At 38.4% G+C, this 106,145-nt stretch overlaps 1 protein-coding gene across 1 annotated transcript; it reads left to right on the forward strand.

Moving 5' to 3' along the window:
• The first annotated feature begins 43,029 nt into the window (after positions 1 to 43,029).
• ADGRG2 (adhesion G protein-coupled receptor G2) lies at positions 43,030 to 105,550 on the forward strand. Its single transcript, XM_082498505.1, has 29 exons — positions 43,030 to 43,073; positions 56,541 to 56,659; positions 62,497 to 63,114; positions 74,870 to 74,911; positions 76,235 to 76,273; positions 78,002 to 78,046; positions 78,155 to 78,187; positions 79,100 to 79,141; positions 81,001 to 81,048; positions 82,540 to 82,607; positions 84,204 to 84,277; positions 85,344 to 85,383; positions 85,516 to 85,550; positions 86,965 to 87,047; positions 87,714 to 87,774; positions 88,285 to 89,021; positions 89,817 to 90,015; positions 90,356 to 90,512; positions 92,608 to 92,757; positions 92,965 to 93,087; positions 94,206 to 94,251; positions 94,353 to 94,456; positions 95,048 to 95,172; positions 96,022 to 96,290; positions 97,132 to 97,231; positions 97,541 to 97,815; positions 99,807 to 99,908; positions 100,650 to 100,802; positions 105,297 to 105,550. The coding sequence occupies exons 2-29, from the start codon at positions 56,542 to 56,544 to the stop codon at positions 105,476 to 105,478; spliced, it is 4,068 nt and encodes a 1,355-aa protein (XP_082354631.1). The 5' UTR covers positions 43,030 to 43,073; position 56,541; the 3' UTR covers positions 105,479 to 105,550.
• Positions 105,551 to 106,145: the final 595 nt, after the last annotated feature.

Raw genomic sequence — 106,145 nt, forward strand, 5'->3', positions numbered from 1 at the left:
GATCATTTACCTGTGCTTTCTGCTGTCCTGCACATTTAGTGCTTAGTCGTTCCCCTCGCGGCAGCCCGCATAGCGACGCGCGGGACCCAGCGAGGTTCTGGAGTAGGCAGGACTTGCCTGAGCTGACCTTACATTTCTGAGCAGCCCAGAGGTTTAGGAACCTTTGCTGTGTTTGAGTCCAGCCCGTACCATCGCTTGGGCACCTCTGCAGGCCGGGCGCTATCTTGGCAGGGAGCTGGGCCGACCATCCCTCCCTGCCTCCCTGCCTCCTCTGGGGCATGGCCCCCAAGCTATCCCCTCCACCACCACTGGGGATGGTTACCGTCACAGGATTGTTACCAGCAGGACGAGGAAAAGCTGTTCAATGGTGTATACAGGCTGCAATTATATTTGGCTCTGGTCTGTGAGGTATATAAAGATATGGTGTGAGATTTAAACAAACAAACAAACAAACAAACAAAAAAAACACAACAAAGCAAACATATTCCCTTTATTCAATTTCCCAGGACAACTTCATGTCTTTGTTTCATCCAAAGTCCTCTCCATCACCCATTTTACATCCCAGTTCCAACACAAATAAAATAAAACAAAATAGATCAAAATAGAACAAACCAAACCAAACCAAAATAAAATAAAATTAAATAAAATGAAATGAAACAAAATAAAATAAAATAAAGAATTTAGAAAAGAATTTTAAAAGTACTGAAGATAAGCAAGGAAAATTTTATTTAAAGAGCAAGGAATAAATAAGCATACCTCTGAATTGAACTGTAGAGTAGTCTCCCAAAGGTAACAGTGGAAATCAAATTGCCTCAATAATTTAAAACTAGACTGGACAAAACACTTAATAATATATGGCAGAAAAGAATCCTGCCTTGGCAGGAGATGGAGTGGATGACTTAATAAGTCTTTTCCCTCTCTAGCCTGTTTTATTTTATGTTTTATTACTGTAGATGACTCAATGTTAACAATGCTTAGTTTATTTTCTCACAACTGCTTGCCACAGGACAGTGTATGCCTGTGTCATTATACCTTATTAACTATCCCCAGTTACCAGAAAGGCACTGGAGGTGCTAAACAGTGTTTATGCATGAAATATTGTGTAAGTGTCTATGTTTTAGGGCTGCATATGTGAGAAGAATGGCAAAGCCATCCACCTACTCCGTAGATCATCCTAAAAAGGCATGACATATATCACACATCACTACTGTGCTTTTTTGCATTATCATAAGTTACAGCAAAACTCTTTGTGGAGCGTTTTCAAAAGCATTGAAATTGTTTTTGTACTGCTAAAAATGAAGCCTACTTTGCCTTAATTACCACAGTATAATGTTACAGAGCTCTGTGACAGAGGGAAAAATACATTCTGCATTGCATCTGAAGTGGACCCTAGATAAAATACTATATTCACTTTAGAAATGTTTATAAATGACATTAAAAGCAACCAGCACCTGCTGCTCTATCTTATTTCATGATAAGGGGACTTCACACCTCCTTATGTGAAACCCACTGAGCAGCATATGGGCAGATACTCCATTACAGATTTAGAAAGTGGTTATTGGACATTGGGTAAGTCAGAAGGTAAATTAATGGGGGAAGACTAGGCAGAAACCAAGAATTACACAACTATGACTACACTGATCACATAATCTGTTTTATTAAGAGAACAAACAAACGCTGAACAGATAATCAGAAATTTCTTAAATATAGGAGAGCTTTCCTTGGTTCAGGGGAATGGGGTGCTCGACTAGATAAACTCTAAGAGCATTACAGGAGAGAAGAGAAAGTGACTCAGTTTAGAGAGAAGGAGACAGAAGATGCAATATAAAAGTCTCTAAATAGAGAAAAGAAAAATTGTATAGTGTTTTCTACACTTTTCTTCTATGTAAGAGCAACGGACTTGCAGAAAGGGAAGCGCAAGTTAGACACATGGAGACTCTTGCTATTAGTAAGACTACTGAAGAACTGGAATATTTTGCTTGGATAGTATGAATTACTTCAGTGGATGTCAGACTAATCTCCATTTAGAATGATTTAGGTGCATTTGATATTATGTCAGGCCAAAGTACACCAAGTGATTATGTTCCTTTCAGCCCTGCTGTTTATGAATTCATGAATCAAAGGAGAAGGCATGTGTGGAGAGAAAAATCCTGACAGGATACTGACAAAAGGGCTTATGAGACTGTCACGGAAAAGACGTGTGAAAATACTTATAATATTGTCTAATTTGTACATTTGTCATGCTACCTAAAAAGGAAGAAATTGGCATTTTGGAACCATTACAAAATTTTTCGGTTGTCATATTGGCATTGTAATCCAGAGCACCTACCAGATGTGAGTGCCAGAAAGGTGCATTTATAGAGATACGGAGAAGTCTGTGGTAGTCCTAGCCTGAGGACCTAGGTGCTCCTGGAGTGGGTAACTTAATTTCCATGAAGGGGTAACAGACAGGGCTGTGCTTAGCAGAGGAATGAAGATGCCAGCAAAGAAGAGGTGTTGTTACCTTCCTGGTTTTGGCCTGTTGAAAGGAATACTGTCCTAATATTTCCCATGCTGTCTTCTTTGCAACACCAGGAAAAGGTTTTGTCAGTGTTTTTGGACCGTGTTAATGTATATTGGCCTGTGGCAGTGGGCACATTCCACATACAAACAGTCTAAACCATTCCATTTTAATATCTGGCTTACCACAGAGAAAAGTCCTCTTAGCCTCTCGGTTATTTCTGCTCCATAAACCTTGAATACAGCTTTAGGCTATCTGAGTTTCACATCTACAAATGCCTGAAACAGGCTGAAAAGAATCAGTACCAGATATCTCATGGGTCTCTGTCTCATTCATCCATATTTTCAGAAGATCCAAATGGAAATGTAATACTGCCTGCTACTGAGAAGCAAAATACTAGCTGTGTCTTCAGATGATAAATCTGATTTTGCCATTACTGAAAGCTATTTGGAGTTTCTTTTTAAACTTTATATGCCTTTTTGATAATAATCAACATAAAGTGGTATCTGTTGTGGTAAGAACATGGGCTTTTGGGTTTTGTTTTTTACTCTTTCCTTATGTACTCAAAAATTTGCTATTTTTTTCCCCCTTATATGGGATTTATGTCTTCTCTTGCTTTATTGCTCTCCTTTAAGTTCCCTGTGTTCTCTCAGTGGAAAGAATACCATAAATAACCGAATACAAGCTGTTCCCTCATCAGACCTGCCACGCTTTACCAATACCAACAAGCATAATTTCCATAGTGATGAACTCCATAAAACTAAGCAGAAAACACCCCCCAGAATGATGTCCATTCTCTGCTGTGCCAAAAGTCTCTAGGTCGTTGTTCCCTGCAGGTCTGCTAGTATTTTTTCAACAGCTGCTTTCACTAGTCAAGGGTGAGGTATTTGGAGAGTTCCTTCAGCAAAATAAAACATTCGGTAGCAACAAACAACTTGGAACTGTGTCAGTCTTACTTTCCAGATCTGAAGATGATCAGAGGGCTGGACCACCTCTCCTGTGAGGACAGGCTGAGAGAGTTGGGGGTGTTCAGCCTGGAGAAGACTCTAGGGAGACTTTATAGTAGCCTTCCAGTACCTAAAAGGGGCCTACAGGAAAGATGGGGAGGGACGCTTTATCAGGGAGTGTAGTGATAGGATGAGTGGTAACAGTTTTAAACCGAAAGAGGGTAGATTTAGATTATATATTAGGAAGAAATTCTTTACTCTGAGCATGGTGAGACACGAAACAAGCTGCCCAGAGAAGTTGTGGATGCCTCACCCCTGGAAGTGTTCAAGGGGTGGATGGGGCTTTGAGCAACCTGGTCTAGTGAGAGGTGTCCCTGCCCATGGCAGGGGGTTGGAACTAGATGATCTTTAAGGTCGCTTCCAACCCAAACTATTCTATGATTCTACATGATTCTATCTTGTATTTCTCCCCTACACCCACTAAAGCCATTGCAATGCTAACCTCTCCTTAAAGCTGCACTCTCCTAAATAATTTGGTTGTTCATGTTCCAGTCCCAGTTGAAAGCTATTTATAGCAGCAAATTTAACTGGGATTTCTGGAATTACATGTTCACACCCACCCTTCTGTTTTTTTTAATTGTATTTTTCTCCTTTTTTTTTCTACAGCAAGAATTAAACAATATCAAAGTTGTCAAGATGTGCCAAGTAGACCTCCAGATATGATCCGAGTACTCCTCTGATGTTGCAGAGGAGAGTAAGTGGTGGAAGAGATGAAACTCATCAAACGTAGCTGACCCTTCTTAGCCGTACATCAGAAATCCTCACATGGCCAAGAACCACATGCACCACAGGAACTTGAAGGGAGAGGAGGCTTTGAGCATGAGTCACAAGCAGAAGTGGCCAGTGGCTCCTGGGGACAGCGGTGACCCAGCACTGGGTGGGTGCTGGGGGCAGTGTGCCAACTGGGGCATGGTTGGGAGACCCAGGATACCATCCCACAGCCTCTGATGGTTTTCTCCTGGAGGTGGGAATATCAGTGCTAGCACAGTAAGGTAATGTAGGCTTAACCCATGGAATGCATTTTAGCTGCTTGCAACAGGTTGATGACATCTGATTTGCACTGTAGCAAGCCTCTGATCTCCTCTTTTAGACCCAAAGTAACAGGAGGGGCATAATACCAAAAATTGTCTGTGCTGTACTTTTTTATTTACAAGTTTGAACAAGTCACTTTGGGCGCTCTGGTTTTGCTGAGAGTAAGAAACACCCAAACACAGCCTCTTTTATAAAAAAATAAATAAATCCATGCTTCAAAACAAAATAAATTAAATCAAATCAGAACGGGGCTAAGGCAGAAATTGGATAATTCTTAAAGTTGGCAGGCACATGCTACTGACTGAAAAGGGTGTGCATCAATTGGCTTCAGGGTGAAAAAAATCCCCTCAATAACATTTAAACAACATTTAAAGTACAAATTATAAGAGACTGAAAAATCATTTCCAGGCTTGCTTCAGGGCCTGTGCTAAGATTTCTAGCAGAGGCTAATGGAACCGCACCCCTTGTTATCACACATGGCGTGGTCTGGAAGAGACTTGGAGAGATGCTATTGTAATTATTGGCCTTTTGCTGAAGCAATTAGTGTGAGGCAGACAGTAATTGCCTGATTGGAAAGCAACAACCAAATTCTTAACAAAGCAAACAAAACTGAAGAAATAAAACAGTCCACAGTCCTCCCTGTAATTTGAAGGGAGATGAGGTGAAAACTGGAGAGATTAAACAAAAATGGAGGATTGACACAGAAAAGGAGACTTAAAAAATACTTTGAGATTGCAGGCATGGGAATTTAAACTCAAAACTCTGCCTGACAATATAAGTTTTGAACTCAAGATATATACTTATTTTATAATTAATAATTCTGCTCAATTCTGCTGTAGTTAACCCTCCCATATTTGAGAGACAAGAAGTGTCTCCAGCTGTGTCAGTGACTGACCCTGTATGCTTGACCAGGAATATTTCCCGTTTGGTGGTTCTGAAGGTGTGCCAGATCCACATTAAAACTCTATTTTGGTGTGAGCTGTGGGACTACACTTGGCCTTTCCTCTGGAGGCACCTTGATGTCCACACAAAGAAATCCCAGTATGTGTATCAGAGGAGAGAAATTGGGCTGTGTATTCTCCGATATGGGTAATCTGAGTGATTCAGGTCAGGACCATATCAGGCTAAGGACCATATCATCCCCTTTTTTAGCTAACATTCCTTTCCAGCTCCACAGGTACCAGACACCTTCTTAAACAAGTTAAACTTGTACCAAACCAAAACCAAACCTTGAAGGTACTTGCTCTTTCAGGGTGGAAGAAAGGCTGGGGTGGCCAAAACCACACATCTTTTCCCCAGATATCTGTATGGGTCTCATGAAAAATATGACTTTTCCCTACAGGACTTGCCTCAAAACATCTCTATATTCATTAGCAAGTCAAGGGTACATTTTCATTGAAGGTTCAGCTGTCTCAACACAAAGTGTTGCCACATACCTGACACACAGAAATGCAAAGATGTGCAATAAGATAATAAGATGAAATGCAAAAAAAACCCCAGTGATTTCTTTTTTTTTTTTTTTCAAAGATTGGAGTCCCATAGCTTTGAAATATTGTACTTCCAGTACTGTATTCACTCTCTTAACCACATCTTCCCTTCCAGTTAAGCTAAGATTTTAACTTTGGCTAGACTGTGCTTTCTTTTATGTGCATAACAGGTACCTACTTCCTGTACCTCCTGCCTCGCACAAAGGCTGGCTACAATCCTGGGTTTCTGTTCCATGATTTTTCACAAATGTAAAGCATGAATTTTTAAGTTGTGGAAAGAACCTGTCCCAAGCAAGGTATATAGTTTAACTAAAGAGACACAGTTTAGACATAACAGGCAATTAGCAGTTTTTTAATATGAAAAGAGAAGACGTAAGGAAAAGCAAGCTTCTGATTACATAGCTTAGGAGAAGACATAGGTGGGATTGTGGCTAAGGTGACTTGGTATTTCCCAATGTTTTAATTTTTATATTCCTATTGTCAGTTTCTTCCACAAAATGGAATTGATCATGGTAGGTCCTTTCCTCAAGTTGAACTTTGTGGACAAATTTTCAGGTGAAATTGTTGAATTTTCAGGTGAAACCTGAGAATTGATGTTGAAGGAGTACATTATTTTCCCAACACTGAGCTTCCCAACAAATAGAAGAGTTTAAATATTCTTGTTCTTTGCTTCAAGGAACTGTTTTTGAGAACAGTAAAAGCGAGGTTATTCTTTCAAGAACATCTCGTTTATTTCCCCCAGGGCAATTCACCTAAAAACTGGAACTGAGGCAAGCGTTCATGGACCCTCAGTGGAAACATTAGGCACGTGATAGGCATATTCTTCAAGAATATCATCTGCACTGAACATATGCCATCCACACACTCGATATGTGTGCAATGGAGCTTCACAGGATGATCAAGCAGATCTTCTTAGGACTGAAGAGTCCTCCTGTATCAGCAAGGGCTACTATGGCACCATATTTGCAGATTAAAAGGGAGAAAATTGTCTCAGCAATCTCTTGGCTGGAGAACTGACAGTATGGAAGTAAAAGCAATGAGATGATTGCACAGGGGCAAGTGGAATGAACAGGATGGGGCCAAAGACATGAGTCAAGCCTAACTCTATAATCCTCTGCTGGCCGCATATACTGGTCTCTTATGTCTTTCCAGTGATTGCCCCATAGGGGGGACGATAGCATTTTACTGTTTCCTACTACCTTGTTTGTTCTGGAAATAACAGTCTCTGCTGTAGAGCTGAAGGTACGAACCTGACCAGTAATGCAGTTTGGTGGCCTGCGTGGCTCCATATGATGATAAAACTTCTAGCTCTTGGTACTTTTTTCTCTTGGTTCCCCGCTCCCCCCCCCCCCTCCCCCCAGTTTATACTGCCACATTTAAAACACTATGTTAAATGAACTTGAAAATTTCAGCCAAGTGTTCTGGACACTGCCAGACTTCACCTTTCCCGCAGAAAAATTGCTCACTAGGACACCTCTCTCTAGTTGCTGTGGTAAAGATTTCATACAAAACCTAAAATGAGCAAGCACTTTGTGCTAAAATAATCGCTGGTGTTCCCCAGAGGCAGACAATCACATTTCACAGTGATGTTTCAAAATGTGAGTTGTTCTTGTGTGTGTCTGTGTTCATTGAAATAAAACCAAAACTTTTCAAAAGTTTTTGAGAAAATACAACAGCATCAAAATATATGTTTTGAAATGAGGAGCAGAGATTTCTGCAGAGGTGGCTGCAGGGAATCCTACTAGAAAAGCCATGTTCTGCCTTGCTTTGAAGCAGACTTCCTATGATGAGTCTGAGGATTATGTCAAAACCAGGTGTGTCTGGGAAACATTTCATTTCACCGTGCTGGTGGCTGTCTGAACCACTGTATTTGGTCTATATGATAGGCCATTACAGCAGTACTTCTAGCTAAGTAATCAGAGGCCCATCCTGAGTCTCCTTTTATGCTCTTTTATGCCTACCAACACACATTATTGAATTCTAATGAAAAAAAAAGTACTTGATTTTTAAAATTTGACTGAAAACTGTTCCTCTTCAATGTTTAGAACAAGCACAGTGCCACAACTTACAGCAGAGTCACCTGTTTGCATCAAGAAACCTTTGGAAATTTCATACTAGCCACAGAGGCTTGTTATAGAGAGACATGTAAGACTTCTGAAAAGCTACTGTGAATACCTGAGACAGATAGGAAGATTTACACTTGTCGCTCTTGATTGTGGGTACTCGAGCATTTTCTTGCTTTGTCTGTTTTATGAGTTGAGTATTCAATCTCATAATCGTTTCCCTGTATATTGGGAAGGAGAGAAAGAAGATACTTTCAAGTGTGTTGGAACATGAAAATAATAACACTAGGGACTGCATATCAAACAGACACACAGACCCCATAATTAATAATCTCTGTCCCCCAAAGCAAAAATAACTCAAAGATTTGAGTGGAAGTGCACAATTATAGCCCCAAGCAGTTTAACTTGAGTAAGTGAAGCAAGGGCTGAGTTGTATGGACCTTCCTGTCGGGGTCTTCCAGATTTTGGAGCTGGCTTGCAGTCATTCTGGTTTTTAATACAAGCTAGGACAGTTCAAGCTAGACAGTGATTCTCACCATATTTCAGCTGTGAATAGGGATGTTATTCAACTTTCTAAAAAACTAAGAAACCTCTCTGAACACTTTGATTTCTTCCTCTACCTGGAATATGCAAAGACCTGTTCCAGGAAACACTCTTGGATAGCGGATTTGGCATTCAAGTCTTTCATAGGTTGTTCACTAAGTAATTATGTAGCATGTAAAAGCATTCCATGATTCAGTTTTGCTGCTTTTATCAAGTATTTCAGCTAGGTATATCTATTTTGAAATCACGGTCCAGAAATTTTAAGTGAATACCCGGGAAAAAAACTTTAACAAGGTTCTCCCTCTTTAGCAAACATTTGCTAATGGATTTCACAATAACAACTCGTGTTTTCAGGATAAAAACACGTGCAAACTAAACATGCTATATTCTGTGTGGGAACACCAAGAGTTTTCCATCTTCATTAAGGATGGGTTGGACCCAAACTTTTTTGCTATAGTTATTAAATTATATTACATGTTCTGGTGTTGACAGGTCTGGACCTCTTCCAGAATGCTATTGATACAGAAGGCTGCATAATTTCTGACACTGGCTAATTTTTGAACAATGCTGTGTATTTGTTTCGTAGAGACACAACTGTGTGACTGATGGCTTTATTCTATGAACAGGATGTATTCATTTTACTAGCTTGCATGTGTAATATGGCAGGGTATCAAAATGACTATCTGGGTAACCAAGACAAATGGGAAAACTGAGTTGTTTGACTATTCTGAACTCTGGGAATGGTTTAAAAATTATTTCTCCTGGCTTGTCCCTCCCTGATTCCATTCGCTGCCTTCTTTCCTTTTGTCTGGGCAGCAGCGGTTTTCCAGGCAGGAGTTTTTACATGGCCCAAGAGTCTTTTTAGCCAATTAACCTTTCTCCGTAGCCTACATGCAGCCAAATGAGGTCTCAGGAGTGAATGAGGAGTTGTTTCCTTCTAGTCCTTTGAATGTACCCCCAGTTAATAATAATTTTACACCACCTCTTTTTGCACTTCTTTTGTGCAAACGAATTTCCAGCTAAGCCCATTCCTTAAAACTTTATTTTAGGAGAAAGTTCTGGTGAATCCCATGCTCAAAGCAAGACCCATCACAATGTTGCTCATTGTTAAGTTCTCTGTCAATTGCTGACTCACTCACTTTGCAGCATGTGCAAATATTTAGTTTCTTTCTTTTTCTAGAGCATGTTCTGTAGGGCCCATTGCTGTTGTATCCAAGCAAAGTTTCAACATCAACAATAATATTACCAATACAGTGGAGCTTTTGTGACATCCTTCTTTTAAGGGTCTCAGACTGCTCAACTTAACCATCTCAGCATTCACACTAAGCAACTAAGTGCTATTCTGTTGTTTTTCACAGTGTGAGAAGAGTGGGATGTAGCACTGGGAAATCTCTAACTGCAGGTCTGTGGCTGCAGGGTAGATCAGAGGTGGTATAAAACATCCAGGCATATTGAAGGCAGAGCTGAGGTCTGCAATCCTTTGGAAGACAGTTTCACAAGACTTGTTTACGTCACATATTTGATGCTAACGAAAGTGAACCAGTTGGGGTAAATTTTTTAAAGTCAGTGGTTAATCTAATGCAGGTTTTCCAGCAGTTCAACCATATCCATGAATAAATCACAGCCTTCCTTTCCTTGAAAGTCTGGATTCAAAACCTTTAAAATAAAGCTTATTTAGGCTGACTGTAATCTGACGCTCATCCTTGATGAGGCTGTTGAAAAATAGAGCGTGGCTCTCCAGCTCGATTAGTAAAGCAGACACCTAGTGTTCTTTTGTGACTATGCTCTTCAATAAACTTTCAAAGACAGCAAGATAAGCCTTAACACAAACCTTCCTTACAGAATCCTAGAGGCAGGGTCTTTCAAAGTCAAATGACCGCCTGGGTCTCTGGGTCACTAAACTCTCATACCATGGCCACAAAGTCCCTCTTCCTTCAGTTCTTTGGAGCCCTTCAGGCTGCTTTTTCCTTTCTTCCAGCTCCCATCTTTTCCAGTTGTCTCAGCAAAAGATAGCTGTACTTAAGATCCAAGCGTACCCCTGGTTTTCCCAGAACAGGGCTGATCTGCTAGGAATAAACTCGCTCTTCCTGTCTGATCATAAGAATGATGAATTAACATAGTTGTGCGTTTCTTGAAGCTCTGAAGATCTAAATACCCTTGTATATATTGAACTTCAAATGCCAATCGGAATAGGTCAAAAGCCCCTCACCAGAGAAAGGCTTTTGGTTTTCCCTACAATCAGTGGTTTCTACACCGATTGTTTTCCAGTCAGTATGAAATTGCAGCCCAGCCTCCAAAAACACTCTTGCTTGAAATGTCCTGTCCCTCGTTCCCTAATTTGTAATACCCAAATAAAAAAAAAATAAAACAAACTACCAAACAAACACCACTCCACACACCCTGCCCTTGATGAAACAGAGTGTCTTTATAACGCTACAACTTCTGTTGCTGATGTCAAGGATAAATCCTGGTTTCCATTAATTAGAAACAGGCATGAATCCTGTCTCAGCAGTGCCACTGAAAGAAATTGCTTGATTGCTCTCTGGAACTAGCCATGGCTCCCAGTGTCCTGCTGCTTGGAAGAGAGCTTTCCCTGTTACCTAATGATCACTAGGCATTTCTTCCTGTCCTGGCCCCTGTGAAGAACACCCTGTTATTCTTTGATACACCGGAGGTGCATATTACAGTGCTGTTAAGGCACTGTGGTTTATATTTTCTCTGTGTATTTGGGTGGGGAGTGCTTTGTTCTTATTCAGTCATCTTGAAATTGCACTTAATGCACGCCAAGTTAACCAAAGATGCAAATAAAAGCATTCATTCACCGAAACCAAGCAGATCATGCAGCTTAAAAGGCTTACAAAAGACAAAGGTGAAGAAAAGAGAGAAAGAGTGCGCTTCATCTATTTGAAGTATGGAATGGCTGCACTAGCCTAGCAGCTCACACCTGCCTCGGCGCTCATGCTGAGAGAGAGCATCAGGTAACGTAGTCTAATCTCACTTAGCAGGAACATGTCTGGCTTGCCAGCAGTCTGATTACTGAGGTACAGACCAGGGATTGCACATCTATATTCTAGCTGCCAAAGATCCAGTAGGCTTCTACATCGTCTCTTTCTTCAGGATCTCCTCAGTCTGACATGCAGGAGACCATAGGAAGGCAAACCATTGCTTCTTCACGGTGCTACTGCCTTTGAAGGCAACTGGGTCTCTCCATTAGTGCCCCTGTGGCAGCTTCTATAAGAGTGGAAATTCTAGTTCAGTCCATGGGACACATGGCTCAGTTTTCTATCTCTCTCAAGAGCCAGAAGTAGACCCCTTTGAAGAATAACTCAAGTAAACTCCCTTTTCTCTCCTGCCCCGGTACTCTCCTAGCCTTCTTTACAATCTCAAGCAATTTCCTGAGCCTTGAAATACCTTGAAATCAAAAGATATCCTTTGTGGCTTATTTCGCAACTCCCAGGGAGGATCTCACTTCCATGTACTTGGTTTGTCCCTCCTGAACCCACATAAACTTCATGCACCTACATGGAGTTTCTGTGTGGTGCTGAAAAAGCCAGTGACTCAAGCCCTTCCCATGCTACAGTGGGCAGAATGTATATGGGAATATGTGCTTGCATATAGCTGTTGGCCCATGATGTCATTCTGGCACCTAAAAAAGTGTGTATCATCACTTTTCTGTTATGGCTGCAGGATGAATACACTGCATACCAATATTTGTCAGTTATTATACCAGGAAATATCAGGACTTCTAAACTGCTATGCTATGAAGTACCAGGGTAGCTCAACTTCAATCACTCTTGAGTATATAGATTAACCGATTATTTTTTTTTGAGTACTCATCTATATTAGCCTAAAGTGACTATAATAGTACCTATTCACCACAAAGAGACACTTTAAAAACAAATTAATATTTGTGAAGCACTCACAGTAACAAATGCTCTGAAATTTTACATGGAAGACATATTTTTAGAAAGCTGAGAGCCCGTAGTTAAATACATTATCACAATGCTTTCCCACAAGAAAGCTGGGCAAAGGTTATTCAGATCACCATGACCTGTTGTACTCAGTGCAACCTTAATACTTGCTTTTTCAGTATTCCTCTGAGAACTTAATTAATAACAGAGATGAATCCAAGTTACATGATCCTGATCTGGATCCAAATGTAGCTGAAATCTGAGGTAGTTCAGACTCACGATTTCTAAATAAGAATTGACAGAAATACTGTGTTCCTCTCCCCCAGCATATCTGAAGTGAAAGATGACTTCAAGAGTCAAAATAAAACTCCACTGGCCCCATCAGAGAGGCGCATGCTAATGTTGAAATTCAACAGAAGAGTTAAAGGCATAAATTCAATTCTGCTGCCATCTTTTAATTAAGAGTATTAACATTTTTGTCTTTGGCCTCTTTCTTAGGACTGGCCCATACTTAGAAGGAAGTGTCCCAGGAGCACGAGGCAATTCTGTAATAGAAATAGCATGTCCTTTCTGCTCCTCAGCAGGCCATTTCTAGGAAATTGGGTTGCGTTCTGAGAAGATGAGCCTATTGACCTATGCTCTTCAGCAACACACTGGGAAGCTGAGTTGCCGTTGGATGTGTTAGCCTGGTTTTTACTGTGGTTCACAGCTGGAGTGGCAGAAGCCCTCGAAAGCTGCTTTTTCTCCTGTCCCCTAGCTACATGATGACTTGCGCTGCTGTCAAGTCATGTCTGACTGAGTACTCTGCCCTGTTCCAGTTCCTTGTTCACAACGTAGCATGGGATACAAGGACATTTCTGTGCTTGTGCACTCCTAAAATTGCCTCTGATGTGGGTATCTCATGATGGTTTCTGAAGACACTGAGGCACAAGAAGAACGTGAATATTTCAGAAGCACATTTGCTGTGTTATTAACATTCCTTCAGTGTGAACCTAGTGCCACTCTCTGTAAAGGTTTGTGTATATAAAACTAATAAATGGCCAAAAAACCTAGAGATTTATGACAACATATTGTTAAGTGTTCAACAGATAATCATGTTGTTTATTTTCATGGTATAAACCCTCTGGTTTATACATCCTCTGGTATGGTGCTTATAACAATCTAGAACATATGACTACTGAATCTATTACTTAATTTTTGTTATACAATGAATGTTACTATAAAATGTAACCAAAATGTCTCATTACCTGAAAATGGAAGTCCTAGTTTAAAATCATACTCAAGAGGTAAATACCTCATTCCAGAAGAGAATAATGTATGGTGGTTCTAAGTATAGAGATGAAATTAAATATCTAAGAACAGCTCCAATTTTTCAGACCTGGCCCAGTGTCACCATTGTCTCTATATTCACTGGTTTTGAAAATTACTAAGCAATTGCAACATCAGGAACGGGCCCTGCAAATGCATTTGCTCCTTTGTACATTATTAGTGTGCCAATAGCCAGCAGAAATTGAGTCTTCAGCATGCATTTTACGTGTTTCAACAGTAAAGAAACTTAACCTTAAGCTCTTTGCACTTAACTGAGCTATTGACTGGCACATCCACAAAGATCAGCCAATATTTTCAAGGCTGAGTTATAATTTGTAATACTTTGAGAGCGAGCCACCTAAATGAAGCCTGATGTCCAAGAAATGCTGGGCACACAATAATCAGGCCCTTTTGGCATTTCCTGCGTTGGGCATTTGAGTCATACAAAAAATGCCTGAGATTTCTTAGCACTTTTAATATTATGATAGTGATGTTAATTACCAGATTGTGGTGGTGCAGAGCATGATCCATGCTGCTAAAATATTGATTCTTTTGCTTGTTTAAGGTTAACTTATAGAATTCATTAGACAGCTTTTGTAGGATGCCAGTGATTTTAGAATGTACGTCGAAAACTGGCAAGTTTTCAAAAAATTAATGTATAGCATAGGCTTCATAACGGAAGAAGCTTCCTTTTGCAAAAGGAGATAAAAATGTAGACTCTTGGGGGCAGAGAAATAATCTTCTTGTTACAGATCTCTTGGTGGTATTTTCTTGCGTAAGTAACTTCAGTGAAGCTAGGCTTGTTAAGTGTGAAAAGGTAGTATGCATATTTCTGAAAAACAAGCAATAATAGAAGAAATAACAGAAATAAATGGCATTCAGTTTGCAGTAAGGATTCCTTAGAAGGTAGTTCAACATAATTTTGTTTAGGTCTACCACTCATCCTCACTGTCACTTGTGGGAAGCCACTATTTTGCAATTAATTTTGCACACCTGCCCACAGAGAAGGAAAATATTTATCCATGTGTGAGAAGTGTCTTGAGATCTCCATGTGAAAAGAATTGTTCAGATACATATAATGTCATTTTTATTCCAGTATATGCGATGGAACTTGTTCCACAACTACTTCCTTGTCAAAATTTTCTTTAACTTTTGTGGGCAGCTTTCTCTTTGGCTCCTGTCTGTCTCTGGGTAATGAATACGCCTCTCAGTGGAGTCATGTATGTAAGGCTGGCTCACATAAACAGCGATTTGCAGAACAAAGTCATGACCTTGGCATTCAACTTCCATGCTTCTCAGACGCCTTCCCACAGAACACGTGCAGTTCTGCTCTAAGCAACCAGCACCTACATTTCCCTGTGATGTGTTCAGCGCCTTGCTAAAGCACTGCCTAACGCTAGGAAAGCTGCCAAGTTTGCCTCCAGCCAAGCCTACTTTGAAAGACCCCTCTGGACTTCACCTGCAGAGATGCAGCCCTGAACGCAGAAGATTAACACCACCCTTACCTGAGCTCTCAGCCTAGCTCTGTGTAGGGATCTGGTTAGCTTCAGTGAGAGGTACACGCTAGGAAAACTGCAGGAGTTACTGTAGACAGGAGAAATTACGGAAGGAGAGAACAACGCTGGGTTTTAAATATGATGCATGTATATAAGAGGCTGATTGCAGTTAGTGGAAAGATTTGAATGACTTCAACAAGCTTTGGATCAGATCCTGCTTTTATTTGTAACTTTTAGTACAAAGCTTTTTCTAGTACAAAGTAAAGTGGTTTAAGTATTTCCTGTGACTCATTGAAAAGTAAATGAGCTATTTAATATGCCTGCTACGTTCATTGCAATGGATATAATCTAACACCAGTCTAAATACACAGGTAGAATTATCTAAGTCACTATTCAGTTAGTAGCAACTGATAAGTTAATTGCTAAAACACCACTAACCGGAAAGCAGTCTGTGTGAAAAAGCTGTGTTGGATCAATTCTTATTTAATTGCTGTGTGATTTTGTTCCTTCTGTTCCTTATTCTTACCTGCCTAATTTAAATAACAAGATGCTGTGTGCTTTTCTTTGTCACAGAGAACATTATCATGTGCTGTCCTCAATATACAAGGAAATGCTTGAGATGCAGTTAACTATGCTGTAACTCTATTACTAAAAATAAGAATTTTTAAGCTAAAAGTATGTCCCACATTTAACAAAACACAGAAAAACTCGTAATTGAACTTGAATACCTTCCACCACAGCTACACAATAATTGTGAAATAAGAAAATGTCCTAAATATCCTTTCAAACAAACTGCAAACCCAAACTGGGAACCCAAACTGACAATGGCTTCTCTGGATAATTACAATGGAAGATTGAAATTCTTTTTTTGTATCCTGCAGCCATGACACAAAATTATATATATATAAGAAGACATTTTGATTTTATCTGGCTACTATATACAATGAAAACAGAAAACCTGAAGCATTTTAACTGAGGCCTTATATTTCACATAAACATGATAGAATTGCTTGCCGGTAAAATAACAAAGTGCATCCAAAGTTCTTAAAATGCGGGTGAATTTTAAATCAACAAGAAGCCCTTCCCGTGCTTGCTAATTTAAGTGAAACCTGAGCCACCAAAACCCTAGAAAAATGTCAAGGTCATTGCCAATAGCTTTGATTAGCAATAAAAAGGGGACACAAGAACAGGCTAATGGTATGAGGACATTAAATATTAAAAAGGAGCTATTGATTTAAAAGTGCTATTGCTAAAACTAGGTAGCAGTAGCTATTGACCAAATGGTAGACAGTATGTTTCTGCCAATGTGTCCACCAACCTATTAGTATTTATCAGTTTTCCCAGTTGTCTTGTAAATGCTACTTAGTCTGTCTTGTTTCACATTGTTTCTCTTAATCTAGTTTTCAAAAACAGAATAAAATGAGAGAATTAACTTTTCAACCTTTTCACAAATCATTACACACACTTATGTTTCTGTGTTTAGAAATATGTAGAAAAGGGAGCAAATAATATACATTATTCTAGGGACAGCTTTTTTATATTCCAGTTCCCAAGAGGAGACATCAAAGCGTAAATATATCCTAGGATATATGCAAGGATATGCATCTGTGAGCTGCAAGTACACATACCTTTGCCGAACATTGGAGATTTCTCCAGGAAGACAAGCCACAGGAGATGGGACATCCTCCCAGGGAGACGGGATATCCCTTTCATCGTTCACAGGGGCTTGGACTGCAGAAAGGGGCAATAAGTAAAGAGAAGACCCTGAGCTTGCCTCTTTACTGGTCTTTCTCTGCTCCATTCCCAAATAACTCAGATGTTTTCCACAGAAATGCAAACCTGTAAGACTTTACTGCAGCAGGTGCACTTGCCAGGGACACTTGCATATCTTAAGAAGGTGGCATAATCTTTCCAAGCATAAGTTTTGCCCAGAGAGTAAGTCATGTAAAGATGCACGTATCCCCTGAATAAGCACACTGCATGCCTGTCCTTCAGTCTCCTGCCTTTTCTTTCTCCGGGTAGTTGCAAAAAGAACGACAAAGTGAAAGTCACCTTTCTGATAGACTGAGCCTCTTGTTCACTACAGGAAGGCATGGATTACTTCAGTGATTTCTGTGGGACTTAATTCTTTGCACAGATATGGAAGAACTAATGAAAATCTAATTTTATGCTTGAGGAAGATAAAGCACCAGTGGAAATTGTAGACTAAACAAACACCAGCAAAGTGCCAATCCTGTTCTTCATTGGCTAAATCTGGTGTACTATACATCAGCTTCAAATAAGTTGTATCATTATACTAAGTTGGGTGTTGCAGGAAACCAGCTCAGATGTTCAACTAGTGACTGTGTGGTTATGAACCTTACGCTTTTAGAAAAAAAATTATATATAGATTTAATGTGAATTAAATAGAAAAGTTTATTCGTTTCAAACTGTGGTGGTTTCTATTTCTTATAGTATAATGAGGATATAATGCACCTCAGTGAGGGCTGGAACTGTCAACAAGAAGCTTTAGGAGCCTTGTCCTCAATTCTGCAAAACACTGTTAAAATCCGAGATGTTCTGAAATGAAAATTTCAGGATGGGCAAACAGGTATTTTCCTATGATAGTCTCTCTGAATTCCTACTAATCAGTTGAGGCTACAAACTTTGTCATCTTTTTGGGGTTGTTCAGCCTGGAGAAGAGAAGGCTCTGGAGAGACCTTATTGCGGCCTTCCAGTACCTAAAGGGGGCCTACAGGAGATCTGGGGAAGTACTTTTTACTAGGGCATGTAGTGATAGGATGAGGCTTTACACTGGAAGAGAGAAGGTTTAGATTAAATATTAGGAAGAAATTTTTTCCTTTGAGGGTGGTAAGGCACTGGCACAAGTTGCCCAGGGAAGCTGTGGGTGCCCCATCCCTGGAGATGTTCAAGGCCAGGCTGGATGGGGCCTTGGGCAACCTGGTCTAGTGGGAGGTGTCCCTGCTCATGGCAGGTGGGTTGGAACTAGATGATCTTCAAAGTCCCTTCCAACCTAAACCATTCTATGATTCTATGATCTTTTGGGCCTAACATTTATGGTGCTGCTAAGTAATCCGTAAACTGTTTTAGGAATGACCCAACACAAACACTAAAAACATTACACAGAGAACATATCCATATTATTCTTGATAATTAAACTAGAAATATCATGGAAGAATGCTACTAAAAAGAGAAATTCAGTTGTTACCATTGAACCTTAGTAGTAAATTCACGTCAGCAGTTTCATAATATGAAAATGCAGATATTTCACAAGAGACTGTAGACACTGATTGCCAGAAGGGGGAATTTTTTGTGTGATTTCAGAATCCAGTGCAATGAGATGATCTATATTGTAACATGAAAGAATAGAGAAACTTGCATGTTGTTTGCCTTAAAAGAGAAATCTGCAAATACTGTGCTCCATTTAATTAATAGACCCATTTATGTAAATTGAATTCAAGGAGTGCACAAATTTTGTGCTAGATTTCTGCTCAGGGTGAATTTATCTCTGTATGGGAGAGGGAAATTTCTTTTTGGGTTTTTTTTTTTTTTTTTCCTGTTTAGTGTGTGTGTGTGTTTTTGGTTTTGGGTTTTGTTTTTTTTTGTTTGTTTGTTTTTTAACATTTATAATGCAGCATTGAAGCTCTCTTAAAACCTCATGTCTTGACTGTTTTATTTCCCATTTCAGGATGCTGCTGAACAAGTAAGATTAGACATATGGCAAAGAACATAAAGCAGTGTTTTAAACACTAACACTTTCAAGAACCAAGAGCATTCTCATTATATTCAGAGGGACTACCCACACACATAAAGTTAACAAATGCCTTAATGTGTTAATAACTCTGTGACTCACTGAATTTCTCAGATAAATGTCTAAAATTTTACATGGCATTCTGTGGCTTTACTTTGTAAGCTCTCAACTTGGGACTATGTTTGGTTTTTTTTTTTTCATGTTTAGTTTATACCCTAATGATGATGGGAGCCTTTGTGGAGTGCTGAAATGCAAAATCAATGTAATGCACTTAAGGAAAATAAGTATAAATAGAAAATATTAATATAGGAGTGGATTAAAGCACTGGAGAAAGCAATGTAAAAAATAATTCCACACTAGCAGTGGCATGGAAGCGATGAGCTATCTTTTGAGTCCATTAACTCTGTGACTCAGTGAATCTCTCAGATAAATATCTAGAACTCTACATAACAGTCAGTGACTTCCTGCTTTCTTCCTGTAGCCTCTAAAATATTTTGAATTTATATTTGTCACTTATTATTTTTAACTCCAGGTATTTTTAGCACCCTTTGTCTCCTGGGAGTAATGTGACAGAATATATAATGCAGAAATCACTGAGGAGGCAACATACTCACTTCAGCCTCACCTTTGCCATCAATAGTTTGTTTGCAGTTGTGGCACAGAGACTGCTGTGATGAAAGCAGAAGTGGAGCATTCTCTTCAGGGATAAGGTTTGAGGTGGTTTAGCACGGTGTATTAAAATGTGTGTACGCGTACAGAAGTATAAGAAAGGTGTTTCATTTTCATATGTAAAAGTCTGTAAACATGTTCCTGCCACTGTACATTTTGCTTTGACTTAAATGAGGCCAAAATTAAGAGAATAAGGGGTTAGTTGGGTTTCAGAAGAAATGTTCTGTGCAGTACATGGTAGGGTATAGCAGTATAAAGAGTTATACACACACCAGCGAGTGAAGCATGCACTCAGACCAGGAGATGAAGCAAATGTAAGTTTCAGCTTTCCTACAGATCACTCCATCAAAAAGATGATTATGATGATGATGATGATGATGATGATGATGATTTGCTCCTAGATTCACCAAGGGAAAGTGGTCAATGGATTATGAAGTGTCCGGCACAGTGCTCAGGTATCTGAGAGATGCACAGTGACAACTTTTTGATCTGCACATCCTTAATGGCAAATGAAGTCCCTCTGAAGATGGGCTCAAGGAAGGATGTGACAAGCTCCTCAAGAAGCTCTGCAGGGCTGACATTTTTTGGCAAGACTAATTCTATATATACCCTTCTGGCTCAAAAGAGCCTTTTTCCCTGTCATGACGTGGAGCACATTCAGTTTTTCCACCCAGTGGAGCCAGCTGGTGTATGATGGAGTAATCTGCTCAGTTCTGCGCAACACTCTCACCTGCCTACGCTGGACTCCCATTTCTCTCCAAGTTATCCTAAGACATGTTTCTGTCATGTCCCTCTTGCCCTCACCACCACCATGCCTCCCAGTGGCAGAGTTCGCAGCAGAACAGTCCTTGCCTACAGAAAACCAATCCAGGAGACCATTGCCTGACGCACAGGAAGCCCTGCACCGTGAGTCATGCCGCAGAGGCACACCTTTCCCTTTGTCTGCTGTTCTTACCCTCTAGGGCATGACATTTTCATTAAGCTGGGTTTTGTTTGTTTGTCGTAGAGAATACTATGGATGAGCAAAGCATCTTGTGGAAAATGTTTGTCATCCTTAAGAAAATCAGAAATCTTTTAGGATACTCCAAGCCTAAACAGTTAATTATTTTGATTGAAAATATTTGGGGTTTGTGATAAATTAGTTCTACTTTTAAAAAGATTTTTTGAACACTTTTGGTGTCCTGACACACCAATTACCCATTTTGTCTTCCAGTATCTACCAAATACTGTAGAACAGAAAAAATATAGAAGAAAATAATATGTTGGACAGAGAAGCAATTAATCTAAAAAAGAGGACATAATCTTTGGGTGTGTACCTGCCTCTAATAAACATTAGCCTTTTTGCAGAAATCTCTATGGGATTGTCCAGGGAATTTGATGTAACCTATGGTTAATCATTGATCATCTTCCTATGTAAAACTGCAAGTCGCATGACTTGGTGAATAGCATATAGGGGAAGAATGTAATAAGTAAATATTTAGCCACTAGCTTATTATTTCCATTTGTATCATGTAGAGCAAACAGTACTATGTACAAACTGCCACTTCCTTAATAAGAAAAAAAGGTAGTAATGCCAATAAAAGGTGATTTTTATTACAGACTAATAAAGTGGTTACAGATTTTTCACACTTTAACTTCACTTATTAAACGAAGATTCTTCCATTAGTGCGTAGTTTAGGTATTGCCTTTGTTTGCAGTACAGTTTGTCTACTTTGAAAAGAGTTGGAAACAATCGGTGAAGGAGTTGCCTTAAAAAAAGAGGTGAGAGGACTTTAAAATTACCTCCAAGCATATAAAAATTAGCACTTCACAAATGTTCAGGGCACTTTACCTTGGGATGTTTCCTGTTAAATGCTTTTTTCCAGTATACAATCTATGTGTTTTAAAATGTTACATGCTCTTATTATGAAAACAAAGAGCCTTACGATGATCTCACTGCATGATTTAGGATTATAAATGTGACCACAGATGCTTCATTTTCTGAAGATCCTCCTGAGAATCAAAACACCAAGAACTTGATCTTAGCACCTGCACCCAACCACAGCCGTGGAAATATCTGCCATTATGTAATCAACATGAGCAAGCCATCGAGTCACAAGGGGGAACACCCAAGTTGGCTGTGCATGATCAGATGGAAAGACAAAGAGCATGGGTATTGGTGTGTTATAAAACATACATGATCCAAGTTTTACCGAGAGTAAATGATGAACATATTCATTTAAGTGACTTTGGCTGTAACTTAAATTTCTTTTACAGGAGAATGCAACTTTAGATATAGTCTGGTGCACGAGCAGTGTCTTGTTTACAGAGTACATGTTCTAATATACAGCAATAAGAAATTCTTTCAAGAATGCCGCTTTTGTCAATTGTTCAGTATTTGAAAATCATCCTTCCTTTTTCTCCTGGTTTAAAGCTCTCAGGCATCTGAGCAGTCAACTGGAAAATGTTGTTAGACATATGTGACTAATCACATACCATTAATAGAGAAGAGCCAATAGTTAAATTGAATACTCCTTTGAAAAAAAACAACAAACCACCAACCCTGAAATTTATTTCCGAAGCTCTTTGGCTCAAACTTAAAGATAGCAAAATATATTTACAGTGATCACGGCGAACCTGTGAATTATTCACAGGTAGGAACAAGATCTTTGGGCAACAAAGCCAGCCTCATAAGCTTCATAAGCACAACACCCTCATAGCTGGAACTGACAGGAACAGCAGTACCCTGGGTGTCCAGCAATTATCACAATTCACTTGATTTAGCTTAGTGGGAGTGTGAACAATCCCAGCTGGGGATAAAGATGCATCCTGATTGGAGCAGGATTGCAGGGTACCTGGGTTGAGCAGCATCCCCAGTTCAAGCATGAGCTCAAGTATCAACCGATGGCCACCTACCTGCAGATTAGGCAGTGCTTAACAGGAGTTAGTGATACTGTGCAGTGAATGGGAACTGCCCCAGGGGAACACTCGAGTTATAACTTAAGATAAGAAAGCATTAAAGGTAAACAAAACTGGCAAAGAAAGACCAGAACTGATATAGGCTAAGGTCATATGATAAGACCCATGATAGCACAAAGCTATATATGTGTTACTGGGTGGTCTGCCCTGGGTGAAAAGACTTCCCACTCCCTTTCCAGAGAGATTTGGAAAATAAATCTGCCAGTCCTAAAGACTACATAAGCCTGAACTTTGGGTTCTCCTGGAACCACACTGATATTTAATTTTACGTATCCCCAACTCCATTACAGCGTGCTAGCTTTTCATTTCCCTGTGTTGGCCTAAAAACATAGAGAAGAGGTAATTGTTTTCTTTCAAATTGTTAGTTGAATGTATGCCTTGACAGAATAAAAGTGTTGTAGGCTTAAGGTATTTTTAGGCTGAGTATGGCGTTCCCTCAAATATTTCTTAACGAACTATCACATTTATGTATGCTTTTGAAGAAACACTGGAAGAAATTGTTTATACAAAATTTTTGTGGGCCATCCTCTTCCATATTTGGCTGATCAGGTATAGAGAAAAAATAAATTTGTAGAAAGGACTTTCCCCAGTTGCCTTGGCACAAACTGTTTACTTTTTAACAATTTTCCCAGCACTCAGTTTCTGATCCATACTGCATTTGAAGCTCCTTTGACCATGGTGAGCTTGGGCTTTAGTGTTGCTTTTTTATTACAAGTAATTTTTTATTACAGTAATTTATTGTTGCTGTCTATTTAGCTACAAGATATCTCATTATTTTTATGTTTATGCCAAGCTGCTAACCATGCTATGTCAGACAATAACTTGGGCATAACAGCTAAAAAGGTTTAAAAGAAAAAAATCTAGTCTTTGGATTTCTTCAGCCAGACAAATACTGTTGATGCTTTTTTACATGCTTATTTCAGTAGACTTTTAAAAATTGATTTTTGCAGTTAACGCAAACAAAAGTACACTGAGTTCCTTCCCTGAGGCTGTCTGTGTGAGGCTAGCAAAGCTGGGATGAGAAATCCCTCAGGCTGAGTTTCGTCATTCAGCCAGCCGTTCTGCGGTCCTGCTCTGGCTGATGGGGACCGTTCCTTCCTATCCCTTTGCCCCGGCTATGGTTTCCTACCGTAACGCCGGTGTCAGCAGCAGCAATCACACAGCACATGGTCGACTGGCTCAAGCCACTCCTCTGACAGCTATGTACTTTTTAATGGGCTCATTTAGCTCTGTTCATGAGCCGGTCCATCTCGCCGTGTGGCTGGATGCTGGCAGGGGCACCTTCTCCAGCTGTCCCTGGCCAGAAGCCAAGCCCAGACTCAGAGGTGAGCGCGCGGGATGCTGGTGGCGAGGCCACCAGGGAGGGCTCTGGCTGACGCTAAGTAGGTGTTGAAAAGGCCTCGTTTGGTTGGGGGGAAGCGCGTGGGCTGGCCACAGTTTCCAAGGTCTGGGACACCACACCCTGGGGCTCGCTTTTGCGAAGGCAGCAGCTGTGCGGTCCATGGAAAATGGAATGAGCTGCAGCTGCGGGGCCCAGCGGCGAGCTCTGCTCCGCCACTCCCTAATGCAGCCCAGAGGCCGCCGCGGCTCCCCAGGCTTTCCAAAACATGTTCCTAACCCAGATATGATACACTGACTCTGGGCCCTTATCAACTGTTGATTCACTTCGAATCATGGATACATGTTGAACAACTTAATTCATTTATTCATTACAAATACATGAAATCACCACTTATTAGAAAAGTAATTTGATTTTAGTCGTCATTTATCCTTTTCTGTTTTCTCCAGCTTTTAAATATCTTAGCCCACACGAGAGGCCAGAGAGATTTAGAACATTTTAAAAGCAGGGCTCTTTCTAAGGCCGTCAGATTGGGGGAGGTAAGAACCACAGACTCAATATCTTTTTCTGTGTCCTGTAACGTAGAACATAGAACAGTCATATTAGTTCTATATTTATTTATTAAAAAAAAAAAAATCTCCCCAGTCCTAAAAACTTCTCTGCCAAATGTTACAGTTTACTAAAAAACACATCAAAGTAAGGATTTAGAATGGAAAGACTGGCACAGCAACACTAAAAATGTCAGAGACTCCGCTCTTATACTACTTCTCTTGTGCATATTGTTCCAAAATAAATGGACGCGTCATGATTATTTAAGTTGAACATCGACTATATATTTAATTTCAAAAGTTCTGCAGTAAAATATCCAGTTTAACGAAGTAGCTGAAATCTCACTCTCCTGAAATCAATAAAGGGCTGGGGTTCTGCAGCTGTGCCTGTGACGTAGAAATTTTAATAGCTGTAGAGGAACAAGAACTGAAGTTGGCCCATTCAAATTGTAAATACGATTTGATAAATTATAGTGTCTGTGATCTCATGTAATAGCTTTTCCTTCTTATTGCAACATTTTTATGTTGGCTCATTGCTTTTATTTACGTATTCTGATGTAACCAGAAATCACTACAAAGTCTCTGATAATATTTTCCTACAGTAATTATGGGATGCTTTGCTTCTTTAACCTAATCATATTGCAAAACTAATGTTTTAGTTTTAGACATGGAAAGTTCTTTTTATAAACTTTTTACTGTACGTAATGGATGCTGCTGGTAACTTGCTAGAAATAAACAGCTAGAAAGAAGTTGTTCAAAATGCAGAGCATTTTAGCAACTAACATTTTGTCCATTTTAGAAAGTTGCAGCCTTCAGAATTCCGGCATTCTGGGGAGCCGAGCCCTAGGTTAAATCAAATGGATTTTTGCATTTCCAAATCAGACAATTGCTTTCCCTAATACTTCACCGATGTGATCATAATAAGCCATGAAACGCTTTTCCTCCTTGGAATCTCTTGGGAACTTTGGCAGATATCAACAAAGAAGCTGTACATGTAATGTTTCTAAAAGAATGATGCAGTCTTCTCAGCTGACCAAAATGTGAATTAGGGAAAACGGTGATGATTGCCTCTAGATTAGAGGAAGCAAAAAATTCATTTAAAGCTCTGTAAAAGAATAACCTGTTCTGAACCGCCCCCACCCTTATTATCCCCCTCTGCAGTCGTAGCTGCTGGTGGAACACGGAAGAGAAACTACTGCAAATCTTCTATGACACATTTCTTCTGTGCTAATTAGTTAATGTTGAATGTTAACGTTTAATTATGTCAAGGTACATTTATACAAAAATTTAAATACAATTAACGTGCCTAAAATGAATTTTAAGCATTTTGATCATTAGGTGAATTTTTTGAAATAGCAAACGAAATAAAAAGTAAGATTATAAATACGCTTTGAAGTTCAAGATGATTGATTTATTAAGCAATGTGCATGTATAGTTAGGTAAGAGGAACAGTTATTTCAGAGCACCACATCTTACAGAAGTAGGTCCGATCTTACCACCCTTTCCTTTTTTATTCACTAAAAGAGAAAAAAAATAATTAACCCCTCTCAGCCCCCAAATCCTGAAACTCCTAAAATAATAAAAAAAAAAAATAAATCCTAAAGTTCTTTGCATGCTGTGGCCAGAATTTTCAAAGTCATCTTCCAATAACAGAATGGATTTAGGCATTGACATCTGGATTTAGATGTCTAAGTCAAACAGCCTCTTTTTTTTCATGGGAGAAGGTCAATGACAAGAGTGGGCAGGACAGTATGTTAATTGCCCCTGCAAAAATTGCCATGGCGGTCACCTTGCATGTTTTATTTTAGAAGATAGGGTGAATGGTTTACCAGGTGGAAATGCCAAAAGAAATTGACTCATTTAACATTCTTGCAACCCTTACACTGAAAATCAGTTCTGCTTCGTCTCTGGATCAGGTTGACGCTCCTTTTCCGTGACTAATAGGCGCGAGTAATCACAGAAATACCTGGGGACCTATCGTTGCTGGAGAAATTGGTTCTACTAAGTGAGGGGAACTCATCCTCTGTGTAACACAATTTGCCCAGTCTCCTAAAAACTCCGTAAGTAATTCAAGATGGTAGGTTTTAGCAAGGTTTTGAATACAATTTCTAAGGAGGCTACATACATTACATCTGCAGTTAGGTCATTATTCTGTCATTTGAAAAATCTTGGGCAGCTGTCCAAGAAAAATCAGATGACTTTAGATACTATTGTGAAATCATCCAATTATTCAAAAAATGTTAGAAGTTATCTTGGCACCATTAGATATCACTGAGCCAAAAAGATGTCATAATTGGAATACACTGGAAATAAACTAACTTGTATTTTGTGCAGATCCCAAGTTAGTTTCACAATACCCCTTGGAATTGTCATCAGTTATTGAGAAGAAAGCTTGCAAAATTCACTTGTTAAAAACTCTAATTTTGCAGACAAGGAGGTCATCAAAACATAAAGATCCCATTATTTAAGAAAAAACTTGGCCAGTTTATACTGACTGTAAATATTCTGTGCAGGAATTCTAGGTGTTTACACAGCCTTAAGTTTGATATGAGTTTTGTAAAACTTTGGTAACTGTTCTGGTCCTATAGTAAAGTTTCTCTTACTGGGTACCAGTTGGACTACGGTGGTCAGGCCCGCCACACCAGACCATGGTCTTAAACTCTGTGAGCATGAGTATGGCTCAGCATACACCTTCTCTCCTGTCTGCAGAAGTAGGACCTTGCTGTCTTCTGGCATTCAGTGTCAATCTGTACACTGACTACCTCATCTGGGAAGCGTACCTCTTCTCACAGGGAACCAACTGGCTTCCCGGTACTGTGTTTCTAGTTAAACAGCCAATAGATGCCTGTGGAAAAAACAGTAGGTCGCAGTAGCTTCTCTCCCCACACAACATTCTGCACTTTGTAGAGTACAAACATGGGAGTAAAGGGGAAGTTTCCTCCCCAGCCGTCTAATCTTAGGTAGCCTCCTTGCCTCTGATTTGCCCTAACCTGTTTTTCTTATCCCAATGGCTCCTTGTCTTTAATCATTTCTGCTTTTCATTTCTTGTGTACATACTGCATGGGCAGGGCTGTACATGAGAAAATACATTACTAACATTGCTCTTTACCTTACCAGGAACATGTGATGATTCAAGTATATAAAAATAGGCTTTACAGAAGTTTCCCAACCAATCACTTCTTGTTTATAGCAAGATAGCAAATCCACACGAAACTGCAATCTACCCAAATACAGTGGGGTAGAGTTCTTTAGGTACAGATCAGAATTAGCAGGACTTGGGTCATCACCACACATAATGAGCTCCTGGAAACAGTCTCTATCTGGTAAATGATGAGAAAAGTCTCGGTCATTGCTCAGGCATTCTGGTGCTTAAAGAAGAGAAGAGAAACCCCTAAAAAGTGAGGTGATTTTACTGTGAATTAATTAAAACTTTTTCAATAGCTCCCTAAGAAACTATTGTCTCCTATGAGCATTTTTCTTATGTCTGTGTCCACAAACTGAAAGACAGGCTCTGATTATCATTAATCTTCACACAATTTTATCACAAGTATTTTAATTTAAAAATCTATCTATTCTACCTATTAACCTAGCAATATATATTTTCCAACCTCTTATTATGGCCTGGTAAGCCTTCACTGAGTTGTAACTTCACTTTGGGAACCCCTGACTTGAGCAATCAAATAAACGCCCAGATATCATCAGACAGGATGCCTGGAACAACATGTGTTTTCTCCTTCCACTTTTGTTTTATTGAAGTCAAATGAATGAAAAGACTCTCAAATCTTGCCCTTTCACAGAAAAAAATAAGCTAAGTGGAAAGAGATGCGGTAAAAACTGTGATATTGTAAGCATTTTTTTCTACCACCTGTGTCCTGTAGCAAAAATCATATTTTTGTTCTGGTTTTTTGGATGTCCAGAAATCAGTAAACCTGTTCGATTCAGGCATCAGGTCCTGCCTGACTTCTCCTCCCATGCAGATCGCAAAGCTTCTTAGGACCCAGGAGTGTTTTACAGGGTTTGTAATTTAGGCACTGTTTCTTTGGGATGTATGTATGTGGCATACAGGTGAGACTAGGAATTTAATCACCTTCCACTCACTTATGCATACATTAACTGAATGCAGGATTTTATTTATACACCTTTTTTAAAGGGATATCTTGTGCCTTCTAAAGTGAATCTCCAGGCCAAAAGCCTGCATGTTAAATAGTGGGACATAAGTACTATGTCCTGAGAAAGATGTAGCACAGTTTCATCACCAAAAGTGAAATGAAAATAAACGCCATGGGCTTGTTAAGAACATGCCTGCTTCTGTGACTGAGCCCGCAATATAATTTGAATATGTAACAACAAACGTCTAACTGGCTGCACATTTGGTGCTCATTATTTCAAAAGGGAGGAATTTGCTAGCAGCGGTATCTGGCGTTACCACTTTCACTAAATTTAGAACAGGAAATGATTGCACTAACTGACACAGCAGTCCCATGAGTGCCTCAGGCCGAGACTGCCACTGAAAGGAGTGGCCCTCCTCCACCCCCACCCGTGCTGCTCCCTGCTCCTGCCCCAGAGCCATCGGAAGACTCCCATGGGGTTCCTCATCCCCTGGGCTGAGGCACAAACCCAGGTGAAAGCCACCCTTGCAAGCAACCCCGCTTCACTGGGTGGGCACGTGAATAGCTGTGCTGGTCCAAAGCAGGACATGGTATGAAAAGGTGAGAGGGAACGATAGAGATGGGCAACTGAAGGAAAGCAGAGGATGTGGGGCACTGGATTGGCCTCTCTTAGACGTCGCATGAATCTGCAGCAGCAGACATTGACTTCTGCTTCACACACACGCAGCAACTGAATCTCTTTATAATTGCCTTCTTTATAATTGGATATCGCTATTTATTGCTGTGGAAGCTCAGGTATATTTGGTGATTTCACAGATGTTTATTATGGAACAAAAACATTAGTACAATTCAAATTGCAATTTTATATCTGAAAATCCTGTTGTTCGAGGTTAGCATCCTTTCACAAAGAATGATGATTCAAGGGGTATCAGCAGATCTCTTGATCCTGCACTCTGCAGCAAGTATGACCAGCCTGAAAATCCACAAACAGGGAGTGGGTATGTCTAGGGAATTTACACTTGCCTTTCTTAATTAATTTACCCACAGAGACTTTCTATACAGTCCGTAATTGTAATGGCCTTTCATTGCTTACTTTTCCCTGTAGAAAACTTCATGAGGACTTCCTCATCCTTCATACTTACTGACTGCTCCTGTGGGAGACAGCAGTATCTAAGTTGTGTGTATGGAATAACTCACATTAATTTTTAGTATTTCTGAAGCTAAGCATCAAAGTTATTACTAAGATAAACCTGGATGAACTTCCAGGCTTTGTAGTTAAAAACATGATTTATCTTTGACAGTCATTCTTTAAAATGCTTATTACATTCTCCAGCACATTTTGTGAGAGTTTTTTCCATCCAGTTGAGATTCTAGGCTATTTAATCCTCACAACTATGTGTCTCTCTATTAATCTTCATTCATTCGTCTGTAAAAAAGTCATTATCTGTCATTCTTGGCCAGAGACAAAGAAGTAGATGAAAGTAGCAGTATTAGGTCCCAGCCTCTCTTTTTCATTACTGCTCAAATAATTCAGTATCGGGGGGAATATTCTGGGAGACAAATTGGTGAAGGCTGTCAAAATTCTGATTCGATATATGTCAAATTTTGGCACAGTATGGCAGCAAACTTTTAATCAACAAAGAGCAAGTAAGTACTTTTTTTGAGAAAACACAGTTGGTCCACTCAGAAATACAGATTATAACAAAAGAACAACGCTCTCACACCCAAACACAGGGCTGGGAGTCAGAACGGACAAATAATGTCTTTGATTTCTCCCACACATTTCCTGTAAATTTTGCTTCCTTGTAGCTCATTGTCTGTGGAGTGAGAATCGTCCTTCCCCTATTTGCTCTGATGATTTGAGATTGGGACACATTTTACTTCCTTTTCTCCTCCCAAACTGAACTGAATACATAGTTTGTTGTTATCAAGTTGAAACAAGACCTGTAGATACTGGGTTGCCCACATCTCTTCAGTGCACCTTCGCAGAGTAGATCAGGAAGCTTCTCATTCAGCTTTTTGCTCTTTCATGTCTCTCTTACAAGATCTCAGAACCTGCCAGAACCAGAAAGTGATTTTCTCTCCTGCTCTTTGAATGACACCAAGATACATACTGTTAGCAAGTCACTAGAAAGACACCCAGTCATCTTTATTCCTGTCCCAGCTCCACCCACTTGCTTGCAATTACGCTGTTGTTCTTCAAACTCTGATGAAATTATTGAAAACCATGTGCGTCAAAGAGATATTTATGCACCTTCAGGAAATGCTTCCTCCTCTTCTCTGAACAGAATTCCGTCAAAAATCATGGTTTCTGACTAAGGTGCAGAGCAGATGAAGCTCCAATGGTAGTGGGTTATCCATGTGTCTGACAACAGCAAAGGAATGTTTTTCTTGTTTCAAGGATACAGGAAAATACCCTGGATATGTAAGTTATAAGCGAGCGTGAGCATCTTTCAGATTAAATTTTTTTGAGCAGGCTAGTTCCTGATAATGCTGATAAAATCACCTACTGTGTTTGTGCTATAATCTGTGTTAGAGACAGTCTACTATAGCCATCACGTTTACCTTCAGGAAAAACACCACTAGGAAATAGATGGAGCCTGGGAGAAACCAAGAGCTGTGAAAAAGCTTTCACACAAGCAGTCATGTCTGATAGCAAATTCCAAACTTTTAGCTTGTTTTTCAGTGGAAGAGGATGAAGAGGGGTGAAGATAACATCTAGCCAAGTGTCATGCAGATTTACTTCAGTATTTGGAAAGAATCAGGGCCTGGTTTGCTCACCAAAGGCCTGAGCACTATATACCCGCTTTACCTGCAAGCAAAATGAACCGTGAACAGTTAAATACTTGTCTGAAGCCACTAAGCCAAGCTTCAATTTTCATTTCCCCATTCTGGCCATTAAGTTGTCTGTAAATAGTGTACCTGAAGCTATCAATACATGTAAGTATTTGGAATGATAATCCATCTTACTCTGACAATGAAGTTAGTGCAGATACACCAGTTCAACGGATCTAAGCCAGCGAAGACTTGGTGTTTAGCCCATGCAATGGTAACACGCAGGTGAACTTGCTTCCTTCTTTCACCAGCTGTACTACAGATTGCTGAAGGGAAACGGATTTGTCCAAACAAACAGCATACCATTACTCAACAATCAGACACTCTCATTTTATTTCTTGTGAATAATAGTGACCTAAAACTTGAAAGTAATGCAAAAGCAAATTAAAAAGTAATGCTCAGACAAACATAAATGTTTTCAGATAAACTACTTGCTGAGAAAAGTCACTTAAGGGTACTTCTCAGTTCAAGTTCGGTGAATACGCATAGTTGCAGACATATGTAATCAAACTCACTTCATTTATACATTTCAGAGAAAGTTGATTGATTTGGGGGTTTATGATGCTAAATAATTAAAGCCAAATCATATCTTTTAATCATGTTGATGGTTATCTTTATTGTTCACATATACGCGTACCTAAAAGATAAGCATAAATTCACATAGATATTAAATACTCTATATACCTCACACAAGGAGTAATACATGTTTTACAGTTGCAACTCAGGCTAACTTTACATTTTACAAACGCAAACTGAGAGAATAATCAGGCATTAAGAGTGTATACTGCAGGCTGATGGAGACATATTATCATATTATCACATACTAATTACATATTATATACTATCACATGTGGAGATATATTTACTAGTCAAGAGCTACAATATTGCAAAACAAGTCAGAAGAAGAATCCAGGCAGCAAGTTCCATTTTCCCCAGTAAACTACTTTTCTGTTGCTAGGTTTGCTGTGTCTTAAGATAAGCAGCTATCAACCGTAAAAATAAATTACAGTCATGCAGGAACGCTTGGAGTATCTTTTTGTCTCCCTGGTCACATAACAATAGCTTGAAGATAGAGCTGAAATATCTGTTACCAGGATTAGAGGAGTTACCAGGGCCTAAAGAATCTACATTACCTTTAATCCAAAAACATCTTTATATTTCAATAGCTACATCTTTTAAATGACAATTATATTTTTAATGAAATGCTGGAGAGCCAGTACACATAAAAGAAATCTGAAGTGTCAGCAAATTTAAATTAAATTGAATTAGAGATAGTCAACTAAATTGAGAGAAATACATTTTTATTAGCTTTGCAGAAAACTAGCCATTTTTTCAGGCTTCACAAAAAAAAAAAAAAGGGCCATTTTTTTCATGCAACACCTTGTGTCATTAGGGTGACAGTCCGTACTCCAAAACGTCTGTCTTTCACGAGACGATGTCTGAGGTCCATCCTCTCTTCAGAGTTGTTCTTCACCTGATGTAACTTAATTCCATGCAGCTCAGAAAACTAACTCTGATTTACCATTGTCTGAAAAGCAATACTGAAAGTTAATGCGAGGCCTTGGGTGATGGTAGTGAAGGTTTGGGGGAGGGGGAGGGAGGGGGGCTGTGGGGCAGCCTCTGTGAGGAGAGACCAGGGCTGTCCGGTGCCAGACATGGCCAGTTCCAGCCGGCTCCAACCAACCCGCTGCAGGGCCCGCAGCCAAGATGGCGGCATCATGGGGAAAAAGTGTTTAAGAAAGGGCAAAACACCACAGGGCAGTGTGGGGAGTGAGGAAAATCAGTGAGAGAAACAGCCCTGCAGACACCAAGGTCAATGGAGAAGGAGGGGAGGAGGTGCTCCGGGTGCTGGGGCAGAGGCTCCCCTGCAACCCGTGGAGGACATCAGAGTGGAGCAGGCGTTTCCTTGCAACCCACAGAGAGCATCATGGTGGAGCAGATATCCACACTGCTGCTCGTGGAGGTGGATATATCCTGAAGGCATGGCAGCCCACAGAGAGCCCACACTGGAGCGGGTTCTCCTGACAGGAACTGCATCCCATGGTGGACCCAAAGCAGGATTATCCTGAAGGACTGTAGCCCATGGAGAGGACCCACACTGGAGCAAGGAAAAGTGTGAGGAGGACAAAGCAGCAGAGAACTGTCCTGAACTGACCGCAAGCCCGATGCCTCATCCCCCTGCGCCGCTTGGGAGGAGGAGGGAGAGGAGTTGGGAACAAAGAAGTGAATTTGAGCCTGGGAAATACACTAATTTTCCCCAAGTCGAGTCTGTTTTGCCTGTGACGGTAATTGGTAACTGATGTCCTTGTCTTTATCTTGATCATGAGCCTTTTCATTATATTTTCTCCCCCATCCTGTAGAGGACAGGGAATGAGAGAATGGCTGGGTGGGTGCATGGCAGCTGGAGAAGGCCAACCCACCACATGCAACAATATCTGTTTTCTTTTACAATATGATGCCACTTCTTAAGTGTTTTTGGTGCAGCTCAGACCGTGTTCTCACTTCACAATACTGCAAAATATGGAACTCACGAGCTGTGCAGATATGGCAGAGGGAAACACATGCCAGACACTCACTGTGATTTCTGGCTTATCTTGCACTTAGTGACATTAATCGTTCTTACACTTATTATGCCCAAAACAATCTCTGGAACTAGGAAACCCCAGAAATTACCTTGTGAATGTCATAAATTTGAAATTAAATTATTCAGCTTCAAATATTTTAATATCATGAAAGACAAATCTTGAAGACAACTCTGAAGATATCATGAAGCTAAGTTAATATTTTAAAGAGCCAATCATTAATTTAATGTGACTAATTATTTTGAAATGGAAATATTTCTGTGGGGCAATATTTTAATGTACTAAACCATTGAATAAAATGATAATGTACTTAACAGCAAACAAAGAAACCACAACTAATACATGACTAAGTAAAAACTTAGCAGATAAAAAAGATGCAAGGTATCCAAGACTGTATTCCCAGAAAACTTTGCAAATATGATTTTCCTGAAGTTACCGGAAGGTATACGGTTAGCCCTTATATTACTGGTGGAAAACTGGCAAGACCAGATCTCATGAAATATGATATATGGTCCCTAAATATCATACATGAATCTCAGTATGCAATGAATTTAGGAATAACTAGAAATGTAAGGCCAAACCTGACTACTGAGTAAATACATTTAGATTCTACTGTCTGAGTTCAAACATCCATATTCTTGCTTATTTTTTCATTATACTATCCTTTTATTCCACAGTATTCTTGGAAAACTGAAAACCATTTTTATATCCATTATGGTCTGCTCCAAGCATTTATTGTGATGTCAAGCTCAGCAAAACTGTATATTACTAAAGCATGTTCCAGGTGTCAGCTGACATGATGATCTCAGCCGGTCATTAATTTTGTTTGGCAATATTATTTTCAGACATGTAACACTGTCCCTTTTATTTATTTGCTTGCTTTGTGGCCACAGCCATGGGCATTTTGCTGACCCAGGAACCTCTGCAGAGCTTCACTGTGCTTATCCCAATGGAGGCTTTCATCTGGATAAATACATATAATATCTGAAAAACAAGGCAAATAGCAAAGAAGTTTGGAAGAAGAAAAGTCAAGACCAAAAATAATTGTTAAGGGATACAATACAGAAAAAGTCTACAGTAAAAAATTTTTAATTCTTTAAATTAAAAAAGGTTCTGCTCTGCCATGACACAAAATATAATAGCTTCTATTATAAAAAAAAAATCTGTTTTATTCAATTGAGTCATTCCAGGTGGAAAAATTATTTTTTAAAAATAAAAACAAGTTTTGTGAAAGATCTAGAGCTTTTAAGAAGACATTCCAAACTATTTGAGGAGACAGGCATGTAAGGGTAAAAGAAAACATTAATTTCCTGGCACTTGAGGCTTTATGTGCTTCTTTTTTTATCTCAATCATCCAATATTATAGGTTGTTTAATATTTAATATTGCAAATGATTTGACCTAGGTAGAAACAAGAAGTGGATTTTCTGCACAGAGCATTCAGAATGTCAGTCAAATTACAACTAATGGCAGTGCTGAGGTTTATTAAAACTCCTGTGGTTCACTTAGCCAAAGAGCTTTCTGGCACTACTAAGAATGACATATTAGCATCACTGTTAACATTTTAAATGATTAAATAAAAAGATACTTAGTATAAAACAACTGACGTATACAGAAAAAAGGTTGAAATGTTATCTCTGGTCTACAGATGAGCAATCAGATTGCTGTCTACCATTTTATTGTCCTTTTCCATCAGATATCAGGCATGCCACTAGTGATTTCAATGCATCCCAGTTGAAGATAACTAGCCATATCATATGTGATGGTTCTTACCACACATAGTATCTGCATCCAACTAGACGTAAGGATTGTTGAAACGTAGCTGACCTCTACTAGGTTGTCTAGCTGCACATAGCCTGTTTCAGAAGCTGCCACTTGAATAGGACTTGAACTTCCAGTATTTGCCTCAAAAATAATTTATTGTAAAGTCTACATACACTGAACTCTTTGGAAAGCTAGATATCTCCTTTGCCTTAATCCTGCTATGGAATACCAGTATTACCAGCTGGTTTTGTGACTTCTATATGTATATTCTCCTGCACTTGAGACAGAGCCATGGAAGAAGGGCTCTTCTGAGCTGAAAACTTTTCAAACTCTGGTTTCCTTCCAAATGTTCTAGTATGATTAAAAAGAAACTTTGTGAAACAGATTTATGCTGGTGTAAAATCAGAGGCAGCATGGATTAGTTGACCTTTTAGGAACTACTTTCCTCACTTTCAAACCAGTAAAAAGATTGAAAAATGGAGGAGGTTAAAAAGGGACATGGTCAGTGGCATTAAAACCATAGGAGCTGAAACTTCAGCAGAAAGGTCTTCCAGAAGTACTCCCTCTCTCCCCAATTCGATTACTTGCTGTAAAGTGTAGGCAACACTGCAAAACAGAGGAAAAAATTATAGAGTTGAACTGAGGGAAGGAAATCTCCTCTCCTTTGGTGCATCAAAAGCAGGTTGTCTTCCTCGCTGATTCTCAAAACATGATGGCATCTCACATTTTACTCTGCCTGACACCATCTACCTCTTATTTTACAGCTGAGATGCACATACTTTGTTTAAAAAGCCAAGAACGGAGTTTAGATGGGACAACTATGAACACAAGTTTTCCTGTCAAGAAAAGAAGAAAGAAAAGTGTTGTCAGGGAGGAAAGGACTTGGCATGAAAGCTAAAATCCTTTCCCTAGTACGTGAAAGATACACATTGCAGATCATACATTGGAAAAGCTTTCCCTGATAAAAAATAAATAAAAATCCTTCTCTGTTGCTTTACAAGGTACATAGACATGGGAAGCAACAGAGGTATAATAACCCCCTTAAATTTATTTTAACAGTTCATGCTACGATCAAGGCCTTACTACACCAGAGCATTTAATGTGGAATCACTAGAGCCAGTGTAAACTTTCAGAGGTTAACACAGCTTTTTTGTAAATTAATTTTTCAAAAAAAGAAAAAGCAAAAATGTGCGAGGGACCCAGAATGAGAATTTGCCTGCCAAGATCCACACAGACTCATTTTTTATGGACAAGTTACAAGTCCTTTAAAATGTTTGTTTAATGGAAATACAAATGTTGGTACAATTTAAAGAGCATGAGTCTCATAAATAGAGAATTGAAAGGTTTTATAGTGCTTTCCAGGTGTTCTCTTCAGAACTGCTTTCCTTGGCAACTCTTCTTTGTAGTTTCCCATAATGTTAATTAGCACCTCGGTCTGGGCTTTGGGGTATATGAGCCTTTCATCACCTTCAAGGTTTTACAGTTTGAGGTTCATTGTCCTTTCCGTGGCCAAAAGTGTATTTTTATACTGAGGAAAAGCAGAGTGCTAGCAACAGTTTGTCTCACAGCATCACAACTGGCTGAGGCTAGAGCGCACCTCTGGAGATCATCTAGTCCAACCTCCTGCTCAGAGCAGGGGCTGCTGCAGCAGGTTGCCCAGGACTGTATCCAGACAGCTTTTCAATATCTCCAAGGATGGAGACTCCACAACTTCTCTGGGCAACCTGCTCCAGTGTTTGATTGGCCTCACCATAAAGAAGTTCTTTCTTATGTTTAAATGGAATTTCTTGCATTTCAGTTTGTGTGTCATTCACTTTTAACTCCAACAGGTAATAATGAAGACTCTCAACTCCATAAAATGGAGCATTGCATGAAAACATAGGCAGAGGTTGAAGTATTGAAGGGCTGATCGCTCAACAGAGCAGGATGCTCATCCTGCTCCTACATATAACCACTCTTCATATAAGTAGAATGAAATTTTGCTAAACAGAAAAGCATCAAAGATTTCTCTCTTTTTTTTTTTTTTTTTTTTTGGTCTGGGAACCTAACAAATTGCCTCCCGTCTTTATCTTGTTTCGGAATGTAAATGCAATAGGGACACTGATCTGGAATACAGTCTGATAGGATATGGCCATACGTCTGTAAGCAGGAGTCCCTGCAGCATGAAACTCAGTAGGGTCAAATAACATGGTGAACATAAATATCACTTGTCATCAGTAATGATATAAGACACAACTCTCTAAACGTGCTTTCTTTTAAAAACTAGTGAAATGCATATTTCTTTGCTGAGTTGAGGCTTAGAATTTAACCACTGAGATACAGTTGTTATTATTACTATTCTTTTAATACCCCTCCTGGACCTTCAGTAGACAAGGTACTACATATTTCTTTTTTTTTATGAAGAAACTGCAACAGTCAAAAGAAAATCTTACCCTGGGTGTTGTACTTAGTATTTGACAACATGTGTAAAATCGCAGCTGGATAGACTAAACCTCCTTATTTAATGATTACATATCTAAGAGATTTCTTTTACATATTGGTTCAGTTAACATTCAGCAAACACTGAGCTCATGGTATCCACACCTATATGCTACTTTCTGACAAAAGAATACTAATAATGCGTTATTCTATTAGAATGTTAGATAGGTATATCTACTCCGAAGACTATTTTGTAAGATATGGATTTATTGGTCGGGCACAAATTTTGAACAGAGGCAGCCTCTTTTTCACAAATCAAGCTCTCAACTTTGTGCTAAGTATGTGCAATTTTAAGATTAGACTTAAGATCCTCCTCCCTTGATATGTTTAACTCCTTTCAGCATCACAGCTAGTCCGTATGATTTCCTTATCCTAAAATTGCTCACTTGTTGTTTACATCCTTGGAACACCGAAAGCAGAAAAAAGACCGAAAGACTCATAGATTATTTTATTTAATCTTCAGTGTTAATACCAGTTTAAAAAAAAAATCTAACTTTTTTTTACCTAATAATCTGTAATTTACATGACTCATAACTAGTACATGAGATTATAAAACAAAACATGAGTGTTTGTTGGGGGTGGCTATATTTATGTATTAGACAGAGAAGTTTAACCATTTTAACTGCTTTTTACCTCCAGTCAGCTTCTGGTGTTCACAGAAACGTGTAAGGTGGCAAAGTAAAAGACAAAACCCCACAAAATCCAGAGCCATGGAAATTATCAGAAGGTCTTTTGGCTTTGTTTTTAAATTGAGTAGATTTGATACAAATGCTGTTATGTTAATGTGATTCATTGAAACAGTTATTCCCCTAACTTTATGCTTAGTTGTTTTTAAAAGAATAATTGGCTTTAACTCCCTGGGATTGACTATATACATATCACAGGGCAAAGCGACCTCCAATCCTGCGCACTAGGAACAGGAAAGGAGCAGGGAGAAGCAAGCACAGGACAAGTCTGTCCTGTCAAGCACCTTTGTGAAACAGCAACATCCTACCTTCACAGCATAAATGAAAAGGCAAACAGACCTCACCTCTTCCACCACCTCTCCTCTCCCCTTTCTCTTGTCAATTACTTGTGGTTTTTCCTACTAAGACATGAATTACATCATTAGAACAAGTCCCATTTGGACACATAAATTATAAACATGAAATGAATGCTGCAATATGTCACAGTAATGTCTTATCTCCCTAGGAAACACATATAAACACACATATAAATAAAGAGAGAAGGAGTTTAAAATAAATAAATAAATAAATCCCAAACCAATTAGAAGCATAATATGAAATTCTGGCTAAGGTGATGTTAACACTAATTTAAGCACTGGCTTTGCTGGAGTCAGTGTTGGGGTTTCTACATTCAATCATGTTGAACACAGGTGAAAATAAAATGCTTGAATTGTCAGACCCTCAAAATGCAGTATTTCTCTACTAAGAGGATGCATGGCCACACTTATATCAACACCAGTTTACGGTATCCATGCTCCCATTTGCAAGTTAGTTGCCTTTTGATCAGCAAATTTCTGGAGGGTCTTCCAGCTCCAGGAAATATTAGCTTTATTCAACATGTTATTTAATATCATAATTTTTCCTGGGGAGAGATGATTTGCCTCCTTCTCTCCGAGGGCGTATCATTCTCTTAAACCTGCATTTGTCACCTGCCATTCCTACTAAGCCAGTGTTCAGTATTGCACAAGCACACAATAAAGGAGGCATTGAGCAATCTGAATTATGACAACTCTTTTTTTTTGTCATTTTCTCAAAAACATGACAAAACTAATGGGACTGAAAAGTTCTTTATCGTTCAGTTATCTATGCTTGTTCTTCAGGCCTGCTATAGTCTAGGTTTTCTTGGTAAGTGCATAGGAGTTTGCCTTTGGCTTGCATGAGACACTGGACAGATCCAGTGTAGTCCTAGAACTGTATAGCTGGCATACTGGTATCTGAGTGAATATGCATAGATTTCAGGGACTTTTCCAGCTAAGCACAGCTACAAAAATGCACTCTGGGAATTAAATTCTTTACTTAGTCCAGGGTTTTAGGTCGTTACCAATCAATTCTGTTTAGTTTCTTTGTATGCTACTGGACACTACCCGATTGTATGTAATACACAGTTTAAACAAGCAATTACAGATAGAAATTGAGTGTTTTCCTTTTGTAAGTTACACAGTATTTTCTCCTAATAAATGAACTGGCTCTGAGTGAAAAGGGAATAGGTATTTTAAGGTAATTCCCTTGCCTACAGTTATACTTTGGTGCTTGAAAATTCAGCAACTGGATGATTTTTATCCAAAAGAACATGCCGTTTGTCAGAGGTGTTGGGTGGGCAGAGGCAGACTTCCATTTATCTCTACACTGGTAACTATTCACACACCAAGCAACACAACAGGCTTACTAACCCTGCACTGCCAACATGTAATGTGCCCAGGGGTAAGTTGGGCAACTTCCTTCAACATTTTTAGCCTTTCTGTTGAGACACCGCTAAGCCACATTGGTAAAGACCACTGTCTGTGGATGTGTCAAAAGAACACTGATGTAGAACCACTAGGCAAGTCTTTTCATAAACACCATGTATCACACCCCTAGCATTAACTTCAGGACAATTTTCCTTCTCTTCTTGACTGACCTCAGACATCCAGATCAGAAGTGAAGGAGGAGACCTAATTCTCACAGGCAGTATAAGCAAGGAAGAAAACATCATTTGTGGTACTTAAACATCCGAGGAAGTTAAAGATACTGAATTAAGCAAGGTAGGGAAAGATAAATACCTCCTGTTTTTTCCTGTGTGAGGAACTGCAAAAGCAATGGCCCTGTGTTCCACTAGATGTGGCTCCAAAGCATCCAAAGATACTATCGACCTAAGCAAAACAAAACATGCCTCTTCATCTAGCCACAGCTCTTCTTTACAAGTATTTCTCTACGAAATCCTGCTCATCATGTGGACTCATCACACCCTGCATCCTCAGGAAGACCTGCTGTCTGGAGTTCATAGAATTTGTCTGTGTCTAATCTTCAGTAACACTGAGAACAGTTGTTGCCTAAAGCTCCAGCCTTTCCCTCAGGATGTGTAGTGTGAACTGCTTTCCCCAGCTATGCCCTGGAGCTAGGCTTTTCTCAGCAAGCCGTTCATAGAATCATAGAATGGTTTGGGTTGGAAGGGACCTTAAAGATCATCTATTTCCAACCCCCCTGCCATGGGCAGGGATACCTTCCACTAGTCCAGGTTGCTCAAAGCCCCGTCCAACCTGGCCTTGAACACCTCCAGGGATGGGGCATCCACAACTTCCCTGGGCAACCTGTGCCAGTGCCTCACCACCTTCATAGGGAAAAATTTCTTCCTGATATCCAATCTAAATATACCTTCTTCTAGTTTAAAACCATTACCCCTTGTCCTATCATGACATGCCTTTGTAAAAAGTCACTCCCCAGCTTTCCTGTAGCCCCCCTTCAGATACTGGAAAGCTTCTATAATGTCTCCCTGGAGTCTTCTCTTCTCCAGGCTGAACACCCTCAACTCTCTCAGCCTGTCTTCACAGGAGAGGTGCTCTGATAGTCTTTGTGGCTCTCTTCTGGACCTGCTCCAACAGGTCCATGTCCTTCTTATGTTGGGGGCTCCAGAGCTGGATGCAGTGCTCCAGGTTGGGTCTCACCAGTGTGGAGTAGAGGGGCAGAATCACCTCCCTCTACCTGCTGGCCACGCTTCTTTTGATACAGCCCAGGATGCTGTTGGGTTTCTGGGTTGTGATCACGCATTGCCAGCTCATGTTGAGCTTCTCATCAACCAACACCCCCAAGTCCTTCTTGGCAGGGCTGCTCTCTATCCATTCTCTTCCCAGCCTGTATTTGTGCATGGGAACAAACACTTTCTAAACATTTTGGTATTTTAAGCAGTTGAAAAAGAAAAGCCATTGAAAATGCTGCATTTTCAGAATATACTTCATCCCAAACAATTAAAAAGGAGGAAGAGGAGGTCCATAGTTGCATTTTACTGCTGCCCTTCCAATGGCCAAGTGAAGTTCATTTACGCCATCAATAAACTGACAGAAGGTACGAATCTCAAATGAAATTGAATTAAGGCTGCTCATTCTGAAAAACTACATTTACATTAAGGCTCAATGTAGTTAAGTCTGTTCTAAAAGTGAAGTAAGCCTAAACATGGAAAAAGGCCGTTTTAACACTGAACACGTTGTCCCACCAGGGAATTTAAAACAGTTTAACCAGAGAGGTAATCCCTTCCCCCTTTTTGTTGCCTCCAGCTGCCGAGCTGCCCCCACGGTTTCTCCCGACCTAGCCCGTACTGCTTGCTGCCTCCAGCCCGCCCCCGGCCCGCCGCACGCCCCGGGACCTGCCCCGCCAGCCCCTCGCTCCCCGCAGCGGCCCGGGACGACGCCCGCACCCCCGGGGCCACCGGGCGGGGAGGCGCCCGCAACCGCCGCCGCCGCCCCCCGACCCGCCTTGCTTGAAGCGGCGCGGGAGCCACTGCCAGGCGGTCCCGCCGGCCGGCCGCCGCGTCGGATTCCCTCTCGGTTTCTCGCAGCACCTCCCTCGCCTGCCTCCGCCCCCCGGCCGCGTCCAGCGGCTGTCCCAGCTGCCGGGGCCGACCGCCGCGTCTCCTGCGCCCAGTACTAAGCGGGCAGGGCGGCGGTGAGGGACGGGACGTGACGCGACGCGACGGGACGGGTGGTCCCCCGGGGCCAGGTGAGCGGCTGCTGGGCTGGCGGGGGCAGAGGCGGTGGGCTGTGGAGGGTGAGGAGGGACAGGCAACGCGGCGGGCTGCGAAGGTGGGATTCGCCCTGCGCTACCGGACTGAGGTGAGCGACTCTCCGGGGCTGGGCGGCAGAGGTGCGCGGCTCTCTGGGGATGGAGCTTTCCCGTCCACCCGCCCCGGAGGGACGACCGGGGGTGAGGGCAGAGAAAGGTCCAGCGGGAAGTTGCCTGCGAGGCTGGCGGAGGAGGGCAGGTCGGGGAGCTTAGACTCCCCGCTTAGTCACGTCGCCCCTCCTCACGGATCCCTCGCCTTGAGCGGCACTTGTGGGTTTTCGGCTGGCCGAGGGAAGCACGGTCCGGGGCGGGGAGGGCTGAGGGGAGATCCCGCCTGCGACCGCAAAGCCTGCTGTGGGACCGGGGCGGGGGCCGCGCGCTGCCGGGGCCGTTGGCGGCCGTTGGGGGCCGTTGGGACTGGCGGCCGGGCCGGTGCGGGGTGTGAGGCCGCGGTAAGGGGCTGCGGGGGACACGTTTCTGAGTTTGTCTTGTGGGGGACTGCTCTTCTTACCAGGTACGTTTCTCGGTGCTGCTGGTGGAAAGGTTTCCTTCTGGTTTCCAGCCTTATTTAAAGCGCCTGATAAGCGGTGATGGAAAAATCAGTAACGTATTTAAATCGGCTTAAAAAGTGAGTGATTTTGAGGGATCCGTCAGTAGTCCAGGACAGGTTTGAATGCGGTTTACAATAAAGAGCTGGGGCAGCGTCCCGTTGGGACTGCACTTGTAGGCTGGGTCAGGTTTTGCTGTCGCACACGTTTTCTGTGGGAATGGGTACTGAGAATATATTCCATTCGAAAGGTTTTGCTGCTTGTTTCTCATACATTCTGCAAGGGAACCTGTATCACCGAAAGAAAAATGGTTTCAGCGTCACCTGTTGTGCACAATAATTGTTTTGAGGGCTGTTTTTTTTTTTTTTTTTTATCTTGTTGGGGTTTTTTTGCCTTATCCCTTTACACTGGCCAAGTGACAAAAGATCAGGGTATGGAAGCATCCTTTCCTGGCTGCGTTTATTTTTGCTTTGCTTTGCAAATGTATAGGTTTTATCATTCATGGGTAGTATTTATAACAGTACTGAACTCTGTTGCTTTTACTCTGTGATTGTCTTGCATTGATTTATGCGGAAATGTTGAAGAAATGTTTGTAAACTAATTCACTAGCCTTCTAAAGGCATGCCTACCCAGCAAATTAAACATGTGATTGTACAAGCCCAGGCTGGTTTTGACTTACATGAAATCAGTTATTGTAATGCTGAAAATGTGGTAGAATGAGCTTCAGCATGAGCAAAAGTAGAGTTTGCAACCTCAGGCATGCAGCTCTAAGTGTTCTTTCATCCCAAAGCAAACTATTTGGGTATTTAGCTTGGACATTTGTGCTGAAAAGGGAAAGCTGGCATTATGTATGTCTGCTCAAAATATGTTTTGCTTGCATAGGTTAACAGTGTACATCATCATCACAAGAAAGCTGTGCAAGTTGATATTCCTGTTCTTAAGTTTTAAGCTTATGGCTTCACCTGTTTCTTCCTAAGCTGAAAAGTATACTTCTATCACTGTTTGCATGGGGGAAGCAAGCAGGATTTGGTCCTCTGCTGGGTGACTGGAAATGTGCTTGTTGAATTAAAAAAGAGAAAACATGTCTTTGCTTAGGAGGGTCTCCAAGTACTTGTCTTCACTGAAGAAGCACACTTAAAACTTATCGATAAAGACAATCTCTAAAGTGAAACGCCTTGAAAGAAGATCCAGGAAAGATATTCTGTGTAAAGAGTTTGCTCAGATGTGAATTGAGGCCACAAAATTTTCTACTTACACTGTAAGCTAGTAGTATTATATTTCTGCTGTGGCAGTCAGACAACAAATGAACAAATGTTATTAGTATCTATTAATATTACTGTACTATCTTAAGGTAATTCTATACATTAGACAACGTTTGTGAGAACATTTTTTTCTCTTCAGTGCTTTCCAAATTTAATGTTAAACTTCTGTTTCTAATACATCAAGAGATTAGCTCAAATTAGAGCCAGCTGGAGACAGATAAAGGACTAAATTCCCATTCTCAAGTTATTTGCTCAGTTTATACAATTTTTGTGCTGTGAATGCTTTTAGTCAGGTCTTCCACTAATAACTGTAGAATGCTGGCAGATTGAGAAAGTTTTGGAATTCATGAGAGAATAACTGTTGTTAAATTTGGACAATTTATAGTTCTTAATATGTAACATGATCAGTGTCCTTGGCAAACACAGTATAACTTTAAAACTGATCGCTATACTTGAGTTTGGAATCTTATGTTTTCAGTGGAATAGTAAGTTAGATTATTGGAAGGCCAAAATCAGGATACCCCATACAATTAATCTCGTTGACTTCAACAGAAGAATTGGCATGAATAAGGCATGCTATTTGGCCTGAAATGTTAGCTTTCTGATAAATGGTAAGTTTAGTAGTATTATTGTATTTAGGTCCAATTAAAAGCTTTGCTATTTTTTCAGATGCATGGATTTAGAGAATACTGATTTGTTGCAGGACACTGGTAGGTGCTACTCAGCTTGTGAAAAAGAAAGGAGCAGAGTGAATAAATTCATGTTTATTAGATAGATATTCATGGTTATGAGGGTCTTATTCTTTCCAGTCATAAATGCCTGGTGGAATTACAATTTGGAAAGGATCTATACTTGCTCTATGAAAAGATAGGCTTGTGTAGCTATACAGTAATTAATAGGACTCAATTATTTGGGAGTCTTGCATTCTTTTTGTGCCAAAATATCTTTGAAATTTATTGTTGTTCAGGGTGGACAAAGGATCCTTTGTAGTTGATGTTAAATCAAAGACAAAAAAAATGGATCTCAAACTCCTCCCTGCATGATTCACATGGATTTGTTTCCAGCTGTGAGCTGAACATCTTGTATACCACAGGTGCTCAACCTGTGAGTGTTACTTACGTTGGCTTCATGACAGTTTTATTCTAGGTAGTATGTTGTGGATTTGATACAAGATTTTAGAACTGTATTTGGCAGCTGAAGTCCCAGCCTCAGCATTTTCTGTTTGTTTTTTTTTGTTGTTGTTGTTTGTTTGTTTGTTTTTTTTATCGATGAGCACTGTAGCCCAGAAATCTAATTATTGTTTGACACAAGAGCTGCTTTTCAGCTAGTGCCTTATTAATACAGTGATTTTGTTCTTTCTTCTGTTTGCTTTAAAACTGTACTAGATGAGACATTGCATAGAAAAGTAGTTTATAATGTTCCCCAGTCTATTAAATATACTTTTTCACTCCACAGAATTTAGAAGAAATTGCTACAGTTTATCACATTATTTCTGTTTTCTGAGATTTGCATGACATGAATACTTCAGGTGATGCCTTAGTTGCCAAAAAAAAGAACAATCGCTCATAAATTAAGCACTGTGTATGTTCTAATTTATGGTTTTCCTTAAAGGACTTATTGAAGAGTTAGGGCCTAAGAGATCCATCAGTAGGTTTGCCAGAAGTTGTCATGTTTGGCAAGATGTGACACATTTAGAAAAGGAAGAACTAGTAAGAAAATGAGTGATGTGAATATGCTGATTATGGAAACATTATTGTGCATAGGTAACAAAACACAGCATCTTTTTACTTATGCTTTTAGTGTTTTGAACATTCTCTTAAAAATCCCTCTTATATTCTTCAGAGAAAAAAATCACTGTGGCTCTCTGCCTGGATTTATTAGACATCTGGGCATGCCTGATTGTGAATGTTGCCAAAATCCACATTTAATTTCTGAGATCCCAACCAGACTTTGATTATCTTTGTTTCTTTTGCACTTTAATTATGGACACAAGCTGACTGAATGAGTTTTGGATAATACTTGTCACTTCATGTTTTGAAGTCTGGGGGACTTTGTTCCATCATTACTTATTCGTAGCATAGTCCAAGTATTCACATAACATGAATTAAAAAGTGCTGTCTTGTTTGTTTGTTTGTTTTTTCCCCTTATCTATGTTTCAGCAAGTTAGCATTGTGGTTAAGTTGGTTTATTTGTAAGAAGGCTAATCACTTTTTTTTTATAGAGGTGGTGATGGTGAAAGAAGCCATGTGAAATGTAATCGTACAAAGTAAATTTTCTGAACTGATATGTTCATGGGGGCTGCACACAGAAATGATGTTGGTTTAAATAAATTTTTCTGAAGTGGCTTTAAAGTCATCTACTCTCTTGAGTGACCACTTTCAAGTATTTAAGAATGATTGCCCTTGAATAACTTATTTCAGTTGTATTAGTGTAACGTGCACTCCAGTCGGAACTTTGCCTCCCCATCTTTCCCTGACAACTGATTATGGGGCTCATCCTGGCAATGGTGTCATCTCCTTTATCCTGTGCTTCATAGACTTGCATTGTACCCTAAGGAGGAGCAGTGCTAAAAGAGGCACAGAACGCTGTTCTGGCATAACCCCTTAATAGAGGACCCACAAATATTTACCCCATGCGAAGACTGAGGGGCCAAAGTGACTGTATTTCCTTAGGCTGTATAAGGTAGTGGTGCCATATTCCTAATCAGAACTGTAGTGGGGCTCTGGAAGATGCTTGCGTCAGTGCACCCATCTTTCAAAACTGGTAAGCTTTATTTCTTTGGTACAAACTATTAATTTTGGTCATTGGGTTGTTGATTAAAACAGTCTGAGAGACTTTAAAAGAAAACTCAAAGAAACAAACAAAAAAATCCACCAAGTATTGTGCTTCTTAGCTTCCAGAGAAATTTTAACAGCTCCAAGTGCAAGATCCAAGAGACCCGTTAAGTCCATAACGCGAGGCTTAGGATGAAATCACAATATAATTTATTTTTTAAGACTTTGGGGGGGGGGGGGGTGTGCGCTGCTGTTCAAGCCAAAAGAACATGGAAAGGAAAGTGGGGAAGGAAAGTGTAAACTGAGCAGAAACAACTATTCCCCCCCGCCCCCCGTAAGATGAAATAGCAATAGCCTTTCAGGTCTCATTTTTGAAAAGTAGGAAAATTGAAAGCATGAGCTGAACAGTTGTCTTTCTGGCATGTCTGACCCTCACTTTATTCCTTCCAGCCTGCTTACATTGTTCACTGGTTTGAGTATTCCAGCTTTAGAAAAGTCTTTGTCCTTCCCTCTTTCTCTCTGAATCAAATTCAAGCCCTGTTATTGAACATAAAGGCTTTGCAAAACTTTTTATTTGTCTACTCTTCTATGCTTACATCTTTGTACACCCTTCCTTATTCCTTTTACATGGCTCAAGGTGCATGTCTAGCCTTCCTTTAATCTTTTTTCTATGTGCCAACTTAAATTTAGTCTTTGTTATACTTTCAGTTTTCTACTCTGCGGAATGCTTCTTTTATTATCCACCCCCCCCCACTCCCCCCACCGCCCCCGTACCTCCATACCCCAAAGCATTATTAATGAAAATGTAAACAACCTGCCTGTAGCTGAAGTAATACATAACTACTTTATTACAACTGTGCTGCTTCTGCTTCATCAGTACTTTGTAAACTCTTTGCAGTGGAAACCTGCTCAGGTATTGTCACTGAAGGGCTTTTTAGTTTGCTCTAGAAGATTTAATAGGGTGCGTGGATAATACTGTTCTCTCAAGGGAATACACAATGCAGAAGAGGATTTCCTGGATAGTGTAGAACTTTTATAAGAGCTGGAAAGAAGCCTCTTGCTCATCTCCCAGGTGACTGCTGGATATGAGGAGGTGAAACATTGCCAAACTGGATAAGAGGGAACAAAAACTTGCACTAGATACAGTGACACAAGTTACTATAAGAGAGAATTAAGTACTAAAAGTGCTTTTTGGCACTGAGGTCTGTAATGGAGAACCATCCAATAGCATATTACACTCGTGAATCCACTCACATAAACCTTAATGATTAAGCTTACACTTTTACACTAATCTAAGGGGAGATCTGTTAGTTGAACTGAGGGCAGACCTTGGCTTACCCAGCTTGGCATTTGTAAAAGTACAAAATAAAAAAAAAAAAAAGTCTTTCTAATACCAGTGTCCTGCAGCAGTTGAAAGGCTAAACAAAAGAATGGGTTTCTCAGAGAGTTTTCCTCCTGTTTATTTCTGTTAAAAACTGAACCAATAAGCTATGAGTTTTGCAGAAGATGGTATCTGTACCTAAGTGGCTTGTTGGTCTGTGTAAGCCAACTTATTAAAAAGTAAAATATTTAACATCTTTGAAACCAGTAAAGATTTATGTCAGGAGGATATACTTGAAAGGTCATTGAACTGGCTCCACACATTATCACTGTAGTCTTAGAAAAAGCTGTTGTTTTACATAAAGTGACTAAATTTTGTAGAACACAGTATGCCTGCCTGCTTTTACAGCCTTTGATAAACACTGGAGAAAATTACTGAAAACCAAGGTATTATCAAACAGTAATAACCCTATTGCTGTCTTCTGGAAAAACGCATAAAAAAACCCCATGGAACAACATTTTTAAATCAATGGTGCTACTTCTGCTGTTAAGTCAGTGAATACTGTATGTGCCAAAATTCACAGTGACGTAAGACTTTCCAACATAAGTGTCCTCCCTATTACATCTAACTTGCTTCAGCCAAAATTTAAAAATAACATAAAAACTTTACTACATTTGGTTCCAGTCTGGAAAATATAAGGGGTTGATGGAAGAAGCCTACAATGTTACGATTCTGAAAGTAATTAAAGGTATCAACAAGCTTTCATACCTAGGCAGCATGGTGTTTCTCTTGGTCTTTTCTGCCTTTTGTCATCTGGTATAGATTTGAATAATACAGACTGTCACCGAACAGCCGCCAGGAGCTTACCGTTCATTATTACCTTCCTCCTCAGAAGTAAGCTTTATAAATTTGGGAAATATTTTTATTAAAATCCAAGATTTTAATAGGGAATAACTACAAAAGTAGACAGAATGAGCCCCAAAGACTATGGATGAAATAAGTGTGACTTGAACAATATAGCTTGAAGTGCAGCAGTAGACAGCATGGTTAGAAGCAAAAGGGTGATTGTTACAGGTCATGATTGCCAACATAAGTTTCTGTTACCAACAGTTTATGCATTGGCAGTGAGAAACTGCTCTGGCTGAAACTTGGCATAGTTTTTTAAATGTTAAAGACTGCCAAGAATTGTAAAATTTGAATGTATTTTTCAAAAAGTGATTTAACAAAGCTACAGCGCAGAACAGCTGTATTTATGTCTTGCACTTTCTTTGGTTTTAAGCCTATTGACAATATATCTGCTGTAATACAAGGCAAGCAGTGGTTTAAGGTAAGCCCTGTATCTCTTCCTATTTCATCTGTGGGTGCACACTTCGAAAGCAGTCCAGGTTTCTCACACTGCACTTTGAGTGGAGCTGCAACATGCAGTCCACCTTGAGGCTGCCTACAGAGGCACGAACTCCATCTTCTCTGCCTCCCAGTTGTGTTTGTAACACAATCCTATTTTCCTGGGGCACCTCAAAGTCCTTTCACTGTAGATACCCGTGACTGACTAGCTAGCTGAAGGGCTTTAAAAACATCAACTTCAAATAATGCTACTCATCCTTCAGAGGTACAAAGCTGGGTACAGCAGAGTAAACATGGCAAAAGCCTTACAGGCCTTGGTTTTAACAGTTTTCTTTGCTTGCCCTTGTAAGTTGCTGTTGGCTTACTGACCCTCATCCCTCTATTTTGCCTGTCCTTCTGCAGCAGGCTCCCTGTCACAGTGTTTGTCTTGGTCAACCTGTTAGATTTCTACTGAAATCTTCGGCAGAAACTCTATACTTTTTAGGCAGATAAGACTCCCATTGTGTTGAAGGACAATTTATCAAAAAATAGTAAAATAGCATGATGTAAGCTAATTAATACAAATGATAAGAATACAGGCTCCTTTTTATACTGTCTTCCTGTCTTCATTTCCATAACCTCTTTAATTTCCAGAGAATGTGATATTAATACAGAATTGCACCATGTACTACACAACATAAAAAATAACCATCTAATTTTTCAAAGTATGTTTGTTCATGTATTTTAAGAAAAGTTTTATCAATTCTAGTTGAGCTTGCAAATTAATGATATGGAATGAAATGTTCTGAAACCTGAGTACCAGTGCTACAAGATTGTCACTGGTCAAAATAGAGCACTCTTCATGGAAAGCAAACAGGAAGGAACAGATTTATGCCTGAGCTCTTATTTTCTGTTTTTTGAATTTCCATTTTATTACCTGACCATGAAGAAAAGTAATTGCTTATATTCTCTTTTACTTCAGGCAGTTAGCTCTTTGTAAATAAAAGTGACTTTGTTATTTGAGAATAGTAAATGAGAAAGTAAAGACAGCCAGTGTAGTGGTTTGGCCTCAGCCGGCATCAAAGAACCAAGCCGCTCACTCAACTCCCGCAGCCTTGGGAAAAATCGGCAGAAAAAGGCAAAACTCGTGGGTCGAAATAGTGCATTTTAACAGAACAGCAAAAGGGAAGAGGAAAGAAAAACAATAACATCGATAAAGCAGTATAAAGACGCGATTACACTACCACCGCGCCGCGAACTGATCAGCCCCCGAGTAGCGACTGAGACCCTCTCCCCGGCTAGCTCCTCTTATAGCTGGGCATGGGTCACGTGGTATGGAATGCCTGCATCCCCTGCCGGCTTCTTGGGGAAATTAACCCCATCCCTGCTGGAAACAGGGCAGCCGGTTATATCTTTACCTGCAGTCTGTGCATAGAATTCTTTCCCACACTTGGGTGGCTCAGTAGTTGTGCCCAGTGCTGTTGTACTTGATTAGATGTACTTGATTTACAAGTGAAAATTTTTCATCCTACTGCAAAAACTATGCAGATTCATGCTGGGCTCTCTGAGTCATGCTCTACTCATCTATTATAATGAACAATGAAAATGTTCATTTGAACAAATGAACAAAATTAATAACAAATGAAAAAAACACTTATGCCTAATTCTGTAATGTCCACAACTATATATTTACAATTACATTACTTTTCAGGATCATTACTGAGAGTAGAGCTTTAGATTTCCAATACAAAGAAGGACTTAAATAAGTTTAAGAGAAACATAATGTTCAAATGTTTTGGCATGTATCATGTGATCCTTATTTCAAGAGGTATGGTGAAATTGTATTTTACATCTTGCTTTTTCTTTAAAAAATCTAAAAAAAAAATCTATCAAAGCTAGCAGCATCTTTTTCTTTGGTAGTGTCTAAACAGCATTGTTTAACTCTTTTAATTGTATTTTTTATCTGGACATTGGAACAAATCTTGAGCAAACATTAATGTCCAAAGTCTTGCAAAAAGTCAATTTTCCTGTGACCATGTCAGGATTTCGCTTTATACATTTACGCACTTTCCTGCTATCTGGATTTTATTGCTGTCCCTGGGACCGTTAATCTGCTTTTATAGCTTTGAATAGCTTCAGAGTTCTTGATGTGACTGTATTCTGTCAACAAGAAGATGTGCCTCTGTCCCCATTTGTCTTTGCCAGGCCCATCTCAGGAAGTGAGAACCATGTCAAAAAACCCAGAGGGAATAAAAACCTAAATGTGCTGAAAGTATTTATTACAGCCTTTCATTTAAACACTGGACAAATATTAGCAAAGCTCACTCTGGAAGGCCTGAGTTCAACTCTTGATGTTGAGGTAGTAGAGGCAAAGGATGCTGGAATTTGTGTTTGATTAGTTGTCTAAGTCCATCACTATGGATAGCTGGTTTACTGTACAAAAGAAGAGATTTCCCCATAAAATGGAGGAATAGTTATGCAGCTTGGTTTTGTTTGGAAGTGATCTCATTTGAGACTAGAATGGGCAGCATGAGTAAGCAAAGAAAGGAAACATTGCTTTTGTTTCCATGCAGCCTAACAGGCTTGGGGAAGTGTGGCTGGAAAGCTGCCTGGCAGAAAGAGACCTGGGGGTTCTAATTGATAAGCGGCTAAATATGAGCCGGCAGTGTGCCCAGCTGGCCAAGAAAGCCAACAGCATCCTGGCTTGCATTAGAAATAGCATGGCCAGCAGAATTAGGGAGGTGATTGTGCCCCTGTACTCAGCATTGGTGAGGCCACACCTCGAGTATTGTGTCCAGTTTTGGGCACTTCAATACAAGAGAGATATCGAGGTGCCGGAGCAAGTGCAGAGGAGGGCAACGAAGCTGGTGAAGGGCCTAGCAAACAAATCATATGAAGAGCGGTTGAAGGAGCTGGGACTGTTTAGTTTGAGGAGGAGGCTGAGGGGAGACCTCATCACTCTCTACAACTATTTGAAAGGACACTGTAGAGAGGTTGGTGCTGGTCTCTTCTCACAGGTAATTAATGACAGAACAAGAGGGAATGGCTTCAAGCTCCAACAGGGTAGGTTTAGACTGAACATTAGGAAAGAATTTTTCACAGAAAGAGCGGTCGGGCATTGGAATAGACTGCCCAGGGAGGTGGTTGAGTCACCATCCCTGGATGTGTTTAAGAGACGTTTGGACGTGGTGTTGGGGTATATGGTGTAGGGGAGAACTTTGTAGAGTAGGGTAGATGGTTGGATTAGATGATCCCAAGGGTCTCTTCCAACCTAGACAATTCTGTGATCTTATGGATGGGCATCCCTTTTAACCCTAGTAAATTATATTGTAGGTGCAGTCCTTGAAGTTGTCAGATATATTTAAGCGTGGCAGTTTTCATTTACATGTTCTTAGGATAATTAATGTAATACTGCTACTTAGTTTACTGACTGAACAACTTTATTAATGCATGATTTTTAGGCATTCAAGAGAATCAAGCTGAAGACAGGTTTGGACATGTTTCCTGTGACTCTTTAGAAAGCTAGCTCGCCTTTGACATTTGTTGCTTCTTTAACAAGAAATACCACCTTTCTACCTTCTTTTCCTGCATAGGATTGTGTGTATTAGCTGTGTCTATTGTTTTAACATACCATTTATTTTCTCTCGGCTTTAGTATGCTTGATTTTTGTATTCCTTTTATCAGTAGCCTTTCTTCCTGCTGGTTAACATCTGCAGCACCCATGCAGATGTCATTCATGATGTTGCCACAATTTGACTGTTACTTCCTTAGTGCATTTCAATTTTAAGTGTAGCATCCAGAATCTGCCAAGTGGAAGCAGTATGTGTCATCATCCAGACTGGTCTGTTTCAACGCAGTCAGTATGGTCTTATTTTTCTGCTAGAAATCTCACATACTGTGTAATTATCGAAAACACTGTATCGCAAAAATGTTGCAATGCTCTAATTTTTAAAAAGCCCTCGTTTATGTGTTCTATGTTATGTTACTATATGTGTATAATTTATTTGCAAGTACATTTAATGAATTTCCAAAATGTTAATTACCTAGCAACTTCACTGTTTCTCGGTTTATTCCTCTAGCACTTCTCTGGGAGACTTCAGCCCATAGTAACCATTTTATGCTAATAAATATTTACATTAATGTGAATTCTTGCAAAAAATACATTTTAGCTCTAACCTTAACACAAATCTACAACTCCTGAAAGAGTTCACAATTTACAGTCCCTGAAAAGAAGGGAACCTATTGCAGCCTGATACAGCATGTTCAAAAATAAGGTGAAGTTTGTGATCAGAATGAGTGCTAACCAATACACTCACACATGCACCAAACTTGTGATCATGGAATCGCGGAGTTTCAGAGTTGGAAGGGACCTCTAGAGATCATCTAGTCCAACTCCCCTGCTAAAGCACGATTGCCTAGAGCATATTACTCAGGACTGCATCCAGGGGGGTCTTGAAAATCTCCAGAGAAGGGGACTCCACAGCCTCCCTGGGCAGCCTGTGCCAGTGCTCTGTCACCCTCACCGTAAAGAAGTTTTTCCGTGTATTTGAATGGAACTTCCTATGTTCTAACTTGTGCCCATTGCCCCTTGTCCTGCCACTGGGAACCATTGAAAAGAGCCTGGCTCCATCCTCCTTCAACCCACCCTTTAGATACTTGTAAGCGTTAATACGGTCTCCCCTCAGCTTTCTCTTCTCCAGGCTAAAGAGTCCCAGCTCTCTCAGCCTTTCCTCATAAGGGAGATGCTCCAATCCCTTAATAATCCTAGTTGCCCTTCGCGGGACTCGCTCCAGCAGTTCCCTGTCCCTCTTGAACTGGGGAGCCCAAAACTGGACACAGTATTCCAGTTGTGGCCTCACCAGTGCAGAGTAGAGGGGGAGAATGACCTCCCTCGACCTACTGGCCACACTCTTCCCTATGCAGCCCAGGATTCCATTGGCCTTTTTGGCAACAAGGGCACATTGCTTGCTTATGGATAATTTACTGTCTGCTAGGATCCCCAGATCCTTCTCCTCAGAGCTACTTCCCAGCAGGTCCGCCTCCAACCTATACTGGTGCTTTACGTTCTTCCTTCCCAGGTGCAGGACCTTGCACTTGGTTTTGTTGAACCTCATTAGGTTCTTCTTTGCCCAGCTCTCCAGCCTGTCCTGTGATGGCAAAGCTAAACTTCTGGTGTTATGCAGAAGGCTCAGGTCTACCATAAAGCTGATACATTAAAGATAAACAATACATAAAGTTTACTGTTTTGCATTTGTTTCAATAATCAATTATAGAATCACTTCTAACTATGTATCTCTAAACCTTCTTATTTGGGAAATAATGCATGCAAAAAGCACATGAATGTTTCACTTAGCGTTTCTTTCAGCATGCAAAATATTCAGATGATCTACCTTTTTTTGAAAAGTTCTCTTTAAAAATTTTATCATTTCATAGAACATTATCTTTTATAGTAAGAGGCACGTTCTTCAACCACCATGTCCTATCGCTCACATCAGGCCACCATAATTAGGAAGAAATGTGGACAAAACCAGGTTTTCATGATAACTCTCCATGAACTTGCTGCCCACAGTTACTTGTGACATTTCTATTTTTTTTTTGCAGTAGCTTCTTGCCTTGAGAAAGAGATGAGGATCAGGAATAAAACTCTTCCTTAGGAGTTCACAGTGTTCTTATTAACGTGTCAGGTGATAGAACCTGTGGGTAGGGGACTAAAGAGATGCTTTCTATATACTTACTGAGATTAACAAAGCTTTTGGATAAGCTCTCCAAGCTTGCTCTCTGGCTGCTTTTGGTTCGTTTTTTTTTTGTGCGTAGGTGGTTTTTTTTGTTGTTGTTCTTTGTTTGTTTTTCAAATGTTGAAAACCTTATTTGTGCAAGGACTCATGGCCATGCTCTGATGTATTTGTGAGTCTTGGGAGAATTAGAGCTTTGGTGGGGTTTGTTTCATTTTGGTGTGTTTTTTTTTTTTTTTTTTTTCCTTTCAGCAAACACCTCTTTCTTTCTTGGTGACTTGGCAATATACAGGGTGTTTGTGCATTTCTGTACAATGTATACCCAACAGTATAACAGGGCTGAAAAGATTTACACTCTTGGGTTGGAAACATAATTTGTCAAAATATCTGCACACCTGCACTTTTTCTTGTCACTGTGGTTTATTTATTTATTTTTTCTCCCAGAATGGTTGCCTGGGGAAAACAGCACTGCTGTATTGGCAGAATACAGGACGTTTTCTTGAAATTCAGGATTGTTCTAACAGTCCTTTTACTTCATTTGTTCCTGGCTACAGCAAGCAAAGGTAAGACAATTTTTTCCTGATTTATATAGTGTTAGTACTCCAAAAAAATAGTATTAGTCTTGATGAATGGGACTTTTGAATATATTCAGAACAGGCAAGTTTCTGCTCTCTTGAAATCAAGAGGAAAAACTGCCATTAGCAAGAAATGAAACAGTGCTTAGCCCTTTGGATAAAGTTTGGATAAACTCTATGTTTGAAGTATTTGTTTTCATAAAAAATCATCATTGATAACTTCTTTTTGGCAATGGATGAGGAGAGAATGTAAATACAGTGCATAATAACAAGACAAATTACTTTCTTTTCATTTTTTTGAACTAGAAGTGTCACTATTTTCAGAACGTGTTCTTAAATCTTTTACACTGCTCTTACACAAATGCCACAAGATCCTTTGAGCTTCACTCTACTTAGTGCATAGAACATCTGCATTGCTCTTGGTTGTGGATCTGAATATGGCTACGAAAAATTAGTAAGGTCCAAAACATGTAACAGAAATGATGTATTTGAATTTAACAGTCTATGCTCTTTATATAAAAGTAAATGAAAAATAAATTTATAAAGTTCTTGTACAAATTGGGTAAGTGACATTGTAATGCTTTTGTATGAGGTACAGTAGAATCAGCAATTTGTGTTATATTAATGGCTATTCTGTAAGCTGGCAGATACAAGTCTGTCATTATTCTGGACCTCAACTGATATAGATAATAGAGCTTGTAATTTGTAAAACTTCCTTGTATCAATAGTATGTGACACATTTATCATGTTAGTAATGTGCATGGAATATTAAATAATTAGAAGTATTTTTGCCATGTACTTAATGGCTAGTTTTAGAAACTGGTTCCTGTGTTGTGGCTTGTTGTTTTACTCTGGAAGGTCAGAGTTTCTTGCAGTTCAAATGTACTTAGTAAGTACGCCTGCCTAATGATATTGTACTAGCAATGAAATTTCATAGGTTCACAGACTAGACTAATTCTGATTCTAATTCTCCAAATGTACTAATTTTCATAAAAATATGATTTTATTGAGACAGAATTGGAGATTCAGGTGATAAAACTATTACTAAGATGGTGAAGTTTTCACCTCATGTATTTTTGAATAGTAAAAAGGACAGCACTGCTGAGCAGATGGACAGATGTGATACAAGAATTTCTCTAAGGAAAATTCAACTGCATCTAGAGTTCTGAGGAAAAGAGATTTTTTCTTTCACCTACATATCACTTGCAAGTGTCAGCAGTCCTTCAAGAACAGATAAACTGATGCAAGGGTTTATTTATGGTTCCACCCTTTTTTTTTTTTTTTTTTTTTTTTTTTTTTTTTTTTTTTTAAGGCTGTTAGCACTGTCAGCAGCATCTCTGCTCAGTTCTCTCCTCATCTAAGGTGCCAAAGCATGTTTGTTCTCCAGGAAATATGAAAAGAAAAGAAATGACTATGTTCTTTCCGATGCCTAGGACGCTCTGGATAATGTGGCATAGTTTATCCCCACATATCCAAATACAACTGTGAATAAAAAGGAGCGATGAAATTAATTTTGAGGAAACAGTTCTTAGCTTTAGATTTCCAAAACATTCAGCAGAATCAAGTGACCCACATGTACAAAGTTTAGAGTTTTAAACTTTTTATAAAGAATAGTTATGAGCTCTAGGTGGAATACATTAGGATACAAGATTCTTGTGATGTCATTTTAATGGACTGTAGCAAGCCAAATGTGTTACAGGTGGCAAACACTTGCATAGAAATTGACTATTGTTACTGGTTAAAAGCCAGGTTGTGCAGACACATAAACTTGTGACTATTTTTATTCGAGAGAATACTCAACTGTATTAATCCTCAACTATACTGATACAGTAGCTATTAGTAATGTAAGCAAAATAACACTGGTGCTTATGTACTGAGAGAATCTGCTTCTGTATGTCTAATTCTTACTACCTATGGTTGGCTGTCTTTTGTAAAGTTGTCGATTATTACTATCTGAAAATGTTTGAAAAAAGAGAGATTACATTTTTGGTTTATGTTTGCATTACCCTAACATTGTCAGAAAGTTTATTTTAAATGTTTGGAAGTATGTGCATACATTTCGGGATTTCTTTTAGGCCTTAAGAACACATGCTTATTAAGTGGATGCTCTTAGTTTTAGTGAGGGGAAAAAACATCAGTTCTCACATCTATTAGAGATAAATATACTAAGAAGAAACAATTTGCACTTCTGAAAGAGGTTAAATGCCTGATTACAGTGAATAACATTGAAATGTCAGCCCAGAATTATTACTGTATGGAATTTCCTTGACTCCAAATTGTGATTTTTGCTTATTTTTCCGACTCTGGAGATGTTTGGAGCATTCTTTCTACTATGCTACCTTTTCTGTGCTGTGGTGATGAAGGTATGTTCATGCCAAGGTTTCTGAATGTGATTTGTATCATCCGGACCCAAAGGAACTAATTGTAAGCCAGAAATGCCACTGTCAGAGCACAGCCAGTTCCAGCTCCTCCGTTCTACGGTCAAGGGTGGGCCACTGCCCACTAGTACTGTTACTAGAGAAAATAAGCGATGATTAACAGAACTTCCAAAAACTTTAAAGTAATGTCATCTCCTACTTACGTTGCACCCACCAACATATCAAACAGACTTAGCCAAGATGAAGTTGATAATTAATTTCTAGCTGATTTAACACTGTACTGCGTGTGCTCCAGTTCAAACAGCGAAGTGCACTTTCTAACTATGGTTATGATTTCCTTTGTGCTTTTTCAGCATTCTTTGAGTAGACTGACGATATAAAAATTCCCAAGCCTTTCTTGTAACAATTCAGATAGTATTGGTATCTATTCTCTTAACTTTTGGTATCTATTCTCTTAACTTTGGCACCACTTTTTGGTACTTTTTTTTTTTTTAACTGTTTGGAGCAAAACGGGCCAGACTTTCCAGTTTCCAGAAGGGTAGACCTCTCTAAGTAAACTCTTTTATTAGTTTAAATTAATTTGTCCGGCCTTACATGCTGATCAATGGAAGTCTTTTTGAATGATACAAAGCAGACTAGGAGAATCATCAGCAGGACTGAGCTCGTTTTGCATCATTTCTCTTGGTTACCTGCCTTAAGGCTGTTTCCACCTTCAAGTTTATGTCCCCTCCAGTTCCCTTGACAACTTCGTAGTGTCAGCTCCCCTAACTGTAACAGGATTTTGCTGCCCTTTAATTAATTCAGTCTTGGCACATAAACACTGATTTAATGCTTAACATGAAATCAAGCCTCTCAGAATTTGGTTACTTCCAATATGAAGAATGCTGATGGTACTTCAAGTTTTGATCAACATTTTTTTCTCAGGAATGGACTTCCAGTCTTCCAATCTGTAAAATTAACAGTGACTTCAAGTTTTGAAGCTGTGTCAGGGGACTTCCTTAACTGGTCACTTTGGCCATCTCTGCATGCTCAAGATTGCTTACAGGAATTTTGGAGGGTATATGAGTCATGCAAATATAGTTCTGACATATTGTCTCTGAGGAACAGCAGCTGCCTCAAATCTTTCAAAACCTTCAGCATAATTCCTACTTAATAATGAAAGATGAACAATTCTTTTTCTTTGGAGAGACTGTATCACAGGTGTTGACATATAATTGTATATCTAGCTAGCTGTTTCCTTTATAAAATCAATTTCCTCGTGATCTGTCCAAACTGGAAGGTAGAAGATCTATCTTAATTGTAGTAATCCTTTTACTAAAAAGGATTTTTTTTACATTTGAACTTTTTTTTTTTTCTTTTACATTTGAACCTGTATCTAAAAATCTCCACTTCTGTGACACTTTCACCTCCCTCCCAATCTTCCTCACCAGCTTTTAAGTCATGTTTTAAAAACTGATTTTCCATGCTCATCTGTTCTTAGCTGAGTATCCCAGATTTTGCCTGTTAGGCTCTGACAAATGGCCAAACTGAATGAGTGAATTCAGGCTTTATGGTTGGGCAGGAAGAGAGTAGTTCTGCTTGCTGTTGGGTCAAGTATGCTTTTCTTCTCCATCACCGTAGAACCATTCTAAGTATTACCTCACCATTCAAAGTCTGATAGTTAGGATTTTCAACAAATTCAGCCTGTACCCTGAGAGTCTTGTGTTTGGTCTATAGCCTTGTATGGCACTTTCATGATGTATGTTGAACTTCAGAAATGATTCAGGGTTGTGAAAGATGCCTACAGATTTCTGTAATTAGCATCCCAAAGGGAGCCTCAAAGCTATAGTAGGCAACAAGAACAGTTATCAATGACTTTCCATGAAACTGGATTGATATATTTTGTGTTTCAAACTTTTTCTGGTAGCTTGTAGCTATAAAGCTGCACTTGGAAGTTAGGAACTTCCTCCTTTTTCATTTGTTGTTTGAAAAAGAAATTTTGAGAGCCCTGTGGTCAAGAGGCAGAAAAGTTGAACACGTTCCTGATTGAGAATTGGCCTCATGAAAGCTGGTGCTGTGGTTGGTTGAGAAGATCACAGAAGAGCTGGCTGTGACCTTGACAGGTAGCTAGCACTATGAATGAAACCTACCTTGGAAAAAAAAAACCCACCCTGATCCCAGTGGCCTGGAAATTTGTCTTTTCACAGGGGAGCTAATGGAAGAGTTTTCTTCCTGTATTGACTGATCTTTTCCTGCTGTCCAGCTCTGACCAATCATGGTTAATCACATACCTCTTTTAGACAGTACATAAAAGCTCTGCATATATTGATAAATAAATGCCTACTTAAAGGTGTCAGTAATGTGTTCTCTTGCTCTGGCTGAGCATCTACCAGGCTGTTTCATTTTTCTGTAGTTCCACTTCATGTCCCATAGGAGTTTTTCTTAGTTTGGATTTATTTTGTTGCTGATGGGTATACCATAAAGCAAGCAATCTTGATAATGATTGTGCAATTGAAATGTGCATTTTTCCACAAAATAAGAGTCAGCTCCAAAGACCTTACACCTACATCCACAAACGCCTGTACTTTCCTCTAGTGGGACAGTGGAGGAAATGAAGCACCTATAAGAACTTAAAAGCTATGATCAAGTTCCAGTGTTTGGGGCATTGTCTGGCACTACTGGCTTTACCAGCATTGACAGAGCCTGAAACCTTGTTTTCACCAGTAAATTTACTGTTAGCACCTAAAATTCTATTTACTGTTACAACTCAACTCTGGGTTGCCATCATCTCAATGCCTTAGTAGATTTGAGATTCACAGACCAGATGTCTCTGCAAGTAAATCCCCTGATAGAGAACAGTAAATGGGGGACAGATGGGATTAAATTTAAAAAAAAAAAATCAGTGACTTAAACACATTTCCTGAGAGTTACCTAAACTCATTGTCTTCTAGAACATGGCTGTTTTCTACCTTTCCTGCTGAAATTCTGCCAGTATGCAGCAGAGGATTTAAGAATCTCAGGGTTGGAAAAAAATGGCACGGAGAAGCATGATCTTGTTCAGAGAAGCAGCATGCAAGGCTGGGACATAAGAAGGCAGTAAGGACTGTAGTCCCTTCTTCTAGCTCTGTTTCTGTATTTTATCCAGTATCTATTAAATGCAAAATACCTGTGCAGTCCTGGGAATAGGAACCAGGATCTGTGATTCTCTTTTTGCTTCCCACTTGTCGTTTGAGTGCTACCTTAGAGAACTACATGCTCATCCTTCATTTTGTGTATGCCTCCAAATTTACTGCTTCCATGCCACAAAAAAAAAAACAAAAGAGAAGGATACAAGGTTGTTTGTTAATGTGTTATTTTGAAAACTCCTAGGTAAATGCCTAGGAACAGTGCTATATGGAAGAATAACATTCATATAGATAATCCTTTTAAAAACAAAACCATTTTACAAATCACTTTTTCTTTATTTAGATCAGGAGGGTTTCCTAGGACAGTATAAAGCCGTCTTTAAGACTGCATGCGAAGATCCTTGGATTATGTCACCAAGAATTTCTCTGCGTCCCTTGAAAGAATTCATTGTCTGTGTGTACCTCAAGCTGTATTCGTCAAATAGTCCCTGGACAGCATATGTATACAATCAAGAGACATCTCACAGCGATCTCTCTGCAAATAAATATGATCTTGGACTTACAGGAGATCATGGTAAATTGAGGATATGGTTGTTTGGAAATCAAATAAATACAACAGCAAGAGTTTATGACAACACTTGGAACCACATATGTATCCAGTGGAAAAGTGAAGATGAGGAGATGAAGGTGTTTATAAATGGAACAAAAGAAGTAAACAAAAAAATAACTGGGAAAGTTAATCTCCCTGGAAAAGGGCAGTTCTTGCTTGGCTGTTCAAAGCTGCCAGGTACAGTTATATCACCCAACCTGGGTATGACTGGGGAGCTGTACATGTTCAGAATGTGGGATAAAGCAAATATAAAGCAATCTTGGGACTGTGAAGATAGTGGTGTTATACGCTGGAGAAAGGAGGATTGGGTCTATAATAAGACAGTAGAAGAGGATGACTCGTTGCCATGTGGTAAGTACCATTACACCCTGTTTTTATAATAGAATTTTGGTCAAAAGTTGATCTGAACGTGTCTAACATTTCTGTTCCAGATTTTACAAAGTCTTTGTCTATTCGTCATTTATAGCTAAATGCTTAATAAGGTCATGTGAGGATCTGCAGCTTTCACCAGCTTTTATCCAAATGTAAAAAGCATAGCAGCAGTCCTTTAAAGACTTTCAAATTGCTTCAACTTTGTGTCTGTCTACTGTCCATGTAATGGTAATGAGAGAAGGATGCACCCAACCAAAATTTACTGGAGTACTACGGCTTTCTATCAATGTAATCTTAAAATAATTAATTTACACACCTTCTATTTGGAGAATAAATATATAGGAAAGCATTGCTTGTCCTCATTTTGCACATTCACTGGGTCAGAACTTCAACAATCAATTTTTCACTGCTTCACTGGCACATTACACCATCTTTTACAGGTATGGTCTACATCTGTAAAGATTACTGAGGCTCTGATATTTTTTTTTTTGCTTCTGTATCAGTAATGTTTTCTTTTATTAAAATGACCAAATTGTTTCTCACGCATTTCTCAAAATTCCTCTCTACCCTGAAAAAGAACCGCAAAAAGCTTTAAACCAGACCAAACCAAGATTTTATTTTCAGAGAAACTTAGTTTTGATATAGTTGAAATGGAGTTAAAGCAAGAGAATAGTCTCTAAAGCAAGAGATAGCTTTTGCTATCATATCTGTTGACAAGAAAGACAAACTTGAATCAAGCTTGGGTAGTATTCAATTTATCAACCATAGGAAATGGTATCACCCCCTAAGGCCTTCAGGGATTTTGAAGTGACTAGCTCAATTGATTTGTAAAATTCTTATATAGCATAGGTGCTTCAGTGAAACTTAATTGTGGTCTTCATCACCTTTATCCTTAAAAACTGTGCCTATCTATTTTGTGCAGACTAAATAATATCATTTAGCTATGTAATGTTATAATCGCTGCCTGTCTGGGTAGATTAAAAGTGTCTTAGTAAGGGCATTAAAATAAGGAGACCAGATTTCATTTTCTGGGAGATAAAAGAAATCTGTCTGACAAACCAGGACTCGTGGAGAATGCCTCTAACACTGGGTCATAATGAATGAAATGCCTCTGCTGGCCTGATGCTGTAGTTGGGAGCACATCTTCTCTGTTGAGTTGTGTGATTTGGGAGACGAGCTGAAGAAAAGATGTCTCTCTCATGTTTGACTCTGTTTGAAGGAACAGAGCCCTAGGGATGAAAGAGGAAGCATTCTGGCTATCAGACAAAAGTTTGGTACAAAGAAAGTCTGAGAGAGATCTGTCTGGATAGTGGGTAACCTAGGTCAGAGTGGAGCATCTGGTTATCTTTCACCGAGGCACAGCAAGGACAACCTTCTTGTTTTCATTTCCAGCACTTTCTGCCCTGAATCCAGAGCATCCTTGAGCATCACAGGGCAGCTTGGTTAGACAATGCCCACCTCCAGCCCCAAGTGATTAATGATTTTAGAATTAGTGATTTAGGGGCTTGTGGAATCCTTTGTCTAACTGTAAGAGCTCTCTAGTGAGTGTGTAAAATGTATGGTTTCCAAAGCTCTGTCACTTAGTCAAATTGAGTTTTAATTATGCTGACAGAGGTTTGTTTCAGTACAGAGACCATCTCTACTGCCAAATATAAGTTTTCTCCTCTAGATAACTTGGAAGAATAACAGCTTTTTGCAGAAAAGTTTACTGGAATTTTTTTAACAGTTTATTTGCCTGTTTTCAGGAAAAGGTGCGTTTTAGCTGATTGTCCTCCCCCTCCAAGTCAGCCTGTGAAAGGCACATAGTTAGCAAATATCTGTCCAATGATTTAATGAAAACCAAGCATTGACAGGAGCATATAATAGTCAACGTCAGGCAGTCAATGTCAGGCAATTTTAATTGATGGTGCTACTAGTCTTACAATCTGATTTCTTTCTGTAAGTTCCTCTGTACACCTGTGTAAAAATTGTCTGATTTTGGGGGCTTCTCTGTTTTTGTTAAAAGAGAAGGACTTTTAGTAGTAAGTCTTCAGAAAGATCTGTTTTTGTATGCTTAAAGAATGTAATTGGCAAAGGGCTAAAGGTTGTGAAAGGGCTATGCCACCTGTGTAGGCACAAAAGGTGAAAAGGAAGTGTTTCATTACAGTCATAATTGTGCTGGAGGACAAGTTTCAGAATTTTTTTTATGACCCAGTTGGCATTTTACACATATATAAAACAATGATTTGTAAAATGTTCAAAATTTACCATGATTTCTGTGATTTCTCCTTTGTTTAACCACTCAAAATCTTTGTGCAGTGTAAGACATATCAAATTGGAGTCTTATAGGCAGTGATGCACTCCATTAATAAATCTAGATTTACTTAACATCACATTATTTGGTTATGTTTTCTTACCTCCTTTTCCCCCCTTTCTTTTTGTTGACTCTTTAGATTCTTTTTCTTTTGGTTTTATTATTTATTTTTATAATAATTATCCAGATTACCAAAAATGTATTTAGTTTTTTCTTAACCATGTGTGGTCTAATAAGGACCAGAATCCCAATTCTGGTAAGATTTACACACATGCTTAGCACTTAAAGGTAAGCATGTGTGGATGGGATTACCTTTGCAGTAGCAGTAGTATTTTATGCATCTGAAGGTTTGCAAGAAAGGACATATCTGACTGCTTCCCGGTTTGTGGTGAGGGCTGATTGCATTTCTTGGACTAATGGAATTTAGCAATAGAAAACTTTTAGATCTGAGTTTAAAATGCCACTCTTGCTTCTTCCAGTCACACAGTCTTCCGGTTCTCCTCTGCTTGGTGTAGCCATTGCATGCTGAGCAGGTGTAAATACTGGAGGTAGGGCCAAAGAGGGAAGGAGGCCCCACACATTGTGCGTCACTAACCTTCCACTTACATTCCTCAGGTTCCTTTGATAATTCCCCTTTTGCTGAGAATGAGAAGTAGCCTAACAGCTGTGATACAGAGAAAGAGTGCCACAGATTGAATGTATCTCGCTTTAAAGATCATCTCCTGGTATTTAAAAATATGTAAGTGAAGAAAGATGTGCTCAGTGTTCCAAATGCCAACTTTGGAAAATTTCTTTATCTTGTTCCTTGATGAATGATTCCTGTTTAGCTACATACTTTAATGTTGACAATATGAGTGATATCACTATTGTCTCTGCATAATCCAAGAAAAAATTGCACTAAGTAATACAAAGCTTTTGGTCATTTAAGAGAATTCTAAGACACAAGAAAATAGGTGAGTTTAAAATGCTAAATGCTTGAAAAGAAACTTCAGTCATCTGTGAGCACCAGCTCTTCAGTTGTCATTTTTACATGGGATATTTGCAAGTTACCTTTAATAATAACTTGACAAGTGGAAGAAATGTACTGTTTAAACATTAATCATTTCAGTTACACATTAAACAGTAACATTCTTAATCCAAATATACATATACAAACTGTTACACTGTGCATTTATCCAAGGAGTACAGAGATGATGGGATATCTTTGGGATATTTTTTACAAACTTCAGTGAATAAATAAAATAGATCATTTATGGCATAACTGTAAGTAGTATCAGTGACAGTAAAGCACTGTCATCTCCTTTGTGATATTGGTGCCCTAACTTTTAGCAGGAGTCCAGTCCCTGTTGCTTTTTGTTGCATTTTTTTGCATAAATAAAACTCAGTGTTTATAATGTGGAATTTTAGATTTTTCTAAACTGTCCTGTCCAGCCTTCAAGATTAAGGTGTTGCATCCTCTTTTCCATGTGCCTTTTTCACTCCCAATATTGCTGAGCCTGCTACTGGTGATGCAGGAGGAGGTTTCCAGGCTTGTGGGAACAAGGCAGTTTAATGCTGATGGGAGAAATGGCAAGTGACTGGTGCCCTGTGTGACTGTTTTACATTCGCATGCTCAAGGAAGAGGAAAACTTCAGTGTGAGCTGTTGTTTTAGTTTGCAGGTGTGGGCAATAGGAGGTATGATTTAGGCTTATGTAATCCCTTTTAAAGATTTCCTGAGCTGTGTGCACTTATGATGACAGGATCTGCTTTCCTGGAAGGGGGAGTTGAGTCCCAAGGCTTTACCTCCTCAGGCAGAAGGTGGAAAAGTAGTGGCCGCTCTTCCACTCATCCAGTCTGCATCTCAGTCTGTTGGGTACCAAACTTTGGGACATATTGTTACGTTTACTGAGTGGATCATGAAAGCTGTAGATGAAAAAATAAATTATTTGCCCCATTACTATTTTCTTTCTAAAACTGTAAAGACAGACTACTACAGAAACCTTGAGAAGGTCTTAAAGGAAGTAAATGTGACGGGGAAACAAGTACCTTACTCTGGAGTGCCTATTTGATGAGTCATGTACCAATCTACTTTGTACCTATTAACAGAATGCGTGTTTAACCTTCCCTTTCTTTGCTCTTGTTGCCTCCCTCTTCTGTGATATCAAAGGAAGTAGCTTTTTGGAAATAAGCCTGCCAGAGAAGAGGTGATTTGATTCACGTCAGTACCTAATGTACAGCTTTATACAAATGGAACTTCATACAATGGAACTTTATACAAACAGATAAAAACTGTATTTATAACCTAATTTCCTAAAAACCCATGTAACATTGTCGTGGTTTAGGCCAAATCGGCTACTGGGGAGCTGGGGGACCCCAGATGGGACCGACAGATGCTCCCCTCTATCCCTCTTCAAAGAGAGAGGCAGAGGAGGAAAAAGACACTTAGGAGTTTAGAAGGAACTAAACTACTTTAATGAAATATTAATAATAAAATAAAAAGAAATAATGAAAAGTATACAAAACTGTATCAAGCTCCTGAGATGACAATCACAACACCGGCTGGCACTGGGGCAGTCCCAGGCTGTACTCAGTGATGGACAGGAACTGGATTCCGGATCTGCATTCAGGATGGGGATCACAGGCAGACAAACAAGAGTCCTCCTCAGATGTCGGCCATTGAAGGAAGAGCAAGCTGACCCTTTGATCTCTCAGCTTTTATACTGAGCATGAGGCAGATGGGATGGAATACCCTGTTGGTCAGTTTTGGGTCACCTGTCCTGTCCACTCCTCCCTGCAGGTGGGACCCCACTATGCTTTTCCGCTTCTGACTCTCCAACGGGGTAAATAACAAAGTTGGTTGGCCTTGGCTGTTATAGCAATAAGTATAAGCAAGAGCCTCTCTGCATACCATGCCTGGGCATCAGCTATAAACATAGGTCTTATCACTCTGAGAGAGTGAACATTGTCTGCACAATATGCTGTTAATTTCAGTAGTTACAGAGGCCCAGCTAAGAAGCAAAGTTACTGAACAAAATTGATTCTGTTTTACCTCAAACCAGGACAAACATCAAACTTTAATTAAAAATATTGCACCTAAATTTTTTGTTGAGGATACTAAAATGAACTGGATGAAGTGATGGAGCCTGATGTGAACAAGCACTTTCATTGTTTTCTTGCATTTGCTTCTGTCCAATAGCCAGTGATAATTCATCCTTTCTTCCATGGTGCCACCGCTAAGTCAGAGCAGACATAAGGTGTCATGAGAGGCACCAAAACATAAAATTAAGATTGCACTTAGTTTTATCCTATAAACGTATACAGTGTGCCTCAAAATCTAACTTACATAAGAAGTCAATATGGGCTAAATGTCTACAGTGGAACAATCGGGGAGGATTTTTACATGTTACTGTTATTAATGATAATTGTGTGACAGCATGGTTCATTTTGGCCGAATGTTTATCCAACTGAAAGGTTTATCAAATGCTAAAGGGACCCAATCTCTTAATAGAAAATATGGATTTAATTTGAATATCAGAATTGAATGTTGTGCCTATTTCTGTAAGTAAATGGATTTTAGAACAGTACTATTTTGAAATTTTGCTGTTTGGGCTACTCTGTTTTGTTCATGAGCAAGTCCTGTGAAATGCATTAATGTCAGGTATTTTCATATGGTTCTATCCTAGTAACACTGAATACAAATCAACGGTAGTTGCTGCACAGTACTGATACCTGGTGTAATACATACTGATAACTGTTGCCCGTGCAAATGTTTAGAAGGGAATTTGTATAGCCTTAAAATTACAGTGTGGAATTGACTTTTTAATGTAAAATGGTTTTAATTGTTTTTCAGCCAGAAAGTTGTATTATGTATCTATTTGGAATTAAAGCTTCCACTTTGACATTTCTGATGGGAATTTTTAGTGCAAATCAATTCCCCTGCCTGATTTTTTTGGTGAAAAAGCTTTCAGCACTAAGTTTGCTATCACATCTTATTTGGAAAATCTAATTTTTATTAATCTCCTGGTATTTTTATGTGCATTTGTAAGTCAAACCTGATCTTATCAGCAATACACAGTCGTGGTTATCTAATGCCATTCTGTGGTGTCAGCCAAGTACTGCGGCATGGGAAGAGCATATTATATAGACACCAAGGTGTCCCTTGGGATTCTTCCATTCAGATTCTGCTCTTGATCTATTTGTGAGAGCTGACATGGTCAATGGTACCTTTAGTTTGAAAGAATAGTCCTGGGTGATAGTACAAACTTTTCTCATTTTGGCATGCTTTTCAATTAATATAAATAAAATTTTAGGCGCTGCATTTCATAAACCTGTCATCTAGGCCCCAGAACACGTAAGTCCATAAATGTATGTTTTTCTGCCAGTAATGTTGTCTGTGCTTCTACAGACTGCCAGGGCTGTTGCTGCTCCTTAAGTGTTCAGTGCCTATTTCATGTCTGGACCTGACTAGAAAGCAACTGCCCCTTGCATTCTCTCACCATGTTTCCTGAGAGACAAAGGCCAGCAGGCATGACCCTTCTTGCTGTACCATCCCCTGCCCCTCCACACTGCACAGACTGGGCAGGCTGGGTGTCCATGTGAAGACTCTAGTTCACTACAGTTCAGATTCTTTTTCTCCTTCTCTAAGAAAACACTCCAGTTGCTGTGTCAGGCTTGCTCAAAGAATTGCTTTCTGCAAAAGTTTAAAGGCAATCATGAAGTGTTAGGTAAAACGGTATTAGTCAGCAGCAACACTGTTCCCCTGAGATAGGGGAGGAAGAAGCATCTGCCAGTTACTTAGCTCTTGTACGATGTTGTTATCTGCAGCCAGGTTCTAGCTGCTTCGCACTCCTCCACCCTGGAAAAACTGAACTGCTTCTGGCAGAGGGGTTTGCCTGAAGACAGGTGAATCAGAAAGGGTGTTGCCTTTCCAAAAATTTTAAGAAAGGGTGTGCTGATCCTAAGTTAGATTGGTGGTTCAGAGAAGAAAAGGATATTTTTCATTCTTCCAGTTGGAGATAGAACATTGTACACTGTTCATGCTTTAAGGGCTTTTTCTGTATCCTGTTGTGTAAGTTACTGAACAAAAGACATGCTATGAGTGACAATGCCTTTGGTGCAGGGAACAGAACCATCCATCCCATCTTCACCACTGTGTTAGAAGGCCTCCTTCTTCCTTTCTTCCCTTTGTCTTGATTTTTGATTTCTGCTTTGCTTGGTGGAACAGCTTCAGTGGGACATGTGGAGACCATCCCATCCTAAAAGAGCCAGTAGACTGATAGTTAAGATTCTCATGCTAAGGAATACTGTAAGCATAAGGCTGTTTTGTAGACAGAGCCAGGCAACGGCCTCTCTCAGACCTATATCTGTTTGTGGACCTAGGCTTAAGTACTGTTATTAATGGATTTAGTCTCCTACCAGATGGGAGGTGCTAAGTTTACACTGGTTCCTGTTGTCATACAACGTCATTATGGGAAATGAAGGTTGTCACAATGCAAATACTGGTTCCCAGGTAAGCTTTTTGCAGCTGTGGTATGGAGCAAAGGCAAGAGTTGCTAGACAGGTTTAATACCAGTGGAACAGTTTCCTCTGCCTACACAGACGGGATTCTCAAGTCTTGGCTTAGCTAGCTATTTGTGTCAGAACAGTACAAAGTGAAGACGGTAAAGGACTTGCTGCATTTGTTTCTAACAATGCATGTTAGTAACAGAAACTGGTGCTTATCTCATTTAATGGAGTTGCCTTTTCCTTCAGAAAAAAAAAATAGTTCTTGTGGGGACGTAGTCTGCCTCCCTTGCAGCAAAAGCAAAGAATAATACTGAATAATGTCATTTGACTATTTATTTGCTGTTTGAATCCTCAGTAATGTTCTCTATTAGAAAAAAATATAGAAAAGTCCTACTACAATACATAATGTCTTAGTTTGGAATAGGATATCAGGTATGTTGACTTGATGATCCTAAACTAACAGTGTCACAAATAAAAATGCATGGAGCAAATATAATGAGGTTTCATATACATAAGGATTTTCTTGCTCTTGTTGATAGTAAACAATCGAAGGGAAATAAATTTTCTGTTAGCTTGTAACAAGCACACACCAGTTATTTTACTTTCCTTTTTGCATGTCAACTTTAGGGATATTATAGATTGGACTTTAATCCTTCTCCAAATAAACCTTGTTCACTTTTCTAGTTCTTAAATCCAACAAAGGAGGAGGGTTGACAAATGTAAGTGAAATTAAATAATGTATGACAGCCTTTCCTCCTTCCCCCTTTCTATGTGCAAATGTGATTCTGATGAGAGACTTGGTTAGTGATCTTAATGCTGCACCTCGGTCAGTGACAAGTTTCATTCTCTTGGATAATTTCTTGCAACTGTAGGCATGTGAATATTGTACTCTAAGAAAAGTCATAGTTATATTTGTGTCCAGAAGAAATTGCTCCTCAAATTATGCATGCCCTCATCACTATTTGCTAGCTCCATATTCATGGCTTGTGTTTAGCTTATTTTGCTCCCTGTACTGCTGGATTTGTAATTAAAAGCATTTGGCATTTTTAGAGTTCACTATTTTCTTACTAACCTACAGTACTAAACATGTTAGTGAACAATTTTCTTACCTACCTCAGGATACTACTTGTATTCTCAAAAATTCACAAAGCAAGCTGAAGGGATATGGAGGATGGGAAATGCAGTTTGTCTATGGTGACTATGTCTATACTAACTCCTCAAGAGTATGTGAGAAAGACCTTAAGGTCAGATTCCCCAGGCAAATTTTTGTATTGTTTTAGTGCGCAGAAGAAGTGGTGTGGTGGTCTTTTCTGTGAGATGCTTCGTAGTTCAAGAGGTGGGTTCCTTTTGAAAATTTAATTTCCTTCAGGGCCCTTTGGTTGGAGAAAAGGGTTTATGCACAAGGTGCTAATGACTTAATAAGACGGGACTTAAGCAGGTAAAAGATTTACCTTAAGCAGGTAAATTTTTGGAGGTGGAATTCACTTCCTGTGGTAGGAAAGCCAGTTTGCCTACATGTGGAAGAATACTTTCTTCTCTAACCAAAAGTCCACTTTATGTAGAATTGACTCAATTATTTTTATTCACCCCATTCTACCGTAAAAAACTATTTACTGTTTAAACAATACAGAACAGCTTTATCTAACTACTGCTTCAGTTCAGTATGACATTCAACAAAAATGAACTGACGTTTCTTTACATCTCATCAAGCTCTCATGTAGTCCTGATTGTTGGCCCCAGTATCCCAACACTGGAGCAACTAGGCAGCAAACTGCCTACCTGGCTAGCAGCTGTAATCTTTGTGCATATCTTGCAGCTCTCTCAGTAGTAGGGACTGGGTGGTTTCTGTCTCTTTTATGATTTCTGTCACTTCCCCCTCCTGTTCTTGTGGCTGTCCTGCTGCAGAACAGGCTGCCTCTTCTGAGTCTTCTTCCTGCATCCTGTCCAGAGGAGCTTCTTCCTCCTTCACTGACTTGGGTCAACTGCTATTTCTATTGTTTCCTCTTGGCTGCAGGAGTGACTTTTATGGTTAGGGTTGTGTCTCTGGTTTAGCCACAGCATCCATTTGTATGTCCTTAGATCTAGAGACTGTCTTGCTCCTTTCAGGGTGTTGGGCACAGGCCTGGTAGGCATAGGCCAGGCCCCAACACAGCACCAAAAGTCTCTGTCTTTGGTGTAAGCAAGAAATCCTTCAAGTGGTCTGCCATTTCAACAGGTTTCCATGCCTGTTCAGGTGTAAACTCCCAGGCCATTAGAGGTGAAAACTGCTCTAGGCACCTGACCAAATTGTCCCACACACCTTGCTACGGAGGAATTTGCTGCCTCAGAGTACTTTTCTGTGTGTCATCCCCCAACTGGTTGGTTACTGGAGGTTCCACAGAGATTTGAGCTTGGATCACTGGATTCAGAGTCCGAGGATGGTCTTGTATACCACTGATGCAAGTGGACCATCACTGATGTAAGAAGGAAGGTGTCCAGTACATGAGGGTACTGGTGGTGGTGGAGGTGGTCTACTATAACCTACACAACAACCAGGTCTCCAAAGATCTGGATGACATCCATTGCACATAGGCGACGTGGCAGAGGTTAGTACAGTACGCACCAACACCTAGGTGATGATGGATTGGCCAGATATCAAGGTACTAACTGTGGAGAAACTGTCCTACCAGCTCTGGCAATCCAAAGAGAATCCCTCTTCTTCTGCAGCCCTGTGGGCCACCATGTTGGCTGTGGCTGTAGCTAGAGTCTGCCACCAAGTTCAGTAATATCTGTTCCTCCTTGGCCCAACAGCCAGGGTCTCAGCTATCAAGGGTGCTGAAGTATGTGACAGTGCCTTATCTGTATGTTGTGCTGTTTTGCCACTTGTTTTTCAAGGCCCAGGATGATGTTTTGGTTGGTAGCATGGGCTGCAGGGTACATTTCTAGCCACCTGCTGATTGCCTCCACTATGGGAACCACATAGCGTTTGCCTTGGTTGCAGGTTCGCAGTGGTGGTCTGATATAATAAATTTTCTACGCCACCTTATCTTGATAGCCTAGCCACCGTCTTCTATTCCAGGGAGACTTTAGTCACTTGCCTCACTTGATGATGGCACATGTTTCACATTCACGGGTAGCCTGTGCAATAGCTTCAATTGTCAGTTCCACATTGTGAGTAACAGCCCTTCTGTATGTTCTATCACTCCCTAGGTGTCCCTAGGGACATGTTTCATGGGTCCTTTGAGCTAGAAATAGCTCACTTTTTAATTCCCAGTCCAGGTCCACCTGAGCCGCTTCATTTCTGGCGCCTGATCCATCTGTTCTTTGCTGAGATGTTCTTTGGTGGTGCAACTCTTGGGCATGTGAGTGTCTATATGATGTATATGCACATCATGTTGTAGACGTATTTTCAAAGTACATCTTATGTAATTTGTAAATATGAATAAAGTATCCCTGTCTTACCCAACTCTTCTGCCCCTTGCTTTTTTTTTTTTTTTTGGTTTAATTTCTCTGCTTCTCTTTGTATTAATAAAATATCACTTCTTGAATAATTCATCAGCATTTCTTTTCCACATTTGTGCAAAAATAGCTGGGTGAAAGCACAGTTGTGTGTACCTGCTACGTTTTTGGTTGCTGCTATTTAGTCTACTTCATTTTCGCTCAAGCAAATGCATTGAAAAGGTTTCTGAAGACATTGGCAATGGAAGGGCAGTGGGAAAGCTCACAGCCTAATCCATGTCTTCCATAAGTATAAAAGGGATAAACTGAGTAAAAAATTGAACGCAAGAGTTCAGCTTCTAGCTTACAAAAAGACTTGACACACATTTCTCAATGGGTGCAAAGTAGTTTTGCAACCAGCTTGACTTGAGGTGAGTAGCACATCTAAAGTGGTTGTGTTTTAAAAAGTGTGTGTATATATGCATGTGTACAAATATATATAAAAACTTCTGCTCCTAAAAAATCTTCTTCCTTTGTAGTTGAAACTACTGCTACATTGCCTGGCAGAAAACAGGAAACAGGTAAATGTTGGTTCTATGTAATTTTTTTCCCCATTGTTCTTGTATTTTAGAAAGCGCATAGGAAGATTGCTGCTGCTTTTACTTTTTAATTTATGGAGATAGTTAAGAAAATGTAAATATTTGCAAATTAATTATCCATTTCATCCTGTGGCTTATCAGCATGTTTCACGGTGCAAATAGCATCAGTAAATTTCCAAAGAAATTGAAAATAAGGTCACTGAGATGCCTCCGATTCTCCTTTCATTGCAGAAATTATATTACATTTATCCTTTGGAAAGAAGCTCTTACTAGTTTTCAGTAAGGCAAGCAAAATAGTCTGAGCAAGGAATCATGTGAGTGATTAGCGTTTCAGGAACTCCTTGTTTACTATGTCTAACCAAAAAAAGCTGGTTTTCTGCAGAGACTTTTGGTATCTCTGACTTAACTCTCCTACAACAGTAGGAAAGGCTTTACAGTACAATTAGTGCATTTTAAGTAACATAATAGGATGACTTTTGAATTTTGAGATGATGTTGAAATACCTTAAGTATATATTTTTAAATAGTGTTTCATATTTGCAGCCAGCTGTTCTTTAGATTGTATTTCTGTGATAACTGTGACTTGACTTATCTGTGGCACTGTCAAAAACCTCACTCAGTGAATGAAAGGGATAACTTTGAAGTTGCTATGTGAACTAGATATCAAATTTCCTATTTTTTTTTGTGATCAAAATACTGACTGTAACAACATCAAAGATTTAGTGGCTAGTGTTTGCTATATAAATAGTTGGCTGGCTCCTACCAAGATCAGAGGTTCAAACTTGAATTAGCTTTTTGTAACCCTGCTTTTTGAAGGATAGAAAAGAGAACAGATATGTATGGGATACATTTTAAATGGCAAGTCTCAGTGTTATACAAAGTATGAGAGGAGTTCTTCATACCCAAGTACAGCCATCTTGTTATGTACGTTTGATTCCCATTCCCAGAATTAGCAAGGCACTCAGGGTAGGCATGCGGCTTTTAGGCTAGCATGGCACGTATTTGGGTCAATGATTTTTATTTTCTTAGCATTCTACAACGCAAACTGCCCATTATTTGTTGAAAAGAAATCGTCTTCAGTTGAATTCTATTTGAGTTCATAACAATCTTTTGTAAAAACAATGACAATTTTTAACAGCTGTCTTTTTTGACAACCTGGAAGCGTTCTTCTGATAAGCAGGCGTTGCCCTCTTCTGGTGAATGCAGTAAACTCTTGATAATATAAGGAAAGGCTGCTGAGCATGGTTATATATGTGTCTGAAACTTCATTATGGTCCTCTTGTTTTTTTCCTGTCTGAAACAAAAGCTGCAAATTCAGGAGAATCGGCTGCAACAACTATTTCTGGTAAGAAAATTATGACTTTACTGCAATGTTTGCTATTTCCTGTTAGATAAAACTTCTGCTTTTATCTGAGATAATGCAGAAAAGTTGTAACGTAAACGAGTTCCACCATTTAATATTTTGTTTGTATTTTTTTAAGAAAAATTTAATTTCTTCATTCTACTTTGTAATGAAATAGCTTACCTTATAGGATCACTCATAGTTTGTGGCAGTGATGCTTGCGGATGAAGTAGGTGCAAGTTGCTTGACCAAAAGCCTTTTGCCCAGTAGCCTAAACAGCGAACAGTTTGCAGAGATGGCAGAGGAGGAGCACTGTAGTGAGAGAGCTCCTTTACATCTCCTCTCACCCCAGCAGATGTGCATGTCATTTCATGCAGTGTGGTATACTACGTACAAGAACGTGCACACACACACACACGAGACTCTAATAACTTCTGGGACCAGAGGTGATAAACATTATCTATGAAAGCTTTTTTTTTTCTTTTTTTTTTTTTAAATGAAGAATGTAGACACACAGAAATAGCTGTGTGAAAGCCAGTTGCTTTCTTCCTTAATGTATACTGACATATTGTGCTCTGGAGAAAAGAAGTAATACAGATACAAGTACACATGCTTTTGTTCCTTACAGATAGTCTTTCTCTGGGAATGGTTCATCTTTAGCAACTGCAGCCAGTTCAATATTTGTTGTATTTGTTGTAGTTTATACCAAGCCAAATAATACAGATGAAGTCAGCACTTAGTTTTCGCTCTGATTCCTCATATTTTGGCTGCTCGTTACTTGTCTTAGAAAATCAGTTGTCATCAGCATTGTTACGTAAGAACCAAATATGCTTAGCATTTACTCTGCATATGGAATTAAGAGGGCATTTTTGAAAAAGTTCAAAATGGTTTGTCAAAATAAATGTATCGGAAAGAAAAGCTCTCTTTCCCTTTCTATGTAATGAAGTGGATTGCTTTTCTTTCTTGTTATGCGACTGTATGCAGAGCCACCAACTTTTCATTATTATACTTAAGATATTGCTCCTACTAATGACAGGGATGCTTTTAATAAAGACATTTGGAAAGCTTAATGTTATTCTGTTATGAAGCTGCTCTGGCCCATTTTAAAAATGTCACTAAGTTGTCATATTGGAGTGATATAAAGTGGTCCTCTAAGCGCTTTGTATTCCTGCGCTGACACCTAAAATATGCTTACTAAGCACATCCTTCCTGAGCAATCTTTAAATTTTCTTCTATTGCCTTAATGTAATTTTCTTTTTTTTTTTTTTTTTTTTTTTTGCTACAGCTGAAAAAAATTTCATCCTCACTCTACTTTACTTATTTATGGTTACTGGCACCAATAGCTTATTTGGAGAGACAGTTTGCCAAACTCATTGTGTCATCTCTGCTGATGAGTGTTGGGAGTTCCTGCAGGAAAAGGTTCTTGGGGCTAAGCAGTTATTGCTATTGGATATGCCAAATTCACCTGCATTTTCTGAAAGAATGAAACCAATAAAAGGAACTTATCTGAAGGAACTCGAATACCAGCTGTTCATATTCAGATACTCAGATTTTTGAAATAATGTGAACAGTCTTAACAAGCTTTGCAATTGTTCTTTAAGTGGAACTTAGATAAATAATATTCAATTCCTGTTCAAAGTTGTGTATACTTGATCTTTTTCCTTCAAAATTCATAGAAATAAAATAATATATTAATACAGTTTTTACTTCTTTTATCTTTTTTTTTTCCAGAATCCTCTATTGTTACTTTTATCACCTATCCCATTAATCCTTCAGGCAAGATTTTATTAATGTTTCTGTTACTTAGATTTAGTTAGATTTAGATTTTTTTAGATTTTTATTTTATTGTTTTGTTCTTACTGTTATTAATTTTTTTTTCCTCAGATATGACTTCAGAGGAGACCACACACACTGCAGGTGAGAATTAGCATGAAGAGAGAAAGGTCTGAAGGATGATGTTTCTTGCATTCATTAAAGTTTGCTTTTATTTTATAACTGGGATTTGTTTAGCTCAAATTATTTTTTTACATGATCTTAAAATTTGTATTTATCTCCAATCTGTATTTTAAGTCTGCATGGGTAGGGTTTTGAAGCACATTTAACTGACACTGAGCTGTTAACCATTCTTTTTTATTCAAAATATTACATTGCTTAACAAAGCCCAAACTGTGCATATATATTTTTAGCAATTATGTATTTTTTTGTATATCCATAGATATAATGTTTTCTATACTTTCTGATACTATTTAAAGTTACAGAACTAAAATGTATACCCCATTCCTTAAAGAAACTTACATGATATGTGTTCTTGCAATGAGTTTGTCAAATAAGATCAGTAAAGACTCAATCAGAAGGAATTACTACCCCTTTTTTTCCTGATATTTGCATTTGAAAACAAGGAGGAGGTTCATCCCATATCAGTACAAATTCCTACATGTTTGTATATGAGTTAGACATCCTGCTATTCTTCATAGTTGGTGGAGAGAAAGACACTTTTTTAGAACATGATATGCCCATGTAGAATAGGTTAAATGGGAATCACCCCTTAAAAGCACCACTTTCTCCACTGAATAATAGGGAGCCTAGAGTAACTGGCTCATATGAGGACATAAACATTTGATTGGATGGATCTCATTCTGAATGCTGCATTTTCATTTACCATGCTGAAAGTAACTTAATTCCCTTATAAATGGTCATGTGTTTATACTTCTCTTGGGAAGACAGAGTCTAAGGTAGAAATTAGGAAACTTATTTTTGTGACATGTTTCATAGGCTTTTTAAGTTAAAATGTGAATAGTTAATTTTATAACTTTTTTTTTTTTTTAACAGAGGCTCTTAACATCACTGATTATTATTCTGCCATAACACCAGGTAGGATTAATGTATCACCGCTGATCTTTTATGATCCTCAAAATTTAAGTGTGTGTGAGTTCAGGAAATCTGCTCCCAAATATTTTGAATAGGATCTTTTTCCTTGGTATTATGGTGTGCATATTAGCAGTCTGCCTTACTTCACGTTCATTTCCAGTCTGGTAGAAGGTCCAAATCTGCAAAGCTTGCCTAGATCATATACAAGGGTTTGATTATTTTGTAAGTTAGATCAGCAGGTTACCACAAAGATGTAAGAAACACAATCTCAGGGACCATGTTTACTTTAAAAAAAAAAATCCTCATTCTTTTTAGTAGAGTGAAGCAGACTGAATACAGTCATGATGTTCTCAGGGCAGGTCCAGTCTATAGCAGAAAACTAAATTAATTTTTGTTATTATCCATGTAGCAGCCTGGTAGACCAATTAGAATGTGTTTGCAGTGAATTAGTGCAAGTGGTAAAAGAACTGGCTTGGAGTCATACGGGCTAGTATAATTTGACTGTGTGAATGTGACCTGCAGGAAGTTTGCAGCTACGTTATCTGATGATCTTTGAGGGCTGGAAGCACTAGTGGGTTTTGATCAGGCTTTTATCCTCCACACTGCTTATCTATTTTGTGCATTTTGATGGCATGCAGAGATCCTAAGCAAGGCTAGGTGGCATGCAAATGAGTACTCTGTAGAGAAAAAGAGGCTGATGTTACTCTTTCCTTTTGTGTCACTCCTGGATTTTGTGTTGTTTTTTCGTAAATGTTCTTTATGCAGTTAATAATTTTTACAAATTCAGTTATTTATGAACATTATGTTTCTTTAAGGATTGTGTTTTTTTAAAAAAAACCTGCTGATTATAATTTTCATAACTATTTCCCTGACAACTGCCAACACAGGGAAGGCAAATTTATTTTACTCTAAATTGCTGTCTGAAAATAATTTTTTTCTGATAATTTGGATATTGCCACCACCTCACAATCCATACCCTCTGATGGCTGTTTGTTGATGATGATAAAATTGATGAAGCATTAAGCTATAACAGGCAAATGTTTGTACAACAGAAAAAATGAAAAAAAAAAACCCAAACCATCTAATTTGGTACTAGCTAATGATAACAGTAGAGAAAATAGCATTTGTTTTTCCATTAATGGAGGCCAGTCTATCTGCTTAAGTAAGGAAAGTTGTGCTGCCATGTTGTTTTTATGAACAAGTGTAGGAGTTTTGTCTTGGATGCAAATATCTTTCTGGTCCTTTATTTTGATTTTATTCAACAGAGTCATCTCTTTACAGTATCCTTAATTTGGGATCAGGGTTACTTCTTTGCAGTGTAGGTAGTATTAAAAACATGGGAGCAGCCAAAAACTTGTTGTAACTAACTAAAAACATGTTTTACTACATGACAGTGTATGTGTTTGCTATCATCATAGTTTGAATTCTATCAGGTAGAACAGTTTTAGTTTCATGCTATCATAAGTAGCCATAGTAGGATCCTCAGAAGCAAATAATACACTACCTAGTGATTGAATACTGTAATATCTGAGAGCTTATTTATGATATGCTGATTTCTGTTTTATTTGGATTTTTTTTAAAAAAGAGACTACATGCATGTAGGTCTTCTGTGGAAATCATTACAGAAAATTATACAAAATTAATTAATCAAAACCAGCATGCTTCACTCTGAATACTAGGTCTTGGAAAATGTCATAGTAAATTCCTTAGAGAATTGAAGGCTAGACAGTACGTGGAATATTTTTTAAATGTAAAGACCTTTTCATTTAAAGTATTGAAATGATTGTAAATATCTGTGTCAGTACTCGGTTTAAGTTCAACTTTTTTACTCACTAGATTTTTTTTTCCCAATAAAACTATAGCAGGAGAAACCATTTTGTGCAACATAACACCTGCCTGTAATTTTTCAGGTTAGTGGTTTTCTTTTTCCTTTTCTTTTTATGAAAAACTTGTCCAGCTGTTTTCTGTTCTGAGTAATAGAGCAACTTTTAGCTGCTATGTAAAAGCTAGCTCTGTAATAAATTTTCTTCCGAATTTAGAGACATTTTGTATGGCTTCTAAAAAATTAATATAAAATGTGGGGTTTTTTTATTTAAAAGTAATTTTTAGTCTATTGTCTTTTTGATCTTTGGTTTCTTATCAGAGGATACACAGTTGCAGATAATTACAAGCCTGAGAAAACAAGAAACGAGTAAGCTGTGGTAGATGCTAATATCTGCCATATTGTGCCCAACTGTATCAGGAATAGAAGTTGAAACTGTGTTCAGGAAAATGATTGTAAAAGCCTGCAAGTATTTTAAAAGTGTAATGTCACAGAACAAACAAACAAATGAAAATGGAAAGAGCAGTGATGTTCCCTTTATGTGTGTTACTAAAATGTAATAAAGCTTGTAGGAACTTGAACACAGGAAGTTCCATCTTAACATGAGGAGGAACTTCTTTACTTTGAGGGTGGCAGAGCACTGGCACAGGCTGCCCAGAGAGGTTGTGGAGTCTCCCACTCTGGAGACATTCAAAACCCACCTGGACGCCATCCTGTGCAACTTGCTGTAGGTAACCCTGCTCTGGCAGGGGGGTTGGACTGGATGATCTCCAGAGGTCCCTTCCAACCCTGACCATTCTGTGAAAAGAAGATTTTGTTGATATATATTGCTGCCTTCCAAAACACTTTGATAAACGGCTTCTGTGAGAAATACTTAAGAAAATGAAGTCACTTCTGGCAAGTATCCATATGCTGAGTATTTTATAGATTAGAAAGAGACAGAATAAGTATCTGCACCCCCCTCCCCCAAAGTTTCCCTACTCGTTGACACAGTAAACCGCTAGATGATTTGGGTGATGTCATGTATGCATTCCTGTACAGGTCTTTCTCTATAGTCTCTTCCTGAAGCCACACATTCAGCACAGAAGTGTCATAGAAGTTCCTTTTTGTCTCCAAAATGGGCCTACCGGCTCTCAAGGACTGTTGAATGATGCTTTGAATTATGGTATCTTGAAAGTTCTTTAATCCCCAAGGGAATAATTTTCAGAGTATCGCTTTGCCTGTACCCACACATTTTATTCTTGTTGTGGGAGTTGGAGTTATATTAACAGTAATGTGTAGTGCAGTTTTTCTATTTTAGAAAACAAACCAAAAAAAGAAACAAAAGGAATATAGAGACAGCCAGCAAAAATAAACATACAGAAAATAATGAAGTTATTGGACTAGTTCATTTGTGGAAATAGTAAGTGAAGAGATGGAAGAACATTTGCAAAAGTAGTGAATGATTAGAAAAGCTAGTATAAGTGGTCTTATTTCCCTTCAATTGTAACACAAAACAGTGAATTTTTAAATTCTCAAAAAAATTTGTGTGATGTGGTTTAGTGTTGATTTTCTTAACTTTTTTGCCTTTTGTTTTTAGTGTTCTATGTGGGCAAGATAAAACTTCAGGCAAGTGAAGAAAGTAACACGTCACTAAATGTAGAAATAGTAAGTTTTCTCTTTTTTAATACTTTACTGTAAGGAAGGTTGAAATGGTTTCTTTGTCTACACTTAAAACTATAAAAAACATAAGAATTATGTCAGTGTATCAGTATTTTATTTCAAATACAGTTTGCAGTACAAGTTAATATTTGCAGTGAATGTATCTTCTCTCTCTCTCTCTCTCTCTCTCTTGAAGAGCTGCTTTGCAGCTGTATTTTAGAACTCCAGCTAAGTAAAATTCCTACAGTAAGGGCCTATATTCTTGATATAGCCACTGGAAGGAGGGGGAAGCCCTGGCAAGTCTGGAGAGAGGAACTGCCTAATTAAGAATCTGCATTTAAGCATACAGGATCTTCCTTTGGAAATTAATTTAGGCACTTTACTTTAGAATGTGAGCATCATTAGATGGCAACAGTGTGGGCATAAATTAAGTTGGATTGCATCCTGGGAGTAATTCATGTTGAGACTCTCATAAACAGGGTATCGTTCTATGCTTTTTGGCATGTGGTTAATCAGTTATTAATTTTGCAATAGGCCTAGGTGACAGGAGCGTGTCCACTTATACAACACAATAGAGGTTTAAAAGAACAGTGTCATGCAAAGCAAGGACCTTATAGATTATTCAGTATCGAAATAATACGATGAGGATGAGAAAGTTTAGTAGTTATAGATAGAAAACTGGAGGGAGGAAAAAAAAAGGACATTGGATCTTTCTCCTACACATTGCTGTCTGCACTCAGACTGAGACTTCAACTGCCAGTCTCTGCAAGCATGACAGTAGTCAGCAGAATCACTGCAGAGAGCTACTGCACAGGTGCACATTGAGCATTGAGTTTGGGCAGGGGTAGGTCCCTGGCAAAAGTCACCTCTGCATTGTGTTGTGTTTCAGTACTGTCCTAGTGTATTAACATTATGCCTAGAGCTATTAGAAAAACAGGCTTCCTGTCTCTTGTATCTCTTTTACTTTTTAGCAGAATATTTCTTAGGTAATGTTAATACCATATATGTTTGGTGATGTTTTCATCATGGTGCTCGCTGTGTGCATGCAAAAATAACCAGTAATGGTGGCAACCAGAGTAACATAAGAATGCAGATCTATAAATAGTTAGATAAACTTCAGTTTATCCCCCAGCCCTAAGGCTAGATCATATATATTTAGATCATTCCTACCATGTCACTTACCTCAGTTCTTGACTTCTTACTCCCAGGATTCTATGTTACTGTTACTTATGTCTGTTATGGAGCTTGTCCCATTGCTGCACTTACAGTTAGAAATTTTGTTTAGTGTCTAGTCTAAGCTGTCTTTGTTGCACACTAAGCCAAATTCCTCTTTTTCCAACATGAGATATAGTGAGGTCACTATCCACTTGCCCATATCTTTCACAAATCAGATCCTGTTATTTGGTCTGTACTAGATGAGCCAATTCCTTCCATAAGTTGTGACAACAATGCCATGGTAAATATTTGTTGAAGTGTCTTAATGAGAAAATGTGCTTCTTATCTTTGGAATTACAGACTGTTAAAATGTATGAAATACACATATTTCTTTTAAGGCTAAAAATTACTGGTTTTACTTAGCCATGGAATCTGTGTTTCTAACAGATTAATAACATAACCAGGAACAATCAAGTTACAAAATTAATTGCAATTCCAGCAACTACCACACAAGAACTGAGGTAAGTAATTTTGAATAAGGATTGAAATCTTTGTTATATTTGAAAAAGATGAAGTGAGACCTTCCATGTGGTTAGTAGACTCTTCACTTTGCATTATTCCTGCACTTCATAAATTAACAATTTCAGAAGTTTCAAATTATTGTTCTTTAACATAAAGTTCATATTGGTTAGAATAGCCTTAGTTTTGTTTTATGCACCAGTGGAGTTTGTTTTAAGAAATGGTACAATTGATGATTTCCTTTTAGTTCATTCGGTTTCCTTGGGGCTCAACAAGGCCTTGTTGTTTATATGCTGATGATCTTAATAATAGAAATAATAATAGTCATAACAGTAGTAGTAGTAGTAATAATAATAATACCTCAGAAACATGAGCTGTGGATTGTTGAGAATGCCAGTCTGGCTGCTGCTCTTCCTGAAATTATAAAAACTATTTATTCAGGGCTTCATTCTGTCTTGTAGGCAAATACTGAGAGAACTTTCATAGCTGCATGTTTTTTAATACATATTCTTGGAGTCTTTCCTATATTTTTATTTTGGTGTAGTTTCTTCTTTCACAGTCTTTATAAGGAGAGGTTTGAATGAGTGAATATTTACCACTATTCCCAAAACTTACCCTGAACATCAAAAAGATGTAATTGGCCAACAGCTCTTGTTTGTAGATGAAATCCATATTTCTTACTCATTCTATTTCTGTGACTCTGAGTATAGATTTAGAATTCTGTTCCAAATGCTTGCTTGCCAAAATATTTATATTTTTTTATTAAGATTTATCTTTTGTTCTTTTTAGTAACTTTTAAAGAAGTGGATTGATGTTAAAATATGTGATGACAGAGGTTTAAACTTAATTTATGGAGTCACTAATAAAAGGCAACTTTTAACATCTGCAATCCTTTGGAAAGTGGTTTTAAAATGTTAGAACTGGCATGATTTTTTAAAAAAAATAAATCACTGATCAACTAGAAAAATATTTTTTTTCTCAGTAATTGCTTGCACTTTTCATTGTATTGCTGTAACTGCGTTTAGAAACATAACTAGGAATCCTCCATAATGGTAACTTTTTTTAAAGAATTTCAGAGTTCAACAAAACCTTGCAAGCAGTAAGTGAGGTAAGATTACCAATTATTGTTACTGTTCGTAAAACTTTTTTTTAACTTATTTCTGATAATGTCATTATCTAAGTAACAGTCCTGTTTCCTCCTGACAAAACAATTTTTTTCTATTTTCACTTGTCATTACAGTCCTCTGTTATGGAATGCAGTGCAGAAAACCAGAGGTTTGCTGTTAATTTTTTTAATGTTCATATATTTAAAAGCTCATATATTGTCTTGTGATGTATCAAGTATGAATGGCTATGTTACAGAAGAAAAAACAAACTTTCCAGGAAGTTAAGTTTGAGAAACAGGCTACAGAAATATATATAGACTGACAAAGAAATTCTGATCCCATTATTCTCCTAGCATTAGTGATTTTTATTTTTTTTTTTTTTTAAACAAACTCTATTGCTTTTCATTAATCTTTTGGTGAAGCACAGGCTTGCCTGCCGTATTTCTTCTGCATCTTTGTATTAGCTGACTCACATAGCAACTTAACCCCTAAGGCTATGGGACATGGAACTACCAAACTTATAGAGCTTGTGAATACAATACAATCTTTATGAGGCAATTGTTTCAGACATCCCAAGTTGCTGTTCTTTGGCTTGGGAAACCAGCCATCCTCAGGGTAGGGGAAGCCTGAGAAGGTAACCTGTTCAGAGTTTGGAAGCCATGGGCGAATCAGAATGGCAAGGCTGCTCCTGGCAACCTTGGAATGTAGATAATGTGTGTCAGTTGAATTGCTACTCACCCCTAAATTTCTGGTCCTTTAAACTTATCAGTTTGGAAACACTATTTTCTAAAACAAAATGTGGAACTTCATTTCCCCAAATACTTGAATTTGGGGGTTATCTTCCTAGGTTAGGATTGAAGAAGAGTCCAAAAAGCTCAAATGGTAATAGGCAGAAAGTCAGATCACACCTTCATGTCATATACTAGCAGTACTTAGGGTACTGTTTTCATTCTTGTTATCTGGAAAGAATCTTCACTTCATCTTTTATGTGTTGCCTTTTCATTCACCTGTGTGTTTGAGTTTGCTGAACATGAAGAATTCTTATTGTAGGTTTCCTAATTTAGGCAGGGTTTCACATAATCGAACCATAATTATGAATGTGTAATTACATGCTTAAGCGGGTCATTTAAGTTCTCTCTAAACTCAAAAGAGAGAACATTGGCTTTCCCCAGGTGATGGAGATTTCATACACACTGACATAGCTACCTAGGACACTTGCTAGTTCCACTCTGGAGTTTGTTTATAGTAACAGTGGAGATTACATTATTATCTCTACAAAATTATCAACTCTTTAATGGCTAACATTAATTAGGGAGGACCTCATTTAAGAATCAACACTGTCTATAGAGAAAAGAGAAAATAAGCTGCCTCAAACTGATCTATGACTCTTCTGTTTAGCCTGACATGATTTTTTTATGCTCATTAAAAATATACCCAAATCTGAAAGAGCCTAGGAAAAACTTGCTTTCACACTTAGCATTTGTGCTAATATGCTTTCACTTAGCATTTGATGTTGGTTTCATACATTGTGAAGATAAGGCAGATCTGTTTCATGGGTCTAAAGATTTTTCTTCTCATTATAGTATACGCTGCAATTTCATAATGAAGCTAGCTGAGAGAGAGAATATAAGCAGTTTAACAGACAAAGCAGAAATAAGTCAACTTGGTAAGTTATGCTCTAAACAGTCTCATCACATTTACCCTTTCAGATTAAATATCATATCTTTACACATCACCTCCAAGTAGCTAAAAGAAAAGATTGTTACTTATTTTTAAATAAAAATATTTTTTGTTGAACAATATAAATACATCAAAATGCCGCCTTCTGATTTTTGGGTAGGGAGGGGAAAGATATGTTTAAAAAAACTTCAGTGTAAAATTGCTGACTACATTAATAAAGCAGACTTTGAAAGGATTAGATGTAAAATTACTTGATAACATAAATGTGTTACAAAATGGCAATCCGAATTTAAAAGTTTATAAAGTAGCCAAGCTTTCTTAGTGATATTATGACAGTATGGAGTAGTGACTCATACCATTTGTCTCTTTGTTTCAAAAGATGTAGCTTTGCATTTTGGTTTGTTTACAATAACAAAAAGAGAAATCTGTACTTGTCAGGCATTGAGCAAATATCTGTGAGTATTGCCGTATTCTGATTGGTCAAGATCTGTTTCACAAATGTCATTTCAGAAAAAGACTCAAAATCAATTATGCAAGAGACATTTTTGTTTAAAAAACATAAAACACATGCTTATTTGAATATCCTACTTAACAGTATTAGCATTTTTTATGCTTCAGGATAAACTAGGTTAATGCTTCTTTGTCATCTCAGAACGGTGCTGCTGTTCATCACTGAAGTATTGTTCCTTGAGTGCTGAAGAATTACAAATGTAGTAAGTATAAATACAACGTTTGATTTGCTTATTTCCTAAATTTCCTAACTCATTAATAGAGTCGACTTCTGAGTTGTAGTGTAATAGCCAGAAGAACCCCACAAGAACTATCTGACAGCCATTTTCCTATATAGTTCTCTCCCCATTCCTCCCTCTTCTCCTCACTCACTTTCCTTCTCTTCCCCCTTTTTTCTTTTTTTTTTTTTTTTTTTTCTCCTCTTTTGTGTTCAGTATCAGGTCATCTCCAGAATAGGCAGCCAAGGCAGTAGTAGTATTTATGGACTTACTAGTTAATAAATAAAGCAAAATAGAATGTAAGAACCATCAAAATGTTATGGAATTCATATTTGTTACTAGAGCATGAAACATCCAATCTGATTGATCTAAAAAGATGCATTATTAGTAGTCTGTCCATATCATTCATATATATTCCTCTATTATAACTAATTTTCTTTACAATATAAACAATGTTAAATTTAACATGCATTTCTGTGCTCTTTTTTTTTACAGTACTATACAAGTGCCACCTCATTCTATATGGGTTCCTTTCCTTCATTCTCCTTCTCTCCCTAAAAAGACTTTACCCAAATCTAATACTTTTATTTCCCCCACTATGCTTTCTACCAAACAAAGTCCCACAATTAGACCACTGATCCCACCATTCACAGAAATTTCTTTTTCTGAAACTCTCTCCACATCTCCTGCTAAAAATCCTCTCTCTGAAACTTCTATCACATCTACTACTGAAACTTCCCTGTCTTCTACCAGTGTTACCACTACACTTCCCTCTACTGGGTCTCTTCCTCAACCTGCCATGCCAACTTTTCCTTCCATAGCTTCTAATAAATCTGTCACTATTTCCACCCCTGCAACAAAATCTGTCACTAATGCTGCTTTCTCCATTAAATCTGATGCTGCATATCTTACCAAGCCTATTACAATAATTTCTCCTTCTGTAGATTTCACTAAACATTCTGCGGTTTCCTCTTCTGAGCTTCCCTCCAAACCTCCAATAGCAATTCCCCCCTTTGAGACTACCACCAAATCTATTGCACAAATGCATCCTGCTACAGATTCGACCAAACCTGTTTCTCTTAACAAAAACATTACTGTAGCACCTATTCTTCCCCTTACTCCTTTCACAATAACTTTGACCCCTACTGTTAGTCCTATCAACCATTCTGTCTCAGCTTCTCATCCTCACTTTACTGCTGATGGCCATGGTAGCCTGCCTAATGGAAGCACAGGTAAATATGACAAGTAAAATTATTTTATTTTTTTTTTATTTGAATGCGATATGCTGAATTTGCTTTTAAACTTTATTAAACAAGATTATATATCTGAGCTGTGACCTTCCAATTACGGTGAAAAACCTGAGACAACTTTCACGAGGTGTATACTTATTTGAAATATATTCTGATGCCTTTGGCCATGATGAGTGATACCTCCCCCGACACATTGGTTGGTATCCCTGATACATAGGTAATGTGCTGAGTTCCCAACAGGTACCTTATCAGAAAAAAATTAGTTACAGAGCCAAGTAGCCTTTTTTTTTTTTTTTTTTCACTAAGCTAGTATTTAAAATATTGCAAATCAATGTTGGATCTTCCTTAAAGTATTATTGATTAGGAATATTCTTAGTGGCTATGTCTTTTCCTATAAAGAATATATGCATCTTTACAAGCTTCTTTTTAAATTGCTGACCTTATCTTGATTTTATTCTACTTTCAGGCATCCAGTGGCTAAAAATCCAAAATAATAGATTATTTAGCATCACTAATGGTCTGATATGAGGAACTTTGTAATCAATAAAAAGTGGAATTAATGCTGGCCATTTGAAACCTTGCTTTATGTTTTCATAAGATTTAAAGTATTGCTATCTGTAAAGTAGCTGACAGGGAGAAAAAGATATTCTGTCTCACATAACATGTTGAGAGACTTTACAGGTTATGATAAGGTTTGTTGGTCAATAGAATTGCTCAGTTTTTCTGCTCCTCAAAGCTTACTTCATTTGTTGAACACAATGTTTTCTTTTGTTACAGGAAAGATACTATCAACTACCACATACACAACTTCTGTATATACCACCATTAATAGCACTGCAGCTGAGAAAATCGTATCCAAAATAGAAAATGATTTAGCAGCTGGAAAAGTAGAGCCAAAAGATATAGAAAGGATGATTAGTGAGGTTAGCAAAGTCCTGACTGCTTCTCAACCATTACCACCCCGAATTTCTAACAGGTAGGTCATCCTGGGAATAGATTAAAGGTGTGTTGTATTGACTGTCTTGATAAATTGGTTTCAGCAAGTTTCATTTTTTTATAATCATAATCCAAAAGAATACTTCTTGTGCTTTAATGTATTTACAAAAAATGTAAGGGGTATTGTTCTAGTGTTACCAGCTCTACTATAATATACGGAAATTGGAAAGCAGTGTATTTTTTTGTGTTGACACCACAAAACACGAGCAGAGTCTGCTATATTTTACACTATGCTTGGATTGCTGCTCCATAACCACAACTTGCCTGAGGATTTTGGGTGTATGTGTTTGATAATACTAAATATTTCTTTCTTTTAACAGAATTATAAAACTGGTGGATTATATCGGCTTAAAACTGAACTTTGCAGAAACGTCTGCTGATTTTTCCTCCCCTTCCTTGGCTCTGGCAGTTGTCAAAACCAATAGTATCCGCTCCAACGAAATGTCTTTTGCTGTCCAGGACTCAGCTGATCTCCAGGTTAAACAATGATAATTCTAAATACTTACAAATTCTCAAACACTTATTGTTAAGTATTTATGGTTTTGTATTTATATGTAACATGAGTTTGTTCTGTGTTTATGTCACAGTTTCAGGGTCTTTTGTTTGTGTTGGTTTCAGAGAAAAAAATACTTTGTTTTTGAAGTTCTCCATAGTTTTTCCTTTCATTTTCTATTATGGTGCAAATACACAACAGACTTAGTAGAAACTGGCATTTGACTAATAAGTTTTTAGAGAGGGTACAGCCAGAACACCAACTGGACAGACTGCTTGGCGGAATAACTTTGCCTCAAAAACCCCGAATCATGAGTGACTTAATCACCCATCCTGACAGTGCTGAAATCTGTCAAGGAATGTTGCCAGATGGCTTCATCTGTTAGAAGGAGATTAATTGCAGAGGGTTCCAGGAAAGATCTATTATGTTGCTTGGATAATGACATTCATACACTTGTCACTCATGGCTAGTTGGTCTTGCCAAGAAATAAGTGCTTAGAAAGTTTGGATCCACTTTGTCTCACTCAAAACCTCCCTCCTGGTTGAGGAAATAATTTGGACAATACCAGCCTTGAAGGCTTAAGCAAGGAGAGATGGAAAGTTCTGGACAAATTTTGGCACATTCTGTCCTCTCAGAGAAGGAAATAGCTTAATTTAGTGTGACCCATAAGTAGTACTGGAACTGTTCTGTGATACTGAAAATTATATGAAATGTTAACATTTGAATTCTTTTCTATTTTCTTAGCAATATGTGGTGCATGGATGTGAGATTACTAGAAAGTGTTAGTGCTGAAAAACAGATATTTGCTAAGTAGTGATTTTCTGGAAATCTCATGGCACTGGCAATCAAATACACAGAATTTTCAACAAGTATCATCTAGTTCAAACCAGAGCACCAGGAATGCTTTTGTGGAATTGATTCAGGGTTTCTCCGGTGGCTGTCTAAACTGGTGATCTCCAGACTGGAGAGTACCCCAGGGCATGCACATGACAATCCATTGGGGTGCGGGAAGAAAATATTTTTAATGATTAATAAATTAAAATATACTTTAAAAAATAATGTTTAATCTTTGTCTCATCCTTTTAAAATTCTTTTTAAAATTGCTATTTTTGTGTATGATTTACAGTGTGCATAATAGATTAGTAAAGTATGACATGCATATAACTTACAAGTAGATATATTTTGGGGTACATGCTCAAAAACATTTTAGGGGGTGCATGATGAAAAAAGTTTGGAGACCATTGGTCTAAACAGAAGAGTTAAACTATATTGTTAGGGCACTATGGAGAGCTCACACTGTTATTCCCATTACAACCATTCTTTGGATACATAGATAATTTCTTTCATTTCTGCTGATGTTTCACATCTCTCAGGAACTCTGAGATGATGATATTTGTATGTAAAGTCACTAACATGCGACAAGAAAATGTTAGCGACTTTGTACTAAACAAAGCTCTCTGTCCTATAAGTACAGCACAGAAAACTCGGTGAAAGTTCAGATCTTCTTTTTATAATGTTAGATCACTAAGCTCTTGAGATATCTGAATTGTAGCTTATCCAGTTTATTTTTGTCATTTTTGCCAGATGATCATAAAGTTAGGGTTTATGTTCTTAGGTTCTGCTTAACCTACTGTACTGAAAAAACTATTGACAAATAATGGCTACAGTTTTTCTGAATTCTGACATATTTCATATGGAGTATAAGAATTCTTTGCCTTTGCAGGCTTCTGTGCAGTGAAATGTTACTCTCCCTACACAGTTGCATAGACTTAGATAGGTTGTTGCTCTTCACCTTTTTCACATCAGTATTATCCACCACAGTGATGTGTTCTGTCCCTGTAAGCAAATGGGTAAAGACAGAGTATTTTCAATGGTAGGCAGATGTGAAATGAGTTGCATCATTTTCAGGACTGCAGATGCTATTTATTCATTGGAGCAGCAGAGGAATGAGAGAGCATCAGTGAGTTCCTGACAGTGATTACAGAGATATGTATTTTGAAGTTCTAAACTGAAAATAAATCACAACTTAATTTTTTTTTGTGACTGAAACGAAGCATAAACATTGCATTTATTTTTCAGATCTCTTTAGGCATTAATGCAATTCATGACTTAAATAATCTTGGATCAATCACACTTCCTTCATCATTGCTGACAAATTTACCTCCTGAAGAGTTGGACTTGGCTTCTAGAATTATATTCAACTTCTTTAAGAAGACCACTGTGTTCCAGGTATCTTTTTGGTCCTCTGTTCTTATGGTTTTAAACTCAAGCCTAGAGCACAATAAAATACGTATGAACTTTTTTCCCCACAAAACACACTTCAAAAGTTTTTGTCCAGTGCTCGCTCCGCATAATAATAATAATAACTGAGTTTGTGGGTGCTGTACTCTACTATTGTTTCCCTTAAGATTTCAAAATTATTTTTTGTTGTTCCAGGATCTGTCCTTGAAGAATGCAACTTTAATCAGCAATGTTATATCGTCAAGTGTTTCTAACCTCACAATTAGCAACTTAAAGGCAAATGTTACTGTCACTTTACAGAATATCAAACCTAATCAGGTATGATTCACATTTTGGCAGACTTAAAATATGATTTTGTTGCCTCCATTGGAGAAGTTGTAGAAGAAATACTGTACTAAGAATACAGATTGGTTGGTATTGTGCTTTAGTGGTGTGGACACTTTGTCTCTCCATCTGGACTTTCAAAATCACTCATCTTTGCTTATTTATCACTGGTATAAATTGTTGTTTCCAGATGATTTTGGGTAATTCTGCTCTATCAGTTCTCCATGCAGTTTTTATCTTTCTTGCCTTGCCTTCTCTTTTATTCTTCAATGAATAAAAACTCTCAGATGAAAGCCTGATGGTGGGAGTTGCTATGGAGGTGCTGCAGTCATGACATTTATAGGTGCTGCATCTCCAGAAAGCAATATAAGTCTTTTTTTCTTAGGGGGAATGTTGTTCCTTGAACTGGAACACTTTTGTGTCATCTGGAAGTATTAGGGCTCATATACAGCATCTCTTTCCTAAATGACCATCAAGGATTAAAATGGAATACTGTGAAATGAAAAATGTAGGGATTCCACTAATGTACCTGAAGCTTTTTACTAGATCTGGCTTAGTGTAATCTTTACTTGTATTGATACAATACTGAGTTTTGAGAAATAACTGTAGGAATATTAGTATTCATAGCAGTATACTGAATTACTGCTACTATTTTGAGGATTCTCGTGTGTGTGGGAAATCTATATGTAAACCTTTAACATCATAGTAATATAAAGCGATCAAACGTTCGCAAATAAAAAAGAGTTTTTTCTTTTCTGTGTGGTCATTTTCTTGATACTTACAAAATCAGGAAGGATTAGAAATCCCAAGAATTTGTATAGTGTGGGAAGGCAACGAAACAGCATTCATAACGTTCTGCCAGAAACCGAATCTTAGCATAAGCATGAGAGTTAGCTCCTGTATAGTGACTTCAAACTTCTTCAGTTTATTTTCACATGCCTATTGCAATATTAATCCATTCTATGCACATAAATTTGTTTTCCATTAATGTAAAACAGATATACTTGCTGTGTACAGTATTTATGCTTGCCTGCATTTTGTAGATAATTCATAAATTACTTTATCATAAACTCATAGTTTAGTAAAACATTTTTTTTTTACCTCCCAAACAGGATAATTCAACAGTTAGATGCGTTTTTTGGGACTTCAATAAAAATGGTAAGTAATGGAGACCACCCAAGATATCATGCTGGTTTAGCAATGTTAACTCATGTTAATATAAATAAAGGCTTTTATAACAAAGCTGTTTTCTTTAACAGGTGGACATGGAGGCTGGTCATATGAAGGTTGCATAGTTAAAGAAAGTAGAGTAAATGAAACAGTCTGTTCATGCAACCACCTCACAAGCTTTGCAGTTTTGATGGTAATTATTTAAAAAATTACGCAGTTTTACCCTGATTCAAGAAAATATTTAAGCATGTGCTATCTTTAGCAAATGAGGATTCAGTAAGCACGTACCACCTATGAAATACTACTGAGGTTTTATTCACTTCAGTGTTAGTACATATAACTATACAATTAAGTCATGTGCTTAAGCTGCTTGTTGAATGGGAGCCCATGAGTTCCATTGAAGTAAAAAATTCCTTAAGTGCTTATTAAACTGCAGGTTTTACATTTAGGCAGTTGTTTAGGTTGTGGGAAACAAAACCTAGGATAAAAGAAATTTAAAACAGGTTTTTAATCAAATGGGATTTCACAATTAGAATCATAGAATCATAGAATATCTCAAGTTGGAAGGGACCCATAAGGATTGTGGAGTCCAACTCCTGCTCCTTGCAGGACTAGATTTGCTTTTCTGTTTTTCAGTTAGCCTTTTATAAGATCCATGATGAAAATAACTGTTTCCTTTTTTTTTTTCTTTTTCAACTGCAGAGGGAAAGGTGTATTGAGGTTGTTTGATCTTTTTCCATTTAATAAATATGTTTTCTAAAATTAATTTCTGTTCCATTTTTAGAACTTATATGGAAATACTCCTTTGAATCCCACACAAGAATTGGTACTGACTTTTATATCCTATATAGGCTGTGGCCTCTCTGCAATTTTTCTTTCTGTTACTCTTGTGACCTACATAGCCTTTGAGTAAGTACCTGTTCAACTAAGCTCCCATTACTTTTCAATTATAATTGCTTGTAGTCTTCACTGCAAAGTCCTTTCCAATAGTTATGGATTCTGTCACCGTTAATAATGCACAAATTTGTCTAGTTTACCAGGAAGGTGTTGATTCAGTCTTCAGGAATGTTAATCTTGGACAAGTGAATTAACCATGAGGTTCTATGCAGTAAGAAGTGAAGAAGTAGCACTCAAATATTTTATACTGGATTAGCATAATAAAAGTGTGAAGGAATGTGTTTAAGATACAACATATATAGAGCAGTGCAGAATGATAGCATTTTTAAACACATTTGTATACTTTGTTGCTTGATGGAACATTTTCTCACGTTTGAGCCTTAAGTATTGAATCTTCCATACTATGTTTTGGAAATCCTCCTTGAAGTTATTCAGCCCACATTCTCTCGTTTCCCTGTCATGAAGGACTTGCTTGTCTCTATCAAGGCTTTAGAAGCCCAGTAAAAAGCCTAATCTATTTTAGGAATAAGGAACAGTCACATTTTGTTTTTTGGAAATACTGTAACAAGGAGAAGTCCAATGTACAATGTAAAAAAAAAATAAATAATCATGGTGCTAAATTCTAAGAATCCAAGTTATTGTTTGTATTTATGTAACCTTGTTATAACAAACTTTATTCATACAGACTATTAATTGGGAAATCTTTTGTAAGTTACTCTCTTCATGTATAAATCTAATATATGAAGCATTATATATGAATGAAAATACTTTCTTTTTTTCTTGGCATTTGTGCAGTAAGGACTAGAATAGAGGAAGTAAGCCATGGACAATTGATGTTATCGCACTACTTTGCTTTTTTAGGAAGATCCGGAGAGACTACCCCTCCAAAATCCTTATTCAGCTGTGTGCTGCATTACTTCTGCTCAACTTAGTTTTCCTCCTTGACTCATGGATTGCACTGTATGATACACGAGGCCTATGCATTGCAGTTGCAGTGTTTCTTCACTATTTCCTCTTGGTTTCTTTCACCTGGATGGGCCTAGAAGCTTTCCACATGTACCTGGCCCTTGTGAAAGTCTTTAATACCTATGTACGGAAATACATTCTTAAATTTTGCATTGTTGGTTGGGGTATGTATTTTTTATTGGTTATTTTTTTTTTTTTTTTGTTTTCCTTTTGGATGTCAAATAGATAAATCTTCTTATCAAGTATTTCAGTGAATGTGACATAGTTCAGAAATGAAAATGAAGCAGTGATTAAATGTTATGACCTTGCAGTGACCAAGTATTCATTATCAGTAAACCTGATCCTATATAGTCCACCTTTCTGAGTGAAGGAACTCCCGCCCTGACTGCAGAACTCAGGCTGCTGCAATGCAAATTGATAATGAATTTCCCTTGTGCAAGTGCAGCAGAGCCAATTTTGAATGTGCATACTTCCATTTCCATTTACCAGATGGACAGAGTCAGTTCTGCTTGGAAATAAATGCCAATAAGTATATATATTCCATTTCTGGGGTAAAACAGTTGCTAACAAAAAAGCAGCAAAATAGATCTAACTTGGTAAAGGATGAAGAGATTCTGGACCTGATTATCCTCTCTGGTCACTTGAGTAAACACGAGTGAAGGCACTAAAATCAATAGAATTGTTTTCTTAAAACAGATTTAAGAAAGAAAATCAGGTATCCTGCATTTGATGTTTTAAATCAGTTTGATGATGGTATTTGTTACCTTAATCAGAAAAGTTTGAAGGTAGCTGCGGAGAACTCTTGTTTCTTTGCAAGCTACACTCCTGAGCAGTTTGACTGCTCTGGTTTTTTGATTCTTTCAGACAGCTAGTAGTCAGCAGAATTCAACAGAGAAATTTCAGAAACAAGTTGCAGATTTCACAAAAAAAATATAATAATTTCAAATCATCATAATGCTGTCTTTGTCATGATTTTCACTTACATGTTTGCTCAAAATCTTTTAGGTTTACCAGCAGTAGTTGTGTCCATTGTGCTGGCAGTATCACCAGATAATTATGGACTTATAACCACTGGAAGGGTTTCAATAAACAGACCTGATGAATTGTGAGTTAAAGGGAGGTGCTTTTATGGGGGCGGGTGGGAAGGAGGTCATATGAAATTGATTATCTTTAAAGTAAAGGTGGGGAATGGAAGGGATGAATGGGAGAGCTTTGAAATGGTATAGCTCTACAGTATGTCATGTGTTTTGTGGTTATTGCCTATATGAAAGCTCTTACCCTTTGGCGAAAAAAATACATTTTACTAAAGAGGCAAAAATAGTTTGCACGTGCAACAAACCACACCTTTATCTCATGGTTATTTTACTTAATTTCTGTTTCTAATAATGGTTGATAAACTGTTCTTGTGTTCTAGCTGCTGGATTAAAAATAGAATTGTCTTCTATACTACTGCTGTGGGATACTTTTGCCTGATATTCCTGATCAATATCAGCATGTTCATTGTTGTGCTGATCCAGCTCTGTCGTATCAAAAAGAAAAAACAACTTGGTGCTCAAAGAAAAACCAGTATCCAAGACCTTAGGAGCGTTGCTGGCCTCACGTTCTTGTTGGGAATTACTTGGGGGTTTGCTTTCTTCACTGTAAATGAGGTATTTACTTACCTCTTTACCATTTTCAACACTTTGCAAGGTAAGCTTATCCTTCATGTGACAGACTGTTGTGTACAATATAATGACCAAACATTTGGAAACAGCGTTTTCTTGATTCAGCAATAAAGATGTAATTTTTATACGTGCTTTAACACGTTAATTAAATTAGAGATTATACTGCTTTATTGTAATCTTAAATTACAGTTATGTTACAGTAAGGTATAGGAGAGCTAGCTACTATTTATATGTATAGTGTATTATAATTTTTAAAATGTATGCAAACCAGACACCACTGGAAGTGACTGTATTTCTCTTCTCAACAGATCAATTGTAAATACTCAGTTACTGTAAGTGTTTGCAAATATTGCAATTAATGTAGTGAAAACTGTATCATTTCTCCACTTACCCCTAAGGCTTAGGGGTGAGGTGTGACATTCAACAAAGGGCCATTGAGACAGGCAAGGCTGCAACACCTAAAAGTTAGTGGTCTAACTCTTAAGCATGGCGTGTAGAACATATAGGAAGTAGATATGAAGGCATGAAGCTTTGCAAAGACCAGGATGCTACTGCACATAGCCAAAAGCAGAGTCTGAGAGGCTGCAAAAGCTTTCATATAAATATGAGGTACCATAAGTGCCTACAGTTATCTAAGTATACCTGAATTGCCCTACTGAAGTTTGGATCCAAACCTCTGCTTAAATGGCACTTAAATGGCAAATAACAAACCTCTGGCTGCATGACTTCCCAGCGAGACTAAAGCAATGAAATTGCAGGTCAGTGTACATACCCCTTTCCCTATTTGCTATGTTGACTGTTGAGTACCTGACTCTTTGGTAACTTGAGGGGTTGAACCCACATCTTCCCAGGTCTTGCATGGGTTTTTATTCAACTAACGCAAGACTAGATTCTCTGTGGGCAGAGTAATCTGTTATTTGAAAGTAAGTTCCCCTTTTACCTAATTTTAAGTTAGGTGCTGGGCAAATTTTGATGTTAGAAGTAATATAGGTGTATAAATTGTATTGACTTTAATTAAGCTCATGCCAGTGTTTCAAACTGTATTTGAAAATGGTATAGAATCATCTGTGTAGAGCAACACTTTACATTCAAAAATTCATCCTAAAAGCCAAAGTTAAGAAAGATATTTATGCAAAGAAAGATGAGAGTAATCTCTTCTAGTGGGATTTTACATGCTTAACTAGCCTTAAAAGCAGTGTAAACATAACATAGATGCACATCTGCACCTGTCACATCATTTAGTTTTCCTTCATGTTATTTTCTATTCATTGTAAATCTAACATCTGTTCTCCGGGACACATTGCAAAATTGTGCTAAATCTGAGTGCCACTTTTCCTTAAAGGGGGACAATCACAATGGACTTTTAAGCAGGAAAAGTTAGGTCCCACCCTGTGTCAGTTAGAACTGCATGAGAAGCGGACAATGAGTCTGTAATGTGGCACCGCCAGAAGACAGGGATGAGTCCCATCCCTTCTAGAAAATCCTTGGCTCTGAATTTGTGATAAAGGGAGTACCATTTATTATCATTTTAGATATGTTATTTTCTTTGTATGAACTCTCAAAATTTTGTAGCATTACTGGTTCTGTTACAGGTGGTGGTAACAGGTTAGCTGCGAATAAAAGATAGGTCAGGGTCACACCATGTGCTAACAGCTGCAGAGTCTGACAGTGTTGTATCATACCCTCTGTTTGACACTGCTTTGAATTCTTTTCCAAAAGCATTAAGTAAATTTCAGGATCCACAGAATTTTTCACTTCTTCTTTGATAAAAGGAAACTTTATGCACTTTGTAGATTTGGTTATATTTGTTTTTCTTCCATTTGTGTGTATGATTCCTCTCACCTATGTAAGGGAAAAGTACTCTTCAGGGTTCAGAATGGTAAACATTTTCACCAAAGAATTGTGTCATTACTTTTGATTAGAAATTTAAAAGAAACGAAAGAAAACCAAAACATCATTCATTAGGAAGTAGCAAAAGTAAATTTTGCAACGTTCTCTAATGTTATTGCTTTGCAGGGTTCTTCATTTTTATCTTCTATTGTGTAACAAAGGAGAACGTCCGTAAACAGTGGAGAAGATACCTCTGTTGTGGGAAATTCAGGCTGGCTGAAAACTCTGGTAAATATGATTTTTTTTTTTTTTTTAACTTCTGAATACTTATACTCAATGTTAAGTTCCTAGTACTTTGTAATAACTTTTATAAAAAATTCCATAAATAATGTTGCTGCAGTTGCAGGTCTAATGTATTATCCAAGGTATAATAAAGCTCCAAAATTATCCTCTTTAAAGTTGGTAGCTGATGCAGTTCTTTCATGCCTACATGCTGTTGCATTAAGCTGTTAACTGCAGTTGATCTCTTCCACTGCAGTATAAAGTCATGTCTTTGCAGAAGAATTTTGATCATAGAAACTGTAAGATTTGTTCCAGCTTCTGAGCCAACTGTAGTTTTACCAGTGACTTCCACAAAAACAAGGTGAAGCATAGTTTTAAATAAAAAACCCTACAAATGATTTTATGTTATTTTGTTGTTCGGTAGTTGACTTCTCATAAAGCTATATACTTCTAATACACTTTAACTTAGAGGACCACTCTACTTTAGTTATCTTTCTAATCTGGTCTGTGGTCATAAAACTATGGCTGCTTGTATTTAAAAAGGGTCAAGAGAAAAAGGAACTAGATTTAAATAATTTTAAACATCAAGAATCATTAAATTCTTAGGAGAATACCATGCTGTCTAGAATACTGTGAGAAGAGTGGGTAGAGCCTTGTTTTTATTTTAATTCAGTTGCATCATTAAATCTGTTCTTGTATTTTGCTTGTATGAGTTGTGCTATTTTCTGTAACTTGTATCTATTGTAGACTGGAGTAGAACTGCTACTAATGGTTTAAAGAAGCAGACTGTAAATCAAGGAGTATCCAGTTCTTCCAATTCCTTACAATCAAACAGTAACTCCACTAACTCTACAACACTGCTAATGAATAATGATTACTCAGTGCATGCAAATGGAAATGGTATGTATAATGCAAAATAGTATTTCTCAAGCTTTTTTTTTTCTGTCTTAAAACAGAAGCGCTATGCTCGTTCATGCTTATGTAAAATGAAGTGCTGACAAAATACTATTCATAAGTATAGGGTCAGAATATTTCAGGATGTCCTCCCAAATGTTATAGGGGACTATAGACAAATTTTTAAAATATTCACTTCTCCTACTCAGTGGAAACTCTTGATTTATATATCAAGTAGTAGATAATATTTATTATTAGAGCAATTACTACCAGAAGCTGCTGGTGACACTTTTCTTGTCACCTGAATATATGACAATAAACTTCAGTCATGTTTTAAAACAGTTCATATTTTAAACATTATTAAAACAAACATTGCCTGAAGAAGAAAGAAATATAGGATAATAATATAGCTTGAAAGTATGAAAGAAATAATGTAGGAAGTAATATGAGACAGAACATTAATAGAATGCTCACATGGAAACTGCTTATGAGAGAAGTAGTAAGAGACAATAGAGACTGTAACTTATAAAATCACCTCAGTGAACAGAGCACAGCTGAGACGGGTGCCTCACTGCTGGCTGCAGAGTAAGTATTGAAACTGAATTTCTCTAAAGGTCTTTATTTCCCTTGTGGGGTTTTTAAGGATGTTTTTTTGCCTCACAGGAGTCTATCTTTGTTGCAGGTAACAATTCTTCAGAAGTAAAATTCTCTATCTTTCCTGTTCTAACTCAGTACTGTCCTCTGAACTGTTACCCTCTGCTCTGTTCCTGAGAAATTGAAATGCAGGTGTATGTATGATAGAGCCAGACTTTTCAGTGGTTCCCAGTGACAGGACAAGGGGCAATGGGCACAAGTTGGAACATAGGAAGTTCCATTCAAATACATGGAAAAAATCCTTTACAGTTAGGGTGACAGAGCACTGGCACAGGCTGTCCAGGGAGGTTGTGGAGTCCCCTTCTCTGGAGATTTTCAAGACCCGCCTGGATGCAGTCCTGTGTAATGTGCTCTAAGCAATCCTGCTTTGGCAGGGCAGTTGGACTACATGATCTCTAGAGGTCCCTTCCAACTCTGAAAATTCCGCGATTCCATGATTCCGTGATTCCGTAGCACTCCAATCAATTTCACTTGCAAATTGGTGTGGCTTATTTGTCTGTTGAGAAAATAGATATGAATCTCCACTGAATGTACTTACTAAAAAATTATCCTTTTGCAGTGGACATACTTAGTTTTTCACACTTTTGCTAGTCGTGTCATGCTGCTGACGAGCTCTCAGTAAAGAGAGTAAATTTTTCAAAGAGAAAAATAACTTACAAATCTGTAATGTATGAAAGCCTAAATTGAGCAAAATTTACAGGACATTACTCCTGTGTTCTTAAGGTATTTTTCCCAGTTGATCAAGAGTTGAGGCTAAAAAGTCATGCCATCAGCTAGATTGTTTAGTGTGAAGTTGTAGAACGTGCTCAGGGAGACTGTGTTGTCCTCATTTCCCGAAATATGCTGTCAGAAGACATCAGATAATCAGCGGGATTATCTCAGCAGATAATCTCTCAGATGTACAGAGTAAAAGCTATGGAATGCGTATGTGCTGTGCCCTTACTAGGTTACTGTCCATTTGGATGTACTAGCTGCATATTGTAAAGAAATCATATTTCAGGAAATAGCATTTTGACATGCCCTGAATAGCTTTCCAAGTTGAGCTTGTAAAATTAGTTCCTTTTTTTTTGTCATTTCTTTAGAAAACATCTCTGTTTGCATACCACTCAATGCAATAATTAATATACTTTGTATTTAACAGGTCAGTTGAGAACCAGAATCCAGTAACTCTCACTGTCATCAAATACAAAGCAAGGCAATATTTTTAGGTAGAAGTAGTACCTTTCAAAGAGAGAGAAATTTTCAGGAACAAACCCCTCTGTGTCTTGCAGGAGGGTTTTTTTTCCAGCTATGTTAGTTACTCTGATGAAAGATGCCACCTCTCCATGCAACATTTGACATGCTTATACACAGCTACAAAAGCATTTTTGGCTACTTTTCTCAACAGAAAGAAAGATAGCAGTAATGTTTTACTGAACTTGTTTGTTGTAGCAACTGAGTGAATGGTCCTGTTGTGGCTTTCTGGAACAAGTTTTTGTTGATTTGGGTAGTATTTTAGAATGCGATGCAAAATTGATGGTCTAAACCATTGAGTAATGCCAATTCTGTGTGATGTGCTCCAGTTCTGTCCTAGTTTATTCGCATAATGAGATCTTTCCAGTGTGAGAGTCTGTATATCCTGTGCCAGCAGCTTCTCAGACAAAGCAGTTGAAAGAACTTTTCTAGAGCTTTGTTGCTATACACTTATAAACACAGATGTCTCAGATGACCCACCTCATCTCCTTTTGTATTTTGTTGTATGTTTTGAATGCTGTTAACCCTGTACCACATCCTCCATTCATATCAAAAGGGTTGTATGATACCTTGCCTGCATAGTTTGTTTGACTAAATAATTCTTCTGGGTCTTTAGGACTTCCACAAGAAGAGGCTAAACTAATGGTTGGATAGAGTTAGTCCTCCCAGCAAAGCTCTTTGAGACAATTCCTGACACTTAATCTTCCAAACATGGGGCAGTTGTATCTCAGAAGAGCTGGGCAAATGCCTCCAAAAGGTAGTTGACTGCTGTTAGATACAAACATGGGACCTTCTAATTTGCTGTATCTGATTTCCCTGCTCTCATAGTGTTTTGATTTGAGAAACACACAATTTATTGTCATGCCCCACCCCCCCCACCCCCCCCCCCCCGAGGAAGGGGAATTGGGGAAAAAACAAGGAAACCTGGGGGTTGAAATATGAACAAATTTAATAGAATAAGAATAGATGATTAACATTAATAACACTAACGAACCATTACTGATCCTGATAGCAATACAAAATATAAAGGATACATATAAATACATAAAAATATAAAATACATAAAAAATATAAAATGTACAAGGATTATACTCAGCCAATTATATTAGTCGGAAGCTGTGCACTCCCAGCAGCGGACAGCAAATGTCGGACACTGCAAGCACTACGGCTTTGGAAGGGAAGGGCTCAGGGGTCTGGCACCAGGGCAAGAAGTTCTCTGCATCGCTGCCATCAAGGGGAGAGAGCACTTCGCAGCAAACTTTCTAATTTATATTGAATGCAACATTCATGGTAGGAAATAATCCTGTTGTCCAGCTTGGCTCAAGTGCTTGGATCTCGCTCCTCCTCATCCCTTCAACTGGTGAGCCTGAAAACACTGAAACCTTGAAACCCACACACCATAGCTGGCTATTAAGTAAATATTTTCACAAAATCAGACACTAGATTGCAGTTTTCCCAAATATTAGAAGAGAAATTAGTCCTGTGTCACTCTAACCAGGACACACAGCTAGAACTTAAAATTTCAATACTTCATTTTAAAAAGTGAGCTCCAAAAAAAAAAACCAACCACTCTAGAAATTAAGACCTATGCCGTAAATGTACTGAGATGTAAACACTTAATGGTGTTGGCTTCACTACTTCCCCAGAAATGCTATTCCAGATGCAGGATTGAATGACTTGCCATGGTTAATTTTGGGGTGTCTATACAGCCTGTGGCTTTGCTTGCCTACTGAACTGTGTAAATCCATCTTTTCATGGCATACTAATATTTCCTTGTTTTCAGTTTTTCTCTTACAGGTTTGCATGTTTGGGAAACTACCATTAGGTATCACATGGCCGAACCTGCAGATTTCCTCACTGAGGAACAGAAACCACCCTTCTGACTTTGTTCATAGAATAGCTTTATTTTCTTCTCAGATTTTGCCCTAACATTATGGCACAGCTATTTTGAATGCTCCTTCTAAAACAAAACAGTTGTAGTAAGGCAGGGGGTTAAACAACTATATACGCACAATTACAGTGTCAGCAAGCATGGAGATTTTCTGGCATTTCAGTCTTTATCTGATCTGAATTGATTAACAAAGCTGCTCATCTTACCCTGTTTACATTTGTACCTGGTTTAGTGCTTGATGGCCTTTTAACTTAACAATTAGATATTAGACTTTATATTTAAGAGGTTTTGCGTAATCTGTTGGGCCAGTGATTACATTTTGAGGGTCTGGTGGCAGCTCAGTAGTTCGGCATAGAATTTGTAATGTTTGACAGCCATCACCACAAACCCATTCCCTTAAACTCCCATCTTGAGATGTTTAAGTTACGTGCATCTTACCTAGTGATATTTGTTGCAAGTCAAAGTCTGCATTCTGAGAATTGTGTCCTTCACTGCTTAAAATACAGAATCCTATCATGCATAAATATTAACGTCTCTCAGATCTCTTACTGATTTCACACAGGAGAAGACAAATATACAGAATATGTACAGGAAAATCCACATTTTTAAATTGTTGCAGGGATAAAACGAGAGTGCATGAACTCTCTCCAGTGACTGAAAAAGCATGGGAGACTTGATTCTGAACCTTTCTGATAGGGGATGCACTTTTTTTGTTTCAACAGGCCATCTTTCCAGTGAGAAGAATGGTGTTTCTTTCAGTGTACAGAATGGTGATGTGTGTCTCCATGACTTTTCAGGCAAACAACTTGTATTTCAAGAAAAGGATGATACAAGCCAAAAAAGTCGTATCTCGCTCAGAAGGACTTCAAAGAGGGGAAGCCTAACTTTTATTGAGAAAATGTGATTTCCTTTTAAACAGCACATTGTTTTACAGTGTGAAGTAGAAATTTACTTTAACAGTTTTACATAATGTGAGCAGACCAAGAACTGATTTTATTTAATATATGGTACTGGAACTTCAAGGCAGCCATGGATTGACAAGGACAATTATTAACCAAAAAAAAAAGAAAAGGAAGCTACTATTTTGACAAAGTTCTTTGGATTACAGCTGGCACATTTCCATTTTGTTTCTTCATTAGAGGTTTTTTTTGACTTTTTTTACATTTAAAGGAAAGTTTTGTTTAGACTTTTTTCATTACAACTAAGTTTATCTGGATGTAATGCATAGTAGTGTTGTATAAATGTAGGAAGTTACAACTTGTGAGTACAAACGATGTTATCTTTAAAAATGTTAGCTACGCTGTCTTCAACTTTTTGTATGTTGTAGTGGCAAACTCTATAGTGATGTAAATAAGCAGAAAAATACCAACTTTTAAGCATCTTAATGATACTTTTATATTTATTTCTTGTAATATAAATTTAAATATTCGTATGTATAGAAAAATAATTGGTGTTTTGTTTTGACTTTTATTGTAAGTTTGCATCTGTCTTTAATTGAAATAATTAACTTCAACATAGAATGATACAGAAGTTAATTTGTTCAGTAAGTGAAATCACTTACAGTGGTTTAA

This window comes from Vanellus vanellus (genome assembly GCF_965231255.1).
Source record: "Vanellus vanellus genome assembly, chromosome: 1".
Classification (NCBI taxonomy): Eukaryota; Metazoa; Chordata; class Aves; order Charadriiformes; family Charadriidae; genus Vanellus; species Vanellus vanellus.

Coding starts and splice junctions, on each gene's coding strand:
- ADGRG2 (XM_082498505.1), top strand. CDS start 56,542: ATGGTTGCCTGGGGAAAACAGCACTGCTGTATTGGCAGAATACAGGAC. Junction 79,142..81,000: donor TTATTCTGCCATAACACCAG/GTAGGATTAATG, acceptor ATAAAACTATAG/CAGGAGAAACCATTTTGTGC. Junction 89,022..89,816: donor CCTGCCTAATGGAAGCACAG/GTAAATATGACA, acceptor CTTTTGTTACAG/GAAAGATACTATCAACTACC.